Source organism: Panulirus ornatus, chromosome 11, assembly GCF_036320965.1.
Source record: "Panulirus ornatus isolate Po-2019 chromosome 11, ASM3632096v1, whole genome shotgun sequence".
NCBI lineage: Eukaryota > Metazoa > Arthropoda > Malacostraca > Decapoda > Palinuridae > Panulirus > Panulirus ornatus.
The window spans coordinates 36025874-36170052 of NC_092234.1; the positions used below are offsets into that span (position 1 = coordinate 36025874).

Sequence of the window (144179 nt, forward strand, 5' to 3'; positions counted from 1 at the left end):
ATATATATTTATTTTGCTTTGTCGCTGTCTCCCGCGTTTGCGAGGGATATATATATATATATATATATATATATATATATATATATATATATATATATTTTTTTTTTTTTTTTTTTTTTTTTTTTTATACTTTGTCGCTGTCTCCCGCGTTTGCGAGGTAGCGCAAGGAAACAGACGAAAGAAATGGCCCAACCCCCCCCCCACACACACGTACATACACACGTCCACACACACAAATATACATACCTACACAGCTTTCCATGGTTTACCCCAGACGCTTCACATGCCTTGCTTCAATCCACTGACAGCACGTCAACCCCTGTATACCACATGACTCCAATTCACTCTATTTCTTGCCCTCCTTTCACCCTCCTGCATGTTCAGGCCCCGATCACACAAAATCTTTTTCACTCCATCTTTCCACCTCCAATTTGGTCTCCCTCTTCTCCTCGTTCCCTCCACCTCCGACACATATATCCTCTTGGTCAATCTCTCCTCACTCATTCTCTCCATGTGCCCAAACCATTTCAAAACACCCTCTTCTGCTCTCTCAACCACGCTCTTTTTATTTCCACACATCTCTCTTACCCTTACGTTACTTACTCGATCAAACCACCTCACACCACACATTGTCCTCAAACATCTCATTTCCAGCACATCCATCCTCCTGCGCACATCTCTATCCATAGCCCACGCCTCGCAACCATACAGCATTGTTGGAACCACTATTCCCTCAAACATACCCATTTTTGCTTTCCGAGATAATGTTCTCGACTTCCACACATTTTTCAAGGCTCCCAAAATTTTCGCCCCCTCCCCCACCCTATGATCCACTTCCGCTTCCATGGTTCCATCCGCTGACAGATCCACTCCCAGATATCTAAAACACTTCACTTCCTCCAGTTTTTCTCCATTCAAACTCACCTCCCAATTGACTTGACCCTCACCCCTACTGTACCTAATAACCTTGCTCTTATTCACATTTACTCTCAACTTTCTTCTTCCACACACTTTACCAAACTCAGTCACCAGCTTCTGCAGTTTCTCACATGAATCAGCCACCAGCGCTGTATCATCAGCGAACAACAATTGACTCACTTCCCAAGCTCTCTCATCCCCAACAGACTTCATACTTGCCCCTCTTTCCAGGACTCTTGCATTTACCTCCTTTACAACCCCATCCATAAACAAATTAAACAACCATGGAGACATCACACACCCCTGCCGCAAACCTACATTCACTGAGAACCAATCACTTTCCTCTCTTCCTACACGTACACATGCCTTACATCCTCGATAAAAACTTTTCACTGCTTCTAACAACTTGCCTCCCACACCATATATTCTTAATACCTTCCACAGAGCATCTCTATCAACTCTATCATATGCCTTCTCCAGATCCATAAATGCTACATACAAATCCATTTGCTTTTCTAAGTATTTCTCACATACATTCTTCAAAGCAAACACCTGATCCACACATCCTCTACCACTTCTGAAACCGCACTGCTCTTCCCCAATCTGATGCTCTGTACATGCCTTCACCCTCTCAATCAATACCCTCCCATATAATTTACCAGGAATACTCAACAAACTTATACCTCTGTAATTTGAGCACTCACTCTTATCCCCTTTGCCTTTGTACAATGGCACTATATATATATATATATATATATATATACACCTTGTGAGGTAGCGCAAGGAAACAGACGAAAGAAATGGCCCAACCCACCCCCATACACAATGTATACACACACACACGTCCACACACGCAAATATACATACCTATACATCTCAATGTACACATATATATACATACACAGACACATACATATATACCCATGCACACAATTCACACTGTCTGCCCCCATTCACTCCCATCGCCATCTCGCCACACATGGAATACCTTCCCCCTCCCCCCTCATGTGTGCGAGGTAGCACTAGGAAAAGACAACAAAGGCCCCATTCGTTCACACTCAGTCTCTAGCTGCCACGCAATAATGCCCGAAACCACAGCTCCCTTTCCACATCCAGGCCCCACACAACTTTCCATGGTTTACCCCAGACGCTTCACATGCCCTGATTCAATCCACTGACAGCACGTCAACCCCGGTATACCACATCAATCCAATTCACTCTATTCCTTGCCCTCCTTTCACCCTCCTGCATGTTCAGGCCCCGATCACACAAAATCTTTTTCACTCCATCTTTCCACCTCCAATTTGGTCTCCCACTTCTCCTCGTTCCCTCCACCTCCAACACATATATCCTCTTGGTCAATCTTTCCTCACTCATTCTCTCCATGTGCCCAAACCATTTCAAAACACCCTCTTCTGCTCTCTCAACCACGCTCTTTTTATTTCCACACATCTCTCTTATCCTTACGTTACTTACTCGATCAAACCACCTCACACCACACATTGTCCTCAAACATCTCATTTCCAGCACATCCACCCTCCTGCGCACAACTCTATCCATAGCCCACGCCTCGCAACCATACAACATTGTTGGAACCACTATTCCTTCAAACATACCCATTTTTGCTTTCCGAGATAATGTTCTCAACTTCCACACATTCTTCAAGGCTCCCAGGATTTTCGCCCCCTCCCCCACCCTATGATTCACTTCCGCTTCCATGGTTCCATCCGCTGCCAGATCCACTCCCAGATATCTAAAGCACTTTACTTCCTCCAGTTTTTCTCCATTCAAACTCACCTCCCAATTGACTTGACCCTCAACCCTACTGTACCTAATAACCTTGCTCTTATTCACATTTACTCTTAACTTTCTTCTTTCACACACTTTACCAAACTCAGTCACCAGCTTCTGCAGTTTCTCACATGAATCAGCCACCAGCGCTGTATCATCAGCGAACAACAACTGACTCACTTCCCAAGCTCTCTCATCCACAACAGACTTCATACTTGCCCCTCTTTCCAAAACTCTTGCATTCACCTCCCTAACAACCCCATCCATAAACAAATTAAACAACCATGGAGACATCACACACCCCTGCCGCAAACCTACATTCACTGAAAACCAATCACTTTCCTCTCTTCCTACACGTACACATGCCTTACATCCTAAAACTTTTCACTGCTTCTAGCAACTTGCCTCCCACACCATATATTCTTAATACCTTCCACAGAGCATCTCTATCAACTCTATCATATGCCTTCTCCTGATCCATAAATGCTACATGCAAATCCATTTGCTTTTCTAAGTATTTCTCACATACATTCTTCAAAGCAAACACGTGATCCACACATCCTCTACCACTTCTGAAACCACACTGCTCTTCCCCAATCTGATGCTCTGTACATGCCTTCACTCTCTCAATCAATACCCTCCCATATAATTTACCAGGAATACTCAACAAACTTATACCTCTGTAATTTGAGCACTCACTCTTATCAAAAGAAATATATATATATTTATTCATTATACTTAATCGCTGTTTCCCACATCAAGGTAGCATCAGAAAACAGGCGAAGAATGGTCCATCCACTCGTATACACATGCGTGTCGTAGAAGGCGACTAAAAGGGGAGGGAGCGGGGGGCTGGAAATCCTCCCCTCTCAATTTTTTTTAATTTTCCAAAAGAAGGAACAGAGAAGGGGGCCAGGTGATGATATTCCCTCGATGGCCCAGTCCTCTTTTCTTAACGCTACCTCGCTAACGCGGGAAATGGCGAATAGTTTGAAAAAAAAAATATATATATATATTGGAGGTGGAAAGATGGAGTGAAAAGGATTTTGTGTGATCGGGGCCTGAACATGCAGGAGGGTGAAAGGAGGGCAAGGAATAGAGTGAATTGGAGCGATGTGGTATACAGGGGTTGACGTGCTGTCAGTGGATTGAATCAAGGCATGTGAAGCGTCTGGGGTAAACCATGGAAAGCTGTGTAGGTATGTATATTGCGTGTGTGGACGTGTGTATGTACATGTGTATGGGGGGGGTTGGGCCATTTCTTTCGTCTGTTTCCTTGCGCTACCTCGCAAACGCGGGAGACAGCGACAAAGTATAAAAAAAAAAAAAAAAAAAATATATATATATATATATATATATATATATATATATATCTTTTTTTTCTTTTAAACTACTCGCCATTTCCCGCGTCAGCGAGGTAGCACCAAGAACAGAGGACCGGGCCCCCGAGGGAACACCCCCACCCGGCCCAATTCTCTGTACATATGTACATATTCATGCTTGCCTTTATCCATTCCTGTCACTACCCTGCTCCACAGGAAATAGCATCGCTACACCCCACTTCAGAGAGGTAGCTCCAGGAAAACAGACAAATAGGCCACATTCATATATATCATTTTAATGACTATTGCTTGGCTTTGCATATTTTTTCCTGGCACAAATCCATGTTTTTCATTGTTTATGTAACTATTACATGATTAGTTGGTTTTATGTATTCCTTTATTGCTCTTTCAAGAACTTTTATTACTTGGATTGCTGAATTTTCTTTGAGTAAAGAGTGTGTGAAAGCAAGTCACTTTCACTCATCTGTGGGGTATAACTTTGGTTTTTGCTCCCTAGAGCTGGTTGCTTTTGTGTCCCAATTGTTAGCTAGACCATGCAATTCTGGACAAGCTCATGCATCACATGATTACTTTGTGGCCCATTGGCAACTCAAGAGTGGGCTGTTCTGATAATTGTTTATTTCCATACATCTGTAAGCTTTGGAATTCTACCTTCTGACATCTTAATCATCAATTATGACCTGGCACATTTTAAAAGACAGGTTTTTCACTTCCTCCAGATTTTGTAAATACTTACCCTTCTCTTCATTTTCCTCTTCATTATCCACTAAATTTCAATTAAAGCCCTGCTTTGACGTGACTCTTGTCTGTGACTGGAACCCCAATTTAAAAAGAAAACACTTCTTTTTCTGTTCCAGTTGGTACCTCATTAATGTGTATAATGGCAAACAAATATGAAAAAAATTTTTATCATTATTTTAGTATTGATATTAATAGTAGTAGTGATATTATTATCACTGTTACCCAAGTGATAAATTACAGTTTCAGAGATTCCAGCAAACCAGGCTGGCAAATTCTTAGCATCACTATGTTGTACCTTAGCATTTTGTTTACCATAAGGTGCTTCACATACATGGATGATTTTTCTGTGCTATGGTGGTGTGTCCCCATAGCTTCAGGCCCCACTGGTGTAGACCTTAACATTTTGCCTTATCAGCCTGCAATTGTTTATTATATATTTCTAGGCAAAAGTAGACAGCATAAAACACCAGTAGATGGATAATGTTGAATTAAGACATTTTAATTGATGTAGGCCTATCTTTCATTCATATTGGAAAGATGGAGCAATGAGGTTGCTATTGGATTTTTTAACCTTTAACAGCTTTAGGATTGTGGATGTCAAGCTGCTGATATGCAGCAGGGTGCTATAAATGTCAAAGTTCACATAATTTCCGTCAGGTAAATTTAGTGTGCGTTGTAGGATCTGGTGACTGGCCATATACAACAACTCAAACAAAATTCGCAAGCTGCTTGGAGGCTTCATTTATTTATTAATGACCACAGTGAGCTATTGTATGTCCCTTTTTTGGATCTCACTTCGAAGCCTCACTAACCTATTAGTGACCACAGCGAGTGGTTGTATGGTACCCAGGGCCTCCTTTTAAGAGACTTGAGCAGCCCAAGGCTGCACCACTTCCAGTTACAAGGAGATGATGGATTTCTATGGATTGAGAAGTTCTTTGATAAGATTGTACTCTTAATGATACAGCCACACCAAAGGTAACTTTGGGGAGAATCTGGTAAGAGAAGTGCATTTCAATAACCAAATTATATTAGATAGTATATCATGTCTTCTCAGAGCATGGTTTCACATTACACATACATATATTTTATGCATTTTTTCTTTGCATATGTTGTGTTCATGTTATATATTATTTATACAAACAGAACTTTATTTTCTCGGGTAAATTAAGAAAGTACTGCACCAAAAATATCATGATGTATTTCTTTGAGTAGATTAATACATAACACCAAAAGTATCATCACTCATACCCCATAAATTTTTTTCTTTTATTAAAAAGATAAATATGATGGTGAATGCCAACATATAGTGTCCTACCCAGTTGACATATGTCCATTTTCTTTGACATCTTGTTGGTAACTGAGATCTATGGCATTTTTCTAGCTGTGGCTATATGCTACAAGTGATATATTTGTGGATTATTGGTGGAAGCAAACATCAGCTGGGATTTTAAACAGAGGTGGGAAGCTTGAATCCATCATTTGACAATGGGAGCATGGTTTTAAGGCTCATCACTAGACAAAGGGAGCAGTCTGAGGATAATATGATCCTTTTATAAAAATACACATATGGAAAAATTTATGATAAAACCCATGCATAATCATGAATGGATCACATTACAGTATAATAATCCATGAAAGGAAATATGTAATGAGCCAAGACAGTATAACTCCAGAGCTCAATCCATTATTCTCCATCCTTCCATTCATGGCTCATACAGTGGGTTGCAAACTCCAGTTATTACAAGAAATGTGTTTTTCTTAATGTTTGAGTATTCTCTCTGAATATGCAAGAAGAGAGTGCAAATACTGGAAAAGAAACAGGGATATTGAACATATCCTTTCATTTACTATGTTAAGATAGGTTTCCTCTGCATGGGTTTTTTAAAGTGGTAACCTATTACTGATTACATAAGGTACAGGCATTACCCATGCGGTATGAGCACCTGGTGGGCTGACTAACAATGAATGCATTCAATTAATTAGCAGATTGGATTTGCCAGATTTCACCATTGCCTTCAGTTGGTACTTTGCTGTTCCTGCACATAGCAGCTTGTGCCAGTATTCATGAATTTTTGTGTCTTTTTCTTGGCATTACTCATGACAGAATATGAAATTTGCATGTTGACATTTTGCAGCTGATTTTGAAGCCTAATATGTATGTGCACCAAATTGAATCACAATTCTGACTAGATTCATCATGTTCAACCAGTCCGTTATGCAGGCAAGAGTAGCAAGATGCAAGAGGGACAGAGTCAAGGGTTCACTTTGCATGAATTTTCTTGGTATGCAACTCCGATGCCCCGCGCAAAGCAAGGAAAAGGTGAATTATTTATTTATCCTTAGAAGGTTGTCAGCAGGTTATTTTACATGGATAAATGTTTGTGGTTAGTAACTAATGATGCAGTAACACATAATAATTGTCTGACTTGGGTGTCCATCTTTCTTTTACAAAATAACATGTTGCATGCAATACCAACAAGAGTTTCTAGAGGAGAGTGATACATGGAAGATGTGTCAATAGTCAAGTGCCTCAGATGTTTTGTGGCTTTTGTAAATAGAAAAGGTCACAATGATTGCTTTTCACCATTGATTATGAAATGTATATTCACAATAAAAGGAGTTACCTATTGTGTTTTTTAATTAGATAATCAAGAGAGATCTGCTCTTGCATATCCTAGTGATACGAATACTGTGTTTTGATATGCATTTTTATGTTCTGTGTTTTATACTGTACTTATAAAGATACTAAATGAGATGAATGTGTCCAGGGAATGATATAACATTGTGTTCACATTGCAAGAAGCCCAAGGAAAACAGACAAAAAAGGCCACACTCGTTCACACCCAGTCTCTAGCTGTCATGTGTAATGCACCAAGACCACAGCTCCCTATCCACATCCAGGTCCCACAGACTTTTCCATGGTTTACCCCAGACGCTTCACATGCCCTGGCTCAGACCATTGACAGCACGCTGACCCTGGTATACCACATCTTTCCAATTCACTCTATTCCTTGCAAGCCTTTCACCCTCCTGTATGTTCAGGCCCCGATCGCTCAAAATCTTTTCACTCCATCCTTCCACCTCCAATTTGGTCTCCTGCTTCTCCTCGTTCCCTCCACCTCTGACACATATCCTCTTTGTCAATCTTTCCTTACTCATTCTCTCCATATGTCCAAACCTTTTCAGCACACCCTCTTCTGCTCTCTCAACCACACTTTTTATTTCCACACACCTCTCTTACTGGAGGAGGAGAGGAGGGAGACCAAATTGGAGGTGGAAAGATGGAGTGGGGGGGATTTTGTGTGATCGGGGCCTGAACGTGCGGGGGGGTGAGGGGAGGGCGGGGAATGGAGTGAATTGGAGCGATGTGGTGTGCCGGGGTTGACGTGCTGTCGGTGGATTGAATCAGGGCGTGTGAAGCGTCTGGGGTAAACCATGGAAAGCTGTGTAGGTATGTATATTTGCGTGTGTGGACGTATGTATATACATGTGTATGGGGGGGGTTGGGCCATTTCTTTCGTCTGTTTCGTTGCGCTACCTCGCAAACGCGGGAGACAGCGACAAAGTATAATAAAAAAAATATATATAACTTCTCTTACTATTTCATTACTTAATTAAACCACCTCACACCACATATTGTTCTCATACATTTCATTTCCAACACAGCCACCCTCCTCAGTAGAACCCTATCTATGGCTCATGCCTTGTAACAATACAACATTGTTGGGACTACTATTCCTTCGAACATACCCATTTTTGCTCCAAGAACATTCTCTCCTTCCACACATTCTTCAGCACCCCCAGAACCTTTGCCCCTCCCGCACCCTGTGACTCAATTCCGCTTCCATGGTTCCATCCACTGCTAAGTCCACTCCCAGATAACTGAAACACTTCACTTCCTCCAATTTTTCTCCATTCAAAGTTACATTCCAGTTAACTTGTCCCTCCACCCTACTGAACCTAATAACATTGTTTTTATTCACATTTACTCTCAACTTTCTCCTTTCACACACTTTTCCAAACTCAGTTACCAACTTCTGCAGTTTCTCACTCAAATCAGCCACTAGAGCTGTATCTTCGGCAAACGACGACTGACTCACTTCCTAGGCCCTCTCATCCCCAACAGATTGCATACTCGCCCCTTTCTCCAAAACTGGAACCAATCACTCTCCTCTCTTCCTACTCTTACATATGCCTTACATCCTTGGTAAAACCTTTTCACTGCTTCTAGCAACTTACCTTCCACACCATATACTCTTAAGACCTTCCACAAAGGTTCTCTATCAACCATATCATATGCCTTCTCCAGAGCATAAATGCTACATCCAAATCCATCTGTTTTTCTAAGTATTTCTCACATACATTCCTCAAAAAAGCAAACACCTGATCCACACATCCTCTACCACTTCTGAAACCACATTGCTCTTCCTCAATCTGATGCTCTGTATGTGCCTTCACCCTCTCAATCGGTATCCTCCCATATAATGTCCCAGGAATACTCAACAGACTTATGCCTCTGTAGTTCAAACACTCGCCTTAATCCCCTTTGCCTTTGTAAAATGGCACTATGCATGCATTCCGCCAATCCTCAGGCACTTCACCATGGGCCATTCATACATTGAATATCCTTACCAACCAATCAACAACAGAGTAACCCCTTTTTTAATAGATTCCACTGCATGCCATCCGAACCCACCGCCTTCCCGGATTTCATCTTCTGCAAAACTTTCACTGCCTCTTCTTTCTTAACCAAACCATTCTCCCTGACCCTCCCACTTCCCAAAACACCCTATATCTGCCATTCTATCATCAAAAACATTCAACAAACCTTCAAAATACTCACTCCATCTCCTCACTTCATCACTACTTGTTAGTTCTTCCCCACTTTCCCCCTTCACTGATGGTCCCATTTGTTCTCTTGTCCTATGCACGTTATTTACCTCCTTCCAAAACATCTTTTTATTCTCCCTATAGTTTAATGATACTTTTTTCCCCAACTCTCATTTGCCCTCTTTTTCAACCCTTGCACCTTTCTCTTGACCTCTTGCCACTTTCTTTCATACATCTCCCAGCCATTTGCACTCCTTCCTTTCAAGTATCGTCCAAATGCCTCTCTTTTCTCTTTCACCAACAAATTTACTTCTTCATCCCCCACTCACTACCCTTTGTAATTTGCCCACTTCCCACCTTTCTCATGCCACATGTATCTTTTGAACAAGCCATCACGGCTTTCCTAAATACATCCCATTACTCACCAACTCCCCTCATGTCATTTGCTCTCACCTTTTGCCTTTCTACTTTGTCTCTCCTCGTACTTCCTCATATGTCTCCTCTGCAAGCTCACTTACTCTCCACTCTTCTCCCCAACATTTTCTCTTATATTTTGAAAACCTCTACAATCCATTTTCACCTCCACAAGATAGTGACCAAACATCCCTCCAGCTGCCCCTCTCAGCACCTTAACATCCAAAAGTCTTTTTTACATGCCTATCAATTAACACATAATCTGATAATGCCCTTTGACCATCTCTTCTACTCACATACATATACTTATGTATATCTCTCTTTTTAAACCATGTGTTCCCAATCACCAGTCTTTTTTCAGCACAAAAATACACAAGCTCTTCACCATTTCCATTTACAACCCTGAAAACCCCATGTACACCAATTATACCCTCAACTGCCACATTACTCACCTTCTCATTTAAATCACCATCACTAAAACCTGGACTTGTGCATCAAAGTTGGTGACACACTCACTCAGCTGCTCCCAAAACACTTGCCTCTCATGATCTTTCATCTCATGACCAGGTGCATAGGCACCAATAATCACCCATCTCTCTCCATCCACTTTCAGTTTACCTACATCAGTCTAGAGTTTACTTGCTTACACTCTATCACATACTCCCACAACTCCTGCTTCAGGAGTAGCGCTACACATTCTTAAGCTCTTGTCCTCTCACTAACCCCTGACTTTACTGGTTCCCAGTGAAGGTCGGTCTGTGGCAGGGGAGTGTAATGTCTCCATGATTGTTTAACTTGTATATGGATGGGGTGGTTAGGGAGGTAAATGCAAGTCTGTTGAGGATGAGAAGGCCTGGGAAGTGAGTCATTTGAGTATTTGCCGATGATATAGCACTGGTGGCTGATTCAAGTGAGAAACTGCAGAAGTTGGTGACTGAGTTTGGAAAAGTATGTAAAAGGAGAAAGTTGAGAGTAAATGTGAATAAGAGCAAGGTTATTAGGTTTAGCAGCATTTAGGGACAAGTAAACTAGGATGGAAGTTTGAATGGAGAAAGGATGGAGGAAGTGAAGTGTTTTAGATATCTGGGAGTGAACTTGGCATTGAATGGAAGTGGAGGTGAGTAAGAGGGTGGGGGAGGGGGGCGAAGGTTCTGAGAGTGATGAAGAATGCGTGGAAGGAGGAAACGTTATCTCGAGCAATAATGGGTATGTTTGAAGGAATAGTAGTTCCAAGAATATTATATGGTTGCAAGGCATGGATTAATAGATAAGGTTGTTCAGAGGAGGGTGAATGTGTTGGGAATTATATGTGGTTTGAGGTGCTTTGATCGAGTGAGTAATAAAAGGGTAAGAGAAATTTGTGGTAATAAAGAGTGATTGAGAGCAGGAGAGGGTGTTGAAATGGTTTGGACGTATGGAGAGAATTGGGGAGGAAAAGTTGACAAAGAATATATATGTGTCAGAGGTAGAGGGAACAAGGAAAAGCAGGAGACCAAATTGGAAGTGGAAGGATGGAGTGAAAAAGATTTTGATCAGTTGCAGCCTGAACATGCAGGAGGGTGAGGGGCGTGCAAGGAATAGAGTGAACTAGAACAATGTGTTATACCGGGGTCAATGTGCTGTCAGTGAAGTGACCCTGGACTTGTGAAATGTCCGTAGGGCCTGGATGTGGATATGGAGCTGTGGTTTCGGTGCATTATTCATGACAGCTAGAAACTGACTGTGAACGAATGTGGCCTTATTGGTCTGTTTTCCTGGTGCTACCTTGCTGACGTAAGGGGTGGCAATGCTGTTTCCTGTGTCGCTGGAAATGGATGAAGGCAAGCGAGTACGAATATGTACATGTGTATATGTGCCCATGTATATGAATGTATGTATGTTGATATATGGAGGAACTGAAGTGTTGAAGGTATCTGAGAGTGGACTTAGCAGTGAATGGAAGCGTGAGTGAGTCACAGAGTGGCGGAGGGGACGAAGCTTCTGGGAGCAATGAAAAATGTGTGGAAAGAGAGAATGTTATCTCGGAGAGCAAAAATGAGTATGTTTGAAGGAATAGTAGTTCCAACAATATTATATGGTTGCAAGGCATGAGCTCTAGATAAGGTTGTGTGGAGGAGGGTGGATGTGGTGTGAGGTGGTTTGATCGAGTAAGTAACGAAAGGGTAAGAGAGATGTGTGGTTAAAAAAAGAGTGTGGTTGAGAGAGCAGAAGAGGGTGTATTGAAATAGTTTGGACATATGGAGAGAATGAGTGAGGAAAGATTGACAAAGAGGATATACGTGTCAGAGGTGAAGGGAAGAGGAGGAAGCAGGAGACCAAATAGGAGGTGGAAGGATGGAGTGAAAAAGATTTTGAGCGATCGGGGCCTGAATATACAGGAGGGTTAGAGGCGTGCAAGAAAGAGTGTATTGGAACGATGTGGTATACCGGGGTCGACGTGCTGTCAATGGACATGTGAAATGTCTTAGGTAAACCATGGAAAGGTCTGTGGGGCCTGTAGTTGGATAGGGAGCTGTGGTTTCGGTGCATTACATATGACAGCTAGAGACTGAGTGTGTGTGTTAGTGGATAGGCCATTCTTTGTCTGTCCTGGCGGTACCTCGCTTACGCGGGAAACAGCTATTAGGCTTATCATCATTTTCCTGTTAGGAGCCATAACAACATTAGCTAAATTTAAGGCGAAAACAGCTTAGTAAGCTCCCCTTACTTGAAAGTAGGTTTTCTTTAAAAAGTGTGCAACTACAAGGAATCATTATACATTCTTACAGAACAATAACATGAATGTTGTAAATAAATGACACTGTTGTTTGTATGATTGATGAAAGTATATAGTGACACCAGCAGTATAATGCCAGCAGGAGTGAACTACTTTAACGGAAGTAGCAGGAGGAACACACACTGACCCGCCTGGTGTCTGTGATGCCTCATTTCTTATTTGTGTTTTTGTACGATATACGGGATTATTCCAAATAAGTAGCCATAGAAATTAATGCTTACATTTTTGCAATTTAATTGCAAGTTAAAGACAATGCAAGTGTAGCATTTTATTCTTCGGAAACGAGGATTGTTCACTTTTGTCAAATTCGGTGTAAATTATTTTTACATTTCATAATTGAGAATCATAATAAAACGCAGTTGTAAATGAATATAATCTATTTTTTATCGCTTTATAATAAAAATAACTTCACTGCGTGGCTGTGAATGGACTAGCCTCTCGGAGCTGCCAGATGTCACTATTTTCTTCATTAGCAGACGAAACTGAACTGTTGTACGTATGTCTGTCGGTCTTTATGTAGTTCCGAGTTATGATGATTCACCATGAACAAAAATTGGAAAACGCGTAGGGGCAGATTTTGGAAATGGGGTAAGATGTTAGTGTAACAACTTGCCCCATGAAGTTCCTCATGTTTAAACTAAAAAAAAAAATGGAACATGAGGCACTACTAGTCGATATACACTTCATACAATCACGTAGCGATCCCTCAACTCAACTGGATACTTTAGACGCAGCGAAAATATCGGCAATTTCAAAATGTTCCTCAGGGTGGTGGTAATGTGGTTTTTGGACTTCTCTGCGGTGTCCATGATCACCAGAGTTTGCATGGAGAACCGGTTGGTAATACGTTTGCATGTGACGTAGCTCAAAACTGCCTCTCTCTCGTCCAGTTTTTTGGAAAAAAAAATGCCTTTGTAAACAATTTACCCGTGGTAGACCCTAGTTAACACATCTTGCATCATTACGTTAGTCATATGGCAGCCAGCCACTGACTACAGGGCACCAGAAAGGGGAACAATCTTGGATAATAACACACAAATAGATCGGGTAACTCAAGAGGACGAAATGACATTTATATGGTACGTTTCCGTACGTCCTTAATGCCTTTCTGCTTCCCATGCTGCTGTATTTTCATCCAAGTAGGCATGAATATGAAAACAAAATGCAGAATGTAATAATACAGATCACTGGAGGCCACAGTAGAGGTACATTCTGACCAGGAGATAAGCAGGGTTTCCTGAAGACTCTCTCTTATATTGTAACTTAACCTAATATAACAGCCAAGCCAACACTGTAGGTGTAGTTTTGATGTGAAACAGACATGATCTGCGAATAAACACCATCTCACACAGCTTCTTGACCCAACTTAGAACTGTTGTACTAAGGTTTGATTTAAGATAGATTTCTAGATTGAAGGGAGAGCCAATTATTTACAGCAAGGCTCTTTTTTGAGGCGTTACTATAAATTTTGACCACTAGGAAGGTTAGGTGAGATTTTCACGTCAGTTCTGAAGAATTTTAACATGATTATGACCTGCTTTTAACTGAAGTAATTTGACAGTTTCCCTGAAATACTCCATCACCTGCAGCATTGTTCAAAACACAAGTCTAGCATCTGCAGGTAATTTCTGTGGTCACAATTTTTACAAATTGTAGAGCCATAAATATAAGTTGCCATTTCCCAATGTTAATTTTGCTGTACAACTGAATAGTGTATCACTTAGGAAACACAAATTAGGTGTGTGTGTGTGCACGACCATTGTTATCCTCTGGGTTAAAGTTTCCTCTAAGTTAATGCGACCCTACAGTGTAGAGGTACTGGTTCCATTAAGGTTCCTTCCCTCAAAGGAAAAAAAAATCATGTCTCATGTTTGCCGTGTGTTGCTCCCTGCGTGGGAGATTCCGGTTGTCCCTCACTGGTGCACGGGTAGGAGCAGTATTTCCCGACTGCAATAGAGAATTTAGGTTTATAAGCCAAGCACTGGAGCTTCTAAGGCTATTCAGGGCTTTTGATACAGATTTAGATATTCTGTGGTAGAAATTCATGTTTATTGAATGAAATACGTAAAAAGATGTACACATACATATACATTCACATATGTGCATATATACACATACCCATGTATAATATATTGATAGAAATCGTTAAGATTTGTATTGAAAATTATTTGATTTAAAGTTCCATCAACATGTCAGTGCGACTTGTCACCGAGTAATTTATTCATGGACCTGCTCCGTAATGCATTTGTTCTCCATTATAGTCTGGTTGAGGTCGCCATTTCAGTGGATGTTCCTGTCTCTCGCTTTTTTTTTTTTTTTTTCAAATAACTGTAATATTTCCTGGGAGAGGTATTTGTTGGGTTTGCCTGAGCCAAAGGTTTGTGGAAAATGAATTTATCATCCACGAATTTAGTTGACAGGGCTTCCTTCGAGCTATCCATAACTCTTAAGTTATATTGTATAGGTGTTTGGTCAACTGTGGGTTTGTTGGCGTTTGGAGTGAATTTGCTTTCTTCCACGGGACGAGACAACTTGATGGCAGTCTTTTTGCCTCCAGTTCGGCCAATACGGGATTATATGGGGCACAAACTCTTACCCTCTTCGTGCAGTTCTCCGTGGAACATTTAATCAACACTTTGAGGGGAAAATCATTCTGAATGAGACGTAAACACCTGTTCTGTGGGAGCCTATATCTATAGATCTTGATAGGGTTAGCGCAGATATTTCATGTAGTTAACCCAGATTAAACCATTAGTGAATATGGAAGCGTTTTCGAATGATGAAGGTCGATGATATAATCAGAATTGGCTCTGAACTGTCCGGTGAATTAAATGGTGTCGAGGGTGCAGTAAATATGAGGGAGTTGAGTATATGGCTCTTATCTAGGTTGACATAGTTCAGTTTGGTCTGATCTGCTGCAACCTGGTCAAATGAGCAGTTCAGGTCACGTGATCAGGCCGGGCGGGGCATGCATATATACGGTCCCATGGGCTGGGGACTCGAAGCATTTCACATTCAGGATGCAAGTGAACCCGACCTTGGTCATGTACATGGTGGGGTTGGCTTGCGGAAGCCCCATTCCAGCGAGAGAACCAGCACAAACGTGGTTGTGTGGAAGGTGCCGGAGGCATACGCTAAAAAAAAACGCTCTCGGCCAAAAGAACCGGCAACCTGGGCTCTCAACCCCGTGGAGTGAACGTGCTGTTCTAGGCAGGACTTGTGAACCCACAGCAAGGGGTATACGTCGTCCACATACTAATGAGGCTCTTTACATGCATACCTAGGCAACATGAAGACACTCAGACGTAAACCAGAAATATATTTAGGTCTTCCTAGCTTGGTTACAGCGTCCTAGCACCTTGTCAGCTCTTGTAATCCACTTTAAACTTCATCCTCATCCGTCCTGGGCTCATTTCTGCACACACACACACACACACACACACACACACACACACACACACTTATACAACTGCTTCAGCAATAGTGTTACCCCGTCTGACAAATCACTGAATTTACCTCGAAGACATTCCCAAGCCATTTTTCACCTTTCCCGTTTGGCTCTTGTTTCACTCAGGTCTACAACATCCAGGATCCTCTCCTCAAACACACTGCCTTTGTCTTATCTTGGTTACATCCACAAACATTGAAACACCAGCTCAGCTTGAGCATGAGGTGGATGAGCGCTAACTAGGCTCCTTTTCCGAATTTTAGCAATCACATATGCAAGTGGGGAGGGTTTCCAGCCCCTAGTTCCCACCCCTTTCAGTCGTCACCTACGACACGCATGGAAAACGTGGGAAATATATATTCTCCTCTGGCCTCAGGGATATAATATGGTGTTTCTTGCGTAGTGACACCTTCTTCAGCACGTACGCTAGAAGTGGTTGCCTCCGGTTGGACGAAGCGAACACATGTAGCATACAAAATGGATTGACGTACACACATTCAGCGAACAAAAACTGAATGCTGTACTGGATGATAGCGTGACCATATATTTTTTCTTTACATAGCATTGAAATTATGGGGGATATCGGCAACTGTATGAAATCTAATGGATATTTTCAAAGATTTTTGTAACTGACTCGCGTACGTGTACGTGATTGCCCCTAATGAGAACCCTACTGTTTTGGACTTACTTCCCAGCGTAATAATAGAAAATACACAGCTTTAGTCTTAATCTATTCTCCACAGTAAATCCTATTACTCCATAATAAAAGAATCAGTTAATCACCGGTAGGTGATTGAAATACAACAAACCATTACCATTAATAATTTCATACATTCTCTTTTATATTTCAAAGCACACACAGGAGTACAATCTGTCAAATTCAGCTTGACAATCAGCTGATATTTACAAGAATTCTCATGATTGGTCAATATTGTAAGGTTAATGAAAACACAAATTTTATTGGTCTAATTCTTGCTGACTTAAGAAGATTCTGATTGCAATACTCTGTTCATCGCACAATATATATTATATTGTATTCAAGTTTCAGAGGATTATTTTAAAATGTTCAGCAGATGTATGTTTTTATTTTATCATATATCATAAGAACAACATTATATGGTATTATTATCTTAAGATATTATGAAAACGAAATACTTTAAATCAGATTTTCCCTAAAAATATCGTCTGTTTGTTTTCATTTTAGTCCAGAAAGCGCTAGGTCCGTGGTGCGTTTCATAAATCAATACCGTCAAGTGTATACGCATGCCATGGCCTCTCCAGTAGGCGAGGAAAACCTAGAGGATGTGCTTATTGATGATTTTAGGGGTGCAACGCTGCGATTGGACCCAGCATCAACACAACCATCAAGAAGTGTCAGCCCCAGCTGCGACACTTCCCACGGGTACAGGTGGATAGTGTACCACAGGTGGCCATATACCACAGGTGGCTGTGATATACAGTCCACATGTGGATAAATAATTTACAGGTGACAAAAGATGTTTCTTAGAGGACTTCATAAGTTGTAGATTTCAAGTGTACCACAGTAGCAAAAGTGCCGCTGGGAGCTGTGTGCTACAATTGCCTGTAATCGGGACCCCAGATGGTTACTGTATCACAGAAAACTGTCTTTACCATACTTAGGTAGATTACCACACGAGACAAGGTATATCACTGCCAGGAATACGTATGACATTTTACTGCATCTGTATTGTGGGTGTGATTTGGTATGAGTACATTGTACGTGATCAGTATTTCATGCAGTAGTATAATTTCATTATTTTCAGTGATAGCTAAGTAATTTTTTGTTGTATAACTGGCAGCCAAGGTGTATTGTAGGAACATACCAAAATGATGGTGATCTGTGAAGGACCACTTAGAATGGCTGCTTGAGGGATGGTGAGGGCAGTAGTGCAAATGGCTGCTCAGTTTGTTATTTGTTTGTTAACATTCTTTATCACGTGATGCTGTGGTGCATTATGTGTGTGTGTTTGGTATATATTGATTAGAAAATTCTAGTCAATGTAGATCTCAGTTGTTGAGAAGCTCTTATGAAGTTGTCATAGTTTCCTTTTATTTTTTCAAAGTGTTTCACCTATGATTATGTTAACCCTATGTTATATGTGTTGTCCATAGCCCTCACCATTACTGTTTTATCAGATCGCTTAGAAAAAACGTAAAACTCCAAATCACACATTAGCTTTCATTTTGTTCTCCAAATACTGGCTGCCACTTCAGTTTGGGAATTTTGCTTCTGGGTGCTGTATTTTTTCCACCTGTGCTTCAAGTAAGTTGGCTCTCACCTTTCTAAGGGGAAGGAAACCGAAATTCTCAGCAGGGATCAAGAAAATGTTGTACACATGAGATTTTCAGGACACTGGGCTCTCAGAACACATGATTAGGCAGTTGCTTGCTCGTGCTTGTGGCCTCCCTGATAATGTCATCCCACCACCAAAACTGATCCCTGGTTGCCCGAGGAAGACTTCTAGATGTACAGATTACCTCTGAAATGAGAAGTATTGAAACAAATATCCATTTCAGCCTCCAAACTCAAGAAAAACCATCCAAAACTTTTTAGAACTGTCTCATAAAGAACCATTTGATATTGCATGCAAAAGGACTTTCATGTTGCCCCCTTGCACGCCAATTGCCAAACCTCTTCTTACAAAGGAAATCAAACACAAATGACTTGCATTCACAAAGAAATACAAGGATTGCAGTGAGCAACGTTGGAGTATGGCAAGGGAGAGAGGTGGCTTGCAGGGGTGCCAGCCAGCATAACTTGTTGCACATTGAAGAGGGTCAAACACCCAGATAGTGTGATGATCTGAGGTTGCTTTATTGGGTTGGGGAGGATTGTACATCTTACCTAAAAATGCTACAATTAATGGATAGCGGTACATTAAGGTGTTGGTGAACCATCTGCTTCCTTTTTGTGATGTTCACATGTGTGATCACTTTACGCAGGATAGTGCCCCTTGCCATAATGCTAGAAAGGTGATGGATTGGTTACCAGCAAAAAGTATTGAATGGGTAGAGTGGCCTGGGAACTCCCTAGACCGTAACCCAATTGATAACTTTTGGAACAAGATGAAAGTCAGGCATATATCTTGCAACACCTCATCGGTGCTTCACCTCATTCAGGAGATCAAGACCCTCTGGACCCAAAACATAGGACTAGAATACTTCAGGAACTGCCATTTCCATGCCCAGATATCTGCAGATCAAGGCCAAAGAAAACATGACAAAGTACTAAAATATAAGCGTAACTTTTTTTTTTTTCATTCTTGTGGTATTGTAAGGGGAAAGTGGGGCTTTCTTTTTTTTATGGTCGACAAGGTTTTTGCAGACATTGTAGCAGAATCAGAATTGACAATTTTGTTGATCAGAATTGATACTTGTATGGATCTTGATATTTGTAAGAATTTTTCTTTTGTGGGAAGATTTTTATATGTGACAAACAAATTGAAAATAAAGAACAATAAAGTGGCTGATAAAGTACTGTATATTGTGACTCTCCATTCAAATTCACACACCAAACAACCTTTGTGTCCTTTTTGGTAAACTTAATGACCATGTTTTTATTTTCATATACCCTCAGCTTCTTATTTCACACACTGCCCTAAATTCAGATCCTGACTTCTGCAGTTTCTCCCTTGAATCTGCCACCAGTGCTGTGTCATCAGCAAAAACAACAGCTGTCCCACCTCTGAGGCACCCCACCCAACCCCACTAGACTGTGTTCCTGTACCTCTGTCCGAAACCCTTGCTTTCACCTCCCTTACCATCTCATTCATAAACATTTTCAATAGCTATGGTGACATTGCATCCCATTATCCCTTTGATGCAAAACCGCCGTCTCCTAGAACCACTCACACCTCCTCTTTTTGCACTTAGACACATACCTTACTATCCTGATAAAACTCCTCACTGCTTTTGGCAGCTCTCATATCATCTTTGCAACAGCTTCCACAGAGCATCTTTATCAGCCTTATCTTATGTTCTCTTCAGATCCATAAGCACCATATGCAGGTCCTTCTGTTCTATAGGTACATCTCATGCATATTTTTTCAAAATAAGCACATGATTCACTCATCGTTTACCACTCCTGATGCCATGTTGTTTCTCCCCAGACTGAAGCTCTGTGCATGCCACTAGCCTCTCATTCATCACTTTCTCATAAATACCTTATTAATATCAAGTTAGAGGAGCAAAAGCACAAAGAGCAAGAACTGTAAATTGGATTGATGAACTGAGAACAGGAAATGATTATATGAGTTTGAAGAATGTAGAGAAAGAGTATTATGAGTTTGAAGAATGGAGAGACAGATTATTAACTGGATTAGAGGTATCTGGGGACAACAAAGGGACAAAGATTTACCAACTGAAGCTATAGAAAAGACCATATGTTCTTTGAGAGACAAACCTGCTATGGAAATATATAAGTTGGATATGGGATATTATGTAAGATGCAAGATGTTGAGAATTAATGCATGAGAGCGAAAATACATTTTTAGATAGAATTAAGGCATGTAGTTGGATGAATGATTACTGCAGGGCAAACAAGAGTTAACGAAGTAAGAAGTAGGGCATAGAAATTCATATATTGTTAACAGTTTTTGCAGTGGATGAAGGAAATTGCTAAAAGGAAAAGGGTTTGTAAAGAAAGAAATTAAGAGAATTATGAGTAACACTTGAAATAACTGATAAAGAAATACTGTTGAAGTGGAAGACAAGTAAAGATTGCATTCAAAATGGAATGAAGTAGCCAGTTGGTGCTAAGGCAGGCACAGAAAAATGCGTACCAAGAAGAATTCACAAGATTCCTTTAGAAGTGCAAGATTAAAAGTAGATCAAGAAAAAAGAAAAGAAAACATCCATGAGGCAAAACATGAGGGAAGTCAAAAGAGACTAGAGAGCAGATCATCCCTACCATTAGTGCAGAAGACCGATCTACCAAGTACTGGTGAAGTAGAGTTGAAAGTTACGAATGCAGGTGGATCAGTGTTAAATGGAAAAGAAGTGGATATTTAAGACCAGTTAGGAGTAGTCAAGCCAGCTACTGATGGTGTTGCTTGGGAAGAACCATACCAAAGAGATGAAACCCAATGACATCTTTCCTGTGGGATACATGATAGCAAGGAAGGAAAGAGAGAACAGAGGTGGAGCGTTGGCCCTATTAGTATGGAACGCCCTAAGCCTTCACTAGAATGGTCTATTCAGACTCCATGATGGAAAAAGTAGCAACAGGAAAACTTAAATGAGAGTTTTGAAAAGTTACTATCCTCCAAAACTGTTTAATGAACCAGATCTTTCATTTAATAGAGATAAAAGAATGAAGATAGTTAATTTAGTGCAAGAGGCGATGAGAAAAACCTATCTTTAGAGATAGTAAAATTCTAATAATGGGGAATTATATTAATAATGAAGTTGATTGTTAAACTTGGATGTTGATATAGACAGAGAATCATAGTGATGCTAATTCTTGACGTGTACTTGAGACTTGTATCAGCATATCACTGAGCACACTACAGTTAGAGGGGATGATATATTAACAGTATTAGATCTGATGTTTATGTATAACAACATTGGAATAAAGATGAAAAAGTGATCGTATGTTACCTGAATTTGACTGTGAGTTTAATAGGGATATGAAAAGATCAGGGAGAAACCCAAACTCGGAGTACATTCATTTGTGGTAACCAAATAGAGCTAACCACCCTTGGAGGAATGTATTGTAGAAATGGAATTTCACAATTTGAATGTAGAATACTATTTCAGAATGTTCTGTGAAAAATTTAGTGAGGGGATTAGTACATGGGTTCAGTTAGCAGAGAATAGAAAGAACATGAAAAAAGAGAGAGAAAGGGTTTATTAAAAGATCAGAAAGAACATAGGAAAGTACTGTTGAGATGATATTCGGCAGCAAAACAGCTAGTTAGGATCTGATAGGTGTATGAGAATGAGAAATGAATATAGAAGGACCTAAATCCATAAGGAAAGTATTGAGAGCTCTTAATTCATGTAAGGTACTTGGGAAGTACTGAAAGATCTTAATCCATATAAGGTACACGGGCCAAATGAAGTCTTCCAATATTTATATATAAGGAGTGTGGAGTGATTCTTGACTTCACTTGTAATGTTAAAAAACTGATGGATGAGGCTAATGTGCCAAGGGAGTGGAATAGAAGACATGTCAAGTCCATTTACAAGAAAATTCAAAAAATTGCATTGAATTACAGACCAGTGCATCTAATGCGTGTAGTTTGTGAAACAACGCATTAAAAAAATCAGAAAAAAACTGGGTCTTACAATGGAGAAACTCCCTAAGTGAGAGGAAAATTGGATAAGAGAAAAGATGTAATGTGTAACAAAACTTTTAGACTCAAATGCTTGGTTGAGCTGGGTTTTAGACAAAATAGGTGAATGGATGGATTGTGTATCCTTGAACTGCCAGAAGAAATCTGGTACCATTCTGCTTATGTATTTAGTGAATAAGCTGAACTTTCAGACAGCTTTAAGGGAAGACTCCTACAGTAGATCAAAAATGATCTGAGTGGAAGGGAATAGGACTTGTGTCAGAGGAGTCTTTTTGATTGGTTTAAGGGGGTGTGCCACGGCTTATTCTCAGGGCTGCAGTTATTCTTGATCTTTGTTAGTGATCTTAAAAATATTAGATGGATATTTGAATACTGATATGTTTACAGACAAGAAAAGTAAGGGATGATCAGAGGTATATTAACTTACAAAGGGACTGAGACTTTAAAACTGGTTGATGAAGTTCTTCCCAAGCAAATGGAAATTCATGAAGATTCGATACAGTGAAAGGAGGTCTTGATATTACCATAGTCTGAGAGGAAACAAACTACATAAATCTATGCATGAAGAAGACTCAAGGTTTGATGCAATATCAATATAGTGTTAGAACATCACATTAGGAGATTGAAGAAGTGAATTATATTTCAGTGGATATCTAGATTGTATCAAGTACATGTTAAGGCAATGTTCAGTAAACTATTTATATTCTTCGTTAGACCTAGATTATTTTATACATCTCAAGTTTGGACCCTGAGCTTAAAAAACAATGGATATGATAGAGAAAATCCAGAGGAGGGCAGTGAAATAAGTTACAGGGAGAGGGTAGTTGTTATAGATTTACCCACTACAGGAGAAATAGGATTGGAGGGTGACATGATTATGATCTTCAAGTTTCTTGAAAAAGAAGTTATTTAGAAAAAATAGAAAAAAGTACTTTTATTGTATCAGAGATGGGATGAGAGGAATAAACCAAATGATGAAACTGAATCCAGACAGTGCACAGAGGTTTGAAAAGTTGTAGAGAGTAAAGAAAGAGTTAGGACCCCATGAGCACAGATCTTGCCTACCTTGTTGTGCACATGATTAATTGCAAGCACCCAGAAACACATTATGGAGCAGATGATGGTTGCATTAGTATAGTGCAGAATTTTTACACTGAATACACAAGGATGAAAATGCAGATGTTAGAAGGAACCATAGACAAGGAATTAATTCTGTAGGACTTTGATGTCTTGGGCAGAGCCAGACTTCCAAGAGTTAGTGAAGTGGGAGAAAGAGAATTGTAGATCCGTGATATGTTTTGAATGGATCAAAATGATATCACATTAAAGTAAAAATTAGAACTTAGGTAAAAAATTAAGATAAGAGGCAATAGAGATGGCAGATGCAGTTTTAGAGATTAAAGAAATAAGAAAATTTGGACAAGATAAGAAGGGAAGACCAGTCCTAGTACATCAAAAATGGGGGTATATTTAGCAGGTGGTACTAAGAAATGTACCCACCTCCAAGGATTTAATGTGGTTTTGATCACAATTGGCAAGTCAAAGGCTTGGTAGACCACTTTCCGTGTAAGTTGAAAGGTACCACAGGTGCAGATCCAGATGACAAAAGAAAATAGCCAAGAAATGTTTTAAGAAGAATATGTAAAATCATTTTGTCAACAAGGGAAGTGGACAAATGGATACATTGATGAAATGAATGTGAGGACAAGAGATGAGGCCTCACGAGTGTAAAGTTTTCTCCTTGTATGCAGAGACAAGTCTTCAAACACATTCACAGATACATATATTGTGAGCGAATTCTGTTTTAAATCTCTTTTATGATTTCTTACATATGATGCATTTTTTTCCACATGAAATAATGTATGATATTTCAGTTCCTGTAATGTGGACAAGACATGCAGCTGTATCATATTTCATGACAAGAGCTTTTTTCTTGGAAGCATTTTAAGAGAGGAGCTTTTTCCATGGAAGCATCTTAGGAGAGGAGCTTTTTTCATGGAATCCTAGTAGATATGGTTAAGTATAAATGAGTTAAGCCATTAGTGATTCCTGTCTGTATTTCAGCCTCTGTATAAAGTAGAATGATGCTCTTAACATTTCTGCATCCCTGTTTCAGATATGTAGAAGACAAAAACCGTCCAATCCTGCGAACAGCAATAAGTGACCCTACCACAGATGTTGTTACTCCACCCACCCCCGACCAGGCAAACAACTTTTACTGTAGTCAGGGTTTGTATCTATGAAATTGAAATTTGAATTAATTTCATGAATGTAAATCGTTTTTTGGATTGCCAGTTAGGGGTGGCTTACTTTCCTGTACTGTATTACTTTTTCATTTCTTTGAACTCATTATAGCTTCCTAACCATGTGTTTGGTACAATATATATCTGTCCTTGTAACTATTATCATTGATTATAACTCCATTTACATTTGGTGGACCAGTTGTACTCATTTCTTCTGTGTATTCATACACATGTTAAGCTGTTCACTGTTTATTTGCATGTGAGATAACATTGCCTAATTTTCTTGTTCAGGTTGTCTGAGATTTTCTGGGCTATAATTAAGATTTTCCTTTTGGTTGTTATATTATTATTGATGAGAAATGTGTAAAGATTTTCAATGCCAGTTGTGGTGTCCTCCTTGTTTAGTGTATCATTTGTCTGCCTCATTCCCTGAAAAATGCACATCTCCTTACCACTCCTGTGGAATATGGATTCATAATGAGCCGACTTTTGCTTTTTATAGTCCAATTGAGAGGATTATCCTCCTTCTGTGAGTCTCTTTTAAGCACAGACCAATCCAGAGTCTGTGTCTCCACCTGCTACCATGTGTCTGACTACTTGTTTCATACAAACTTCTCTTGTATTCCATTGCTCATGTCATGTATAAATGGAACACTGTGGATCTAGTGCACTTTGGCATTTTTCCCATCTCGTTTTTCTCATCTGATTGATATCACTCACTTTTTTGTTTCATAGGTCTTTTGATTATAAACTCCTCAGCTTACTATTTTTATTTTCTATATCAATATGGTGTTATGTACATCCATTGTCACTGCTTTGTCCAGCTTTTGAAATTCACCTGTTCCTTGACATAGATAGTTAATAACTACATTTGTTATTGGTACTCTGCTAATATAGTTCTTTCTTCACATTCTTTGGATGAAATAAACTATCTTCTCAGCCCCATTCTCTGTTTATCTGTCAGTACTAAATCTGTTCCCAGGGCCTCATATCTTTAATGATGAATTCAGTTTTGCTATAAAAAGAGGTGAGGCATGCAGTGCAAAATATTTGTATTGATTTCATTCTCATTTTTATATAGATTGGTTGTAAGTATGAGGTGAACTGCTCTAGCAAGTGCAGTTCTCTGGGCAATAGAATACCAATGTAAGCACTGAAAATCATACATATTTGTGTGTAGGATGCTCTTTGTAACAGAATTTATTGATTTTTATGGACTGATTTTTGCAGGTTTGAGTCGGTCCTTTTATCAGCAACCTCCCATTGGCAGGCCACGACGGGCCTCATGGCATGCAGACACAGGCAATGAACCTGCCATAGATGAATTCTTCTCTGTCAGAGTTGGGGCACTTGAGCAGGCTGTCGAGGAGTGCCAACATCTCACAGATCCAGAGACTGATGGAGAAATCAAAGGTGCATGGCTGTTAACTGAGTAAGTATCATGGGCTAACCCTTATGAAAGACAAATGATAGATTTATTATGTGGCTGTGAAAAGGAAATCTTGTATCTTTCACCCTTTTACAGTAATCACGATTTTTCAAGAGTTGTGTATGGGTCTTTTGTATTTTATACTGTATTTAACTTTAAAGTCTTTTGTATCTCTTTTGGTATCATTTATCTACTCTTGCTCTGAAATTCCACATTACATTACAATACAGTAAGAGCTACCGGAAATTCTACAGCTGTTTTGTTCACATGATAGTTAATGAATTTAGGCATGTTTATGTCTCACTAAATAATTTCACCCATATTTTTAGCATTTCCATTGACTTTTGATTGGCCTTTTTTATTATTATTTTTCCAGCTAAGCTCAGTTATTCTAAACATCTTAGTTCTGCTTGATTTCAATGTATATGATGATCTTTTGAAACTTGTTCTCTTCCTCCTTCTTTTAGTTATTCTTCATTTTGATGTTTCAAGAATGGGAGTGTTATTGAAAAGGTTAAGAGATTAAAAGTTAAGAAGTTGAAGGCTGAATGTACTGAACTGAATTAGAAGACAAGCTAGGTAAGAATGGATGAATAGGAAAGAGACCATACTAAAAGATGGTGTGGTGATATGGATGTGCTTAAATACTGCATTTGGAGAGGATGCCATAGTGGCATGCAAAACTGAAATTGATTCCTCTTGAAGAACAGAGAAAGTTTGATTGTTCCATATAGTCACCTTTGTCCATTACTTCTGTGTCCCTGGGTATAAAGCCATGCTGCTCTTGGTGAGTTACTGTTCATATTTTGTAATAACAAGTAGTGATGAAGTGAGAAGGAGATGGAGCAAGTATTTTAAAGGTTTGTTGAATGTGTTTGATGATATAGGGTATTTTGGTCAGGGTGGTGTGCAAAGTGAGAGGGTCAGGGATAATAGTTTGGTAAACAGAAGAGGTATTGAAAGCTTTGCACAAGATGAAAGTGAGCAAGGCTATGGGTTTGGATGGTATTGCAGTGGAATTTATTAGAAAAGGGGGTGACAGTGTTGTTGACTGGTTAGTAAGGATATTAAGTATATGTATTGATCATTGTGAAGTGCCTGAGGATTGGTGGAATGCATACATAGTGCCATTGTACAGAGGCAAAAGGGATAAAGGGAGTGATTAAATTCCATAGGCATAAGTTTGTTGAGAGTTCCTGGGAAATTATATGGGAGGATATTGAATCAGAGGGTAAAGGCATGCACAGAGCATCAGACTGCGGAAGAGCAATGTGGCTTCAGAAGTGGTAGAGGATGTGTGGATCAGTTGTTTGCTTTGAAGAATGTGAGAAATCCTTAGAAAAACAGATGGATTTGTATATGACATTTATGGATCTGGAGAAAGCATATGATAGGGATGATAGAGATGCTTTGTGGAAGTTATTAAGAGTATATGGTGTGGGAAATAAATTGCTAGAAGCAGTGAAAAGTTTTTACTAAGGATGTAAGGCATGTGTATGAGTAGGAAGGGAGGAAAGTGATTGGTTCCCATTGAATGTTGGTTTGCGGCAGGGGTGCATGATGTCTCCATGTTTGTTTAATTTGTTTATGGATGGGGTTGTTAGGGAGGTGAATGCAATAGTTTTAGAGAGAGGGGTAAGTATGCAGTCTTTTGTGTATGAGAGGGCTTGGGAAGTGAGTCAGTTGTTGTTTGCTGATGATACAGCGCTGGTGGCTGATTCGGGTGAGAAACTGCAGAGGTTTGTGATTGGTAAAGTGTATGAAGAAGAAAGTTAAGAGTAAATGTGAATAAGAGCAAGGTAATTAGGTTCAGTAGGGTTGAGGGGCATGTTGATTGGAAGGTAAGTTTGAATGGAGAAAAACTGGAGGAAGTGAAGTGTTTTAGATATCTGGGAATGGACTTAGCAGCGAATGAAACCATGGAAGCGGAAGTGAATCACAGGATGGGGGAGGGAATGAAACGTTCTGGGAATGTTGCAAAATGTTATAACGGAGAGAAAAAATGGGTATGTTTGAAGTAATGTTATATGGTTGTGAGGCATGGGCTATAGATAGGTTTTGCAGAGGAGGGTGGATGTGTTAGAAATGAAATGTTTGAGGATAATATATGGTGTGAGGTGGTTTGATCGAGTAAGTAATGAAAGGGTAAGAGAGATGTGTGGTAATAAAAAGAGTGTGGTTGTGAGAGCAGAAGAGGGTGTTTTGAAATGGTTTGGTCACATGGAGAGAATGAGTGAGGAAAGAATGACAAAGAGGATATATGTGTCAGAGGTGGACGGAATGAGGAGAAGTGGGAGACCAAATTGGAGATGGAAAGATGGAGTGAAAAAGATTTTGAGTGATCAGGGCCTGAACATGCAGGAGGGTGAAAGGTTTGCAAGGAATAGAGTGAATTGGAACGATTTGGTATACTGGGGTTGATGTGCTGTCAGTGGATTGAACCAGGACATATGAAGTGGCTGGGGTGAACCATGGAAAGTTTTGTAGGGCCTGGATGTGGAAAGGGAGCTGTGGTTTCGGTGCATTTTACATGACAGCTAGAGACTGAGTATGAACGAATGTGGCCTTTGTTGTCTTTTCCTAGCGCTCCCTTGCGCACATGCTGGGGGAGGGGGTTGTCATTTCTTGTGTGGTGGGGTGGCGACAGGAATGAATAAGGGCAGACAGTATGAATTATGTACATGTGTATATATATTTATATGTCTGTGTGTGTATATATATTTATATGTCTGTGTGTGTATATATATGTATATGTTGAGATGTATAGGTATGTATATGTGCATGTGTGGATGTGTATGTATATACATGTGTATGTGGGCGGGTTGGTCCTTTCAATTGTCTGTTTTCTTGTGCTGCCTTGCTACCGCAGGAGACAGTGAAAAAGTATAATATGTAAAATAGATAAAGTATGTTGAATTGTATATGTATATATATGTGCATGTGTGGGCATTTTAAGTATATACATGTGTAAATGGGAGGGGTGCGCCATTCTTCGTCTGTTTCCTTGCTTTACCTCACTAACGCAGGAGATGGTGATTCAGTATAATAAGTAAACCTAAGATATATATATATATGAGAGGACAAGAGCAAAGGAAGGAGTATCACTTCTGAAGCAGGAGTTGTGGGAGTATGTGATAGAGTGTAAGAAAGTAAATTCTACCTTCATGTGGGTAAAACTGAAAGTGGATGTAGAGAGATGGGTGATTATTGATGCCTATGCCCCAGGTCACGAGAAGAAAGATCATGGGAAGCAAGTGTTTTGGGAGCAGCTGAGGGAGTGTGTCAGCAGCTGTGATGCACGAGACCAGGTTATAGTGATGGATGATTTGAATGTGAAGGTGAGAATATAGCAGTTAAGGATATGATTGGTGTACTTGGGGTGATCAGTGTTGTAATTGGAAATGGTGAAGAGCTTGTGAATTTGTTTGCTGAAAAAGGATTGGTGATTGGGAATACCTGGTTTAAAAAGAGATATATATATACATAAGTATATGTATGTGAGTAGGAGAGATGGTCAAAGGGCATTATTGGATTACGTGTTAATTGATAGGTGTGTAAAAGAGAGACTTTTGGATATAAGTATTCTGAGAGGGGCAGCTACAGGGATGTGTGGTCTCTATCTTGTGTAGTCGAAGATGAAGATTTGTAGAGGTTTTCAGAAAAGAAGGGAGAATGTTGGAGAGAAGAGGGTGGTGAGAGTAAGTGAGCTTGGAAAGGAGACTTGTGTTAGGAAGTACCAGGAGAGATTTCATGTAGAATGGCAAAAGGTGAGACCAAATGAAGTGAGGGGAGTGGGGAAGGAATGGGATGTATTTAGGGAAGCAGTGATGGCTTGCACAAAAGATGCATGTGGCATGAGAAAGGTGGGAGGTGGGCAGATTAGAAAGGGTAGTGAGTGGCAGGATGAAGTAAGGTTGTTAGTGAGAGAGAAGAGAGAGGCATTTGGACAGTTATTGCAGGGAAGTAGTGCAAAGACTTGGAGATGTATAAAAGAATGCAGCAGGAGGTCAAGAGAAAGGTGCAAGAAGTGAAAAAGAGGGCAAATGAGAGTTGGGGTGAGAGAATATCATTAAATTTTAGGGAGGATAAAAAGATGTTTTGGGAGGAGGTAAATAATGTGCATAAAACATGAGAACAAATGGGATCATAAGTGAAAGGGGCAAATGGGGAGGTAATAACAAATAGTGATGAAGTAAGAAGATGGAGTGAGTATTTTGAAGGTTTGTTGAATGTTTGAGGATAGAGTGGTAGATATAGGATGTTTTGGTTGGGGTGGTGTGTGAAGTGAAGTAGTCAGGGAGAATGGTTTGGTAAACAGAGAAGAGGTTGTGAAAGCTTTGAAGGAAGATGAGAGCCGGCAAGGCAGTGGGTTTGAATGGTATGGCAGTGGAGTTTTTAAAGATAAAGGGGGTGACTGTGTTGTTGATTGTTTGGTAAGGATATTCAGTGTATGTATGGATCATGGTGAAGTGCCTGAGGATTGGTGGAATGCATGTATAGTGCCATTGTACAAAGGCAAATGGGATAAAGGTGAGTGTTCAAAGTACAGAGGCATAATTTTGTTGAGTATTCCTGGGAAATTATGTGGGAGGATATTGATTGAGAGGGTAAAGGCATGTACAGAGCATCAGATTGGGGAGGAGCAGTGTGGTTTCCGAAGTGGTAAAGGATGTGTGCATCAGGTGTTTGCTTTGAAGAATGTATGTGAGAAATACTTAGAAAAACGGAATGATTTGTATGTAGCATTTATGGATCTGGAGGAGACATATGATAGGGTTGATAGAGATGCTTTGTGGAAGGATCTAAGAGTATATGGTGTGGAAGGTAAGTTGTTTGAAGCAGTGAAAACCTTTTGCCAACAATGTAAGGCATGTGCATGAGTAGTAAGAGAGGAAAGTGATTAGTTCTCAGTGAATGTTGCTGTATGGGAGGAGTATGTAATGTCTCCATGGTTGTTTAATTTGTTTATGGATGTGGGTGGTTAGGTAGGTGAATTCAAGAGTTTTGGAGAGGGGCAAATATGCAGTCTGTTCTGGATGAACAGGCTTCAGAAGTGAGTCAGTTGTTTTTCGTTGATGATCAGCACTGGTGGCTGATTCAAGTGAGAAACTGCAGAAGTTGGTGACTCAGTTTGGTAAAGTGTGTGATAGAAGAAAGTTGAAAGTAAATGTGAATAAGAGCAGGGTTATTAGGTTCAGTAGGGTTAATCGGAAGGTAAGTTTGAATGGAGAAAAAATGGAGGAAGTGAACTGTTTTAGATATCTGGGAGTGGACTTAGCAGTGGATGGAACCATGGAAGCAGAAGTTAGTCACAGGGTGGAGGAGGGAGCCAAGGTTCTGGGTGCATTGAAGAATGTGTGGAAGGCAAGAACTTTATCTCGGAGAACAGAAATGGGTATGTTTAAAGGAATGGTGGATCCAACAATGTTATATGGTTGTGAGGCATGGATTATAAATAGGGTTGTGTGGAGGAGGATGGATATATTGGAGGTGGTTTGATCGAGTAAGTAATGAAAGGGTAAGAGAGATGCATGGGAATAAAAAGAGTGTGTTTGAGAGAGCAGAAGAGTGTGTGTTGAAATGAAGAGAATGAGTAAGAGAATGAGTGAGGAAAGATTGACAAAGATGATATATGTGTCAGAGGTGGAGGGAAGAAGAAGCAAGAGATCAAATTTGAGGTGGAAGGATGGAGTGAAAAAGATTTTGAGTGAGCGGGGCCTGAACATACAGGAGGATGAAAGGTGTGCAAGGAATAGAGTGAATAGGAATGATGTGGTATACCAGGGTTGATGTGGTGTCAGTGGATTGAACCAGGGCATGTGAAGTGTCTGGGGTAAACCATGGAAAGGCCTGTGGGGCCTGGATGTGGAAAGGGAGCTGTGGTTTCAGTGCATTACACATGACAGCTAAAGACTGAGTGTGAGCAAAGGTGGCCTTTTATTGTTTGTTCCTGGCGCTGCCTCGCTGGATGGGGGAAGGGGGATGCTATTTCGTGTTTGGTAGGGTGGTGACAGGAATGGATGAAGGTAGCAATTATGGATATGTACATGTGTATACATGTATATGTCTGTGTATGTATATGTATGTATATGTGCATGTGTGGGCGTGTATGTATATGCACTTGTATGTGGGTGGGTTGGGCCATTCATTATCTGTTTCTTGTGCTATCTTGCTAACGCTGAAGATGGCAGTTAGGTATAATGAAAAAAGTAATAAAAAACAATATGTATGTGGAAAGGGAGCTGTGGTTTTGGTGCATTACACATGCCAGCTAGAGACTGAGTGTGAATGAATGTGGCCTTTGTTGTCTTTTCCTAGCACTACCTCATGTGCACGAGGGGGGAGGGGGATGCCATTTCATGTGTGGCGGGGTAGCGATGGAAATGGATGAAGGCAGCAAGTGTGGATGTGTACACGTGTATATATGTATATGTCGATGTATGTATACGTGGAAATGTATAGGTACGTATATATATTTATTATACTTTGTCGCTGTGGGTGGGTTGGGCCATTCATTATCTGTTTCTTGTGCTATCTTGCTAACGCTGGAGATGGCAGTTAGGTATAATGAAAAAAGTAATAAAAAACAATATGTATGTGGAAAGGGAGCTGTGGTTTTGGTGCATTACACATGCCAGCTAGAGACTGAGTGTGAATGAATGTGGCCTTTGTTGTCTTTTCCTAGCACTACCTCACATGCACGAGGGGGGAGGGGGATGCCATTTCATGTGTGGCAGGGTAGCGACGGAAATGGATGAAGGCAGCAAGTGTGGATGTGTACATGTGTATATATGTATATGTCTATGTATGTATACGTGGAAATGTATAGGTACGTATATATATTTATTATACTTTGTCACTGTCTCCCACATTAGCAAGGTAGCACAAGGATACAGACGAAAGAATGGCCCAACCCACCCACATACACTTGCATATACATACCGATACATTTCAACATATACGTATATATAGATACACAGACATATACATAGATACACATGTACATAAGTTGTACTTGCTACCTTTATTCATTCCCTTTGCAACCCTGTCACACATGAAATGGCACCCCCCTCCCCCCCCCTACGCATGTGATGTAGCACTAGGAAAACAAAAAAAAAGGCCACATTCGTTCACACTCAGACTCTAGCTGTCATGTATAATGCACCAAAACCACAGCTCCCTTTCCACATCCAGGCCCTACAGAACTTTCCATGGTTTATCCCAGACGCTTCACATGCCATGGTTCAATCCATTCACATCACAGCGACCCCGATATACCGCATCGTTCCAATTCACTCTATTCCTTGCATGCCTTTCACCCTGCTGCATGTTCAGGACCCGATTTTTTTACTCCATCCTTCCACCTCAAATTTGGTCTCCCACTTCTCGTTCCCTCCACCTCTGACACATATATCCTCTTTGTCAATCTTTCCTCACTCATTCTCTCTATGTGATCAAACCATTTCAATACACCCAATCTGCTCTCTCAACCACACTCTTTTTATAACCACACATCTCTCTTACCCTTTCATTACTTACTCGACCAAACCACCTCACACCACATATTATCCTCAAACATCTCATATCCAACACATCCACCCTCCTCTGCACAAACTTGTCTATAGCTCACGCCTCACAACCATATAAAATTGTTGAAACCACTATTCCTTCAAACATACCCATTTTTGCTTTCCAAGATAATGTTCTCGCCTTCCACACATTTTTCAACGTTCCCAGAACTTTTGCCCCCTCCCCCACCACGTGACACACTTCTGCTTCCATGATTCCATCCAGTGCCAAATCCACTCCCAGATATCTAAAACATTTCATTTCCTCCAGTTTTTCTTCATTCAAACTTACCCTCTAGTTGACTTGTCCCTCAACCCTACTGAACCTAATAACCTTGCTCTTATTCACATTTACTCTCAGCTTTCTTCTTTCACACACTTTACCAAACTCAGTCACCAGCTTATGCAGTTTCTCACCTGAATCAGCCACCAGCACTGTATCATCAACAAACAACAACTGACTCACTTCCCAAGCCCTCTCATCCAAAGCAGACTGCATACTTGCCCCCCTCTCCAAAACCCTTGCATTTGCTTCCCCAACAACCCCATTCATAAACAGATTAAACAACCATGGAGACATCACGCACCCTTGCCACAAACCGACATTCACTGGGAACCAATCACTTTCCTCTCCTCCCACTTGTACACATGCCTTACGTCCTTCAGAAAAACTTTTCACTGCTTCTGGCAACTTGCTTCCCACACCATATACTCTTAATACCTTCCACAGAGCATCTCTATCAACTCTTATCATATTCCTTCTCCAGATCCATAAATGCTACATACAAATCATTTGCTTTTCTAAGTATTTCTCACATACATTCTTCAAAGCAAACACCTGATCCACACATCCTCTACCACTTCTGAAACCACACTGCTCTTCCCCAATCTGATGCTCTGTACATTCCTTCACCCTCTCAATCAATACCCTATCATACAATTTCCCAGGAATACTCAAAAAAATGAGAGGGGGGGATTTCCAGCCCCTGCTCCCTCCCCTTTTAGTTGCCTTCTACGACAAGCAGGAAATATATGGGAAGTATTCGTTCTCCCCTATCCCCAGATGAAAAAGAGGGCAAATGAGAGTTGGGGGTCAGAGAGTATCATTAAATTTTAGGGAGAATAAAAAGATGTTTTGAAAGGAGGTAAATAACATGCATAAGAGAAGAACAAATGAAAACATTGGTGAAGGGGTAAATGGAGAGGTAATAAGAAGTAGTTTTGAAATGAGTATTTTGAAGGTTTATTGAATGTGTTTGATGATAAAGTGGCAGACATAGGGTGTTATTTTCAGGGTGGTGTGCAAAGTAAGAGGGTCAGGGAGAATGGTTTGGTAAACAAAGAAGAGGTAGGGAAAGCTTTGCAGAAGATGAAAGCCGGCAAGGTGGCGTGTTTGGATGTTATTGCAGTGGAATTTATTAAAAAGGGGAGACTGTGTTGTTGATTGATTGGTGAGGATATTCAATGTATGTATGAATCATTGTGTAGTGCCTTAGGATTGACAAAGGGGATAAAGGTGAGTGTTCAAATTATAGAGGTGTAAGTTTGTTGAGTATTCCTGGGAAATTGAATGGGAGGTTGTACAGAGCATCAGATTGGGGAAGAGCAGTGTGGTTTCAGAGGTGGCAGATTATGTGTTGATCAGGTGTTTGATTTGAAGAATATTTTTGAGAAATACTTAGAAAAATAGATGGATTTGTATGTAGCATTTGTGGATCTGGAGAAGGCATGTGATAAGGTTGATGGAGATGCTTTGTGGAAGGTATTAAGAGCACATGGTATGAAAGGTAAGTTGCTAGAAGCAGTGAAAAATTTTAATCAAGGATGTAAGGCATGTGTACAAGTAGAAAGAGAGGAGAGTGATTTGTTCCCAGTGAATGTCGGTTTGTGGCAGGGGTGTGTCTCCCTGGTTGTTTAATTTGTTTATGGATGGGGTTTTTAGGGAGGTGAATGCAAGAGTTTTGGAAAGAGGGGCAAGTATGCTGTCTGTTGTGGATGAGAGGGCTTGGGAAGTGAGTCAGTTGTTGTTCGCTAATGATGCAGCACTGGTGGCTGATTCAGGTGAGATACTGCAGAAGCTGGTGACTGAGTTTGGTAAAGTGTGTGAAAGAAGAAAGCTGAGAGTATTGTGAATTAGAGCAAGGGTATTAGGTTCAGTAGGGTTGAGTGACATTTCAGTTGGGAGGTAAGTTTGAATGAAGAAAAACTAGAGGAAGTGAAGTGTTTTAGGAAGTGGATTTGGTAGCGGATGGAACCATGGAAGCGGAAGTGAGTCACAGGGTGGGGAAGGGGGCAAAGGTTCTGGAAGTGTTCAAGAATGTGTGGAAAGGGAGAATGTTATCTAGGAAAGCAAAATGGGTTTGTTTGAAGGAATAGTGGTTCCCACAATGTTATATGGTTGTGAGGCATGGGAGATAGATAGGGTTGTGTGGAGGAGGGTCTATGTGTTGGAAATGAGATGTTTGAGGACAATATGTGGTGTGAGGTGGTTTGATCGAGTAAGCAATGAAAGGGTAAGAGAAATGTGTGATAATAAAAAGAGTGTGCTTGAGAGAGCAGAAGAGGGTGTTTTGAAATGGTTTGGTCACATGGAGAGAATGAGTGAGGAAAGATTGACAAAGAGGATATATGTGTCAGGGGTAGAGGGAACGAAGAGAGGTGGGAGACCAAATTGGAGGTGGAAGGATGGAGAGAAAAAGATTTTGAGTGATCGGGGCCTGAGCATACAGGAGGGTGAAAGGCGTGCAAGGAATAGAGTGAATTGGAACGATGTGGTATACTGGGGTTGACGTGCTGTCAATGGATTGAACCAGGGCATGTGAAGCATCTGGGATAAACCATGGAAAGTTCTGTGGGGCCTAGCTGTGGAAAGGGAACTGTGGTTTCGGTGCACTACACATGACAGCCAGAGTCTAAGTGTGGACGAACGTGGCCTTTGTTGTCCTTTCTTAGCATTACCTCATGCACACGTGGGGGAGGGGGGTGTCATTTCATGTGTGGCGGGGTGGTGGCTGGAATGGATGAAGGCAGCATGTATGAATATGTGCATGTATATATATGCATATGTTTATGTATGTATATGTATGTATATGTTGAAATGTATAGGTATGTATAGGTGTGTGTGTGGGCGTTTATGTATATATATGTGTATGTGGATGGGTTGGGCCATTCTTTCGTCTGTTTTCTTGCGCTCCCTTGCTATTGCGGGAGACAGCGACAAAGTATAATGAATAAATGATTGAATAGATAAATATATAAATACGTGAATATATATATCCCTGGGGATAGGGGAGAAAGAATACTTCCCACACATTCCCACGTATCATAGAAGGCGAATATTCAAAGGGGATGGAAGCAGGGGGGCTAGAAACCCTCCCCTCCTTGTATTTTAACTTTCTAAAAGGGGAAACAGAAGAAGGAGTCACACGAAGAGTGCTCATCCTCCTCGAAGGCTCAGATTGGGGTGTCTAAATGTGTGTGGACATAACCAAAATGAGAAAAAAGGAGAGATAGATAGTATGTTTGAGGAAAGGAACCTGGATGTCTTGGCTCTAAGTGAAACAATGCTCAAGGGTAAAGGGGAAGAGTGGTTTGGGAATGTTTTGAGAGTAAATGCAGGGGTTGGTGAGAGGACAAGAGCAAAGGAAGGAGTAGCACTACTCCTGAAACAGGAGTTGTGGGAGTATGTGATAGAGTGTAAGAAAGTAAACTCTACTAGATTCATATTGGTAAAACTGAAAGTGGATGGAGAGAGATGGGTGACTGTTGTTGCCTCTGCACCTGGGCATGAGAAGAAAGATCATGAGAGGCAAGTGTTTTGGGAGCAGCTGAGTGAGTGTGTTAGCAGTTTTGATGCACGAGACTGGGTTATAGTGATGGGTGATGTGCATGCAAAGGTGAGTAATGTGGCAGTTGAGGGAATAATTGGTGTACATGTGGTGTTTAGTGTTGTAAATGGAGATGGTGAAAAGCTTGTAGATTTGTGTGCTGAAAAAGGACTGGTGATTGGGAATATCTGGTTTAAAAAGAGATATACTTAAGTATATGCATGTAAATAGGAGAGATGGCCAGAGAGCATTATTGGATTATGTCTTAATTGACAGGGGCATGAAAGAGAGTTTTTTTGGATGTTAATGTGCTGAGAGGTGCAACTGGAGGGATGTCCAGTCTTTATCTTGTGGAGGTGAAGGTGAAGATTTGTAGAGGTTTTCAGAAAAGAAGAGAGAATGTTGGGGTGAAGAGAGTGGTGAGAGTAAGTGAGCTTGGGAAGGAGACATGTGTGAGGAAGTATCGAGAGAGACTGAGTGCAGAATGGAAAATAGTGAAAGCAAAGGATGTTAAGGGAGTGGGAGAGGAATGGGATGTATTTAGGGAAGCAGTGATGGCTTGCGCAAAAGATGCTTGTGGCATGAGAAGTGTGGGAGGTGGGCAGATTAGAAAGGGTAGTAAGTGGTGGGATGAAGAAGTAAGATTATTAGTGAAAGAGAAGAGAGAGAAGCATTTGGTCGATTTTTGCAGGGAAATTGTGCAAATGAGTGGGAGATGTATAAAAGAAAGAGGCGGGAGGTCAAGAGAAAGATGCAAGAGGTGAAAAAGAGGGCAAATGAGAGTTGGGGTGAAAGGGTATCATTAAATTTTAGGGAGAATAAAAAGATGTTTTGATGGGAGGTAAGTAAAGTGCGTAAGACAAGAGAACAAAAGGGGGCTAATGGGGAGGTGATAACAAGCAGTGGTGATGTGAGAAGGAGATGGAGTGAGTATTTTGAAGGTTTGTTGAATGTGTTCAGTGATAGAGTGGCAGATATAGGTGTTTTGGTCGAGGTGGTGTGCGAAGTGAGAGGGTCAGGGAGAATGATTTGGCAAAGAGAGAAGAGGTAATAAAGCTTTGCAGAAGGTGAAAGCCGGCAAGGCGGCAGGTTTGGATGGTACTGCAGTGGAATTTATCAAAAAAAGGGTGTGAATGTGTTGTTGACTGGTTGGTGAGGATATTCAATGTATATATGGCTCATGGTGAAGTGCCTGAGAATTGGCGGAATGTACAGAAGCAAAGGCGATAAAGGTGAGTGTTCAAATTACAGAGGTATAAGTTTTTGAGTATTCCTGGGAAATTATATGGGAGGATTTTGATTGAGAGGGTGAAGGCATGTACAGAGCATCAGATTGGGGAAGAGCAGTGTGGTTTCAGAAGTGGTAGAGGATTTGTGGATCAGGTGTTTGCTTTGAAGAATGTATGTGAGAAATACTTAGAAAAACAGATGGATTTGTACGTAGCATTTATGGCTCTGGAGAAGGCATATGATAGAGTTGATAGAGATGCTCTCTGGAAGGTATTAAGAGTTTATGGTGTGGGATGCTAGTTGCCAGAAGCAGTGAAAAGTTTTTTCGAGGATGTTAGGCATTTGTATGAGTAGGAAGAGAGGAAAGTGATTGGTTCTCAGTGAATGTCGGTTTGTGGCAGGGGTGCGTGATGTCTCCATGGCTGTTCAATTTGTTTATGGATGGGGTTGTTAGGGAGGTGAATGCAAGAGTTTTGGAGAGAGGGGCAAGTATGCAGTCTGTTGTGGATGGGAGGGCTTGGGAAGTTAGTCAGTTGTTGTTTGCTGATGATACAGCGCTGGTGGCTGATTCGGGTGAGAAACTGCAAAAGCTGGTGACTGAATTTGGTAAAGTGTGTGAAAGAAGAAAGCTGAGAGTAAATGTGAATAAGAGCAAGGTTATTAGGTACAGTAGGGTTGAGGGACAAGTCAATTGGGAGGTAAGTTTGAATGGAGAAAAACTGGAGGAAGTGAAGTGTTTTAGGTATCTGGGAGTGGATTTGGCAGATGATGGAAGCATGGAAGCGGAAGTGAGTCATAGGGTGGGGGAGGGGGCGAAAGTTTTGGGAGCGTTGAAGAATGTGTGGAAGGCGAGAACATTATCTTGGGAAGCAAAAATGGGTATGTTTGAAGAATAGTGGTTCTAACAATGTTATTTGGATGCGAGGCATAGGCTATAGATAGGGCTGTGCAGAAGAGGATGGATGTGCTGGAAATGAGATGTTTGAGGACAATATGTGGTGTAAGGTGGTTTGATCGAGTAAGTAATGAAAGTGTAAGAGAGATGTGTGGTAATAAAAAGAGTGTTGGTGATAGAGCAGAAGAGGGTGTATTGAAATGGTTTGGTCACATGGAGAGAATGAGTGAGGAAAGATTGTCAAAGAGGATATATGTGTCAGAGGTAGAGCGAACGTGGAGAAGTGGGAGACCAAAGTGGAGGTGGAAAGATGCAGTGAAAAAGATTTTGAGTGATTGGGGCCTGAACATGCAGGAGGGTGAAAGGTGTGCAAGGAATAGAGTGAATTGGGAAGATGTGGTATACCGGGGTCGATGTGCTGTCAATGGATTGAACCAGGGCATGTGAAGCATCTGAGGTAAACCATGGAAAGAACCTTGTTCTTATTTACATTTAGTCTCAACTTTCTTCTTTCATATACTTTTTCAATCTCAGTCACCAACTTCTGCAGTTTCTCACCTGAATCAGCCACCAGTGCTGTATTATCAGCGAACAACAACTGAGTCACTTCCCACACCCTCTCATCCACAACAGACAGCATACTTGCCCTTCCCTCCAAAACTCTTGCATTTACCTCCCTAACTACCCCATCCATAAACAAATTAGACAATCATGGAGACATGCATCCCTTCCATAAACTGACATTTACTTGGAACCAATCACTTTCATCTCTTTGTACTTGTACACGTGCCTTACATCCTTGATAGAAACTTTTCGCTGCTTCTAGCAACTTACCTCCCACACCATATACTCTTAAAACCTACGAAAAGCATCTCTATCCACCCTATCAAATGCCCTCTCCAGATCCATAAATGCTACATTCAAATCCACATACATTCTTCTTCAAAGCAAACACCTGATCTACACATCCTCTACCACTTCTGAAACCACACTACTCTTCCTTCCCCAGTCTGATGCTCTGTACATGCCTTTACCCTCTCAATCAATAGCCTCCCATATAATTTCCCAGGAATTATATACATTCCTCAAAGCAAACACCTGATCCACACATCTCTGCCACTTCTGAAACCACACTGATCTTCCCCAATCTGATGCTGTGTACATGCCTTTACTCTCTCAGTTACTACCCTCCCATATAATTTCCCAGGAATACGTAGCAAACTTATTCTCTGTAATTTGAACACTCAACTTTATCCCCTTTGCCTTTGTACATTGGCACTATGCATGCATTCCGCTAATCCTTAGGTACTTCACCATGATCATTACATACACTTTGAACTCAAGGACTAGGGAAAGCTTGTGTTCATACGAGCTGTAGCTTGCATTAAATCAGTCCTCCATTACTACAATAAAGTTTGTCTTTATCATTTACTGGACATATAGAATAGATGGTAATGATAGACCTCTGAGTGCCAAGGATTGAAAATCCTGTCTTACTACGTGGCAGACAGGTATGCTAACCATTGGATGATAAGATGACAAAAGCTTTTCATCTCAGACCAACAAGTGGTTAGGGGTTGATAGGAAATCTTATAGACTATTGGTTCGTCTGAGATGGAAAGCTTTTCTCTCCTCATGGTCCACTGGTTAGCATTTCGGCCAGCCACATTCCAGGACTGGGTTTCAAATCCTTATCACCCAAAGCTAAATCATTATCATCTATTCCATGGACTCATGTATGTCTAAGGAGCCATTCTTTCTCCACCTCTATTCAGTCTCTACTAGTCTGCATGATTTTCTGTTACCTCAGACAAACTTCAACATGAAGTTATAAACCAGTTTGATGACGTAGGCGATGAGCAGTTATTTGAAAGATTCAGGGAAAGAATAATCAGAGGTCATAGCATGAAACCAGATAAAAGATTTGCTATAAAGATTGTGATAAAGTGTTTCATATGCAGATGACCTCACTATCACATCGCAACACCCTGAGACCACAGTAGCAACATCTTATGTGAGCTTCTATATTACACAGAGTGAACAATCGTTTACAAAGAATAATCATCTCCACAAAAGTCTTCAGTCACTCTTTGGAACCTCAGACTGACATAAATCCATCTCACACCCTCCAGTCACCTTGAAAGGACAGCTGCTCCCACTAAGAAAAACACCAACCATTCTAGGCACCACATAAGACACATATGATTCTCACCACATCAGTAACATCAACACTGAAGCAACACACAAACTGAATGCCCTCAAAACATTAACTCACACCAGATTCGGACAAGAAAAATAACAAACAGTTCACCTGCTCCATTTTCATTTATGCCTCACCTGCCTGGTCCTCCATTCTCTCAAAAGTAAATATAGCAACGCTGCAAATCACACAAAAATATGCATCCAGAGGGGTCACTGGCTGCCTTCCAACCACAAATAGTCAGCACCAGCACAATAAAAGAAAAGAACCTCCCATTGCAGTCCTACCACAGCATGCTCAGCATTTAGTTCCATACAACAGCACTAGACCTCTCCTACCTAAAGCCCTCTCTGACTAAACATCTACCCCAAGTAGAAATTAAAAGTTTGCCCCTGTTTCACATTTCGATAGCCTTTTCTCACAGATCTCCTTACCCCAAAGAAATGTAACAGTGATGAAGCACAGACATATTTTTTTAAAAATATTCCGATAAGCATGAGATAACTAACCTTGCAACTCACCCCTGACTCCAACACATCAGACACACCCATCAGAAACTGAACTTCATTAACAGAAATGAGTCACACTGCTCTGGCCTTTGCCCATCATTACAACACTATAAACACCATTTCAGCATATCCCAAGACCCTTAATGTCCATGATGCAACTACCATATGGAAAACGCCAAGCACTTACTACTTAGTTGCCCTGCACTCTATGCACACAAAAGCACACATAACATAACAGCACTTTGACCTGTGGTCCTGACTGTTGGACATGTTTAGCTTCCTGAATGCTGCAAGAGACCTATAAAGATAGAAGGGACTTCTGGGTAAGGATGCAGGTGTATGCATACATACATACACTCATTTTGATTTAGAACATTGTTTGATATATCCACATTTCACAACATATTTTGACCAACCTCCATTGCCTCACTCATCTTATGACTTGCTCCTGCTTCCATGGTTCCATTTGCTCCCCTGTCCACTCCCAGGTGTCAAGAACACTTCACTTCCTCCAAATTTCAGCACAACCTCTTTATTACCACATGTCTTTCTTACATTTTCATTGCTTACACAATGAAACCGCCTCACACCACATACTGTCTTCAAATATTTGATTTCCAATGCACCCACCCTCGTTTGTGTAGTCTTATCTATAACACATGCCTCACATCCATATGATAATTTTGGGACCACTGTCTATACCTTCAAACATACCTATTTTTGCCCTCCCAGATAATGATTTCTCTTTTCACACATTCTTCAGTGTTACAGAATTTTTGCCCCCTCATCCACCCTATGATTTGCTTCTGCTTCCATGGTTCCATTTGCTGCCATTCCCCTCCCACATATCTAAAACACCTCACTTCCACCAATTTTCCTCCATTCAAACTCACACCCCAACTAATCTGTCCCTCAATTCTACTAGACCTAATAACCTTTGATTTTATTCACATTTACTCTCAACTTTTTCCTTTCACACACACCCTTCCAAACTCTGTCACCAGCTTTTGCAGTTTCGTACTCAAATCTGTCGCCATGCTGTATCATCTGCAAATAACATCTGACTCATATCCTAGTACCTCTCATCCTCTTCAGACTGCATACTCACTGTTTTCTGCCAGACTCTTGGATCTACCTCCCTCATTGCACCACGCGTAAACAAATTAATCAATCATAGTGACATTACACACCCTTACCAAAGACCAACATTTTGAATATTTCTTATAAGAAAATAAGTAGATTTTGTTAAAAAATGGTTTGAAGAAGGTGGTATTTTTCATTTGCAGTGGAGAGAAAAGATGTCTTATTTTAAACTGTTCATGTAAAACACTGATTAAAATTTTGATGCTAGATAATTTGTTTAGATAGAGAGACTTTCACAAACAACAGTAATATATGATTTGACATATATTATGATATCTAATTTCTAAAAATTATGCAGAATTTAGTAATAAAAGTGTAAGAAACAGGATATTATTGCTATTATTTGCAGTGTGCTGGAAATTTAAGTAACACTCAGCTGCTTGATGTAACTTTCAGGATCAATCACTGGGACATTGAGAAGGAGCGAGTGGTTATTCTATGTGATCTGTCTCTACTAGTGGTCAAGTATGATTTCATTGCTCTCCGTCATATTGAATACACTCGTATCCATCTTACTTCTCTGGAACATCTTCAGATTGGGGAGCTGACATATCCAAGCCACTCCCTTGTACCGTGAGTATTATATAGTTTGATTTCACATAGTTTCTGTAGAGCTTTTCCATTGCTTGACACTTTGTATAATATCCTGCATTTTAATCCATCAACTCTATGATCGTATAATCCAGTTATCTCTAAACTGATACCCTATTGTTTTTATCTTTATTCAAACTAGCCTCAGGGACAGTGCATTCAAAACACTTGCTGTGTGTGTTTGTAAGGGTGTGAACTTAAAAGAGAGGAAGTATCTATAATTATGTTCATTAAGACTTTGCCATTGCGCTGGGCTAGCATATAATACATACTATATTTTACTTGACTGACAATACTCTAGTTCTCTGCTATCATGCATATTTCTATGTCAATTCTGGATTCATCTGGAACTTTCCCTAGCCAGGCTTTTTCTAAAGGTTTTTGTGCTTGTTTCATGCAGGTTCACTTGACTACATTAAGTACTTGTATCATCTTTCTTTATCCCTGGGGATAAGGGAGAAAGAATACTTCCCACGTATTCCCTGCGTGTCGTAGAAGGCGACTAAAAGGGGAGGGAGCGGGGGGCTGGAAATCCTCCCCTCTCGTTTTTTTTTTTAATTTTCCAAAAGAAGGAACAGAGAATTGGGCCAGGTGAGGGTATTCCCTCAAGGCCCAGTCCTCTGTTCTTAACGCTACCTCGCTAATGTGGGAAATGGCGAATAGTTTGAAAGAAAGAAAGAAAGAAAAATCATCTTTCTTGTTAGGCACTTTTATTTATTTGTTTTATTTCTGTCTTCATCTTCTGTGTTTCTGTAGTTTATTGAATGTCTCCCTCTTACCAACTGGCCCTCAGACAATGTTTACTTACTCACCATTGGTTACTCATAACTCAGTGTGAATAAAGATGAATAGTTTATTCTGGTAGTATCAGTGATGTGTCAATTTGGAAGGGTGTTGAATGCTACCATGTCACCCTCTTGGCCACCATTTCCTCCACACCAATGGCTATCATTGAAATACTTTAACTGTGTATATTTAGACAAATATTTTGAAATTAGAAAATGTAAATAAATGAGTACTCATCATCCATCATGAATAAAGAGAAATGAAGATAAATTTTTGCGCACTTTTTTGTGGATTTTTGTGTTTGAGTAACATATTTAGTGACTCAGATGCTAGTGAGAGGGAGGACTCAGGTAATATAGTAATGGCCCATCCTACAACCTCTGCAAATTTAAATTATACACTTATGACTACACTACCCTCTATATTAGGATTGCTGGTCTCACTTTCTGTCTCGTCAAAATGAGATTACCGGGCTAGTCCCATCATCTCCTTATAAACATCATACACCCACTCATACCTCACATGTTTTCTTTGCATAAGTTCTCTTGCCATCTCCTGTGTACACTGTTATTTTTTTAAGATGATCATGACAGAGTCCACTAAACCTATGGCCCCTAGTCTCCAGCATCATGAGGTACTAAGAATCTCTGGGCTCCTGCCTGAATCTTCTGCCATTGAAAGGAAGTGATTAGACAGTGGAAGTACTGGCCCCTCCCATGACCTTTAATCTCTCATAGACCTGCCTCTTTTTCTTTTCACTATACTTACATTCATAGTTTCTCTAGTAACATCTCTTCTGTCTTGTACCTTTCCTATTACCTTGCTTCTCTCTGACACACAGTTGTCTAATGATGTTCTCACTAGCCCTCTTTTTATATGCAATTATAGTCTCCACCCACGATTCCAGTTCAAAAGTGGTGTTTGTGCTTATTCCAACATCAACACACCTTGAAGACCTTGAGTTGCCAAACTTTGATGTTATGTGGCTCAAGGTCTGTCTCTCAACTACCATGCTTTTTCTTTGTTTTGCATACTTCTCTCCTAATTCTACAATTTTTTTTCTTTCTTCCATTATCTAAACTCCTGCAATGAGACTGTAGCATCCTCTCACCAGCTGAGATCCTCTAAGAGGATTTCAACGTTCACTATATGGAGTAGTTGAATTCCTCCCATACGAAGGTTGGGGATTGAGGCCCTTGTGCACTCCATTCTCAGTTATTTAGAGCAAATTATCTCCCACTCCACCCACATTCCTGACCACTATGATCTAATATTCTAGATCTGTTTTTCACCTCTCCTTTGTGTTGTAACTTCACATTCTTGCCTCCGTTTGGTTTATCTGACCACATTCTCATAAATGTAAGTGCTTTGATAGCATCTCGCCCCACAGCAGCCCCTTTTAAGTGAAAATATTGTCACCTCTACAAACATAACTGGAATAACTCATGAAAATATTTCTGACTTTACATGGAAAAATTACTGTCTTTTATGCGGTGATGCTTCTGTCTGTGCCAGATGCATAGCAGAGGTTATTGTTGTGGGAATGGAAGCATTTTTCCCCTTGTCCTTTAAGAAGATCTATTCTTTCTGTCCATGACTAAACCATTCCTTTTCTGAGGCCATTCAGGCATGGGGTCAGGCATATTAGGCTTTGGAAGATTATCCTTCTTCTGAATCCCATAGCATTTATCATTGCCCATGATCATTGCAATTATGTTATCTGTGAGGCCAAGCATTTCTTATTCAGAGAAAATGTGATGACCTCTTCTTGTCATCCACTGATAGGTCTTTCTGGTCTTTAGCTAAGGACATTGCTAACAATCGCTCTTGCTCCACCTTTCCTTCACTTTTCCATTCTGATGTTACTTTAGCTGTCTTTCCCTAAAACAAAGCAACTGTCTTTGGTTCCTCTTTCTCCTCCAACTCTCCCTTGGATGGCTCTAACATTTCTTCACCCCCTGATGCTCCTCTTACTAATCATATGCCCCTCTCCATATTCTCTTTTTGAACTGTCTGAAAAGCACTTCTCTTTCTGGATACAAGCAAGGCTTATGGCACTGATGGCATCTATTGCCGTGAACTGAAAAATTGTGCCTCTGAACTTGCACTTGTTATTGCTCATTTGATCTGTTTCTGTTTAAAAACCAGAACTTTTCCTTCTTCTTTACTACCTTACATATGACCTAACAAACTTCTATTCAACTCTTTTCTATACCACACATTGTTTCTACTTCTTGATTCTTATTACCAGTAACAAGTCAGTCATACTTTTGTCCACCTAGTCTTTCCTGTCTCTTTTTCTTTTAGATTTATTATCCCTAGGGATAGGGGAGAAAGAATACTTCCCACGCATTCCTCACATGCCGTAGAAGGCAACTAAAGGAGACAGGAGCAGGGGGCTGGAAACCCTCCCCTCCTTGTATTTTAACTTTCTAAAAGGGGAAACAGAAGAAGGAGTCATGCCGGGAGTGCTCATCCTCCTCAAAGGCTCAGATTGGGGTGTCTAGATTTGTATGGATGTAACCAAGATGAGAAAAAAGGAGAGATAGGTAGTATGTTTGAGGAAAGGAACCTGGATGTCTTGGCTCTGAGTGAAATGAAACTCAAGGGTAAAGGGGAAGAGTGGTTTGGGAATGTCTTGGGAGTAAAGTCAGGGGTTAGTGAGAGGACAAGAGCAAGGGAAGGAGTAGCACTACTCCTGAAACAGGAGTGGTGGGAGTATGTGATAGAGTGTAAGAAAGTAAACTCTAGATTGATATGGGTAAAACTGAAAGTTGATGGAGAGAGATGGGTGATTATTGATGCATATGCACCTGGGAATGAGAAGAAAGATCATGAGAGGCAAGTGTTTTGGGAGCAGCTGAGTGAGTGTGTTAGTAGTTTTGATGCACGAGACCAGGCTATAGTGATCTGTGATTTGAATGCAAAGGTGAGTAATGTGGCAGTTGAGGGAATAATTGGTGTACATGGGGTGTTCAGTGTTGTAAATGGAAATGGTGAAGAGCTTGTAGATTTATGTGCTGAAAAAGGACTGGTGATTGGGAATACCTGGTTTAAAAAGAGAGATATACATAAGTATATGTATGTAAGTAGGAGAGATTGCTAGAGAGTGTTATTGGATTACGTGTTAATTGATAGGCCCACGAAAGAGAGACTTTTGGATGTTAATGTGCTGAGAGATGCAACTGGAGGGATGTCTGATCATTATCTTGTAGAGGGGAAGGTGAAGATTTGTAGAGGTTTTCAGAAAACGGGAGAGAATGTTGGGGTGAAGAGAGTGGTGAGAGTAAGTGAGTTTGGGAAGGAGACTTGTGTGAGGAAATACCAGGAGAGACTGAGTACAGAATGGAAAAAGGTGAGAACAAAGGAGGTATGGGGAGTGGGGGAGGAATGGGATGTATTTAGGAAAGCAGTGATGGCTTGCACAAAAGATGCTTGTGGCATGAGAAGCATGGGAAGTGGGCAGATTAGAAAGGGTAGTGAGTGATGGGATGAAGAGGTAAGATTATCAGTGAAAGAGAAGAGAGAGGCATTGGGACGATTTTTGCAGGGAAATAATGCAAATGACTGGGAGATGTATAGAAGAAAGAGGCAGGAGGTCAAGAGAAAGGTGAAAGAGGTGAAAAAGAGGGCAAATGAGAGTTGGGGTGAGAGAGTATCATTAGATTTTAGGGAGAATAAAAAGATGTTTTGGAAGGAGGTAAATAAAGTACGTAAGACAAGGGAACAAATGGGAACTTCAGTGAAGGGGGCTAATGGGGAGGTGATAACAAGTAGTGGTGATGTGAGAAGATGGAGTGAGTATTTTGAAGGTTTGTTGAATGTGTTTGATAATAGAGTGGCAGATATAGGGTGTTTTGGTTGAAGTGGTGTGCAAAGTGAGAGGGTTAGGGAAAATGATTTGGTAAACAGAGAAGAGGTAATAAAAGCTTTGCAGAAGATGAAAGCCAGCAAGGCAGTGGGTTTGGATGATATTGCAGTGGAATTTATTAAAAAGGGGGTGACTGTATTGTTGATTGGTTAGTAAGGTTATTTAATGTATGTATGACTCATGATGTGGTGCCTGAGGATTGGTGGAATGCTTGCATAGTGACATTGTACAAAGGCAAAGGGAATAAAAGTGAGTGCTCAAATTACAGAGGTATAAGTTTGTTGAGTATTCCTGGGAAATTATATGGAGGGTATTGATTGAGAGGGTGAAGGCATGTACAGAGCATCAGATAGGGGAAGAGCAGTGTGGTTTCAGAAGTGGTAAAGGATGTGTGGATCAGGTGTTTGCTTTGAAGAATGTATGTGAGAAATACTTAGAAAAGCAAATGGATTTGTATGTAGCATTTATGGATCTGGAGAAGGCATATGATAGAGTTGATAGAGATGCTTTGTGAAAGGTATTAAGAATATATGGTGTGGGAGGCAAGTTGTTAGAAGCAGTGAAAAGTTTTTATCAAGGATATTAGGCATGTGTATGTGTAGGAAGAGAGGAAAGTGATTGGTTCTCAGTGAATGTTGGTTTGCGGCAGGGGTGTGTGATGTTTCCATGGTTGTTTAATTTGTTTATGGATGGGGTTGTTAGGGAGGTGAATGCAGGAGTTTTGGAAAGATGGGCAAGTAAGCAGTCTGTTGTGGATGAGAGAGCTTAGGAAGTGAGTCAGTTGTTGTTCGCTGATGATACAGCACTGGTGGCTGATTCGGGTGAGAAACTGCAGAAGCTGGTGACTGAATTTGGTAAAGTGTGTGAAAGAAGAAAGCTGAGAGTAAATGTGAATAAGAGCAAGGTTATTAGGTACAGTAGAGTTGAGGGACAAGTAAGTTGGGAGGTAAGTTTGAATGGAGAAAAACTAGGGGAAGTGAAGTGTTTTAGATATCTGGGAGTGGATTTGGCAGCGGATGGAACCATGGAAGTGGATGTGAATCATAGGGTGGGGGAGGGTGGTGAAAGTTCTGGGAGTGTTGAAGAATGTTTGGAAGTCAAGAACATTATCTTGGAAAGCAAAAATGGGTATGTTTGAAAGAATAGTGGTTCCAACAATGTTATATGGTTGGAGGTGTGGGTTATAGAGTTGTGCAGAGGAGGGTGGATGTGTTGGAAATAAGATGTTTGAGGACAAAATGTGGTTTGATCGAGTAAGTAATAATAGGATAAGAGAGATGTGTGGTAATAAAAAGAGTGTGGTTGAGAGAGCAGAAGAGGGTGTTTTGAAATGGTTTGGTCACATGGAGAGAATGAGTGAGGAAAGATTGACCAAGAGGATATATGTGTCAGAGGTGGAGGGAACAAGGAGAAGTGGGAAACCAAATTGGAGATGGAAAGATGGAGTGAAAAAGATTTTGAGTGATTGGGGCCTGAACATGCAGGAAAGTGAAAGGCATGCAAGGAATAGAGTGATTAATTCTAAAGTATGTATTTGTAAAAGTTAGAGGCTTTACTGACATGGATAAGGAGACTAAATTGGAGATTGAAGGATGGAGTGAAAAATATTTTGAATGCTCGAGGCTTGAACATGCTAGAGGGTGAAAGGCGTGCATGGGACAGAGTGAATTGGAGTAATTTTGTGTACAGTGTGCTGAGTGCTTTGAGTAGACTGAACCAAGGCATATGAAGCAGTTAAGGGAAACCATGGAAAGGCCTGTAGGGCTTGGTTGTGGATAGGAGGCTATGGTTTTGGTGCAATACACATGTTAGGTAGGGAATGGATGTGAGGCCTTACTCTATCTGTTCCTGGTGCTACCAAGCTCATGCGGGAAGTGGCAGACACATATGGAAGATATTATTAATCTCATACCTGATGATGTACACAGTCCATGTATTCTTTTACCACAGTCATATATATAACCCTGTACCTGCATGCCCTCCCTCCACCTTTCTCTCCCCAGCCTGCCAATTCAAATCACCAATCATAGAATGATCTTCTATAGGTCTGTATTCTTTATTGCTCTTTCAGGTGTTTTCCAGCATGCACCCATATCCTTCACCTTCTCTGTAACTACATGGCACATGCGCAGCCATCAGAGACATTCATAACCTCTCCTACTTGAATTTTACTGCTAATAATTTTGTGCTAACACACTTATAGTCAAACATCATTCAAACCACCACTTGCATAACCATATGCATCATCTTTCAGATGTGATTCTACATCCACTCCATCCCATTCAAGTCTCACTACAAGTCTTCACACAAACCTAACATGTCTAATTTTCCCCATCTAAGAGTATGTATAACTTCCAACCTTTTTTTTTCTCATTTCTTCCTTTCTCACATGGACCTGCATATCTTGTCAAAATTCGTTGGACGCCACTGCTTTTGTTTGTGGCCACAAACCCCTTTTGTGGAGAATATTCACAAAACTGGGGTTCCTAGCACCAACTCTGCAGGTTTGCAAAATGGACGGGGATGCTCGTCTCTGTGGTAGATTTGCTACTCTGTTACCCTAAAACTTAAAATATTTCGGAATTTTTAGTCTTGTTTACAAGTTACAAGTTCATTTGTCCAGTTTACAAGTTACAAGTTCCATTTGTCCTTAGTATGTGCCCTTTTTGTGTATAGGCTTGTACCTACAAAGCAGGTGCTTCAAACAGTACTACATGCTGTGCTTATTGTTTCTTTGGTAGCTAAGACTCTATAGCATGAATCATAGATTTAATGAGTAGCCTTCATTGTTTATATAGACTGATATTATCGTACAAGATAATTGTCAGACGTCCCTCTAGTTGCACCTCTCAGCACATTAACATCCAAAAGTCTCTTCTTTCAGGTGCCTATCAATTAACATGTAATCCAATAACACTCTCTGGCCATCTCTCCTACTTACATATGTATACTTATATATATATCTCTCTTTTTAAACCAAGATAATGTCTGATCATTATCTTGTGGAGGTGAAGGTGAAGATTTGTAGAGGTTTTCAGAAAGAAGAGAAAATGTCGGGGTGAAGAGAATGGTAAGATTAAGTGAGCTTGGGAAGGAGACTTGTGTGAGGAAGTACCGAGAGAGACTGAGTGCAGAATGGAAAAAGGTGAGGACAAAGGACATAAGGGGAGTGAGGGAGGAATGGGATGTATTTAGGGAAGCAGTGATGGCTTGCGCAAAAGATGCTTGTGGCATGAGAAGCGTGGGGGTTGGGCAGATTAGAAAGGGTTGTGAGTGGTGGGATGAAGAAGTAAGATTATTAGTGAAAGAGAGGCATTTGGACAATTTTTGCAGGGAAATAGTGAAAATGACTGAGAGATGTATAAAAGGAAGAGGCAGGAGGTCAAGAGAAAGGTGCTAGAGGTGAAAGAGAGGGCAAGTGAGAGTTAGGGTGAAAGAGTATCATTGAATTTTAGGGAGAATAAAAAGATGTTTTGGAAGGAGGTAAATAAAGTGCATAAGACAAGAGAACAAATGGGAACATTGGTGAAGGGGGCTAATGGGGAGGTAATAAGAAGTAGTGGTGATGAGAGGAATGGAGTGGACATTTTGAAGGTTTGTTGAATGTGTTAGATGATAAGAGTGGCAGATATAGGGTGTTTTGGTCGAGGTGGTGTGGGAAGTGAGAGGGTCAGGGAGAATGGTTTGGTAAACAGAGAGGATGTAGTGAAAGCTTTGCGGAAGATGAAAGCTGGCAAGGCAGTGGGTTCGCATGGTATTGCAGTGTAATTTGTTAAAAAAGGGGGTGACTGTTTTGTTGACTGGTTGGTGAGGATATTCAGTGTATGTATGACTCATTGTGAAGTGCCTGAGGAGTGGCTGAATGCATGCATAGTGCCATTGTACAAAGGCGAAGGGGATAAAGATGAGTTTTCAAATTACAGAGGTATAAGTTTGTTGAGTATTCCTGGGAAATTTTATGGGAGGGTATTGATTGAGAGAATGAAGGCATGCACAGAGCATCAGATTGGGGAAAAGCAGTGTGGTTTCAGAAGTGGTAGAGGATGTGTGGATCAGGTGTTTGCTTTGAAGAATGTATGTGAGAAATACTTAGAAAAACAAATGGATTTGTATGTAGTATTTTTGGATCTGGAGAGGGAATATGATAAGAGTTGATAGAGATGCTCTGTGGAAGGTATTAAGAGTATATGGTGTGGGAAGCAAGTTGCCAGAAGCAGTGAAATTTTTTCTGAAGGATGTAAGGCATGTGTCCGAGTGGGAGGAGAGGAAAGTGATTGGTTGCCAGTGAATGTCGGTTTGCGGCAGGGGTGCGTGATGTCTCCATGGTTGTTTTATCTGTTTATGGATGGGGTTGTTGGGGAATCAAATGCAAGAGTTTTGGAAAGAGGGGCAAGTATGCAGTCTGTTTTGGATGAGAGGGCTTGAGAAGTGAGTCAGTTGTTCGCTGATGATACAGTGCTGGTGGCTGATTTGGGTGAGAAACTGCAGAGGCTGGTGACTGAGTTTGATAAAGTGTGTGAAAGAAGAAAGCCAAGGGTAAATGTGAATAAGAGCAAGGTTATTAGGTACAGTAGGGTTGAGGGACAGGTCAATTGAGAAGTGTGTTTGAGTGGAGAAAAACTGGAGGAAGTGAAGTGTTTTAGATATCTGGGAGTGGATTTGGCAGTGGATGGAACCATGGAAGTGGAAGTGAGTCACAGGATGGGGGAAGGTGTGAAGGTTCTGGGGGCATTGAAAAATGTGTGGAAGGTGAGAAAGTTATCTCTGAAAACAGAAATGGGTATGTTTGAAGGAATAGTGGTTCCAGCAATGTTTATGGCTGCGAGGCATGGGTAATAGATAGGGTTGTGTGGAGAAGGGTGGATGTGTTGGAAATAAGATGTTTGAGGACAATATGTGGTGTGAGGTGGTTTGATTAAGTAATGAAAGGGTAAGAGAGATGTGCAGTAATAAAAAGAGTTTGGTTGAGAGAGCAGAAGAAGGTGTTTTGAAATGGTTTGGTCACATGGAGAGAATGAGTGAGGAAAGATTGACAAAGAGGACATATGTGTCAGGGTGGAGGGAATGAGGAGAAGTGGGAGGCCAAATTGGAGGTGGAGAGATGGAGTGAAAAAGATTTTGAGTGATCGAGGCCTGAACATGTAGGAGGGTGAAAGGCATGCAAGGAATAGAGTGAATTGGAACGATGTGGTATACCAGGGTCAATGTGCTGTCAATGGATCGAACCAGGTCATGTGAAGTGTTTAGGGTAAACCATGGAAAGTTTTGTGGGGCCTGGATGTGGAAAGGGAGCTGTGGTTTTGGTGCATTATACATGACAGCTAGAGACTGAGTGTGAACGATTGTGGCCTTTGTTGTCTTTTCCCAACACTACCTTGAGCGCATGCGGGAGGAGGGGATGTCATTTCATGTGTGGCTGGGTGGCGACAGGAATGAATGAAGGCAGCAAGTATGAATTATGTATATGTGTATATATGTATATGTCTGTGTATGTATATATATGTATATGTTGAAATGTATAGATATGTATATGTGCATGTGTGGACGTGTATGTATATACATGTGTATGTTGGTGGGTTGGGCCATTCTTTCATCTGTTTCCTTGTGCCACCTCACTAACACAGTAGACAGCGACAAAGCATAATAAAAGAAGATGATAGAAATATTACCTTACAATTATAAGCAGCATTAACTGTGTCTTATAACCAGACACAGACATTCAGTTTTGAATAATAAACCCTTCTGGGATGTGGCGTAGCAAAATGAAGGTACTTCATTTGTGCTTCATCTGCCAACCACAAAAGTGTTTTCATTCAGAAATAACTATACTGGGCAAAAAGATTTGAATAAGATACTGTTTTTGTAGTTATTAGATTTCTGATTACTGGAGAAAACTTATTTAAAAAAGCTTTTGAGATAAGTTTATCAATTTATTTTTCTTGCTTTACAATTTATAAACTTCAGTTGCCATATATCCAAATAAGACTGTTCTCTATCAATATTCAGTTGCCATATATCCAAATAAGACTGTTCTCTATCAATATTCTAAACTTAAGTGTTATGGGTTCAAAGGAAAGATTCTCTTGGTATTCAGGAAGACAAAGAAAAACCAGTTTTATTATTAGTGTTATATGTTTTTGCGGTATATGTCACATCAACCAAGTATTTTACCTGAATTGATAAAGAGGGTTATTGTGTACACTGTAGGATATATTCATATGATAACTGAGAAAAAATATTTAGTAATTGATTTCTTCTCTTGACAGACGGATAAGTGGTATTGCTGGGGGTGTGGTAACAGTTATCCGCAGTTGTTTATGGAGTCGGCTTCAGAGCACGATAGCCACACTGAGCTCACGAGCAGCTGGAGCTCCTGGCTCAGCACAGAAAGAAACCACTCAAGACAACCAGTTTTCCCTATCAACTGTCAGCTTTGAACCAAGGTATGAACTATTCTCATATGTTTAAAGGTTGTGTGGGGTTGCTTTAGATTGTCAGTGGTATACTGTACAGTATGTTTGTAATTACCTAACTGTAATTCTTTAGATGGGACCCATCTCTTAAATTTTATTTGTTGTCATACAGGTTTTCAGATTCATGTATATTGTCTGAATTTAGAGTTTAATCACTTAGCTTAAAAAATTCATAAACCACTATGATACTTTGGCAGTACTTCATGTATATTACTGGACTCTGCTTGCAAGTGGTTACAATTTGAGTGAGAAGTTACTCTTGGCAAGGATGTATCATCATTTGTGGTTGAAAAGGAGAAGAGTTTTAGGAGTTGTATAATGATTATGATAATAGTTATATACATTTTTTTCATAATTTTTGTGAGTTAAATGTATTGTGAGGTTATGCAGGAACAGGTGAAAAATGGCCTCATTTGCTCAGATCCACTTTCTTGCTGTCATGTATAATGCAGCAAAACCAGAGTCACCTATGCATAGTCAAACCTAACAGGCCTCACCATTGTATCTCCTGAGTGCTTCATATACCCTAGTTCATCCCATGGACAACAAGTTGTCCTATGTATACCACATCACCATAATTTACTGTATTCCATGCACACCTCATGCCCTCTTACATATTCAGGGCCCAATCACTCAAAGCATCTTGCACTCCAACCTTCCATATTGTTTTCAGGCTTCCCCTTTCCTTGTTTCCCACACTTCTGACATGTTTGACCTTTAAGTCTGTTTCTCCTCACTCATTCTTTCTACATGTCCAAACCAATTCAGCACACCCTCTTTGGTTCTCTCACCTATACTCTTCTTGATATTACACCTCTCTTTTGTACCCTCATTCCTAATTAAATCAACCCTCTTCACACCAAATATTGTCCTCAAGCATTTAATTTCCAGCACTTCCACCCTCTTTTGCATGTTTTGATTTAGGGTCCACACTTTTCATCCATACAGCAACTGTTGGGAGTACTATGCTATCAAACATACTCATCTTTGCTCTCATAGACACTGACCTCTCTTCCTGCTCACTCCTCAATAACCTTAGCTTCTGTACCCACTCCATAGCTTATTTCAGGTCCCATGGTTCCATCTGCTGTCATGTCCTGTCCCAGGTAGTTAAAACATCCAACTTCCTCTTAGTTCCCTCCATTCAAACTCACACACCATCCAGTTTGTCTCTCTCCCTTGCTTAACTTAATAACCTTATTTCTATTCACATAAACTTTCAGCTTTCTCTTTTCACATACTCCTCTAAACTCAGACACCATCTTCTACAGTTTCTCACCATCAGAAACATGTCATCAGCAAACAGCAACTGACTCACCTCCCAGGCTTCCACATCCTCAACAGACTAGCTGCTCTCTCTTATACCATCTTATTTCTCTCCCTCACCACCCCATCTGTAAACATATTAAATGGCCATGGCAGCATCACACACTCCTGGAGCAGACCCTTTCTCATGTGGAACCAGTGACCTTCCTCTCTTCCTGCTTGTGTACGTGCCTTACTCCGTCAATAAAAATTCCTTAGTATTTTTCATAGCATTCCATTCACACTATTTACTCATAATGCCTTTCATAAAGCATCTCAATCAACCCAGTCATATGCTTTCTCCATGTACATAAATGCTGTGTTACATACAAATCTTTTCTTTTTTACAAGTTTTTCTCACAAATTCTCTAAAGCAAACACCTAATCTGCATGTCCTCTATCACCCATGAAGCCTCAGTGTTCTTCCCTTATCAAATACCTCTTTGTATGCCACTTACCACCCTTTCAGTCACCATACTCCCATACAACTTAATATCTAAACACAACAAACTTGTACCTCTGTAATTGGAACATTCATTTTGTCAGCAAACTTGTACCTTTGTAATTAGAACATTTAGTTTTTGTGGCTCTTCATAATGATCCATACATACACTGAAAATAACAACTAGCCAATTGGTAACACTGTCCACTCCTTTCTTGAGAAATTCATCAGCAATTCAATCTACTCCAGCCACTTTGCCCCACTACATCTTATGCAAGGTTCTCAAAATTTCCTCTCCTTAGATCAAACCACTTGCCATAACTCATTTTTCATACCTTCATGTCCTAAACACCCCACAACTGCCACTCTACCATCAAACACATTCAGCAGTTCTTCAAAACACTCATTCCAAATCCCCTTCACCTCTGCCATCTGCTTTCTTCACTGATTTTCCCATGTCATATTGTTCTCAGCACATTATTTACTATCCTAGGCATTTTCTTTTTCTCCCTAAAATTTGTTGATACTCTTTCATCCCAACTCTCATTTGCTCCCTTTTTCAACCCCTGCACCTTTCTCTTGATCTTTTGCTTTCTTTTGTAAATCTTCCAATTACTTGCACTCCATCCCTGTGGATAATGCATATACACCTCTTTTTCTCTTTACTGGCAACTTTTTAACTTCCTCATCCCACTATTCACAACCTTTTATCACTTGCCCACATCTCATTTTCTGCATGCCACACATTTCTCCCACACATGAAAGCACTGCTTCCCACAATACCTTCCATTCCTTCCCTAGGTTTTGTTTCCTTTCACCTCATGCCTTTTGCTCAATCTTTCTTTTTATCACTTCACTCAAGCTTCTTGTCCAAGCTCCCTCACCTTCACCATCCTCTCCCCACCAATATCGTTTCATATTTTTGTAAAACCCATACAAACTTTTACCCCTGTCACCACCAAGAAGTGATCAAGTGATCCATCAACTGCCCCTTAATATCCAAAAGTCTTTCTTTAATGTGCCTATCAAGCTGTACAGAATCCAGCAGTCTTTTTTTTTAACACATAACTCCACAAACTGTACACCATTTTCATTCACACAAGGGTACCCCATGCCCCCAATTATATGCTCATCTGCCACATCACCCACTTTTGGATTCAAATCTTTCATCTGTAATTCTTGATCTTTCACATCAAAATTGCCATTGGATGCACTCATCTCTTTCCAGAATACTCGCATCTCTTCCACACTTTTCTTTCTACCGTTCTTTAGCACTCTAATCATCTACTTTCATTTTCACCCACATCATTATTTTGCTCACTTTCACTCTCTCATGCATTCTCACAATTCCTCCTTCAGCAGAAGTACCACCACCTTCTTTGCCCTCATCATCACTCTAACAATCCCAAACTAATATTCTTCCTTCCTCTCAAAGCCATGGTTTTAACCTTCCCAACTATGCTACCTGTCTTATCATTCTTCTCATAATGGTTTCAGCCATGCACATTTATCACACTAGCCTAAACCTTTAAGTTGGATGAGCACTCCTTGCTTTGATCCTTCTTCAGTTCCAACATTTAGGTCCTGCAATACAAGGAAGGAAGGATTTCCAACCCACTGCTACTGCTTTTTTTGGGTAGTATTTTTTACCCCTGTCCCCAAGGATAAAGGATGATATGATAATGGCAATGTTTACAACAATAATAAGATAGATAATTATATTTATTATTATTTGTTATACTTTGTCGGTCTCCCACTTTATCGAGATAGTGCAAGGAAACCCACCCATATACACATATATACATATGCACCCACACACGCTCATGTACATACCAACACATTTCAACGTATACATATATATACATGCATAGACATGTACATATGTACACATGTACATAATTCATACTGTCTGCCTTTATTCATTCCCATCGCTACCCCACCACACATGAAATGACGCCCCCCCCCTCCTCCCACACGCGTGTGAGGAAGTGCTAGGAAAAGACAACAAAGGCCACATTAGTTCACACTCAGTCTCTAGCTGACATGTGTAATGCACCAAAACCACAGCTCCCTTTCTGCATTCAAGCCCCACAAAACTTTCCATGGTTTACCCCAGATGCTTCACATGCCCTGGTTCAATCCATTGACAGCACATTGACCCTGGTATACCACATCATTCCAGTTCACTCTATTCCTTGTATGCCTTTCACCCTCCTGCATGTTCAGGCCCCGATCACTCAAAATCTTTTTCACTTCATCCTTCCACCTCCAATTTGGTCTCCCACTTCTCCTCGTTCCCTTCACCTCTGACACATGTATCTTCTTTGTCAGTCTTTCCTTGCTCATTCTCTCCATGTGACCAAACCATTTCAATACACTCTCTTCTGCTCTCTCAACCACAATCTTTTTATTACCACTCATATTGTTTACCCTTTCTTTACTTAATCAAACCACCTCACACCACATATCATCCTCAAACATTTCCAACACATCCACCCTCCCTCGCACATCCCTATCTATCTCAGCCATATAACATTGTTGGAACCACTATTACTTCAAACATACCCATTTTTGCTCTTCGAAATAACATTCTCGCCTTCCACACATTCTTCAACGCTCCCAGAACCTTTCCCCCCTCCTCCACCTTGTGACTCACTTCCGCTTGCATGGTTCCATCCACTGCCTAATCCACTCCCAGATATCTAAAACACAACACTTTCTCCAGTTTTTCTCCATTCAAACTTACTTCCCAGTTAACTTGTCCCTCAGCCTGACTGAACCTAATAACCTTGCTCCGATTCACATTTACTCTCAGCTTTCTTCTTTCACACACTTACCAAACTCAGTCACCCAAATCAGCCATTGCACCCCCTGGTGCAAATTGACATTCACTTTCCTCTCTTTCTACTGGTACACATGCCTTACATCCTTGGTAAAAACTTTTCACTGCTTCTAGCAACTTACCTCCCACACCATATTCTCTTATTACCTTCCACAAAGCATCTCTGTCAACCCTATCCTATGACTTCTCCAGGTCCATAAATGTTATATACAAATCCATCTGTTTTTCTAAGTATTTCTCATATACATTCTTTAAAGCAAACACCTGATCCACACATCCTCTACCTCTTCTGAAACCACACTGCTCTTCCTCAATCTGATGCTCTGTACATACCTTCACGCTCTCAGTCAATACCCTCCCATATAATTTCCCAGGAATACTCAACAAATTTATACCTCTCTGATTTGAACACTCACCTTTATCCCTTTTGCCTCTTTACAGTGGCACTATGCATGCATTCTGCCACACCTCAGGCACTTAACCATGAACCATACATACATGTATAGAATAATATCAGCTTAAACAGTGAGGCATTAGGGAAACTTTTTGATGGGTGTATACTCTCATTTGTCAACTGACAAAGATACAGCCTCAAACAGGCATAATCTAGTAATACCTTGTAGGTTGATGAAGAAGATATATTGTAGTTAAAAACACAAGGAGAAGGGATGGATTGTGAAAGAGATGGATGGATGCATGTAGAGAATAGATTAAGGTTAAAGATATTTCAAGGTGTCAGGGGAACATCTAGGGATGGGATGAAATGGAAGTGCTTTGTGTGTGGAGTTGGTAGTAATGGAGATCTTGTTTCTTCTAGAAAAATTATTTTAATGCCAAGAGTGCAAAAATTATATAAGTGAATTATCTCAACATAAAGCAGTGCAGTGTGCAAAAATGGAAGCTGTAGTATTGATATAGAAGCTTACATTTCACATTAATACACATGACTTGCATTAAGGATGAGTGAATGAATTTCAAGGGTGTATATACCTGATTAACTCTGTAACTGAAAATGGAGTTAATGATAAAAGCTAGGCAGATGTTTGGTGTTAAAATAAAAGACTGTGAATTCCATTTTTTCCCAGAGCACGAAATATGCAAGGTTTCCGAGTAACCTGGAACAATGGTCATCAGATATCTTTTGCTCAGAAGTGGAATCCTTGGAGTCGGGATATTCCATACACAACATTTACCTCGCATCCTCTCTACTGGTACACAGGTAATGATATTCCCTATGACCCTACTTTCATAACATCTTTTGTTGTACAAAACATCTCTGTATTTCTGTGCTGTACAGTGATTTTTATTTTCTATGGTAGCTGAGATAGCAAGAGCAGCTAAATACCCTCATCATGGCCATCTTATATATACCATATATATTTGATATATATTTTTGAGTGTATGTATATATGTATGTACAAGTACACCACTGATTTTCCAGCACTCTTGGTTCCAACGCCTTGCTGGATTAACCATTTTGCCAGACCAACTGTGGTCACGTAATAATTTATCAGCACATCTCTAACCCACTAATTATACGTCTCCCATGTGTCTAAAGTATACTATGGACTGCTAGAAATTTAGATTAAACAAATGTTAAATGTTTGAGCACCCTAAGATGGTAAGACTGTCCTTAAATTGTTTGAATCCTATGGGGTCTTCTTCGTCTTCTGTCGTTAGTGTTTTTATAGATGTGGATCGCCAGAATAATGCAGTTTCATCTGCATAATACACCTGCTCAGGACTGAAGTGCTTGTCAGCTATGATTTTTGCAAATTTGTCCACATACTAGATAGCAACTTCGTGGTTTGCAGACCGCTTTTCTCCGCACACTTTATTTTAGGAAATTACATGATGCTTTTGAATCTTTGAAGCCATCCTTCACTATAGTCATGATCATGTTGTAATTGAAGTTCTTTATGGAACAACTAAGCTTGGTCCATTATCATGCTACCTGACAAGTCCACTCCATTACTCCAACGCTGTTGAAACCATTCCATCATCACTCGATAGTGCTCAGTACTCTTACCATCTTTCATTGTGTTTCTAAAATTCATTTGCTTCTTGGAATCGCTGTCTGCATAGAATTTCAGTATTTTCTCCTTTTGCTTCTGTATGTCATAAACAGTTGATGAACCAATACCATAGATGTTACACAGCTTATGCACCGAAACACCACAGTCCTATTTTTTTCAACACTGCTACTTTATCTTGGATCGATATGGACCGGTGTTTACGTTAGACACCATGACTGACACTTTCAAATGTCTTAGAAGCCATATCTATGGTTAGATTTAAGCAAAATAAGCTGAGAATCTCACAGAATTGCGGTATCACCACCAACAAGTGCAGTGTAAAGAATGTAAATAAGTGCGCCCTACACACAATGCCATCTGTGGTCGCCCAGTAAAGTAGTCTGGTGGCCGCGGTAATTTCAAGTTCCCTCGTGTAATTTTGTCCGGATTAAAGGAGGTACCGAACCATCAGTTGCTGGACAATCGGTGGTGTACCTGTATATATGTGGGTATGTGGGTGGATAGGTCTTTCTTTGTCTGTTTCCTGGCACTACATCACCAACATGGGAAACGGCAATCAAATATGATAATGGGTTAGTTTTTAAGTGTTACTGCGTTTGTATGGTACTCTTTCACTGCTAATCCATAGCACTTCCTAAAGGCCCAAGATTTTTGGTATAGATACTTTGGAATATGAACAAGGTTTATAGTTATTTTACAGTGGCCTTGAAGGCCTTTTGAAGCCACAAAAAGCAGCTTTTCAAAAGTCATATACAGTGCCTGCAAAAAAACCTTGATAGCCTCCCCATGCATTTTCAGAGGTGGTCATACTTCCATTGTAGCACTTTGTCATCTCTCCCTTGGCTTTGATTATCATCTGCAGATATCTAAGCATGGAATTGGCAAGGCTCCTGAAGTATTTTAAGTCCATGTTGGGTCCATAGGTGAGGCACTGATAAAGTGTTGCAGGAAGCTGCCACCTGATCATGCATTCTGAGCACCCAGTGCACTTAGAAATCTCATGTGTACCCACATTTTTTACTTCCAAGTGAGAATTCAGGTTTTCTCCTCATTATAAAGGTAAGAGCCAACCATCTTCAAGCACAGGTGGAAGAAATACATTACCTAGAAGCAGAATTTCTGAAAGGCAGTGGCAGCCAAGAAGAGTAAAGAAAGCACATGGTTGCTGATGCTCACACTGTTAGAAAAAGTAGTCTCAGTGTCCAGATGCACAGTGATATCATCCTGAAAATGTCATATGCTTGTACCATCGATATACGTTAACTGTGTATTGCCTTTGAAAATGTATGGGAGGCAGACACCTTACATTACACTTAGTTTACAGCACTCATTTAAAGTAGGTGACCTAGCTGCCTCAAATTATAATGAAGGTGCCCTTAGAATCAAAGGCAGGATTCAAGTTTACAAGGGCCTGACCTTAAAAGCCAACAAAAGCCACCATCCAAGGTTAGTAATTACTAAGCTTCATGGTGCTTGTGTAACTATTCCAACGAAGTCCATTTCTCAAAACACATATGATCCTTATGCCACCAAATATAAATCCTTTGTATAAAAGCCATAATGTTCTTGAAGTGCCCAAGTACACCATCTTGTAGGTAGGGGAGAAAGAATTCTACCTGTGTGTCAAAGAAGGTGACTAACAGGGACAGGAAGGGGGGCTGGAAAGCCTCCCCTTTTTGTATTTCAGTTAATAAAAGAGGAAAGAAAAGGAGTCAAGCAGGGAGTGCTCATCCTTCTCTAAGGCTCAGATTAGGGTGTCTGAATGTGTTTGATTACTGAATGTAATCAAGATGAGGAGAGACAGGTGGTATATATGAGGAAAGAAACCTGGATGTTCTGCCTCTGAGTGAAATGAAGTTCAAGGGTAAAGGGAAAGAATGGTTTGGAAATGTCTTAGAAGTAAAGTCAGGGGTTGGAGAGAGGACAAGAGCTAAGGAAGGAATAGCACTAATCCTGAAGCAGGAGTTGTGGGGGTGTGGGATTGAGTGTAAGAAAGGAAATTCTAGATTGATGTGAGTAAATCTGAAAGTGGATGGTAAGAGATAGGTGATTATTGGTGCTTATGTACCTGGACATGAGAGGAAAAATCACGAGAGGCAAGCGTTTTAGGAGCAGTTGAGTAAGTGTCAGCAGTTACGGTGCACATTAATGGGTTTTAGTGATGGGTGACTTAAATGTGAAGGTAGTAATGTGGCAGTTAAGGGCATAACTGGTGTCCATGGGGTATTCTGTGTTATGAATGGAAATATTGAAGAGCTTGTGAAGTTGTGTGCTAGAAACAGACCAGTGATTGGGAATGCATAGTTTAAAAAGAGATATACACAAGTATATGTATGTGAGTAGAAGAGACGGTCAAAGGACTTTATTAGATTATGTATTAATTGATAGGCATGTAAAAGAGAGACTTTTGGATGCAACTGTGCTGAGAGGGGCAGCTGGTGGGATGTATGATCACTATCTAGTGGAGGCAAAGATGAAGATTTGTAGTCAGGGAGAAGAGAGTGGTGAGATTAAGTGAGCTTGGAAAGGAGACTTGTGTGAAGAAATACTAGGATAGATCGAGCGTAAAATAGCAGAAGGTGAGAGCAAATGAAGTGAAGGGAGTAGGCGAGGAATGGCAAGTATTTAGGGAAGCAGTGATGGCATGTGCAAGAGATGCATATGGCATGCGAGAGGTGAAAGAGAAAAGAGAAGCGTATAGGTAGTACTTACAAGGAAGGAGTACAAATGATTGGAAGATGTATAAGAGAAAGCAGTAGGAGGTCAAGAGGAAGGTGCAACGGTTGAAAAAGAGGCCAAATGAGGTTTGGGGTGGGAGAGTATAATTAGATTTTAAGGAGAATAAAAAGATGTTTTGGAAGGAATTAAATAATGTGCAAAAGACAAGAGAACAAATAGGGACATCAGTGAAGGGAGCAAAAGGGAAAGTATTAAGAGGTAGTGATGGAGTGAGAAGGAGATGAAGTGAATATTTTGAAGGATTGTTAAATATGTTTGATGACAGAGTGGCAGTTGTAGGGTGTTTTGTTTGGGGTGGTGTACGAAGTGAGAGAGTCAGGGAGAGTGGTTTGGTGAAAAGAGAAGAGATGGTGAAAGTCTTGCAGAAGATGAAATCCAGCAAGGCAATGGGATTGGATCTTATTTCAGTTGAATTTATTAAGAAAGGGGATAGCTGTGTTGTTGTTTGGCTGGTAAGATATTCATTGTGTATGGATCATGGTGAAGTGCCTGAAGATTGGAAAAATGCATATGTAGTGCCACTGTGTAAAGGCAAGAGGGATAAAGGTAAGTGTTCAAACTACAGAGGGATAAGTTTGGTGAATATACCTGTAAAATTGTATGGGAAGGTGAAGGCATGTACAGTGCATCAGATTGGGGAAGAGCAGTGTGTTTCCAGCAGTGGTAGAGGATATGTAGATTAGGTGTTTGCTTTGAAGAATGCATGTGTGAAATACTTAGAAGAACAGATGGATTTCTGTGTGGTATTTATGGATCTGGAGAAAGCATATGATAGGGGTGATAGAGATGCTTTGTGGAAGGTCTTAAGAATATATGGTGTGGGAGATGAGCTGCTGGAAGCAGAGTAGTTTTTATCAAGGGTGTAAGGTATGTGTACAGGTAGGAAGATAGGAGAGTGATTGATTCCCAGTAAAGTTTGATCTGCAGCAAGGGTTTGTAATGTCACCATGGTTGTTTAATATGTTTATGGATTTGGTGGTTAGGGATGTAAATACTAGAGTTTTGGAGAGAGGTGCAAGTATGCAGTCTATTGGGGATGAGAGAGTGTGGGAAGTGAGTCAGTTGTTTTTTGCTGATTTGAGTGAGAGACTATGGAAGTTGGCAACTGAGTTTGGAAGTGTGTGTGAAAGGAAAAAGTTGAGAGTAACCATGAATAAAAGCACAGCAATTAGGTTCAGCAAGTTTGAGGGACAAGTTGTTTTAGAATTAAGTTTGGATGGAGAAAATTGGAGGAAGGGAAGTGCTCTAGATATCTGGGAGTGGACTTGGCAGTGACTGGAACCATGAAAGTGGAAATGAGGTATAGGATGGGGGAGCAAGCAAAGGTTCTGGTAGCAATGGATAATGTAAGCAAAATTGGGTATATTTGAAGGAATAGAAGTTCCATGATATTATATGGTTGTGAGGCATGGGCTACTGATAGGTTTGTAAAGAGGGGGATGGATGTGTTGGAAATGAAATGTTCAAGGACAATATTTGGTATGAGGTGGTTTGATCAGGTAATTAATGAAAGGGTGAGAGAGGTGTGTGGTTATAAAAAGAATATGGTTGCGAGAGCAGAAGAAGGTCTATTGAAATGGTTTGGAGATATGGGAAGAATGCATGAGCAAAGGTTGACAAAGAGGATATATGTGTCAGAAGTGGAGGGAACAAGGAGAAGCAGAAGACCAAATTGGAGGTGGAAGGATGGAGTGAAATAGACTTTAAGCGATTGAGGTTTGAACATGCAGGACAGTAAAAGGTGTGCAAGGAATAGAGTGAATTTGAACAATGTGGTATAGTGGGGTCAATATTCCATCAGTGGACTGAAGCAGGGCATGTGAAACATCCGGGGTAAACCATGGAAAGGTCTGTGGGACCTGGATATGGATAGTGAGTTCTTGTTTAGGTGCATTACACATGACAGCTAGAAAATGGATATGAGTGGATGTGGCCTTTCTTTGTTTGTTTCCTGGTGCTACCTCTCTGATGCATGGAGTGACAATGCTGTTTCCTTTGGGGTGAGGTGGTGCCAGGAATGGATAAAGATGAGAAAGTATATTTATATATTTATGTGTAAACCCTTCCCTCTTCTTGTTTAACTTTCTGAAAGGGGAAACAGAAGGAGTCATGCGGAGAGTGCTCATCCTCCTCGAAGGCTCAGACTGGGGTGTCTAAATGTGTGGATGTAACCAAGATGAGAAAAAAAAGGAGAGATACGTAATATGTTTGAGGAAAGGGACCTGGATGTTTTGGCTGTGAGTGAAACGAAACTCAAGGGTAAAGGGGAAGAGTGGTTTAGAAATGTCTTGGGAGTAAAGTCAGGAGTTAGTGAGAGGACAAGAGCAAAGGAAGAAGTAGCACTTCTGAAGCAGGAGTTGTGGGAATATGTGGTAGAGTGTAAGAAAGTAAACTCTAGATTGATGTGGGTAAAACTGAAAGTGGATGGAGAGAGATGAGTGATTATTAGTGCCTATGCACCTGGGAATGAGAAGAAAGATCATGAGAGGCAAGTGTTTTGGGAGAATCTAAGGGAGTGTATTAGCAGCTTTGATGCACGAGTCCATGTTATAGTGATGGGTGATTTGAATGTAAAGGTGGGTAATGTGGCAGTTGAAGATATAATTGGTGTACATGGGGCGTTCAGTATTATAAATGGAAATGGTGAAGAACTTGTGGATTTGGATGCTGAAAAAGGACTGGTGATTGGGAATACCTGGTTTAAAAGGAGAGATATACATAATTATACATATGTGAGTAGGATAGATGGCCAAAGTGCATATTGGATTACATGTCAATTGATAGGTGAGTAAAAGAGAGATCAGTAGTATGTTTGAGGAAAGTAACCTGGATGTTTTGGCTATAATAGGTGTGTAAAAGAGAGATAGGTAGTATGTTTGAGGAAAGGAACGTGGATGTTTTGGCTCTGAGTGAAACAAAGCTCAAGGGTAAAGGGGAAGAGTGACTTGGAAATGTCTTGCGAGTAAAGTCAGGGGTAGGTGAGAGGACTAGAGCAAAGGAAGGAGTAGCACTACTCTTGAAGCAGGAGTTGTGGGAGTATGTGATAGAGTGTAAGAAAGTAAACTCTAGATTGATATGGGTAGAACTGAAAGTGGATGGAGAGAGATGGGTGATTATTGGTGCCTATGCACCTGGTCATGAGAAGAAAGATAATGAGAAGCAAGTGTTTTGGGAGCAGCTGAGTGAGTGTGTTAGCAGCTTTGATGCACGAGATCAGGTTATAGTGATGGGTGATTTGAATGCAAAGGTGAGTAATGTGGCAGTTGAGGGTATACTTGGTGTACGTGTGGTGTTCAGTGTTATAAATGGAAATGGTGAAGAGTTTGTAGATTTGTGTGCTGTAAAAGGACTGGTGATTGGGAATATCTGGTTTAAAAAGAGATATACATAAGTATACGAATGTAAGTAGGAGAGATGGCCAGAGAGCATTATTGGATTACGTGTTAATTGATGGCCATGTGAAGGAGAGACTTTTGGATGTTAATGTGCTGAGAGGGGCAACTGGAGGAGGGTGGATATGTTGGAAATGAAATGTTTGAGGACAGTATATTGTGTGAAGTGGTTTGATCGAGTAAGTAATGAGAGGGTAAGAGAGATGCATGTTGATAAAAAGTGTGTGGTTGAGAGGGCAGAAGAGGGTGTATTAAAATGGTTTGGTCACATGGAGAGAATGAATGAAGAAAGATTGACAAAGAGTATATAAGTGTCAGAGGTGGAGGGAACAAGGAGAAGCAGGAGACCAAATTGAAGATGGAAGGATGGATTGAAAAAGATTTTGAGGGATTGGGGCCTGAACATACAGGAGGGTGAAAGGTGCACAAGGGGTAGAGTGAATTAGAATGATGTCGTATGCCGGGGTCGAAGTGCTGTCAATGAATTGAACTAGGGCATGTTATGTGTCTGGGGTGAACCATGGAAAGGTGTGTGAGGCCTTGATGTGGAAAGGGAGCTGTGGTTTTGGTGCATTACACATGACAGCTAGAGACTGACTGAATTAATGTGGCCTTTTTTGTCTTTTCCTAGTGCTACCTCATGTGCGCACGGGGGGAGGGGGGTTGGTGTTTCACATGTGGTAGGGTGGCAACGGGAATGGATGAAGGCAGCAAGTATGTATAAGTTGAAATGTATAGGTATGTATATGTGTGTGTGTGTGGGCGTTTATGTATATGCATGTGTATGTGGGTGGATGGAGCCATTCTTTTGTTTGTTTCCCTGAACTACCTTGCTAATGTGGGAGACAGCGACTAAGTATGATAAATATGAACGTAAATAAATGTTATTATACATTGTTGGAACCACTATTCCTTCAAACATATCCATTTTTGCTTTCCGAGATAATGTTCTCGCCTTCAACACATTTCTCAATGCTCCTAGAACTTTCGCCCCTCCTCCACCCTGTGACACGTCCGCTTCCATGGTTCCATCTGCTGTCAGATCCACTCCCAGAAATGTAAAACACTTCACTTCCTCCAGTTTTTCTCCATTCAAACCTACCTCCTAATTGACTTGTCCCTCAACCCTACTGTACCTAATAACCTTGCTCTTATTCACATTTGCTCTCAGCTTTCTTCTTTCACACACTTTACCAAACTCAGTCACCAGCTTCTGCAGTTTCTCACCTGAATCAGCCACCAGCGCTGTATCATCAGCGAACAACAACTGACTCACTTCCCAAGCCCTCTCATCCACAGCAGACTGCATACTTGCCCCTCTCTCCAAAACTCTTGCATTCACCTCCCTAACAACCCCATCCATAAACAGAATTAAACAACCATGGAGACATCACGCATCCCTGCTGCAAACCAACATTCATTGAGAACCAATCACTTTCCTCTCTTCCTACTCGTACATATGCCTTTCATCCCTGATAAAAACTTTTCACTGCTTCTAACAACTTGCCCCCCACACCATATATTCTTAATACCTTCCACAGAGGATTTCTATCAACTCTATCATATACCTTCTCCAGATCTAAATGGTACATACAAATCCATGTGCTTTTCCAAGTATTTCTTACATACATTTTTCAAAGCAAACACCTGATCCACACATCCTCTACCACTTCTGAAACCACACTGCTTTTCCCCAATCTGATGCTCTGTACATGCCTTCACCCTCTCAATCAATACCCTCCCATATAATTTCCCAGGAATACTCAACAAACTTATACCTCTGTAATTTGAGCACTGACTTTTATCCCCTTTGCCTTTGTACAATGGCACTATGCAAGCATTCTGCCAATCCGCAGGCACCTCGCCATAAGTCATATATATAAATTAGATAACTTTACCAACCAGTTAACAATACAGTCACCCCCTTTTTTAATATATTCCACTTCAATACCATCCAAACCCACTACCTTGCCGGATTTCATCTTCCACAAAGCTTTTACTACCACTTCTCTGTTTACCAAGTCATTCTCCTTAACCCTCTCACTTTGCACACCACCTCGACCAAAACACCCTATATCCGCCGCTCTATCATCAAACACATTCAACAAACCTTCAAAATACTCACTCCATTTCCTTCTCACATCACTACTACTTGTTACCACCTCCCCATTATCCCCCTTCGCTGATGTTCCCACTTGTTCCCTCGTCTTGCTCACTTTATTTATGAATGTTTTGATGGTTTGTTGCATGTGTTTCATAGAGTGGCAGACATAGGGTATTTTGGTCAGGGTGGTGTGTAAAGTGAGAGGGTCATGGAGAATGGTTTGGTGAATAGAGAAGAGGTAGAGAAACTTTTGCGGGAGGTGAAATCCGGCAAGGTGGTGGGTTTGGGTGGTATTACAGTGGAATTTAGATAAAAATGGGGTGAATGTTCTTATGTGTTCTTGATTGGTTGGTAAATATATTCCATGTATGTATGGATCATAGTGAATTGCCTTAGGATTGGTGGAATGCATGCATAGTGCCATTGTACAAAGGCAAAAGGGATAAAGGTGAGTGTTCAAATTACAGAGGGTGTTCAAATTACAGAGGCATAAGTTTGTTGAGGATTCCTGGGAAATTTATGAGAGGGTAATGGCATGTACAGAGCATCAGATTAGGGAAGAGCAGTGTGTTTTCAGAAGTGGTAGAGGATGTGTGGATCAGGTGTTTGCTTTGGAAAGTGTATGTGAGCTATACTTAGAAAAACAGATGGATTTGTATGTAGCATTTATGGATCTGGAGATGGCATATCATAGGGTGGATAAAGGTGCTTTGTGGAAGGTTTTAAGAGTATATGGTGTGGGTGGTAAGTTACTAGAAGCATTAAAAAGTTTTTACCAAGGATGTAAGGCATTTGTATCGGTAGGAAGAGAGGAAAGTGATTGGTTCCCAGTGAATGTTGATTTGTGGCACGGGTGCGTGATGTCTCCATGGTTGTTTGATTTGTTTGTGGATGGGGTTGTTAGGGATGTGAATGCAAGAGTTTTAGAGAGAGAGGCAAGAATGTAGTCTGTTGTGGATGAGAGGGCTTGGAAAGTGAGTCAGTTGTTGTTCGCTGATGATTCATATGAGAAACTGCAGAAGCTGGTGACTGAGTTTAGAAAAGTGTGTGAAAGAAGAAAGCTGAGAGTAATGTGAATAAGAGCAAGGTTATTTGGTTCAGTAGGGTTGAGGGACAAGTTAATTGGGAGGTAAGTATGAATGGAGAAAAACTGGAGGAAGTGAAGTGTTTTAGATATGTGGGAGTGGACTTAGCAGCAGATGGAACCATGGAGGTGGAAGTGTCATAGGGTGGGGGAGGGAGTGAAGGTTCTGGGAGAATTGAGGATTGTGTGGAAGGTGAGAACTTTATCTCGGAGAGCAATAATGGGTTTGTTTGAAGGAAAAGTGGTTCCAACAGTGTTATATGGTTGCGAGGCATGGGCTATAGATAGGGTTGTGCAGAGAAGGGTGGATGTGTTGGAAATGAAATATTTGAATATGTGGTGTGAGGTGGTTTGATCAAGTAAGTAATGAAAGAGTGAGGATGGAGTGAAAAATATTTTGAGCAATCGGGGCCTGAATATTCAGGAGGGTGATAGGTATGCAAGGAATATAGTGAATATGAACATGCTGTCAGTGGGCTGAACCAGGGCATGTGAAGCGTCTGGGGAAAGCCATGGAAAGGTCTGTAGGGCCTGGATGTAGAAAGGGAGCTGTGATTTCGGTGAATTACACATGACAGCTAGAGACTGAATGTCAATGAATGTGGCCTTTTTTTTGTCTGTACCTGCCGCTGCCTTTTTTTTTGGGGGGGGGGATGCTATTTTGTGTGTGATGGAGTGGTACAGGAATGGATGAAGGCAGTAAGTATGGATATGTACAAGTGTATATATGTATATATCTCTCTATGTATATGTTGAAATGCATGTGTATGTATTTTTGTTTTATTGTACTTTGTTACTGTCTCCGACGTTAGCTAGGTAGCGCAAGGAACAGACAAAAGAATGCCCCAACCCACCCACATACAAATGTATATATGTATACGTCCACACACGCTCATATACATACCTATACATTTTAGAATATACATGTATATACATACACAGACATATACATATATACACATGTACATGATTCATACTTGCTGCGAGGTAGTGCTAGGAAAAGACAACATTGGCCACATTCATTCACACTTAGTCTCTAGCTGTCATGTATGATGCACCGAAACCACAGCTCCCTCTCCACATCCAGGCCCCACAAAACTTTCCATGGCATACCCCAGATGCTTCACATGCCCTGGTTCAACCCATTGACAGCACGTCAACTCCAGTATACCACACCTTTCCACTTCACTCTATTCCATGCAAGCCTTTCACCCTCCTGCATGTTCAAGCCCCGATGGCACTATGTTTGCATTCCGCCAATCCTCAGGCACCTCACCATGAGTCATACATACATTAAATGCATGCATATTGCCATTGTGTAAAGGCAAACGGGATAAATGTTAGTGCTCAAATTACAGAGGTATTAGTTTGTTGAGTATTCCTGGGTAGTTATATGGGAGGGTATTGATTTAGAGGGTGAAGGCAGGTACAGAGCAGCAGATTGGGGAAGAGCAATGTGGTTTCAGAAGTGGTGGAGAATGTGTGGATCAGGTGTTTGCTTTGAAAAATGAATGTGAGAAATACTTAGAAAAGCAAATGGATTTGTATGTAGCATTTATGAATCTGGAGAAGGCATATGATAGAGTTGATAGAGATGCTGTGTGGAAGGTATTAAGAATATATGGTGTGGGAGGCAAGTTGTTAGAAGCAGTGAAAAGTTTTTATCGAAGATGTAAGGCATGTGTACGAGTAGGAAGAGAGGAAAGTGATTGGTTCTCAGTGAATGTCGGTTTGTGTTGGGGTGCTTGATGTTGCAATGGTTTTTCAATTTGTTCATGGATGGGGTTGTTAGGGAGGTGAATGCAAGAGTTTTGGAAAGAGGAGCAAGTATGCAGTCTGTTGTGGATGAGAGAGCTTGGGAAGTGAGTCAGTTGTTGTTCACTGATGATCCAGCGCTGGTGGCTGATTCAGGTGAGAAACTGCAGAAGCTGGTGACAGTTTGGTAGAGTGTGGGAAAGAAGAAAGCTGAGAGTAAATGTGAATAAGAGCAAGGTTATTAGGTACAGTAGGGTTGAGGGACAAGTCAATTGGGAGGTAAGTTTGAATGGAGAAAAACTGGAGGAAGTGAAGTGTTTTAGATATCTGGAAGTGGATATGGCAGTGGATGGAACCATGGAAGCGGAATTGAGTCACAGGGTGGGGGAGGGGGCGAAAGTTCTGAGAGCATCCAAAAATGTGTGGAAGGTGAGAACATTATCTTGGAAAACTAAAATGGGTATGTTTGAAGGAATAGTGGTTCCAACAATGTTATATGGTTGCAAGGCATGGGCTATGGGTAGAGTTGTGTGGAGAAGGATGGATGTGTTGGAAATGAGAAGTTTCAGGACAATATGTGGTGTGAGGTGGTTGGATCGAGTAAGTAATGAAAAGGTAAGAGAGATGTGTGGTAATAAAAAGAGTGTGGTTGAGAGAGCAGAAGAGGGTGTTTTGGAATGGTTTTGTCATATGGAGAGAATGCATGAGGAAAGATTGGCAAAGAGGATATATGTGTCAAAGGTGGAGGGAATGAGAAGCGGGAGACCAAATCAGAGGTGGAAAGATGGAGTGAAAAAGAATTTGAGCGATTGGGGCCTGAACATCTAGGAGGGTGAAAGGTGTGCAAGGAATAGAGTGAATTGGAATGATGTGGTGTACCGGGGTCGATGTGCTGTCATTGGATGTGAAGCGTCTAGGGTAAACCATGGGAAGTTTTGTGGGGCCTGGATGTGGAAAGGGAGCTGTGGTTTCAGTGCATTATACATGACAACTTGAGACTGAGTGTGAACGAATGTGGCCTTTGCTGTCTTTTCCTAGTGCTACCTCATGTGCATGTGGGGGGAGGGGGTTGTCATTTCATGTGTGATGGGGTGGCGAATAAAGGTAGCAAGTATGAATAATGTACATGTGCATATATGTATATATCTGTGTATGTACATATATGTATATGTTGAAATATATAGGTATGTATATGTGCGTGTGTGGACGTTTATGTATATACATGTGTATGTGGGTGGATTGGGCCATTCTTTTGTCTGTTTCCTTGTGGTACCTCGCTAACGTGGGTGGCAGCAACAAAGCATAATAAAAATAAAAAAAGATTAATACCAATCAGTCAACAACACAGCCACCCACTTTTTTAATAAATTCCACTGCAATACTATCCAAACCTGCTGCCTTGCCAGCTTTCATCTTCCGCAAAGCTTTTACTACATCATTTCTGTTTACCAAATCATTCTCCCTAACCCTCTCACTTCGCACACCACCTCCACCAAAACACCCTATATCTGCCACTCTATCATCTAACACATTCAACAACCCTTCAAAATACTCACTCCATCTCCTTCTCACATCACCACTACTTGTTATTACCTCCTCATTAGCACCCTTCTCCGATGTTCCCATTTATTCTCTCGTCTTACACACTTTATTTACCTCCTTCCATAACATCTTTTCATTCTCCCTAAAATTTAATGACACTCTCTCATCCCAACTCTCATTTGCCCTCTTTTTAACCTCTTGCACCTTTCTCTTGACCTCCTGCCTCTTTCTTATATACATCTCCCAGTCATTTGCATTATTTCCCTGCAAAAATCATCCAAATGCCCCTCTTTTCTCTTTCACTAATAATCTTACTTCATCCCTCCACTCACTACCCTTTCTAATCTGCCCTCCTCCCATGCTTCTTATGCCACAAGCATCTTTTGCACAAGCCATCACTGCTTCCCTAAATACATCCCATTCCTCCCCCACTCCCCTTACGCCCTTTGCTTTCACCTTTTTCCATTCTGTACTCAGTCTCTCCTGGTACTTCCTCACACAAGTCTCTTTCCCAAGCTCACTTACTCTCACCACTCTCTTGACCCCAACATTCTCTCTTCTTTTCTGAAAACCTCTACAAATCTTCACCTTCGCCTCCACAAGATAATGATCAGACATCCCTCCATTTGCACCTCTCAGCACATTAACATCCAAAAGTCTCTCCTTGCGTGCCCATCAATTAACACTTAATCCAATAACACTCTCTGGCCATCTCTTCTACCTACATACATATACTTATGTATATCTCTTTTTAAACCAGGTATTCCCAATCACCAGTCCTTTTTCAGCACACAAATCTACAAGCTCTTCACCATTTCCATTTACAACACTGAACACCCCATGTACACCAATTACTCCCTCAACTGCCACATTACTCACCTCTCCATTCAAATCACCCATCACTATAACCCGGTCTTGTGCATCAAAACTACTAACACACTCACTCAGCTGCTCCCGAAACACTTGCCTCTCATGATCTTTCTTCTCATGCCCAGGTGCATATGCACCAATAATCACCCATCTCTCTCCATCCACTTTATCACATACAAACCTGTTCTATGAGGGTGCGCGTCAATATGCACTTTGTTCGTATGTATGTATATATGCATGTGTGTGTGGGTGTTTATGTATATACATGTGTATATGGGTGGGTAAGGCCATTCCTTGTCTGTTTCCTTGCGCTACCTCGCTAACGCGAGAGATGGTGGTTAAGTATAATAAAAAGATAATATATGAACATGCACACACGTATATGATTGACTGCCAACAATATATTGAAATATAGTAGGGCTAGGGCCATTATAAAGTAAGCTATATGAAAAAGGAATAATGACTTTAAAATGGTTTGAAACCAGTGGTATAGGGCAATCCATAATTCTGATTTTTCAAAGCATTGGTTTCTGAAGTTCAACTGCTTTGTTATGAAAAAAGTTTTTTATGTCTGAGGTGAAAGTTGCTTTTAATTTTCCAGGTTGTCCTCTTTACCAATAACCTTGTTTGAGGGCAAGTGAGTAACTTCTCTGTTATATATGGACTAGTATTTCATCTGCATACTATATACCTTCAAATTATCTTTCAGGAAGATTAAAAAAATGGGAGGTACTTTTTGAGCCTTATTAGGGTGAGCTGAATGCACACAATACCATCCCGCCCTCCTTAATGGTGTCAGAAATTTATCCTGATTCCTTCTTGGCAGAGCAACTGAAGCAGAGGTCCTGCCATTTAGTGGTGGGATACATCAGTAGTAAAGATACATTTTTGTATCATATGTGGATATCTAGCTATTTGTTACGTCTCATTTACATTGGTTTTAAGAATGGATATATCACCAAATGATTTCTGTTCAGAACTATTATTATTGGCAAGACATAAAGGTGATGTCACACATGCACTTATTCAGGCAAATTTTCTCCTTGGGAATCATTTCTGGTGCACTGGAGGCAGGGCGTCTGAGAGGGGGAGCAGGGGGTACATCATTCCTGGCCCTGATGGTCCAAAATGGGGCCCGGGAATTTCCTGGGATTTCAGAAAATGCAAAAAATCGACAGAGCACTCCATTCCACCCCTCTCTCATCTTCCATTCCCTTTTTGGCCATACAGCTCATGGCATGGTTGGGCCATTTCTTTCGTCTGTTTCCTTGCGCTACCTCACAAAAGTGGGAGACTGTGACAAAGCAAAATAAATAATAATATAATTTATCCCTGGGGATAGGGGAGAAAGAATACTTCCCACGTATTCCCTGCGTGTCGTAGAAGGCGACTAAAAGGGGAGGGAGTGGGTGGCTGGAAATCCTCCCCTCTCTTTTTTTTTTAAATTTTCCAAAAGAAGGAACAGAGAAGGGGGCCAGGTGAGGATATTCCCTCAAAGGCCCAGTCCTTTGATCTTAACGCTACCTCGCTGACGCGGGAAATGGCGAATAGTATGAAAGGAAAGGAAAAGCTCATTGCATAGAATCGCAATGGATTATAACCTGATGACTGATGGAAAAGGGAAGGGGACCCAAAAGAAATTTTGTGCCCCTGATGATATTCCTCTCGGGCCTTTACTGGAGGGAGCTTTGGTACATTTTTGTGGCCTTAACCCAAAGTCCTTTGTGCAAATCTTGCTTATACCAGCAAGCACCACAAAGTTGAGAGAACATTTGGATTATTTTAGATGAGAGCAATATTATTTGTCAAATGATGATATTTCCTTAATGAACTTCAGTAGTACAGACAAGCAGGAAATACATACTTTCATATTAATATTCCAAATAAATTGATTTTTTTAATTATTGATTTAAATGGTATGGAATGTAATAGTTTACATTCAGATTTCTGAAGGTTGAGCTTTCTCAGTAGTCTGTAGAAAACTGAATTTTTTTAGGCTAGCCACTCCTGTGTCCACTTACACTTTTTATCCCACTTTCTCTTGATTAAGTATGAAATACTAAGTATAGCAACTGCCTCATTATCTAAGTTTGGAGCCATACCGTTTTTGTTTTGTTTTGACGAAGCAATAAATCCATAGCTGATCAGTTCTGTTCATGTACCTTAGTTTGCCAAACTTCAGCCATTAATATGTTGCCAGAAATGAGTTCTAAGGAGGAAATTCACCAGAGGAAGTGCCTATGTGATGCCACCTTAAATGCTACTGTAACGTTACTTTACCCACGTAGGTTTCATAAAGCTTGTCAGCTTAAATCTGTTTTCAGTGATATTGCTATTCTGTCAGAAAAGATTGTCATAGAGGTATATGGTAGTAAACTTCTGTTAGAGATAATGCAGAAAGATCTTTCATGCGATCAGTATTACTTTTATCATATACAAGCAATTCCTTTTAACAATGATATTGCACTAAAAGGACATTTTGACTTCAGGTTGTGAAAACAGCACCTATGATGCCAAGAGCCTGTCCAAAGAACTAAAGTTAGCTATAGAGAATATGCAAGACCGGCCTGACACTGCAGCAACTTGCACCATCAGCCAGAGTCCTATCATTATTGAAAATTATATAGGCATTGCTTCTCTTCTTCACAATGCTACAGAACTTGGTTTCTTCAAGCTACGGGGGAAAGTGAGCTTCTGAAAAGGTTGAGCATTTGTAGATGTGTAGTTCAAGTGTGACCAAAGTTGTGTTGTTTGGTGCTACTGTTTTTCCTGAATTACTCAGACATAAAGAGAGATGAGTAGTGATCATCCAGGACATACCTGGGAGCCACATAGTTGTAACATTCATTAGTGAGGAGATAGTGTTCCTGCTTGTTTAAGAATCTCATAAAGTCACTAGTCCTTAATGTGATAGATATTAAGTCTGCAGGTCCTGAAAGGCATCCTGTTTTTAAGTCTAACAGATTTTACCTCTTCACCAAAGGTAATGCGGGTTGCAGCATGAACCATTACAAAGAGATGAATACTGCAGGCACCTATAGTTTAACCTGAAGATTGAAGACTGTTGGTTACATTGGTTGATGGATTGATTGAAGATGGCCATCAGGCAATACTCAGGATTGTTTACATTTTTATGCTTTGTTCCAGCTTGTTAATCTTGATATTTCATTTTGTTAGCAAGTGAACTCTTGTTTTTGTGACAAGCGGCTACATTTTATTAACATCTCTATCTTAGGACTGCTTTTGTATCCATATATTTATGAAAATGAACATGTTTCGGTAACTGTAATTTTCTTAGCCAAAGAGTAAGCTAGACACATTGTTTTAAACCCTAAGTCTAAGACAACAAGTTATCACATGGAAATTTTTCATATAGTTTCATAAAGTTGCCCTATCATCACTATTACGTAAACATTAGTGGGAAGTATCTAACATCATTTAGAACAGAGCTCCATCATGTTGACAAAGTCTGGATGGCATTATCCCACCTCAAGCCTCCACTGTCCAGCAAAGAACGTTTCACTGTCTAGGTGTGTATGAGAACCTCTGGAGTGCTTGCAGGCTGTTAAGGGAGTAGGTGTAGAAAAGCCTCTTTTTGTTATTCAAAGAAACTACTTGAATATGGGCTTAGCCGTGTTTATCATTTTTGTATACTTGGCTGCCCAAATTATGTTTTGATAGGAGGCATTCAGACAGTGTAGGCTGATTTTCATATGATCTGGCTGAATGTGGCATATCATCAGCTTTGTTTTAGTCTCCACTTGACTCAGACTTGATTCCTTGTCAGTATTCAGAGCACAGCGTAAATGCTAAACAACAAGAGAGATTGCCTTTCATCAAGTGCAGTGTTATAGTTTGTGCCCATGACCAGACAGAAATATCATTTGGCCAGCAGCAGTAGTATACTGAATGGCTGTATGATGAATTTGGTAAAGTCAGTCAAGATGTTACTTGTCTGCTTTGATGGATTAAAGCAAAGCTACCTGACATTTGGAGAGTGAGAATTTGTTTTTCAGCTACTTTGACATGGGCATTAGCCAGTGATGGTAAGTCTAGGTGAACATATGTGAAATGGTTGATAAAGAATTTTAGAATCAGATTGGGCTTAATAACCAGTGCTTAGTCTTAGGGGGCTGGTGATATGTGTGTATTCTATACTTAAAACACCCTGTTGTACACTGATGTATCAAGAGAGTATACTGCCATTAGAAATCTTACATGGTAGCTGATTCTTAAATCAGTAGGTGCTTGGAGGGTTTTATGAATGAATTGAGAATCATGCATAAATAGGTGTGTCTTTTCTCTGACAGCACTCTTTCTTTGTTCTCGTATAGGCCATAGTCCTTGATACAGTACAAATCTACCTTGTTGGCTGGACAGATATAAGATTTTGTACAACAGTGTTCATATATTTTGTTTAAACAAATGAACTATGAGTATTTGTTATTCATATATATATTGATTATTGCCAATTCAATGAGAATTCTTATACTTGTTTGTTCCTGGAACATTGATCAGACATGAATACCCAAAACCCCTGTGCTATACTGGTCTGTCATTGATTAGGCCTTTAAATAATAGATTTTTGATTCAGTGAATCATAATTCTGTTATTTCAAATGCCTGGTGTCACTGAACTTCTAGTGGTGACTGTAGTTGACTGAAATGTCCAAATTGTAGGAGTTAACCCACAGTGAGATTAGATATTATTTTGTTTTTCTAGTAGGGCAGTTTCAGTCACAGTGTATATATCATTAACTGAATCCTGTTTTTGCAATATTGAATGAGCAGCCTACTTTAGGTCTGGACTAGATGGGTGTCTTGGTTTTTCTTAGGGTTGTAGACTTCACAAAGCCCTGCACTTTTTTTTTTTTTTCTGGATGGGGAAATCTTAGGCCCAATAAGCTCACCCTTTGGTTTGTATCGCAGTGTATATGGTGATTGCTGATAATGAAAAGCAAACAAGGTCAGTATGTGATTTTCTTATGAAAATGAAACCACAAATCATATAGGCTTCTCTCCCCTGATGAATGATCTCCAAGTGGAACATAAGGTTTGTTACAGGATTTGCATCAGGATGAAACCACATTACTTTGAATCTTTACTTTGATTGGATCAGCAATTGCCAAAGACACAAGCTGTAGGCCAGGAATATCTTGTGGTGAGAAGTGGGTAGTTACAGTGATACAGTGAGGTTTGTGGCCACAAGTGGTTTCTTTTGACAGCTTGAACCTTAGATTGCTATTGATCATAAGGAGTTCTCTTCTGTATACTGAATATAAAAGAATTCAGGAACCCACTAAAAAGGTTGTATGTTTTTCTATATTTTGGCATGGTAGGATATTGAATGGACTACTTTTTGTCAATTAGAAACTTTAATCCATCTTTTTATCATTTTATTTAGCAAATTTCCGTGGTTTTCTTTGTTAAATACTTTTGAAAATTCAAGGAAAACAGTGTTCATTCCTTTTTCTTGAGTTAAACTTTTATATATGTCATTGTAATGAGCTAATGATTTGGCTTGCATACTTTTTCCTGGCACAGCCCATATTGGCCTTAGTTTATGTAGTTGTACTTAATTGGATAGTTTTATATGTCCTTTTATGTATATTTGTATATATGTATATTTGCGTGTGTGGACGTATGTATATACATGTGTATGGGGGGGGGGTTGGGCCATTTCTTTCGTCTGTTTCCTTGCGCTACCTCGCAAACGCGGGAGACAGCGACAAAGTATAATAAAAAAAGATATAATCACTACTTTAAAGACTTTTAGTGGACGTGAAGTCAAGTCAATTGGTATGTATTGTTTAGACATTAACTTGGACCTTCCATTGTGTTTTAGGGTGTGTAGGTGGCCAGTGTACTGTAAAACAGTTGTTTTTTGCAAGGCATGACTTCCCATATACTGTATATACATTTATATACACATACTCAAAAACAATATACACTTTATAGTATTCTTCAAATGTAGATTTATAATTTCTTTTTCCTACTTGATCATTTCCCACATTAGTGAGGTAGCTCCAGGAAAAGACAAAGAAAGGCCACATGTACTCACATCCATTCTCTAGCTCTCATGTGCAGTGCATTGAAACCAGAACTTCCTATCCATAACCAAACCCCACAGACTTTCCATGGTTTATGCTAGACGCTTCACATGCCATGGTTCAGTCCATTGACAGTACCTTGACCCCTGTATACGATATCATACCAATTCATGCTGTCCCATACACACTTGTCACCTTTCTGCATTTTCAGGCCCCAGTTGCTGAAAATCTTTTTCACTCCATCCTTCTATCTCCAAATTGGTCTTCCTGTTCTCCTTGTTCCTTATGCTTCTGACATATCCTCTTTGTCAAAATTTCCTTCACTTGAAACCATTTGCTCTTCTTTCTTCCCACTCGTACACATGACACTCAATAAAAACTTCTCACTGCTTCTGGCAGCTTTTGTTTCACATCGTATTGTCTTAAAACCTTCCACAAGTCATCTATATCAATCCTGTTGTATGCTTTCTCCAGATCCATAATTGCCACATACAAATCCATCTGTTTCTGTAAGCTTTTCTCACATACATTCTTTAAAGTAAACAAGTGATCCACACATAGTCTACTGTTTTTGAAACCATGCTGCTCCTCCCCAGTCTGATGCCTTCTCCTTCTCAATCCCTACCCTGCCATACATTTTACCAGGTAGACTCAACAAACTTATGCCTCTGTAGTTTGAACACTCGCGTTTATCCCCCTTGCTTTTGTACAAATGGAACTATATGTGCATCCTGCCAATCTTCTGGCACTTCAACACAATCCACACAGACTCTGTGAATCCAAACAAGCCAATCAACAACACAGTTACCCCCATTCTTGATAAATTCAACTGCAGTACCATCCACTCTAGCCACCTTGCCATATTTCATCTGAAATAAGACTTTCACCAACTCTTTCTTCACCAAGCCACTCTCCATGAATGTCTCACTTCGCTTAGCACCTCAACCCAAACACCTTACATCTGCCACCCAATCCTCAAACACATTCAACAGCCCTTCAAAATACTCACTTCATATCCTCCTCACTTCATCACTGCCTGTTACCACTTTCCCTTTTGCTTTTTTTACCTATGTTTTCTATTTGATCTCATTTTTTGCTCGTTATTAATCTCCTCCCAAACATCTTATTCACTCTAAAGTTTACTGATACCCACTTATTCCCAACTTTCCTTTGCCCTATTTTTCAACCCTGGACCTTTCTCTTGACTTCCCACCACTTTATCATACATTTTCCAGTCATTTGCATTCCTCAAAAAATACCACCTAAACAGTTCTCTTCCGCTAGCAAATTTATCTCTTTATCCCTACACTCACTGCTCTTTCTAATCATCCATCCTCCCACCTTTCACATTCCACATATACTTCACATATATGCCAGAACTGCTCCCCTACATACCTCCCAATCTTCACCTACTCCCCTTGCTTCATTCACTCCAACCTTTTGCCATTCTACACTCAATATCTTTTGGTATTTCTTCTCACAAGTCTTTACCAAGCTGACTTACAATCACCACTGTCTTATCACTAGTGTTGTTTCTGTTTTTGTGAAAACCTCCACAAATCACCATCCTTGCCTCCATGAGATAGTGATCAGTCATCCAAACTTACTAATTTTACAATACCCAAATACATTTTTGATGTGATTTTTACTTATTCTTTTACACATTACCTTATTTTACATAAAATGATAATAGATTTATATCATACCATATACTTAGTAATCATTTCATCACTAGAATATCTGCACTGATACTACAGTAATTTTATCTTTATTCTTTGAGTAGTTTTCCACTAGTTGATATTTTACTTAGGGAGACTACTTACCTACCTATAAGTACCTTCAACAAGATTTAGCCATACCTGCGGGGCTAGCATAAAACACTCACTGCACACCTTGCTTGATGAGTAAGACTGTAGTTTTCAGATGCCACAAGCATTACATAATTATTTATTCTTGATTCTCTAGGAATGATTTCAACCACATGTCAGGTATTCTTTTAAATACTTCTGTTTTTGTTTCATAAATATTTCTCATTTTTCTTGGCAGTGTATTGAATAGTTGTTATATCTTCTTGGTTGGATTGTCATATCTTTTTGTCTAATTTATTTTTGGCATATTCCATGATATCTGGAAAATTTGATAATTCTGTACCCTCCTTGTTGAGAGGCTTTTAGGTTTAACACATTTCCTCTCATATCTTCAGTTTGTAGCTGTGTGTATATTATCATATATCTATCCCTTATTCTTAGGTTATATAGTTATTTTGTTTTCAGCCTTTTGGGTAGTTCATACATTGTGTCCCCTAGGTATTGTTTGTGAATTGCTTCTGAGTTCTCAGTATTTTTTGTTTATTTCTTTTTGTTTTGTTGGTGACCATACAACACTGCAGTATTCAATTTTTTCTTCAATATACATTAAACAATCTCATCAGTCACTTTCTATCACTTGTAAAAATTCTCAGTTATACTACTTATTGTTTGACTTGATAGTATTATATTCTCTTTGTGCTCTACGAAATCTAGTTTTCCATTTATGATAACACCTAAATCTTTTACATTTATTCCACTTTTATCAATTTCTCTGTTAGGCCTTTATATGATACCAATAGTGTATTCTTCTTTGTTCCATAAGGAATTTACTCAAATTCATCTTCATTAGATTCCTTCAGGTCAACTGCTGCTCATTTTGATCAGTGTAAGATCCAGTCATTTGCTTACTTTGTTGTGATCAGCAAAGCTCTTTGCAATGCTTTCCTTTACTTTGCTGTTGATGGCTGTTGATGTTATTATTAAGAGCATTGAGATTAATGCCATTCCCTCTAGTATCCCAGACAGGACATCGGGGGATTTCCCCAGACATGGTTCTATTTGCCAGACATGGTTCTATTTGCCACCATCTGAAATTTTTTTGTTTTTTACAAACACTTTAATCCACCTTACTATCTTACCCTTAACACTTTGTTAAGCAAAATTCTGTGGTTTACCTTGTTAGATGTTTTTGGAAAGTCAAGGAAAACAGTATTCATTTTTTTCTGGGGATTAAACTTTTGTATATGTCACTGTAATGAGCTTGTGATTGAGTTTGCATACTTTTTCCTGGAACAGTCTGTATTAGTCTTAGTTTAGGTAGCTATACTTAATTATAATATTATATAGCTATACTTAATTAATATAAGTTGTTTTATCACTTTTTCAAAGACTCTTATTAGATGTAAAGTCAAGCCAACAGGTATGTATTGTTTAGACATTAGCTTGGATCTTCCATTGTGTATTAGGGTTATGTATGTCAGTTTGCGAATGTCTGCAATTTTGCTTTCACCCAGACTTTGCCTCAATAATGACATAATTGGTTTTGCTATTGCTGTTTATTTCTTTTTAAGTAATATGGTAGGGTAATTGGTTTTGCTATTGCTGTATATTTTTTGTGTGGAATATTGCAGGGATTCCTTCTTGTCCTAGAGCTGAATTTTCTCTTAGCTGATCAATTGCTTTAATTATATCATCTGATATTTCATTATTGATGAGAGCTTTCTGTAATATAATCCTTATTAGATAGTTTTATGGGTGACTAAGGCCTTTGATATTTTTTCCAGCTGTGGCAAGAAAATGCTGGTGACATCTGAAGATGATTAGTGGAAGCAAACATTCGATGAAAATTCATTTGAGGGTGTGAATCATTAAATCATCAATTGATGATAATAACTATGAACTTTGCATTGTCATTTGAATATTACAGCAGGTTAGGGATTAATTCATTCAGACAGAATATCAGACTCCGTCGTTTCTCCTCCTTTACAGTGATACTCCAGAAATTAGGCAGACGTGATACTCTTCAGTTGAATTAACATGATCCCTGCTGAAGTTGATCATTAAGATAAAGTTTCCTTTCCCAAACTTCAAGGTTAAACTAAGTATGGTATGCCTCATTGTTTTCAGGTTACAATGCAGTCATGATGGAAGAGTTAGGATTGTCATATAATGACAATTTCTTGATAAGGTTACTTACATATCTAATGGTGCTCCTTGTTATGAATAGATTCAATTTCTTGTGAGTTGCACTTGCTGGACTTCATTCCCAGGATTTACTGCTTCACAGCAACAGAAGCAGATCGGTAGAGTACAGAGGCATGGTCTGCTCAGGTATTAATGCCAGGGCAAAAAAGTCATGGCCCAAATTATCAAGAATTTTGCACCTTGGCTTGATTTTGCCTTCTCTGGGCTTGCATTGTTGAAGTTCCCTCCACAGCTATGACACTAATGCATCACAGTCTCTATTTGCCTTTGAACTTTGTCTTGGGTTGAATTATATTCTCCTGTATGTTAGTCTATGTAAATGAATAATCCTATGTAAATGAATGATAATTTTTTTTCCAAATGCCCAAATACTTCATAATTTTCCAAAAGAAGGAACAGAGAAGGGAGCCAGGTGAGGATATTCCCTTTAAGGCTCAGTCCTCTGTTCTTAATGCTCCCTCACTATTGCAGGAAATGGCGAATGTGTAGGTATGAAGAACTTCTTTCTTAGCAAGGTAGTGTTAGGAACAAATAAACAATGGCCTTATTTGCACTTATCCATTCTAGTGCTTATTGATTATATAAATATCTTTTATAGATTATTCTAACTTGTTATAATGGACTTTAATGGATATAACCAATTTGTTTCAGAATTATCATACATTTTGTATGATAGTGGATACAGTTATGATTATTGTGCAAGCCTCCAGATTATCAGACATGTGTGATACTCATCATACACATGGTAACCCTGCCTCCATGTCAGTGAAATGATAAAAAAGTATATGTGAATCATTTGATTTGAAATGACGTGTAAGAACCTCTTTGGTTATACATTTGACATGTCCAACCACCTAAGAATGTGACTCACGTACTCATTATTTTATTTTGAATAGACATAAAACTTGCACATTCAGTAGAGTTTACAGTACACTGTAGTCCATTAAGCATGTTGCATCCTAAATATCAGAAGTGTAAATGAACCTTCACAAAGTACATTCTCTTTAGTCCTCTTTATTGGTCATCATAGGTATGAGTATCTTTTTGATGCAAAGGCAGATCAACATAATGTGAGGTTTTGTGAGCTCCATTTTCATTGACTGACTGAAGAAACAAATGATTTCATGTTCATTCTCAACAGAATGTTCAAGGGATTTTTTTTTTAGTATGTTCTGGCCTTACCTCTGGTAACTGAGTTGTAAGCAGATTCATGGCTGTTTCTAGCTTCAGTGGTTTGTGATTTGGCATTTTTCCCAGGGAAATAAAATTCCCCCTTCTTTTATAAAAATTAGTAAATTAATAGATGGTGATGTGTTTATCTCTGCTAAATGTGTGGCAAAGGTTATTGTTGTGGAAATGAAGGCATATATCCCTTCCTCTAAGACTAACTCTTCTTCCAGTTTGTGATTCAACCGCTTGTTCCAAGGCCATTCAGGCAAGGGACCTGGGATGTTGGAAGTGGAAACACTTATCTTCCTCAGACTCACATTCAGTGTTTATCTCTGCCCATAAGCACTGCAAATATGCTATTCATGAGATGAAAGAGGAAGTGCATCAATTAGACCTCTTCATTCCCTGATAAGTCTTTTTTGTCCTTAACTAAAAGCATTTCTAGCAACTTCTGTTTTCTTACTTCTCTTTCACTTTCAATCTATCATTGATAGAGCAACTCTTTTTGGCTTTCTTATCTTCTTGAACCCCACTTTGGATGAAATTAAACTTTCCCTGACCTAATATTCTTACGTACTAATCCTGTACCCCACCCCACAGTCTTTTATTGTACAGTCTGAAAAGCATTTCTCTCTCTGGGCACAGGCAGCGCATGTCGACTTGATGGCATCCATCCTCTTGTGTTGAAATAGTGTGCTTTTGAACTTGTGCTTGTGCTTCCTCAACTCTTCCATTCGTTAAAAAGCAATACTTCTCATCCTTTTTGGAAAAATGCCTCGATGCAACCTGTCCTAAAGAAGGGCTATTGTTCTAATCCTTCCAACTATTGTCCTATTGCTTTGAATTCTACTATTTCCAAAGTCTTTGAATTCCTCCTCAATTCCCATTGACCAAACATCTTGAATGTCAGTCTTCTCTGTGAATGTTAGTGTGGCTATTGCAAGGCAGAGTCCTATAGTGAAATCCCATCTTTTCATACTAATGTCTGGTCATTATCTCGGAGACTTTGGGGAGTCCTCTGTCATAGCCCTTTATGTATCAGATGCTTTTGCAAAGTATGGCTTTAGGCTCTCCAAAGTCTCTCTTTTGGTTTCTCTTTTACTTTGTTCCCTCATATCTAGCATCCTCTCTGATGAATTAATCTCTGTATTTGTTCATTGATCAATGTATCCATCAACAGATATGTCCTTCAGGTTATATCTTATCTCACATGATGTGTTATCATTGATTTCTGTTCTTCAGCAAATAACTATATGAACCAATGTCCTCTCTAATTTTATCTATGTCTCATCTTGGCACAACCACTTCTATGATAAACTAAGACTTGCACAGGATATCCCATTGTGATTGATACTGTCTGGTTAAGTTTCTTACTTGTAACATCCTATTTCTGCCCATCTCTTTTATTAGAACTTTTCATTACTTTCCCACCTCTTTTGATGTATCTGTCATTCCATCACACAACATAATGAATGTACTTGGCTTCACTGTAACATCTAACATTACATAGATAGATGAGTCAATGAAACTGTGAGTCTTGTTCAGATAGTATAAATCTTCTTTAAGTAGTAATTCGAATTATACAAAGGATTAATCCATCTATGTTTGGAGCACTGGTTCCTTAGTGAGGGAGGTTCTAGATCTGCATACTTAATAGGTAGAGTTGAGTTTAAAGCAGTTCTACATATCAACTCTCCCACTCTGACCTCATGACTAGACCCATCTGTCCTGTGCTGCAGTGTTGGTTCATTTTCCTTCCTCCACATATATTACTTTTGTGTTTACTTCAGAGAGCTGGCAGTTTGTGTGCCCCCCACCATTAGCTAAACTACATAATATTCAGCAAGCTACTGTGTCACATGTTCACTAAGTGGCAGTTGGCAACTTATGGATGAGCTATTTTGGCATCTGGTTCTTTCCGTACATTGTGAAGCTTTGGAACTCTTTATCCCTTCATGTTTTTTTTTAACAACTATGACATGTTCCATTTTATAAAACAGATCATAAAACAGATTTTGTACTTCCTCCAAAATTCACAAAATATTTTTCTCTTCTATTTATATTTCTCCCTCTCTTTTTAACTCTTTTGATTTTTATTTCAGGCAGAGCCTTTTGTCTGTGGCTGGAGCCTCTGTCTTAAAAAAAATGAATACATGTATGCCTCACCTTACCAGCACTCTGACAACCAGCTGTGTCCACAGTATGGGGCCAAAGAAGTGTGTTGTGTGGTTATCTTTGTGGGGTGAGTGTAGGACATTTTAGGTGTAAGTCTTTAGTGTATTTAGTGTGGAAAGTTCATTTTTGGCAAGAGGAATCCTGTGAAATGTTAATGAGTGTTTATAATGTTGGAGAGATGATTAATATTCAGAGCACAAATGAAAAAGTGTGATCTATATATGTCTGGGTAGTGTGGTTTAGTGTATGTCTGATGGAATGGAGTGTAACATTAGGTTGAGAGAGGTGGTTGTTTAGTGTTTGTCAAGTAATTACAATATGAATAGATTTTGTCAAAGTTGTGTTTACTGGGGGAAGGGAGTTTATGAGTGTAAGCTGCTAAGTGTGAAGCAGGTCTGAGCTTTTTATTTCTACTTTTGATGCTGATGGTTATATATGAAGTGGTATAAGGGTTATAGTACTACTGCAAAGATGGAAATATTTTTGTGTTCTGCTGAGGATGAATGTTGGTGGATGCAAAGCAATGAGTGATTGTGCTGAGTGCTCTTTTATATGTGGTTTACTTTTGAATGGGTGGATGACCAGGTGAGTGACACATAGTTCGGGGTGAAGAGGATTTTTGGGAATCTTTTTCTGAATCTGAAGTTGATGTTGGCTAGTAAGTGTTTTGAGGTCTTTAGATCTTTTCTGTAGAAAGGAAGGAAATGTTACCAAAAATAAAGATATTGAATATGATGATAACACAAGTTACATCTTATGAATCCATAACTTGTGCTCTGTGAAAAATAAAGAATAGATGATGCCATTAAACATAATCTGCTAATGAAAATGCTAATCTTAACCCTTACACATCTTACTCAGTTTATCTTTCCAGCTATCAAAATTCTTGTTTTTGAAGTTGTTTTATAGTTGTTTTATATATATATTCAATTTTACAATATCAGATATATTCAAATGACATTGAAAAAGTCATAAGTATATTTCATTCATTACTTTCATTTTTATGATATGTAAAAGTTTGTATTAAGGTCTAAATGTCAAGTGAGTTGCTATTATGCATGCTTTATTGTGTGATTTACCTAACTGAAAATATATTACTGATTATTAATTTTTATCATATATGTTAAATCTTTTCTGTTTATAATCACTGTGATTCATTGATATTTTTTTCGTAAAAACAAACTATAAAAGTTTGTTAAAATTATCAGCAAGACCAGTCAGATGAAACATTGTTCAGGTCAGGTAGACACTGGTAACATTGCTAGATAACCTTTTTCTGCCTCATGTTGGCCAGTCTTCATTGCCAGAAGAGTCACTTTCCTTAAAATCATTCTCCACATGATCCCAGGACAAATCATCATTGTTTGATAATTCATGATTCTTTTCTGCCTGGTCCTTTAATTCTAGATAAAAGCCTCTCAGTTTCCTTCGTAGAGACCATGAAAATATCCCCTCATTGGCATGGCTGGAGGATAACTGGGGAGCACAACTCTATGAGTAAATTTCCCCCTAGAAGTGTCACTCTGCTCATGTAGATATCTATGTGGAGGTGATAAAGGAGTAAAATGGGTTGGATATTGAGTGATATACAAGTGGAAGTGGCAGGTTACCAGGAGAATTCATGGGCTGAAAAAGAGAGCAAATTAGAGTTGGGATGAGGAATGATTGGCGAACTTCAGGGAGAGAAAGAAAATATTTTGGAATGAGGTGAATAGTGTGAAGGAGAACAAGAAAATGAAATGGGAATGTGAGTCAAGTGGGGAAGTCATGATGAGCAAAGAAGAGGTGAAAAATAGATTGATTATTTCAAAGGACTGTTGTTTATGGTAGATGTTAAGATAGCAGAGATGGATGTTTGGGAAGTGGATATATTATAAGCCATGCAAGAAAGCCATGACAGATGATGAAAACAGAAGAGTTGGTGCAAGCCTTGCATAAGATGAAGTGCAGCAAAGTGGCTAGAGAGGATGATAATGTGTTGAATCTCTTAAGAAAGGGTGTGACAGTTTTGTTAATTGGTAATTTAAGAATTTCAAGGTATGTATGGGTTAAGGTAAGGTCCCAGAGGACTGGCAGAATGCCTGTGTAGTACCAGTGTATGGAGAGAAGGGAAACAGAAGTGAATGTTTGAATTAGATAGGTATAAGTTTGTTGAGTATACCTGGGAAGTTGAATAGGAGAGTGGCAATTGAGAGGGGAAATGGCATGGACAGATTAACAAATTGGGTAGGAATGATGTGGCTTTAGGAGTTGTAGATTATGTGTAGACCAGATGTTTGCTTTGAAAAATTTGTGAGAAATACTTAGAAAAAGGAAAGTAATTGCATATGACAATAATGGATCTTGATAAAGTTTATGATAAGGTTGAGAGAGATGCTTTGAGGATGGTGCTTCAAGTGCATGGTATGGGAGGAAAGCTACTTGAAGCAATGATGTGTTTTTATCAAGAGGGTAAGGAATGTGTGCAAGTAGGAAAAGAAGAGGGTCAGTGTTTCCAGATGAAGGTGGGTCTGCATTGAAAGTGTGTGATGTCACCTTGGCTATTTAGTCAGTTTATGAATGGAGTGGTGAGGGAGGTAAGTGTGAGGCTTTTGAAGAGGGAACAACTTTGCTGTCTGTTGTGGATGGAAGATGACTCATTTGCTGTTTGTAAATGACATGGCTGTGGTGGTAGGCTTAAGTGAGAAACATCAAAAACTGGTTTCTGAGCTCAGGAAAGTGTATGAAAGGAGAAAGTTGGGAGTTCATGTGAATGAAAGTAAGGTAATGGGGTTTAGCAGGGGAGAAAGACAGCTTAGTTTAATATAATGTTAATGGGGAGAACATGGAGGAACTTGGATGGATGGAACTATGGGAGCTGAAGTGAGCCATATGATGGTGGGGAGGTAGATGCAAATGTCCTGGGTTGATTGGGGAGTGTTTGGAAAGAGAGATCAATGTCTATCAGGGCAAAGATGGGTATATTTATTGGCAGTATGCCTGACAGTGCTTTATGGATAGGAGCCATGGGCCATGAATGCAAAGGTACAGAAGAGAGTGGATGTGCTGTAAATGAAATGTCAAAGGTTACCACATGATGTGAGGAAGGTTGATCTAGGTTAGGAGTGAGGTAGATGCATAGTAGTAAGCAAAATAAGTTTAAGAGAGCTGAGGAGGGTGTGCTGAAATGAGTGAGGAGAGACTGACTAAAAGGATATATGCATCAGAAGTGGAGGGGATTAAAGGGAGGGAGAGAATGAAGATGAGAGGAAGAATGGTGTGAAAGATACTTTTGAGTTATTGGGGCTTGAACATGCAGAAGGATGTGAGGTGTTCATGGGATAGAGATAGTTGGAGCAGAGTGAAAATGGAGGTAATGAGCTGTTACCAGGCAGAACCAAGGCATATGAAGTGGTCAGGGGAAACCATGGAAAAGTCCATAGGCTTGACTTTGGATTAGGGGGCAGTGGTAGTGAGCAAATAAGTGTCCTTTCTTTGTCTGTTCATGGCACAACCTCAGTAATGCAGGAAATGTCAAACAAACATGAAAAAGAACTTGGTTGGGTCATTTACAATTAATTGAGAAATGTAGACAATTCAAAAATGTATATCATAATGGAATGAATATTAAAAGACCATTGGTACAGTAAGGCCAAGAGCAAGTTAAAGGGAAACTATTTTAGGAAGTCCTGAGACTTGGAAAAAACTTTTGGAGGCAGAAAACCTAGCCCTACCTAGAAAAGAAACATGATCTGTAGTCAAAGATTCATGCAGAGTGAATGCAGGATGACATGTTAAGCAATCAACCTCATGACACTTGGACAGCAACTATGCTTCTTACCTTATCTGTTTGCTATTCTATTTGCTGTTAATGTTTGTTGTAACATTTTGGTTTGCTTATCGAATGGTTGCATTCTACAGATTATGGATTTCAGAAGTGCAAATGTTGTTTTGAGATACCTTTTTTTTGCTTCTGAGTCATATCCCTTTCATCCATTGTTATTAATGTAATATACTTCGACTGTAGCCCATATTGTGTTTGTCTAAGTACTAATGATAACTGAGATAAGGTCAGAAATATGGTTGCCACCCTACATTTATATCTTGTTTCTGATTTATACAAAGCTCTCTCTTTCCTTAGCTTGCTATCAGACTCAAAAAATGGGTGCTTATATTAATAAACTCTGAGCATAGACAACATGTGTCTAGGACACATACATGGGCCATCTTTTCAGGTCCATAGTACTTCAGCTAGAAAAGTGCAACATGATGCTTACTTAATAATCAGGACTTGAGGTGGGATATCACAATATTTTAGCAGACTTTGAAATAATGGTGGAGCTTAATTTACTACATTTATCAGTTGCAAACATCCACCATTCAGTCTGTAGCGTCACAAGGGCCAGTGTAACTTTTTTTAAAGGAAAACTAATCATTACATATATTTTTCAGTCCTAGAGAGGGTTTGAGCACTTTTGTGTTTTCCTTATTGTATTTAGGCTAAAAAAAAAAGTCAAGAATAAAACCCATTTTTCATTTTGTGTGTAATTATGATATACCATAAATAACTTATTTCTAAATAGTACATGTATGTAACCAGTGGGAAAAAATTTGTCATATGCACTGAATATTTATTAGAAAGGAAGACAGATCTTCATTTTTGATAGTATTAGTGTATATGAAAAAAGCATAATATAAAATTTGTAAGCAGTCTTTGTTACTGCTTTTGAATTTCATGAAAAAAAGTTCATTTATTGGCATAGAGTAGAATTTTGAAAGATCATTTATTTGCCATCCTGCTTCAGATGAAGCAAAGAATTAAGTGGTTGTACTCAGATTTTGCTGTGGTGAGCTTGCAGTGGATAATTATTTGTCTCAAAACTTCTGGCTAAGAAATAATATTGGAGATATTAAAGCAGTGGAAATTCCATGTATATTATGTCGTATACTGTTAAGCCAAAGATATCTTCAAAATCATGTGAACAACTTACCAAAGAACTGTAGCACTTCCTTATACTTGCTTCATTTTATTCATATATTTATTGATTATTCATAATTGCCCCAGGACCCTTTCTTAAAATGGTCATGATGTTAGTCCATGACTCCTTTTCTGGTAGGTTATGCAGCTTTAAGGCTTCATGACTTCCATTAACAGGGAAATGATCTTTGGAGCGAGAAATTTTTTGATGAAAAATACTCCCTTACATCAACAGAAAATGATACAGTTTTTCCAATGGTGACTTTTCACTTGCAGTGTATCCACAGCCTGGCAAAAGTTCAATGACACGAATATTACAATATATATATATATATATATATATATATATATATATATATATATATATATATATATATATATATATATATATATATGTATATATATATATATATATATATATATATATATATATATATATATATATTTATATATATATATATATATATATATATATTTTTTTTTTTTTTTTTTTTGCTTTGTCGCTGTCTCCCGCGTTTGCGAGGTAGCGCAGGGAAACAGACGAAAGAAATGGCCCAACCCACCCCCAAACACATGTATATACATACATCCACACATGTAAATATACATACCTACACAGCTTTCCATGGTTTACCCCAGACGCTTCACATGCCTTGATTCAATCCACTGACAGCACGTCAACCCCGGTATACCACATCGCTCCAATTCACTCTATTCCTTGCCCTCCTTTCACCCTCCTGCATGTTCAGGCCCCGATCACACAAAATCTTTTTCACTCCATCTTTCCACCTCCAATTTGGTCTCCCTCTTCTCCTCGTTCCCTCCACCTCCGACACATATATCCTCTTGGTCAATCTTTCCTCACTCATTCTCTCCATGTGACCAAACCATTTCAAAACACCCTCTTCTGCTCTCTCAACCATGCTCTTTTTATTTCCACACATCTCTCTTACCCTTACGTTACTTACTCGATCAAACCACCTCACACCACACATTGTCCTCAAACATCTCATTTCCAGCACATCCATCCTCCTGCGCACAACTCTATCCATAGTCCACGCCTCACAACCATACAACATTGTTGGAACCACTATTCCTTCAAACATACCCATTTTTGCTTTCCGAGATAATGCTCTCGACTTCCACACATTCTTCAAGGCTCCCAGAATATATATATATTATATATATATATATTATTTATTTATTTATTTGATTTTGCTTTGTCACTGTCTCCCACGTTTGCGAGGTAGCGCAAGGAAACAGACGAAAGAAAATGGCTCAACCCACCCCCATACAGAATGTACACACACACACGCCCACACACGCAAATATACATGCCTATACATCCCAATGTACACATATATATACACACACAGACACATACATATATACCCTTGTACACAATTCACATTGTCTGCCCCTATTCATTTCCATCGCCACCTCACCACGCATGGAATACTATCCCCCTCCGCCTCATGTGTGCGAGGTAGCACTAGGAAAAGACGACAAAGGCCCCATTCGTTCACACTCAGTCTCCAGCTGTCACGCAATAATGCCCGAAACCACAGCTCCCTTTCCACATCCAGGCCCCACACAACTTTCCATGGTTTACCCCAGACGCTTCACATGCCCTGATTCAATCCACTGACAGCACGTCAACCCCAGTATACCACATCACTCCAATTCACTCTATTTCTTGCCCTCCTTTCACCCTCCTGCATGTTCAGGCCCCGATCACACAAAATCTTTTTCACTCCATCTTTCCACCTCCAATTTGGTCTCCCTCTTCTCCTCGTTCCCTCCACCTCCGACACATATATCCTCTTGGTCAATCTTTCCTCACTCATTCTCTCCATGTGCCCAAACCACTTCAAAACACCTTCTTCTGCTCTCTCAACCACGCTCTTTTTATTTCCACACATCTCTCTTACCCTTACGTTACTCACTCGATCAAACCACCTCACACCACACATTGTCCTCAAACATCTCATTTCCAGCACATCCATCCTCCTGCGCACAACTCTATCCATAGCCTTGAAGAATGTGTGGAAGTCGAGAACATTATCTCGGAAAGCAAAAATGGGTATGTTTGAAGGAATAGTGGTTCCAACAATGTTGTATGTTTGTGAGACGTGGGCTATGGATAGAGTTGTGCGCAGGAGGATGGATGTGCTGGAAATGAGATGTTTGAGGACAATGTGTGGTGTGAAGTGGTTTGATCGAGTGAGTAACGTAAGGGTAAGAGAGATGTGTGGAAATAAAAAGAGCGTGGTTGAGAGAGCAGAAGAAGGTGTTTTGAAGTGGTTTGGGCACATGGAGAGAATGAGTGAGGAAAGATTGACCAAGAGGATATATGTGTCGGAGGTGGAGGGAACGAGGAGAAGAGGGAGACCAAATTGGAGGTGGAAAGATGGAGTGAAAAAGATTTTGTGTGATCGGGGCCTGAACATGCAGGAGGGTGAAAGGAGGGCAAGAAATAGAGTGAATTGGAGCGATGTGGTATACCGGGGTTGACGTGCTGTCAGTGGATTGAAGCAGGGCATGTGAAGCGTCTGGGTTAAACCATGGAAAGCTGTGTAGGTATGTATATTTGCGTGTGTGGACGTATGTATATACATGTGTATGGGGGGGGGTTGGGCCATTTCTTTCGTCTGTTTCCTTGCGCTACCTCGCAAACGCGGGAGACAGCGACAAAGTATAATAAAAAAAAGAATATATATGTATATATATATATATATATATATATATATATATATATATATATATATATATATATACATATATATTTTTTTTTATTATATTTTTTTTTCTCAAACTATTCGCCATTTCCTGCGTTAGCGAGGTAGCGTTAAGAACAGAGAACTGGGCCACTGAGGGAATATCCTCACCTGGCCCCCTTCTCTGTTCCTTCTTTTGGAAAATTAAAAAAAATTGAGAGGGGAGGATTTCCAGCCCCCCGCTCCCACTCATATATATATATATATATATATATATATATATATATATATATATATATATATATATATATATAGGGTTGAGGGTCAAGTCAATTGGGAGGTAAGTTTGAATGGAGAAAAACTGGAGGAAGCAAAGTGTTTTAGATATCTGGGAATGGATCTGGCAGCGGATGGAACCATGGAAGCAGAAGTTAATCATAGGGTGGGGATGGGGGTGAAAATTCTGGGAGCCTTGAAGAATGTTTGGAAGTCGAAAACATTATCTCGGAAAGCAAAAATGGGTATGTTTGAAGGAATAGTGGTTCCAACAATGTTGTGTGTTTGTGAGACGTGGGCTATGGATAGAGTTGTGAAATGAGATGTTTGAGGACAATATGTGGTGTGAGGTGGTTTGATCGAGTAAGTAATGTAAGAGTGAGAGAGATGTGTGGAACCAATCACTTTCCTCTCTTCCTTCTCGTACACATGCCTTACATCCTCGATAAAAACTTTTAACTGCTTCTAGCTACCTGTCTCCCACACCATATACTCTTAATACCTTCCATAGAGTATCTCTATCAACTCTATCATATGCCTTCTCCAGATCCGTAAATGCTACATAAAGATCCATTTGTTTTTCTAAGTGTTTCTCACAGACATTTTTCAAAGCAAACACCTGATTCACACATCCTCTACCACTTCTGAAACCACACTGCTCTTCCCCATCTGATGCTCTGTACATGCCTTCACCCTCTCAATCAATACCCTCCCATATAATTTCCCAGGACTACTCAACAAATTTATACCTCTGTGATTTGAGCTCTCACCTTTATCCCCTTTGTCTTTGTACAGTTGCACTATGCATGCATTCTGCCAATCCTCAGGCACTTCACCATGAACCATGCATACTTAAGTGTTTTTTTTTTTTATTATACTTTGTCACTGTCTCCTGCATTCATGAGGTAGCGCAAGGAATCAGACGAAAGAATGGCCTGACCCACCCACATACACATGTATATACATACACGCCCACAAACGCACATATACATACCCATACATTTCAGCATATACATACATATACATACACAGACATATTCATATATGCACATGTACAGATTCATGCTTGCTGCCCCCATCCATTCCCATCACCACCCTGCCACACATGAAACGGCACCCCCCTCCCCTCGTGTGTGCACGCGAGGTAGCACTAGGAAAAGACAACATAGGCCACATTCATTCACACTCATTCTCTAGCTGTCATGTGTAATGCACCGAAGCCACAGCTCCCTTTCCACATTCAGGCCCCCAAAACATATGTATATATATATATGAGTTTGGTAAAGTGTGTGAAAGAAGAAAGCTGAGATTTAATGTGAATAAGAACAAGGTTATTAGATTCAGTAGGGTTGAGGGACAAGTCATTTGGGAGGTAAGTTTGATCGGAGAAAAACTGGAGGAAGTGAAGTGTTTTAGATATCTGGGAGTTGATGTAGCAGCAGATGGAACCATGGATGCAGAAGTGAGCCACAGGGTAGGGGAGGGGGCGAAGGTTCTGGGAGCATTAAAGAAAGTGTAGAAGGCAAGAACATTATCTTAGAGAGCAAAAATGGGTATGTTTGAAGGAATAGTGGTTCCAACAATGTTATATGGTTGTGAGGCATGGGCTATAGATAGATAGATTGTGCGGAGGAGGGTGGATGTGTTGGAAATGAGATGTTTGAGGACAATATGTGGTGTGAGGTGGTTTGATCAAGTAAGTAATGAAAGGGTAAGAGAGAAGTGTGGTAATAAAAAGAGTGTGGTTGAGAGAGCAGAAGAGGGTGTTTTGAAATGGTTTGGTCACATGGAGAGAATGAGTGAGGAAAGATTGACCAAGAGGATATATGTGTCAGAGGTGGAGGGAACAATGAGAAGTGTGAGACCAAATTGGAGGTGGAGGGATGGAGTGAAAAAGACTTTGAGCGATCAGGGCTTGAACACACAGGACGGTGAAATACATGCAAGGAATAGAGTGAATTGGAACGATGTGGTATACTGGGGTCGACATGCTGTCAATGGATTGAACCAGGGCATGTGAAGTGTCTGGGGTAAACCATGGAAAGATTTGTGGGGCCTGGATGTGGAAAAGGAGCTGTGGTTTCAGTGCATTACACATGACAGTTAGAGACTGAGTGTGAACAATGTGGCCTTTGTTTTCTTTTCCTATTGCTACCTCGCACACATGAGGGGAGAGGAGGTTGTTATTACATGTGTGGCGAGGTGGCGATGGGAATGAATAAAGGCAGACAGTATGAATTATGTACATGTGTATATATGTATATGTCTGTGTGTGTGCATATATATGTATACATTGAGATGTATAGGTATGTATATTTGTGTGTGTGGGCGTGTATGTATATACATGTGTATGTGGGTGCGTTGAGCCATTCTTTCATTTGTTTCCTTGTGCTCCCTCGCTAACATGGGAGACAGCGACAAAGCAAAATAAATAGATATAAATAAGTATATATATATATATATATATATATATATATATATATATATATATATATATATATATATATATATTTATATATTTTTTTTTCATACTATTCGCTATTTCCCGCGATAGCGAGGTAGCATTAAGAACAGAGGACTGGGCCTTTGAGGGAATATCCTCACCTGGCCCTCTTCTCTGTTCCTTCTTTTGGAAAATTAAAAAAAAAAAAAACGAGAGGGGAGGATTTCCAGCCCCCCACTCGCCTTCTACGACACGCAGGGAATACGTGGGAAGTATTCTTTCTCCCCTATCCCCAGGGAATTATATATATATATATATATATATATATATATATATATATATATATATATATATATATATATATATATATATATATATATTCTTTCTTTCTTTTAAACTATTTGCCATTTCCCGCGTTAGCGAGGTAGCGTTAAGAACAGAGGACTGGGCCTTTTTTGGAATATCCTCACCTGGCCCCCTCTGTTCCTTCTTTTGGAAAATTAAAAAAAAAAATGAGAGGGGAGGATTTCCAGCCCCCCGCTCCCTCCCCTTTTAGTCGCCTTCTACGACACGCAGGGAATACGTGGGAAGTATTCTTAATCCCCTATCCCCAGGGATATATATATATATATATATATATATATATATATATATATATATATATATATATATATATATATATATATATTTTTTTTTTTGCTTTGTCGCTGTCTCCCGCGTTTGCGAGGTAGCGCAAGGAAACAGACGAAAGAAATGGCCCAACCCACCCCCATACACATGTATATACATACGTCCACACACACAAATATACATACCTACACAGCTTTCCATGGTTTACCCCAGACGCTTCACATGCCTTGATTCAATCCACTGACAGCACGTCAACCCCGGTATACCACATCGCTCCAATTCACTCTATTCCTTGCCCTCCTTTCACCCTCCTGCATGCTCAGGCTCCGATCACACAAAATCTTTTTCACTCCATCTTTCCACCTCCAATTTGGTCTCCCTCTTCTCCTCGTTCCCTCCACCTCTGACAGATATATTCTCTTGGTCAATCTTTCCTCACTCATTCTCTCCATGTGCCTGAACCATTTCAAAACACCCTCTTCTGCTCTCTCAACCACGCTCTTTTTATTTCCACACATCTCTCTTACCCTTACGTTACTTACTCGATCAAACCACCTCACACCACACATTGTCCTCAAACATCTCATTTCCAGCACATCCATCCTCCTGCGCACAACTCTATCCATAGCCCACGCCTCGCAACCATACAACATTGTTGGAACCACTATTCCTTCAAACATACCCATTTTTGCTTTCCGAGATAATGTTCTCGACTTCCACACATTCTTCAAGGCTCCCAGAATTTTCGCCCCCTCCCCCACCCTATGATCCACTTCCGCTTCCATGGTTCCATCCGCTGCCAAATCCACTCCCAGATATCTGAAAACACTTCACTTCCTCCAGTTTTTCTCCATTCAAACTCACCTCCCAATTGACTTGACCCTCAACCCTACTGTACCTAATAACCTTGCTCTTATTCACATTTACTCTTAACTTTCTTCTTCCACACACTTTACCAAACTCAGTCACCAGCTTCTGCAGTTTCTCACATGAATCAGCCACCAGCGCTGTATCATCAGCGAACAACAACTGACTCACTTCCCAAGCTCTCTCATCCCCAACAGACTTCATACTTGCCCCTCTTTCCAAAACTCTTGCATTCACCTCCCTAACAACCCCATCCATAAACAAATTAAACAACCATGGAGACATCACACACCCCTGCCGCAAACCTACATTCACTGAGAACCAATCACTTTCCTCTCTTCCTACACGTACACATGCCTTACATCCTCGATAAAAACTTTTCACTGCTTCTAACAACTAGCCTCCCACACCATATATTCTTAATACCTTCAACAGAGCATCTCTATCAACTCTATCATATGCCTTCTCCAGATCCATAAATGCTACATACAAATCCATTTGCTTTTCTAAGTATTTCTCACATACATTCTTCAAAGCAAACACCTGATCCACACATCCTCTACCACTTCTGAAACCACACTGCTCTTCCCCAATCTGATGCTCTGTACATGCCTTCACCCTCTCAATCAATATCCTCCCATATGATTTACCAGGAATACTTAACAAACTTATACCTCTGTAATTTGAGCACTCACTCTTATCCCCTTTGCCTTTGTACAATGGCACTATGCACGCATTCCGCCAATCCTCAGGCACCTCACCATGAGTCATACATACATTAAATAACCTTACCAACCAATCAACAATACAGTCACCCCCTTTTTTAATAAATTCCACTGCAATACCATCCAAACCTGCTGCCTTGCCGGCTTTCATCTTCCGCAAAGCTTTTACTACCTCTTCTCTGTTTACCAAATCATTTTCCCCAACCCTCTCACTTTGCACACCACCTCGACCAAAACACCCTATATCTGCCACTCTATCATCAAACACATTCAACAAACCTTCAAAATACTCACTCCATCTCCTTCTCACATCACCACTACTTGTTATCACCTCCCCATTTGCACCCTTCACTGAAGTTCCCATTTGCTCCCTTGTCTTACGCACTTTATTTACCTCCTTCCAGAACATCTATATATATATATATATATATATATATATATATATATATATATATATATGTCTGGATATGTTGAAATGTATAGGTATGTATATGTGTGTATGTGGGCGTGTATGTATATACATGTGTATGTGGGTGGGTTGGGCCATTCTTTTGTTTTTTCCTTGCACTACCTCACTAACATGGGAGACAGCGACAAAGTATAATAAATGTAAGTATATATATATATATATATATATATATATATATATATATATAGAGAGAGAGAGAGAGAGAGAGAGAGAGAGAGAGAGAGAGAGAGAAAGAATACTTCCCACTTATTCCCTGCATGTCACAGAAGGGAAGGGAGCGGGGGGCTGGAAATCCTCCCCTCTCGTTTTAAGTTTTCCAAAAGAAGGAACAGAGGAGATGGCCAAGTGAGGATATTCCCTGAAAGGCTCTGTCCTCTGTTCTTAATGCTACCTCACTAACACGGGAAATGGCGAATGGTACGGAAAAAAATATATATATAATATTTATATTCATAATTCATACTTGCTGCCTTCATTCATTCCCGTCACCACCCCTGCCAACACATGAAATGACAACCCCCTCTCCCCTCAAGTGCACGAGGTAGTGCTAGGAAAAAACAGCAAAGGCCACATTCATTCACACTCAGTCTCTAGCTGTCATGTATAATGCACTGAAACCACAGCTCCCTTGGCACATCCAGGCCACACAAAACTTTCCATGGTTTACCCCAGACGCTTCACATGCCCTGGTTCAATCCATTGACAGCACATCGACCTTGGTACACCACATCATTCCAATTCACTCTATTCCTTGTACGCCTTTCACCCTCTTGCATGTTCAGGCCCCGATCGCTCAAAATCTTTTTCACTCCATCCCTCCACCTCCAATTTGGCCTCACACTTCTCCTCGTTCCCTCCACCTCTGACACATATGTTCTTTTTGTCAATCTTTCCTCACTCATTCTCTTCATATGACCAAACCATTTCAAAACACCCTCTTCTGCTTTCTCAACCACACTCTTTGTATTACCACACGTCTGTCTTACCCTTTCATTACTTACTCGATCAAACCACCTCACACCATATATTGTCCTCAAACATTTCATTTCCAAGACATCCACTCTCCTCCACACAACTCTGTCTATAGCTCATGCCTTTCATCCATATAACATTATTGGAACCACTATGCCTTCAAAAATGCCCATTTTTGCTTTCCAAGATAATGTTCTTGCCTTCCACACATTTTTCAATGCTCCCAGAACTTTCGCCCCCTCCCCCAACGTATGACTTACTTCCACTTCCATGGTTCTATCCGCTGCCAAATCCACTCCCAGATATCTAAAACACTTCACTTCCTCCAGTTTTTCTCCATTTAAACTTACCTCCCAGTTGACTTGTCCCTCAACCCTATTGTACCTGATAACCTTGCTCTTATTCAAATTTACTCTCAGCTTTCTTCTTTCACACACTTTACCAAACTCAGTCACCAGCTTTTGCAGTTTCTCACCCAGATCAGCTACCAGTGCTATATCATCAGCGAACAACAACTGACTCTCTTCCCAAGCTCTCTCATCCACAACAGACTGCATACTTGCCCCTCTCTCCAAAACTCTTGCATTCACCTCCCTAACTACCCCATCCATAAACAAATTAAACAACCATGTAGACATCAGGCACCCGTGCCACAAACTGACATCCACTGAGAACCAATCACTTTCCTCTCTTCCTACTCGTACACATGCTTTACATCCTCGATAAAAACTTTTCACTGCTTTTAACAACTTGCCTCCCACACCATATATTCTTAATGGGTACCACATAGCATCTCTGTCAACTCCGTTGTATGCCTTCTCCAGATCCATAAATGCTATGTGCAATTCCTTTTGATTTTCTAAGTATTTCTCACCACATACATTCTTCAAAGCAAACACCTGATCCACACATCCTCTACCATATATATATATATATATATATATATATATATATATATATATATATATATATATATATATATATATATATATATTTATCTATTTATTCATTTTGCTTTGTCACTGTCTCCTGTGTTAGCGAGGTAGCGCAAGGAAACAGACGAAAGAATGGCCCAACCCACCCACATACACATATATACATACACGTCTACACACGCAAATATACATACCTATACATCTCAATGTACACATATATATACACACACAGACATATACATATATACACATGTACATAATTCATACTTTCTGCCTTTATTTATTCCCATCGCCACCTCACCACACATGGAATAACAACCCCCTCCCCCCTCATGTGTGCGAGGTAGCGCTAGGAAAAGACAACAAAGGCACCATTCGTTTACACTCAGTCTCTAGCTGTCATGTAACGTACATACCTCCAACAGCCAGGATTGGACCCGGGACCCCTGTGCCACAGGTGAGAATGCTACCACTAGGCTATGGGCCTGGCTAATAGGAAATAACTATTTGAATACAGTGTACTTGAATACCCTTTGTCTCACGTTGGTGAGCAACGGGGTCTACACCGGTTATTTCCCAACAGGCTCACATAGCCAGCAGATAGCATTTTACCGAATCTAACTGTACAACGCAGAGGTATATGAATACGAATAAAGTGCATATAAATGCGCACCTTCATAGGCACTTTATTCGTATATATATATATATATATATATATATATATATATATATATATATATATATATATATTTTTTTTTTGCTTTGTCGCTGTCTCCCGCGTTTGCGAGGTAGCGCAAGGAAACAGACGAAAGAAATGGCCCAACCCACCCCCATACACAATGTATACACACACACGTCCACACACGCAAATATACATACCTACACAGCTTTCCATGGTTCACCCCAGACGCTTCACATGCCCTGATTCAATCCACTGACAGCATGTCAACCCCGGTATACCACATCGATCCAATTCACTCTATTCCTTGCCCTCCTTTCACCCTCCTGCATGTTCAGGCCCCGATCACACAAAATCTTTTTCACTCCATCTTTCCACCTCCAATTTGGTCTCCCACTTCTCCTCGTTCCCTCCACCACCGACACATATATCCTCTTGGTCAATCTTTCCTCACTCATTCTCTCCATGTGCCCAAACCACTTCAAAACACCCTCTTCTGCTCTCTCAACCACGCTCTTTTTATTTCCACACATCTCTCTTACCCTTACGTTACTTACTCGATCAAACCACCTCACACCACACATTGTCCTCAAACATCTCATTTCCAGCACATCCATCCTCCTGCACACAACTCTATCCATAGCCCACGCCTCGCAACCATGCAACATTGTTGGAACCACTATTCCTTCAAACATACCCATTTTTGCTTTCCGAGATAATGCTCTCGACTTCCACACATTCTTCAAGGCTCCCAGGATTTTTGCCCCCTCCCCCACCCTATGATCTACTTCCGCTTCCATGGTTCCATCCGCTGCCAGATCCACTCCCAGATATCTAAAACACTTTACTTCCTCCAGTTTTTCTCCATTCAAACTCACCTCCCAATTGACTTGACCCTCAACCCTACTGTACCTAATTACCTTGCTCTTATTCACATTTTTTTTCTTTTTTTCATACTATTTGCCATTTCCCGCGTAGCGAGGTAGCGTCAAGAACAGAGGACTGGGCCCTTGAGGGAATACCCTCACCTAGCCCCCTTCTCTGTTCCTTCTTTTGGAAAATTTAAAAAAAAAAAAACGAGAGGGGAGGATTTCCAGCCCCCCGCTCCCTTCCCTTTTAGTCGCCTTCTACGATACGCAGGGAATACATGGGAAGTATTCTTTCTCCCCTATCCCCAGGGATAATTTATATATATATATATATATATATATATATATATATATATATATTTTTTTTTTTTTTTTTATACTTTGTCGCTGTCTCCCGCGTTTGCGAGGTAGCGCAAGGAAACAGACGAAAGAAATGGCCCAACCCCCCCCATACACATGTACATACACACGTCCACACACGCAAATATACATACCTACACAGCTTTCCATGGTTTACCCCGGACGCTTCACATGCCTTGATTCAATCCACTGACAGCACGTCAACCCCTGTATACCACATCGCTCCAATTCACTCTATTCCTTGCCCTCCTTTCACCCTCCTGCATGTTCAGGCCCCGATCACACAAAATCCTTTTCACTCCATCTTTCCACCTCCAATTTGGTCTCCCTCTTCTCCTCGTTCCCTCCACCTCCGACACATATATCCTCTTGGTCAATCTTTCCTCACTCATTCTCTCCATGTGCCCAAACCATTTCAAAACACCCTCTTCTGCTCTCTCAACCACGCTCTTTTTATTTCCACACATCTCTCTTACCCTTACGTTACTTACTCGATCAAACCACCTCACACCACACATTGTCCTCAAACATCTCATTTCCAGCACATCCATCCTCCTGCGCACAACTCTATCCATAGCCCACGCCTCGCAACCATACAACATTGTTGGAACTACTATTCCTTCAAACATACCCATTTTTGCTTTCCGGGATAATGTTCTCGACTTCCACACATTTTTCAAGGCTCCCAAAACTTTCGCCCCCTCCCCCACCCTATGATCCACTTCCGCTTCCATGGTTCCATCCGCTGACAGATCCACTCCCAGATATCTAAAACACTTCACTTCCTCCAGTTTTTCACCATTCAAACTCACCTCCCAATTGACTTGACCCTCAACCCTACTGTACCTAATAACCTTGCTCTTATTCACATTTACTCTTAACTTTCTTCTTCCACACACTTTACCAAACTCCGTCACCAGCTTCTGCAGTTTCTCACATGAATCCGCCACCAGCGCTGTATCATCAGCGAACAACAACTGACTCACTTCCCAAGCTCTCTCATCCCCAACAGACTTCATACTTGCCCCTCTTTCCAAAACTCTTGCATTTACCTCCCTAACAACCCCATCCATAAACAAATTAAACAACCATGGAGACATCACACACCCCTGCCGCAAACCTACATTCACTGAGAACCAATCACTTTCCTCTCTTCCTACACGTACACATGCCTTACATCCTCGATAAAAACTTTTCACTGCTTCTAACAACTTGCCTCCCACACCATATATTCTTAATACCTTCCACAGAGCATCTCTATCAACTCTATCATATGCCTTCTCCAGATCCATAAATGCTACATACAAATCCATTTGCTTTTCTAAGTATTTCTCACATACATTCTTCAAAGCAAACACCTGATCCACACATCCTCTACCACTTCTGAAACCACACTGCTCTTCCCCAATCTGATGCTCTGTACATGCCTTCACCCTCTCAATCAATACCCTCCCATATAATTTACCAGGAATACTCAACAAACTTATACCTCTGTAATTTGAGCACTCACTCTTATCCCCTTTGCCTTTGTACAATGGCACTATGCACGCATTCCGCCAATCCTCAGGCACCTCACCATGAGTCATACATACATTAAATAACCTTACCAACCAGTCAACAATACAGTCACCCCCTTTTTTAATAAATTCCACTGCAATACCATCCAAACCTGCTTCCTTGCCGGCTTTCATCTTCCGCAAAGCTTTTACTACCTCTTCTCTGTTTACCAAATCATTTTCCCTAACCCTCTCACTTTGCACACCACCTCGACCCAAACACCCTATATCTGCCACTCTGTCATCAGACACATTCAACAAACCTTCAAAATACTCATTCCATCTCCTTCTCACATCACCACTACTTGTTATCACCTCCCCATTTACGCCCTTCACTGAAGTTCCCATTTGCTCCCTTGTCTTACGCACCCTATTTACCTCCTTCCATATATATATATATATATATATATATATATATATATATATATATATATATAGATATATATATATATATATATATATATATATATATATATATATATATATATTGAAAAGTTTTTACAAAGGATGTAAGGCATGTGTACAAGTAGGAAGAGAGGAAAGTGATTAGTTCCCAGTGAATGTCGGTTTGCGGCATGGGTGTGTTATTTCTCCATGGTTGTTTGATTTGTTTATGGATGGGGTGGTTATGTTGGTGAATGCGAGTTTTGGAGAGAGGCGCACTTATGCAGTCTGTTGTGGGTGAGAGGGTTTGGGGAGTGAGTCAGTTGTTGTTCGCTGATGATACAGCACTGGTGGCTGATCCGGGTGGGAAACTTCAGAAGTTGATGACTGAGTTTGGTATGGTAAAGTGTGCGAAAGAAGGAAGTCGAGCATTAATGTGAATAAGAGTATGGTTATTAGGTTCCGTATGTATATGTGTATGTATTGATATGTATATATATAAGTATATTGATGTGTTGTCAATGGACTGAGCCAGGGCATGTGAAGCATCTAGGGTAAACCATGGAAAGGTCTGTGGGGTCTGGATGTGGAAAGGGAGCTGTGGTTTTTGCGTATTATACATTACAGCCAGAGACTGAGTGTGAACAAATGTGGCCTCTGTGTCTTTTCCTGGGGGGATGATGCTGTTTCCTGTTTGGCGGGGTGGTGACGTGAATGGAAGAATGCAGCAAGTATGAATATGTACACGTGTATATGTGTGTATACGTTAAAATGTATATGTATGTATATGTGTGTGTTTGGGCATTTATGTATGTATGTGTGTATATGAGTGGTTGGGCCATTCTTCATTTTTCTTGTGCTACCTCGCTGATGCAGGAAACAGCAATTAAGTATGATCATGATAATGATTTATACCAGGTCGATGTGCTGTCAATGGACTGAATCAGGGAATGTGAAGTGTCTGGGGTAAACCATGGAAAGGTCTGTGGGGTGTAGATGTGGATAGGGAGCTGTGGTTTTTGTGCATTATACATGACAGCTAGAGACTGAGTGTGAATGAATGAGGCCTTTTTTGTCTTTTCCTGGTGCTGCTTTACTGAAGGGTGGGGGGAATGCTATTTCTTGTATGGCAGGGTATTGACTGGAATGGATGATGGCAAGCAAGTCTGAATATGTACATGCATATGAATATATGTATATGTCGGTGTATATATGTGTATGTGTATGTTGATATGTATATGTATGTATGGGCATTTATGTATATTTATGTGTATATGAGTGGATGAGCCATTCTTCGTCTGTTTCCTGGTGCTACCTCGCCAACTTGGAAAACAGTGATTAAGTATAATGAATGTATGTGTGTATGTGTGTGTGTGTGTGTGTGTGTGTGTGTGTGTGTGTGCACTTTGTTGGGATGAGAGGACGTGGGAAGTAAATCAGCTGTTGTTCACCAATGATATAGCACTGGTGGCTTATTTGAGTGAGAAAATGCTGAAGTTGATTACTGAGTTTGGAAAAGTGTGTGAAAAGAGAAAGGTGAGAGTAAATATGAATAAGAGCAAGGTTATTAGGTTCAGCAGGATTGAGGGACAATTTTGGGGGGATGTAAGTTTGAATGGAGAAAAATTAGAGGAAGTGAAGTGTTTTAGTTATCTGGGAGTGGACTTGACTGTGATTGGAACCATGGAAGAAGTGAGTCATAGGGTGGGGGAAGGGTGTGAAGGTTCTGGGAGCAATGAAGAATGTGTGGAAAGAGAGAACATTATCTTGGAGAGCAAAAGAGGATATGTTTGAAGAAATAGTAGTTCCAACAATATTATTATCCCTGGGGATAGGGGAGAAAGAATACTTCCCATGTATTCCCTGCGTGTCGTAGAAGGCGACTAAAAGGGGAGGGAGCGGGTGGCTGGAAATCCTCCCCTATCGTTTTTTTTTAATTTTCCAAAAGAAGGAACAGAGAAGGGGGCCAGGTGAGGATATTCCCTCTAAGGCCCAGTCCTCTGTTCTTAACGCTACCTCGCTAACGCGGGAAATGGCGAATAGTTTGAAAGAAAACAATATTATATGGTTGCAAGGGATAGGCTATAGATAGGGGTGTGTAGAGGAAGGTGGATGTGTTGGAAATTGAATGTTTGGTGACAATATATGGTGTGAGGTGGTTTGATCAAGTAAGTAATGAAAGGGTAAGAGAGATGTGTGGTAATAAAAAGAGTGTGGTTGAGAGAGCAGAATGGGATGTTTTGAAATGGTTTGGACATATGGAGAGAATGAGTGAGGAAAGGTTGACAAAGAGGATATTTGTGTCAGGTGGATTAAACGAGAAGAAGTGGGAGACCAAAATGGAGGTGGAAGGATGGAGTGAAAAAGATTTTGAGTGATTAGGACTTGAACATGCAGAAGGGTGAAAGGTGTGTATGGAATAGAGTAAATTGGAACATCAGTGGACTGATCCAGGGCATGTGAAACATCTGATGCAAACCATGGAAAGGTCTGTAAGGCCTGGATGTGGATAGGGAGCTGTGGTTTTGGTGCATTACACATGACAACTAGAGAATGAGTGTGAATGGATGTGGCCTTTCTTTGATTGTGTCCTGGCATTGCCTAGCTGACATCACCATAGCAACATCAAACATGCAGCACTACATTGTGCACAATTGGAACAATGGCTCACTCAGAACAGAATATTTGCATATCTTCAGGAATCTTCAGTTGCTCTTTCAACTCCTTCCAGATATGAATCCCACTCTAACCTTTCAGTCACCTTAAATGGATGATCACTCCCGCTGAACAAATTCACCAACCATTTTAGGCATCACATACAGCTTATCACAGCATTCACTCCCCACACCATTAGCTTCAACTCAGAAGCAACACACACACTAATAGCTCTCAGAACACTTGCTGGCAACAGATTTAGGCAAAAAAAAAAAAAAGAAATCTCATAGCATACTTACAAGCAATTTATAAGCTACACAATAGATTATGTTTCACCTCTCAGATCTTCCACCTACTGAAGAGCTAGTATCACAAAGCTTTGTACTCAAAATTGTGCATTAAAAAGATCACTGGCTGCCTCACAACAATAAACATTCACCACTCACCCAATGAAACGAAGATATCTCCCAATACAATCCCGCCTCACCATGCTAAGTTCTCAATTCTCTGCAACAGGACTAGGCCACTTATACCCATGCCGTTCTATAACTAACCTCCATACTCTAAGTAAAAGTAAAGAAGCTTATCCTTCCCTCACTCTTTAGTAACCTCTGCCTACAGATCCCCTATGCCCCAAAGATATAACACCAACAAAAGACATGCACACTGAAATAACCCAAAAGCACTAGATATTTGCCCTCCCAGCTCAGTCATAATCTCCAACCCACCAGACATACCCATCAGAAGCCACACTCTTAAAACAAATATAGGTCACACTTTCCTGTGTATGCTCTGGACATAACCTATCCCTACGACACTACAAACACCAATTTGTTATATCCCAAGACCCTCCATACCCACAATGCAACTACCATAAAGTAGACACCAAGCGCTTATTACGTAATTTCTTAGTGCTCTTTGCACACGGCTCCATCACAAACACATCACTTTATGACTAATGGTTCAGATAGTGGATGTGGTCACCTTCCTTAGCAAGCAGGAATGTTATTAAGATAGGACTCCTGGGGCAGGAAGTAAGTAAATATACACCCTATATCCTTTTCTTGTTATTTTTTTCTTACAATTTTCTTCTCTGTTCAGATTCTAAGCTTTTTAAAGTAGTTTATTGTTTGTAATGTAAGTAGATTTTGTGTAAGATTATTGTACTCTGTAACTTGACCAAAAGTTGATAATTGATTTTCATTCAATAGTGGAATTACTGATCCATGCATTGATATCAGCTGCAGTGATATACTGGATATAAGTAACCATAAAGAGCAAGTTTTTTTTTATAGCACTGTAAACATGATGGAACAGGATGGATGAGCATTTAAGTTGTCCAGTATGATTATGATGATACAAGAAATTGTATATACTGTTAGTTTTATAAATGATACCTGGTATTTTAATTATCGCTAACATTAAAGTAACGTTGTATTGACCAAGTTTTGTTACTGTGGAGACTGTTCTAAGATATTCTAATTACAGAATAACCCCAGCTTGCTGTAATTGTTATTTAGAATTTGCATTTATTTCTCTGTGAACTAGAAATTATAAACTTCTGCATACATTAAAGTAAGTTAAAAGATTAATGTAGTGCAAAATTTGAATGAACTCACCAGCAGTAGATATGTTCTCTAAGGTTTAAAAGATCGAACTTGCTTTCCTGCTTAATATCATGTTGATTCAGTGATAATGAATGTCTGTCTGTCGTTGTATGTGTGTTTTTTGTATCAGTTTGTCTCTGGCTTTGCCTGTGTGTGTGTGTGTGTGTGTGTGTGTGTGTGTGTGTAATCCTCAATGCGTATGCTTGTTTCTATATGTTTGTGGTTATTTTTTTCATGTTTATGTACATATATGTGTATTGCCCACAGTATATCACACAGTGTAGCCACTATTTATTTCCAAGTATTTTCGTCAAGAGTGTTGATTTTTCACAATATGAGAATTCATATTGTTCACACTCATTAGTATGAGAGTTACAGTGATATTGTTTGACATGTTTCATACCCTGTAGTATTAGAATTTATTTTTACTAATGATATGTAAAATTAGCTACTTTATATACTCATGCATAGGTTGACTGTTTTGTATGACTGAATTATTATACAAAAAGCAAAGGGTAAATTTATATACAAATGATATTTTTGAGGAAATCTAAAGGCTGGTACAGTGGATCTGCATTATATCATGAGAATAGAACTAAGATTTGCCACTATGAGATGTTCATCTAAGTAAATACTTTTAGAAATATAAGATGATATATTGGTTTGTAAATCTCAGAGTACAAAAACAATACAAGAAGTTGACAAAATAATCTTACAGAAGTGACTATTTGTTGTGTAATACAAAATACTTAGATAAGGATTTTGGTGTTGTGAATCTTAAAGCTGATAGTTTGGTTTCATTTAACAACACTGTTTTTATTGCTATACTTGTGAATGTGAGAGTGGATACAGTCTGGCTTAATTCCTACAGTTGGTAATTACTTACACATATGCAACTTGAATGCATTTCATGCATTCATGAGTAAAAGTAATAGGTTATCAATGTGATGCACAACAGATATATAATGATACCACATTATGATGGGTCTGGGGGAGTAATGAGGAGCATGCAACAGGTACCATTATACTTAGGATGTCCCTCGAACCGTAGGTCAACTTACACATGATCCATATGAAACAATCAGAATATTTTTTTTTTGCTAAAAGTTGGGTGGGACTACTTATGCATAAGATCGAACTATACATGAGTATATGTGTTAGGTAGGCAAGCGTACATTAGAATTTGTTGCAGTAAGGCAAAATATCTACAAGCTCTCTTCTTTAACTTTATATAACTTATTTCCAATTGTTATTTTATTGATGCTGCAATATGCACTGATTTAATTTCTTGTGTTGTATGACTTAAATGTGTATTTGGTTACCTGCAATAAGGATGAACAGCTTGTTTTGAAATAGCTATCATGAGAATACCCAGTCCTATACTGTTGTTGGCAAAAATAACTCCATAGATTTAAGCAGGTGACCTGTTTTTGTACCAAGTTGAGTAGGTGGAAAATATTTCTTGTCAAATAGAAGGTGCTAGAAAATAGATGGTAACAGTTCTGCCAAATAAGACTATCTCCATTCTTACTTTATTACAGTTGATATTGACAGTGAACAAAATATGGGTCAGTAATTAAAACAATAAGATTGAATGTATAATGTAAGGAGCTTATGTCCTCATGATTTTCCAAATTCTTGTGGCTTTTAAGCCTTAGAACTGCAATTGATTTGGATTCATGCTATCTATTTCTTAGTATTATGTTTCATCTCTTAGAATTATTACTTCTTTGAAATATTTTATCAGTATTGTAAGATGATGTGATACTGCCCATTTTATAATGTAAGTTGATAGGGGCTGAACTTGTGATAGACAATTCTATTTTCATAATTTGAGTAATATTCATTGTTGAATGCTTCAAGAGTTAGATTTCTACATTAACTTTATTTTGTTAAGATTATTCTTATTTAATGATAAGAAGAGATTATAATGATGTTATTCACTGATAGAAAAATATTGTTGCAGCTTACATGTACATCATTTGCATTTGTAGGTACGAAATCCATATTTATATTCATACAAGTATGGACACACCTATGAATACAGGTATCCCCTGCTTAACAACAGTTCATTTACTGGAATTTTACTAAACCAAGGGTTATGAATTAAGACTAATTTATTTATAGGAAGGCCACAATTTGTTACAGTGGAGTTTTGGATCTCAGACTCATAGATTTCCATTCTTTTTGTGAATAGTATGCACTTGTGAGTGTTGACTTGGAGTGCTCATCCTCCTCAAAGGCTCAAGATTGGGGTGTCTCAATGTTTGTGGATGTAACCAAGATGTGAAGGAGAGATAGGTAGTATGTTTGAGGAAAGAAACCTGGATGTTCTGGCTCTGAGTAAAATGAAGCTCAAGGGTAAAGGAAAAGAGTGGTTTGGGAAAGTCTCATGAGTAATGTCAGGGGTTGGTGAGAGGACTAGAGTTAAGGAAGGAGTAGCACTACTCCTGAAGCAGGAGTTGTGGGAGTATGTGATAGAGTATAAGAGAGGGATATCTAGATTGATATGGGTAAAACTGAAAGTGGATGGAGAGAGATGGATGATTATTGGTGCTTATGCACCTGGTCATAAGAAGAAAGATCATGAGAGGCAAGTGTTTTAGGAGCAGCTTTGATGCACGAGACTGGGTTTTAGTGATAGGTGATTTAAATGCAAAGGTGAGTAATGAGGCAGTTGAGGGTATAATTGGTGTACATTGGGTGATTAGTGTTTTAAATGGAAATGGTGAAGAGTTTGTGGATTTGTGTGCAGAAAAAGACTGGTGATTGGGAATACCTGGTTTGAAAAGAGAGATATACATAAGTATACATATGTGAGTAGGAGAGCTTGTCAGAGGGCATTATTGGATTACGTGTTAATTGATAGGCATGTGAAAGTGAGACTTTTGGATGTAAATGTGCTGAGAGGGGCAGCTGGAGGGGTGTCTGATAACTATCTTGTGGAGGCGAAGGTGAAGATTTGTAGAGGTTTTCGAATGAGAAGAGATAATGTTTAGGAGAAGAGAGTGGTGAGAGTAAGTGAGCTTGGAAAGAAGACTTGTGGAAGGAAGTATCAGGAGAGATTTAGTGTAGAATGGCAAAAGGTGTGAGCAAATGATGTGAGGGGAGTGGTTGAGGAATGGGATGTATTTAGGGAAGCAGTGATGGCTTGCACAAAAGATGCTTGTGGCATGAGAAGCATGGGAGGTGGGCAGGTTAGAAAGGGTAGTGAGTGGTGGGATGAAGAAGTAAAGTTGGTAGTGAAAGAGAAAGAGAGGCATTTGAATGATATTTACAAGGAAGGAGTGCAAATGAGTGGGAGATGTATAAAAGAAAGTGGCAGGAGGTCAAGAGGAAGGTGCAAGGGTTGAAAAAGAGGGCAAATGAGAGTGTGTTTGAGAGTACCATTAAACTTTTGGGAGGATAGAAAGATGTTTTGGAAGGAGGTAAATAATGTGCATAAGACAAGAGAACAAACAGGAATGTTGGTGAAGGTGGCAAGGGGGAAGTAATAATGGGTAGTGATGAAATGAGAAGGAGATGGAGTGAGTATTTTGAAGGTTTGTATAATGTGTTTGTTGATAGAGTTGCAGATGTAGGGTGTTTTGGTCAGGGTGGTGTGTGAAGTGAGAGGGTCAAGGAGAATGGTTTGGTAAAGAGAGGAGAGGTAGTGAAAGCTTTGCAGAAGATGAAATCCAGCAAGGTGGCAGATATAGGTGGTATTGCAATGGAATTTATTAAAAAAGGAGATATTGTGTTATTTATTTATTGGTATGGATATTCATTGTATGTATGGACCATGGTGAAGTACCTGAGCATTGACAGAGTGTATGCATTGTACAAAGGCAAAAGGGATAAAGGTGAGTGTTCAAACAACAGAGGGATAAGTCTGTTGAGTATTCCTAGGAAATTGTATGGGAGGGTATTGATTGAGAGGGCAGGGTGGTTTCAGAAGTGGTAGAGGATGTGTGGATCAGGTGTTTGCTTTGAAAAATGTGTGTGAGAAATACTTAGAAAAACAGATGTATTTACATGTAGCATTTATGGATCTGGAGAGTGCATATGATAGGGTTGATAGAGATGCTTTGTGGAAGGTCTTTAAAGTATATGGTGTGGTAAGTTGTTAGAAGCAGTGAAAAGTTTTTACCAAGGATGTAAGACTTGTGTACAAGTAGGGAGAGAGGAGAGTGATTGGTTCCTAGTGAATATTGGTCTGCGGCAAGTGTGTATGATGTCCCAATGGTTGTTTAATTTGTTTATGGATGGGGTTGGTTAGGGAGGTGATGCAAGAGTTTGGAGAGAGGGGCAAGTATTCAGTCTGTTATGGATGAGAGGGCCTGGGAAGTGAGTCAGTTGTTGTTCACTAATGTTACAGCTCTAGTGGCTGATTTGAATGATAAACTGCAGAAGTTGGTGACTGAGTTTGGAAAAGTGTGCAAAAGAAGAAAGTTGAGAGTAAATGTGATTAAGAGCAAGGTTATGAGATTCAGTAGGGTTGAGGAACAAGTTAAATGGGAGGTAAGTTTGAATGGAGAAAATTTGGAGGAAGTGAAGTGTTTTAGATATCTGGGAGTGGAATTAGCAGCAGATGGAACCATGGAAGCAGACTCACTGTCACAGGGTGGGGGAGGGGGTGAAGGTTCTGGGAGCGATGAAGAATGTGTGGAAAGCAAAAATGTTATTTCAAAGAGTAAAAATGGGTATGATATACTTCGAAGGAATAGTGGTTCCAACAATGTTATATGGTTGCAAGGCATGGGCTGTAGATAGGGTTGTGAGGATGTGGGTGGATGAGTTGGAAATTAAATGTTTGAGGACAATATGTGGTGTGAGGTGGTTTGATCGAGTAAGTAATGAAAGGGTAAGAGAGATGTGTGTTTATAGGGAGAGTGTAGTTGAGAGAGCAGAAGAGGGTGTGTTGAAATGGTTTGGTCACATGGAGAGAATGAATGAGGAAAGATTGGCAAAGAGGATGTATGTGTCAGAGGTAGAGGGAACGAGGAGAAGTGGGAGAGCAAATTGGAGGTGGAAAGATGGAGGGAAAAAGATTTTGAGTGATCGGGACCTGAACATACAGGATGGTGAAAGGCGTGCAAGGAATAAAGTGAATTGGAACGATGTGGTTTACTGGGGTCAATGTGCAGTCATTGGATTGAACCAGGGCATGTGAAGTGTTTGGGGTAAACCATGGATAGGTGTGTGGGGCCTGGATGTGGAAAGGGAGCTATGGTTTTAGTGCATCACACATGATGGCTAGAGACTATGTATGAACGAATGTGGCCTTTTTTGTCTTTTCCTAGCATTACCTCATGTGTGTGTGTGTGTGTGTGTGTGTGTGTGTGTCCTATTTCATGTGTGGCGGGGTGGCAATGGGAATAAATGAGGGCAGCAAGTATGAATATGTACATTTGTATATGTATGAATATGTACATGTGTATATATGTGGAAAGGGAGCTGTGGTTTCGGTGCATTATTACATGACAGCTAGAGACTGAGTGTGAACGAATGTGGCCTTTGTTGTCTTTCCCTAGCACTACCTCGCGCACATGAGGGGGAGGGGGTTGTTATTTCATATGTGGCGGGGTGGCGATAGGAATGAATAAAGGCAGACAGTATGAATTAGGTAATGTGTATGTATGTATATGTCTGTGTGTATATATGTATGTATATGTTGAGATGTATAGGTATGTATATTTTGCATGTGTGGATGTGTATATATATACATGTGTATGTGGGTGGGTTGGGCCATTCTTTCCTCTGTTTCCTTGCGCTACCTCGCTAACGCGGGAAATGGCTGTCTCCCGCGTTAGCGAGGTAGCGTTGAGAACAGTGGACTGGACCTTTGAGGAAATATCCTCACCTGGCCCCCTTCTCAGTTCCCTCCCTTGAAAAAAAAAAAGAAAAAAAAAGAGAGGGGAGGATATATATGTATATATATGCAAGGTGAATGCAAGAGTTTTGGAAAGAGGGGCAAGAATGAAGTCTGTTGTGGATGAGAGAGCTTGGGAAGTGAGTCAGTTGTTGTTCACTGATGATACAGCGCTGGTGGCTGATTCATGTGAGAAACTGCAGAAGCTGGTGACTGAGTTTGGTAAAGTGTGTGAAAGAAGAAAGTTAAGAGTAAATGTGAATAAGAGCAAGGTTTTTAGGTACAGTAGGGTTGAGGGTCAAGTAAATTGGGAGGTAAGTTTGAATGGAGAAAAACTGGAGGAAGTAAAGTGTTTCAGATATCTGGGAGTGGATCTGGCAGCGGATGGAACCATGGAAGCGGAAGTGAATCATAGGGTGGGGGAGGGGGCGAAAATCCTGGGAGCCTTGAAGAATGTGTAGAAGTCGAGAACATTATCTCAGAAAGCAAAAATGGGTATGTTTGAAGGAATAGTGGTTCCAACAATGTTGTATGGTTGCGAGGCGTTGGCTATGGATAGAGTTGTGCGCAGGAGGGTGGATGTGCTGGAAATGAGATGTTTGAGGACAGTGTGTGGTGTGAGGTGGTTTGATCGAGTAAGTAATGTAAGGGTAAGAGAGATGTGTGGAAATAAAAAGAGCGTGGTTGAGAGAGCAGGAGAGGGTGTTTTGAAATGGTTTGGGCACATGGAGAGAATGAGTGAGGAAAGATTGACCAAGAGGATATATGTGTCGGAGGTGGAGGGAACGAGGAGAAGTGGAAGACCAATTTGGAGGTGGAAAGATGGAGTGAAAAAGATTTTGTGTGATCGGGGCCTGAACATGCAGGAGGGTGAAAGGAGGGCAAGGAATAGAGTGAATTGGAGCGATGTGGTATACCGGGGTTGACGTGCTGTCAGTGGATTGAATCAAGGCATGTGAAGCGTCTGGGGTAAACCATGGAAAGCTGTGTAGGTATGTATATTTGCGTGTGTGGACGTATGTATATACATGTGTATGGGGGGGGTTGGGCCATTTCTTTCGTCTGTTTCCTTGCGCTACCTCGCAAACGCAGGAGACAGCGACAAAGTATAATAAATAAATAAATATGAGAATGAGTATGAGAAAAAAAAAAATATATATATATATTTCTTTTCTTTCTTTTTTCAAACTATTCGCCATTTCCCACATTAGCTAGGTAGCGTTAAGAACAGAGGACTGTTATGTATATATATATATATATATATATATATATATATATATATATATATATATATATATATATATATGTTTATATTTCATGCCATTTCCTGTATGAGTGAGGTGGCATCAAGAGCAAATGTCAGAGCCATAGAGGGAAAAATCCTCATTTGGCTCCTTGCTTTGTTCTTTCTTTTTGAAAGTGATACAGAAAGGGAGAATTTGCCGTAACCCTCTCCTCTCCCCTCTTAGTTGCCTTTTACATCATGCTGAGAATACATGAGCAGTACTCTTAATCCCCTATCCTAAGGGATAATCTGTCTATCTATCCGTATCTCTTATGTCTGCTCCCAACTATAACTTCTGCAAAAGGGTGGTTACAGCACTAGGTCACCATAACTAGGGAACTTGAGTGCTGCTTCTTAGCCTTTAGTACCCCACCCTTAACAGGCCACTCTCAGAGGGCAACTCTAGCGTAGTGCTTGTAGAGGCTCCTACATAACATTCCTACTGACCACATCTTCCTAATGCTCATGTCTATTGTTCCTACCTACTATTTCTACCTTATGTTTATACCTAATGTTCATACCTAAATGTTCCTACCTAGTACTTTTATCTGTTGTTCCAAACATCTTGCTAAAAGACAGGGCTAGTGCATAGGTGCATAGTGCTCATCCAAGGAAAATCTAAGATTACAGAGAAGGAGCTTTGTGAGTCAAGTGCTGTCAAATGTGATTTATGACAAGGAGCGATTGTATGTTTACGGACAGAATGCCAGTAGTCCACGCGTTGGTGGGGCAGAAACAAGAGACAGCTATGTGGGTCAGAGGGGTGCAACTTGACAAGCACTGAAGTGCTGGCTTCCTTCACAGCCATCACTAACCCTCCTAATACTCAGGTGGGTAATATTGGTAATGTACTTCTGTGGTCATTGGCTGCCTACCAAGTACATCCCTTCATCCGAGTTCCATTCTGACTGACTGGTCAGATCTCGGAATAGACATGTCAGATGCATGTTAGCATGGCATGTAGAATTTATATACCTGTACAGCGTTCTTTTATCCTACTCAATTTCTACCATGATTATCTCATTTTCTTCATTAATCAGCTTTATTATATGTTTTTTTATTTTCTTTTTACCTTTTTTTTTAAAGATTTTTAGTTCATATTTCATTATATTCTATTTTTATTTTTTTCTGGTCATATTTATGGATGACCATAACTTGCATAGGTCTTTAAGTGGGGGATAGCCTATATATATACTTGTAAGTATACTTTGTGCACCAAAAGTTAAAGCATGAGAGGGTTGATTGACTTAGCTTATTGCAGAAATTGTTTCATGGCTCCTGTAGATAACTTGGCAAGAGTAATACATTATTCATGCATCAACAGTGCTATTCAGATGTTTGACAGTAATGTGATAATATGACATAACTATCAGTTTGTGTCTAGTAACCATGAAGCTCATGTTTGTTTTCTTCATTTCTGTGTGTTAAGTATTTTTCTCCACATTTATAAAGAGTTACAAAGCTCTTGTGCCATCCATTATTTCCATGAGAGTTAAAACAAATGAGAATATTACAGCAGTGATAGCTTTATACAAAGCAGATCATAATTCAAAATATATTGCTTAGCAAGCTGATGTCTGCCAGCAAAGTGTCCAAAGGTTGGTGAAGTGTTTTAAGGAATTAGGGGAGTCCATTTTACCATTTCATTTTTGCAAGTCAAGAAGGCCAAGATTAATGTCTCCTAGAACCCAATAAAGTGATTACAAGACAAGTTAAGGCCTGCCAGTCCCTATCAGCATGAAAATGAAGCAGAAAAACCCTAACTTGTTTGAGCATGTCTTGCTAGGGAGCATACAAAACCTAGTAAACCTCCCAGATGGATGAATAAGTGAAATTTTGCATGAAATACTGTTTAGGACAGGAAACATAGAGAATCATGTTGTAGACTGATGAATCATCATTTACTAGGACTGGGAACACCAGAGGTCGGGTGTACAGGCTAACCTACTTGAATCTGCACCTGTCACACTACACAGATAAAACTTAAAACACCCTATATCTCTTCTGCTTTGAGATTGTTTCAGATACTATGGTGATAGTGATTTAGTAATCTTACCTAAGAACGTGAAAGTGAAACAGGTACTATACCTAACTTATTGACCATTTAACTGGTTCATATGAAAGTGCAGATGCAAAAAATATTTTTGCAGGATGGGGATCCCTTCCACATTACTAGTTGTGTTGCATAGTGGCTGAATGATAACAAAGTGAATTATTTCAAGGAATGCCCATGAAATGGAGAGCAAAAATGGGTATGTTTGAAGGAATAGTGGTTCCAACAATGTTATATGGTTACGAGGCATGGGCTATAGATACAGTCCCACCTTAACATGCTTGGCACTTAATTCTGTACAGCATTACTAATCCCTACCTCACAACTATATTCTTATTTATTTTATAAATAAATAGATAAACATATATATATATATATATATATATATATATATATATATATATATATATATATATATATATATATATATATATATATATTTTTGTAACTCTTTAGAATCGGGGCGTGTGGGGCGTCTGGGGTGGGCCGTGGAGGGCTGTGTGGGTGTGTATATTTGCGTGTGTGGACGTGTGTATGTGCGTGTGTGTGGGGGTGGGTTGGGCCCTTTCTTTCGTCTGTTTCCTTGCGCTGCCTCGCAAGCGCGGGAGACAGCGACAAAGCAAAAAATATATATATATATATATATATATATATATATATATATATATATATATATATATATATATATATATATATATGTATATATATATATATATATATATATATATATATATATATATATATATATATATATATATATATATATATATATTATCCCTGGGGATAGGGGAGAAAGAATACTTCCCACGTATTCCCTGCGTGTCGTAGAAGGCGACTAAAAGGGAAGGGAGCGGGGGGCTGGAAATCCTCCCCTCTCGTTTTTTTTTTTTTTTTTTTTTTTTTTTTTTTTTTTTTTCCAAAAGAAGGAACAGAGAAGGGGGCCAGGTGAGGATATTCCCTCAAAGGCCCAGTCCTCTGTTCTTAGCGCTACCTCGCTAATGCGGGAAATGGCGAATAGTATGAAAAAAAAAAAAAAAAAAATATATATATATATATATTCTTTTTTTTTTCATACTATTCGCCATTTCCCACACTAGCGAGGTAGCGTTAAGAACAGAGGACTGGACCTTAGAGGGAATATCCTCACCTGGCCCCCTTCTCTGTTCCATCTTTTGGAAAATTAAAAAAAAAAAAAGAAACGAGAGGGGGGATTTCCAGCCACCCGCTCCCTCCCCTTTTAGTCGCCTTCTACGATACGCAGGGAATACGTGGGAAGTATTCTTTCTCCCCTATCCTCAGGGATAATATATATATATATATATATATATATATATATATATATATATATATATATATATATATATATATATTGGGAGGTAAGCACATCCACCCTCCTGCGCACAACTCTATCCATAGCCCACGCCTCGCAACCATACAACTTTGTTGGAACCACTATTCCTTCAAACATACCCATTTTTGCTTTCTGAAATAATGCTCTCGACTTCCAAACATTCTTCAAGGCTCCCAGGATTTTCGCTCCCTCCCCCACCCTATGATTCACTTCCGCTTCCATGGTTCCATCCGCTGCCAGATCTACTCCCAGATATCTAAAACACTTTACTTCCTCCAGTTTTTCTCCATTCAAACTTACCTCCCAATATATATATATATATATATATATATATATATATATATATATATATATATATATATATATATATATATATATATATATATATATCTTTTTCTTTTCTTTTAAACTATTTGCCATTTCCCGCGTTAGCAAGGTAGCGTTAAGAACAGAGGACTGGGCCTTTTTTGGAATATCCTCACCTGGCCCCCTCTGTTCCTTCTTTTGGAAAATTAAAAAAAAACGATAGGGGAGGATTTCCAGCCCCCCGCTCCATATATATATATATATATATATATATATATATATATATATATATATATATATATATATATATATATATATATATATATTTTTTTTCTTCTTTTTTTGCTTTGTCGCTGTCTCCCGCGTTTGCGAGGTAGCGCAAGGAAATAGACGAAAGAAATGGCCCAACCCACCTCCATACACATGTATATACATACGTCCACACACGCAAATATACATACCTACACAGCTTTCCATGGTTTACCCCAGACGCTTCACATGCCCTGATTCAATCCACTGACAGCACGTCAACCCCGGTATACCACATCGATCCAATTCACTCTATTCCTTGCCCTCCTTTCACCCTCCTGCATGTTCAGGCCCCGATCACACAAAATCTTTTTCACTCCATCTTTCCACCTCCAATTTGGTCTCCCTCTTCTCCTCGTTCCCTCCACCTCCGACATATATATCCTCTTGGTCAATCTTTCCTCACTCATTCTATCCATGTGCCCAAGCCATTTCAAAACACCCTCTTCTGCTCTCTCAACCAAGCTCTTTTTATTTCCACACATCTCTCTTACCCTTACGTTACTTACTCGATCAAACCACCTCACACCACACATTGTCCTCAAACATCTCATTTCCAGCACATCCATCCTCCTGCGCACAACTCTATCCATAGCCCACGCCTCGCAACCATACAACATTGTTGGAACCACTATTCCTTCAAACATACCCATTTTTGCTTTCCGAGATAATGCTCTCGACTTCCACACATTCTTCAAGGCTCCCAGAATTTTCGCCCCCTCCCCCACCCTATGATCCACTTCCGCTTCCATGGTTCCATCCGCTGCCAGATCCACTCCCAGATATCTAAAACACTTCACTTCCTCCAGTTTTTCTCCATTCAAACTCACCTCCCAGTTGACTTGACCCTCAACGCTACTGTACCTAATAACCTTGCTCTTATTCACATTTACTCTTAACTTTCTTCTTCCACACACTTTACCAAACTCAGTCACCAGCTTCTGCAGTTTCTCACATGAATCAGCCACCAGCGCTGTATCATCAGCGAACAACAACTGACTCACTTCCCAAGCTCTCTCATCCCCAACAGACTTCATACTTGCCCCTCTTTCCAAAACTCTTGCATTTACCTCCCTAACAACCCCATCCATAAACAAATTAAACAACCATGGAGACATCACACACCCCTGCCGCAAACCTACATTCACTGAGAACCAGTCACTTTCCTCTCTTCCTACACGTACACATGCCTTACATCCTCGATAAAAACTTTTCACTGCTTCTAACAACTTTCCTCCCACACCATATATTCTTAATACCTTCCACAGAGCATCTCTATCAACTCTATCATATGCCTTCTCCAGATCCATAAATGCTACATACAAATCCATTTGCTTTTCTAAGTATTTCTCACATACATTCTTCAAAGCAAACACCTGATCCACACATCCTCCACCACTTCTGAAACCACACTGCTCTTCCCCATTCTGATGCTCTGTACATGCCTTCACCCTCTCAATCAATACCCTCCCATATAATTTACCAGGAATACTCAACAAACTTATACCTCTGTAATTTGAGCACTCACTCTTATCCCCTTTGCCTTTGTACAATGGCACTATGCACGCATTCCGCCAATCCTCAGGCACCTCACCATGAGTCATACGAGTCATACATACATTGAATAACCTTACCAACCAGTCAATAATACAGTCACCCCCTTTTTTAATAAATTCCACTGCAATACCATCCAAACCTGCTGCCTTGCCGGCTTTCATCTTCCGCAAAGCTTTTACTACCTCTTCTCTGTTTACCAAATCATTTTCCCTAACCCTCTCACTTTGCACACCACCTCGACCAAAACACCCTATATCTGCCACTCTATCATCAAACACATTCAACAAACCTTCAAAATATATATATATATATATATATATATATATATATATATATATATATATATATATATATATATACATATATACATACAGGTACAACACCAAATTTCCAGCAACTGATGGTTTGGCACCTCCTTTAGTCCAGACAAAATTTCATGACGGAACTTAAAATTACCATGGCCACCAGACTACTTTACTGGACAGCCACAGATGGCTTTGTGTGTAGGGCATGCTTATTTACATTCTTTACACTGAACTTGTCGGTGGTGATAACGCAATTCTGTGAGATCCTTAGCTTATTTTGCTTAAATTTAACCCAAGCGATGTCTTCTAAGACATATGAGAGTGTCAGTTGTGGTCTCAAATGTAAAACCAGTCCATATTGATCTAAGATAAAGTAGAAGTGTTGAAAAAAATGGTCCGTGGTGTTTCGGTCCATAAATCTTCCAGTCATTTGCACTGCTTCCCTGCAAAAATATTCCAAACGCCTGTCTCTTCTCGTTCACTTACAATCTTACTTCTTCATCCCAACACTCATCACCCTTTCTAATCTGCCCACCTCCCACCTTTCTCATGCCACAAGCATCTTTTGCGTAAGCCATCACTGTCTCCCTAAATATGTACATTGAATATCCTTACCAACCAATCAACAACAGAAGTGGTAGAGGACGTGTGGATCAGGTGTTTGCTTTGAAAAATGTATGTGAGAAATACTTAGAAAAACAGATGGATTTGTACATAGCATTTATGGATCTGGAGAGGGCATACGATGGAGTGGATTGAGGTGCTTTGTGGAAGGTTTTAAGTGTATATGGTGTGGGAGGTAAGTTGCTAGAAGCAGTGAAAAGTTTTTGCCAAGGATGTAAGGGATGTGTACGAGTAGGAAGAGAGGAAAGTGACTGGTTCCCAGTGAATGTTGGTTTGCGGCAGGGGTGTGTGATGTCTCCATGGTTGTTTAATTTGTTTATGGATGGGGTGGTTGGGGAGGTGAATGCAAGAGTTTTGGAGAGAGGGGCAAGTATTCAGTCTGTTCTGGATGAGAGGGCATGAGAAGTGAGTCAGTTGTTGTTCGCTGATGATACAGCGCTGGTGGCTGATTCAGGTGAGAAACTGCAGAAGTTGGTGACCGACTTTGGTAAAGCATGTGAAAGAAGAAAGTTGAGAGTAAATGTGAATAAGAGCAAGGTTATTAATAGGTTCACTAGGGTTGGGGGACAAGTTAATTGGGAAGTAAGTTTGAATGGAGAAAAACTGGAGGAAGTGAAGTGTTTTAGATATCTGGCAGTGGACTTAGCAGTGGATGGAACCATGGAAGCAGAAGTGAGTCACAGGGTGGGGGAGGGGGCAAAGGTTCTGGGAGCATTGAAGAATGTGTGGAAGGCAAGAACATTATCTCAGAGAGCAAAAATGGGTGTGTTTGAAGAAATTGTGGTTCCAACAATGTTTTATGGTAGCAGGCATGGGCTGTAGATACAGTCCCACCTTAACATGCTCGGCATTTAATTCTGTATAGCATTACTAGGCCCTACCTCCCAAACTTCTCTGTAACTAACCACCAACTCCCAAGTAGAATTAAGAGTTTATACCTGCCTCACTAGGGTAATTATCGTGTGTTCTAAGGGCTTGGATATCTCAGACAAAATTTTTGATAAATTGTCTGCAAAAATGTATGATCGTACACTGGAGGGAAAGGTGGAAGACTAAGATACCAGTAATTTTGTGTCAACAGATTCATTACTAGCCAGTTGTATCACATAATAGAACTAATATTCATTTTTTCCTTTACTGTGTTCATTTAGTATATTTGTTGATGTATTTTGGATAATGTTTGTTGTTTACTAATGCAGTTTTGGATCAGTTGATGCATGTTTTTAACCTATGGAACCTATCTAATTACTTCCATTTTAATCATTTAGAATTCACAATTTGAGAGTTTGCAGAGGCTTTTGTATCTAGCCCACAAATTATGGTGATTATCTGTACATGTATATGTTATTTTTGACATGAAAGGAAAAATAGGTTGAAAAAATTAGAAAACTTATTGATCTCAATGGGTGTTTGTAAACCAGACTTATAAAGGTGGAAAAGTTATTGGAGGAGTGCAAGCTAAGAGGAGAGTTCCACAGCTTTACTATTTATTGAAGGAGTTATGTTAATTGGTTACACAGAATTTGGTGCCTGAGATATTAGGCCTTTTTTATGTAAATTTTGTTTGCTGATTCTAAATATGCCATCAGTTTTTCTCCATCAGCTCTGGTTATCAAGATATGATATACCCCTAATTGCTATGCATACAACCGATACAAGGATTGATGACTACAAATCATTATTGTTGCCTTTTAGATAAAAAAAAGATAGTTTCATACAAGTAAAATTTGTTTATTTATGATTGAATTAGATCCATAGAATCAGATGATGGTGAAACAAGTGTAGAAGGTTATGTATTATTGACACAATGTTCATTTACTCTGACATCTCACGTTTCAAAGACTTTTTGCAGTGAGCTGCCCCGGGACAATCACGTTGAATGGTCCAGCAGCAGTCCGCCATCATATGGGTATCCCAGTGTCCCGGGTATCTTTCTTCCTTTGTCCTTAAATCTTGGTGGAATAATTCACTCTGTTCCTCACTTAGGTCACCAAGGTTTTCTTTGGAGGTAATGCAGTTTGATGCTCATTTTACAGCCAAGTTGACAAAAAGAAGAGAGCATGTTCTTTACTAGTTCATAGTAGTTATCCACTTTATGGTTCCCAAGAAAATTTCTTACAACCAGAGTTTGCATCTGCCTCAGCATTGTTCATTGAATCTTGGAAATGTGGGTCTTTCTTAAGTTCCCTGATATTCGACCTGTCAAAAATACCTGCTTTCAGCTTCTTTATGCTCAGCGGTGGAAATTTTCTGCAAATGCGGTTAGAGCAGACCCCTTCTTTGTTCAAAGCCTTCACAGACTGTTTTATTAAACCTGGTTTGATAAGCAGTGGTGGTAAAACGATCTATCTCTGTCAATCAAGGGTTCTGTAATTCATTCTTTTCTCCAACCATCATGTTTTCTCTCAGAGGCCATTGTTTTCTCACCTAGTGCTCATCCTTAGCTCTACTGTCCCAGAGACAGATAAAGCAGGGTAACTTGATGTATCCACTCTGCTGACTCAGGAGAAAAGTCACCATCTTAAGATCCACACAGATTAGCCATTTGTGATCGTGATATGATATCATCTTTAAGACCAGGGTGATTGTTTCCTGCTGTTCAGTCATCTTAGATGAGTGACCAATTTGGATTGATCCACATTTGTTGCCTTTGTGTAGAAGCACACATTTTAAGCTCTGCTTCGATCTATCTATACTCATGAGAGTTACATTTATTGATTAGTACATTATCTCAAAAACTATAGCTGCTAGAAGGAAATGAAGGTCATATTCTTATTCAGTGGCATGAATATACCTAGAATCATGTATAAAATCTGAGGCATCAAAGTGTTTTTTTTAATTTGTTCCCCTGGGTCATTCTTTGCATTTCTGGTCTCCACACAGAACCTGGTCACTGTATGATACTGCTACAGTCACTGTATAAGTTTGCTAAAGTCAGTGTATGATACTGTTACAGTCACTTCAAGATACTGCATACAGTCACTATAATACTGCTACAGGCAAGCACCAGCCATATGTTAAATGTGGGTTCATGAAAGAAATGGATTACTCAGATGGTAGATCAGGCAGTCATGATGCCCGTCTTTCTCTCTCTCTCCCTGTGAGTCCATCACATCTTTCTGAAAAATCACCTTATACAGCAATAGCTAGTCAGTTTTTGGTAAGTGTTGAAAATGTTATTATTTTCATCTTTAAGGCTTGCAGTATTCTTAGTATCGATATTTTTTCAAAACACATATTTTAAGAATGTTTAATGTGTATTAAGATGTCATAGGCCAACACTTTTTTTGAAGAATGGATTTCCATTTACATGGGAGTGCTTGGGAATTGCCTTCTGAAATTACATTTTATGACCATGTTTTCAGGCATATATCTGTTCTTTTAACTGGGGGATATTGTTACACATATCTATATATAGTTATGAACATTCATGTAAATTCAAAAGCAAATGTATGTATGTATGTATATTCACCAGTAAATTCTTCATTAGATAACAAGAGCACTTCTGCACACACCCCCTATTTACTCATTTGTAGATTTATCACAGTAACACCATGCATGAATTAGGAGGTAAGAATTCTATTACTTCAGGTAGTAACAATGATTTATATTTGGAGACAGGTGTGCATTTTACATTGACAGTAAAGGTGGATATGAAATTGTGCTTGGTTAGAATGGTGACAGCAAAAGAAAAATGAATGATGTGAATTTGGATAGTGGTAGTTTTAGAGTTGATTAATTTGAGTTCATGGAAATTAGACATTGTTATATGTTTTAAGTGTAGGGAGAGAGCTCTTGGGCATAAAAGTGTCTTCAGAAAAGCTAAGCATCTTGTGTAGACATAAAGAAATATGGGACCAGATCTGCATTCAGTTGAAAATTATTATACTGTACATGAATTTTTGAAAGACATCTATTTAGGAAACAATCATTGTGCCATAAACGTAAGGTAGATTGTGTAATGTATGGCAGTATGAGCTTAGTAGTTAGATAGGTAGTATTTGAAATACCATAATCAGCAGTAATTACTCTGTCACATTGAAGGCCTTATACTGCTGATTTCATTGACATTATTTCACATAGGAGGAACAAGCAAGATCTTGTTAGCTTTAGCTAGGTTCTAATTATGGAAAACAGTAAAGGCTGCTGGGTTGACAGAGTCAATTAAAGAATCTGTAATTCTCATGAATCTGCTGTATTTTTAAGATACAATTAAGAGCACAGTGTACCTTAGGTAAAAGTAGATAAGAAATAGCCTTGAGAATATGTTTATCATTTCCAGATGGAGAGTAAAGTCGCTGATGATGAGTATTACTTTTGTTTATGTAATGTATTGATTTTCCTTCAGCCAGATGAATTGACAAAATTTGATAAAAAAGGCTTAAAAAAGAACAGATTTTTTTAAAGCTTTGAAGATTAAAAATTAGGAAGCATGCACAAGTGACAGAATTCACAAAGGGCTCCCATTTACTGCATATGTAATAACAAAGATGATATTAAAGAAAGCAAACAGATGTTCCAAATAACATTAAGTACAGAGGGTTGTCACTGTCACTGAGAATGTTGACTGATTCTTATGTCAGTGCTTTCAGTGATGTTGTTGGCTATGTCTGGTGGTGGAATATATGGTTGTGAATATGAAGATGATATCCTTATATTGATTATCATAGATTAGAACTCATAGTTATTAGCAGTATGTAAATAAACTGTTAGAGTGAACATAATTGATTAGTTACTTGAATAATACAGAGTTTTATTTGTAGCAAGTGAGTTAAAGGTGAAGCTAGTCATAAGCATAGGAATTCAAGGAAAATGTGAAAGTAAAACATGCAAAGTAGAATAAAGTAGATCGTTACTACTGAAGATTGTACAAGTTTAAGTGAGTGTATAGAGATGCTTAGCAATTTAAATGTTTAGTGTCCTCTTAATATTACTTTATATGTGATAAGAGATGATTCCATTTCTATTGCTTCTTCATGATTGTATGACATCATTTCATATATTGAAGACTGTGTATGTTCTTTTCACTTTAAGTCATACTATATAAAAGAATATTTATGAAATTATATAGAGTTGCTTTTCTGCTTTTTGACATTCATCACCTTGTTATTCAGTGTCTCTTCTATTGCCATTCCTTTTTGTAATATTGCTGCTCAATTATTTCCAAGAAGATATCATCATAGTGTTTACAGTTGAACTTTATAAAAGAGTTTTATTTGACTTTAGTAGTGTTTGTATTTAAACAGATCTATTATATATTTGTAAGGGAATTGTTTTGGAAGGTGAGCCTTTATGTACCAAGACATTGTGATAACTAATTACTGTATGTGTGGGATGCTAGATACACAATGTAGTGTAAGGGTAATACAGAAACACAAATGTATTGTTTCATGATTTCTTTTAATATTTCTCACCAGAATTTTCCTTATTTAGTTCTTTTGCCTTTATTTCTGCAACACTATTTTAGTTGCAACCCTGGAGGTAATTGTCAGTTAGGATTTTAAGTCTTTTGAAAAACACTGAAATGCAGGAAACTCACTTTCTCATGGAAAAACCTTCTCATTCCTCTTGTGAAACTGACATTCTTTGGTATTTTTCCTGATAACTGATGCAGCAGTGTTTTTGTCCATTATGGCAGAATATTTAACTAGATATGCTTTATGATGGAAGTCTCACATTTGATTTGATACCGATGGCATTATTATTGCTGTCAATGTTGTGGTGTTTGTGAGCCATGAGCAGGTGCTTGATTTATCCACAGTCTTGGCTTTTGGACATTAATGACCTGTTAGCAATGAAATCAGGAAAATGTGAAGGAAGGCATACCCAGAGCATCAGTTATGCACAGATGAACTTCATTCTCTGACAGTCCACCATCACTATCAGGTGTACTGTTGCTAGAACACAGATTTCTCACTTAAACTTCATCTATTCTTTGAATATGTGAGAAACAGAGTTGTCTCTGGCAATTATGTTAATATACTTCACCTTTGATCCATACAGATTATTTTTTATTCATATTTCACGTCCTGAAAGATGGCCTGAGTGCTTAATGGTTAGTGAAATGGAGTAGAAAATTCTTAAGAACTTGATTGCTCATCCAGCTATACTGGCAAGACTTTTGCATTCTACTTCACAGCTGGAATTAGATCAGCAGTACCCTGAGCAGGAGAGGAATTAATGCATTTCAGGACTGTAAACCTGTCATTCATAAGTTCAAGCGAGCCTCATGAGATGTTGCTTAAAATGATTAGCTGCTTTCAGTATTTCAAACATATCAAGTGGATATTTTCTTACCTTTTCAAGACAGTTGTAATGTTATCAAAGCCTCTGCAAGAATTTTGATTCCTTGAGTTGGTAGGACTTTCTTATTTCTTTTGTTCTCTTATGCTGTTAATCATTTTTTTTTTTAGAATTCTCATGGAAACCTCTATTTTTTAGATATTAACTCATCCTTCAGTCTTTGATCAGTGTCTAGTTCTATTTCTGTATTGAGTGATTTTGTTAGGGGAAGGGAGATACAATGTTCTCATGAATCAGCTGTACTTACATAGTTAATTGATACCTAAATAATCTATCTATCTATCTATATCGCTGTTCCAATTGGAACTCCCACAAAGGGGTGGGCACAGCAATAGAGTCTCCATAGCTAATGAACTCCAATGCCTCTTCTTAGCCTTTAGTGTCTCACCCTTAACAGGCCACTGGCAGAGGGCAACTCTTGCACAGTGTTTGCTGAGGCTCCTACTTAATGTTCCTACTGACTTCTTATATTTAATGCTCCCTCCAGCTACTTCTGCTTAATATTTCTATCTAATGCTCCTGTGTAAATGTTCCTACCTACTACTTTTATCTTCTGCTCCTACCATTTTGCCAGAAGGCAGGGCTAGCACATAGTGCTCACCGCACGAAGATCTTGAGTTATGGAGAATGAGTGGTGTGAATTAAGTGTTGTCAAGTGTTACATACGACAAGGAGAGATTGTACATTTGTGGACAGAATGCCAGTAGTCCACATGTTAGTAAGGCAGAAAGAAAACACAACTACCTGGGTCAGAGGAGTGCAACTTGACAACCACTGATGTGCTGGCTAACTAAGTAGATGTCACTAACCCTCCTGATGCCCATATGTATAGTACTAGCAATATACCTCCCTGGTCGTTGGCTGCTTACAAACTACTACCTACACAGGACACTACCAGATTCCTGGTTTAAAATGGTTTGTGTCCTATGGGATCACTTTCACAAGTGTCTGGTTACTTGCATAAATGTCAATCATCAGTACCCTCCCAACTCATGCTCCTACCCAACCCTCAAAATAAGATAGAAAATAGAAATCTCCTGTGCCATCACTTTTTACTTTCTTTTCATGCTGTGTTGGCCAGTCATTATCTGCCTGTTCTAAGGTCCTCTTACTACTGCTCTCACAAGACTGAACTTTAATTCTTTAAATTTAACGATGGTACAATTCATGTTGTCACAGCCTGTGCCATCCCTAAGGGTGTCTGATGCAAGGCAATGATCAAACACTTCTTCACAAATATCTTAGAGTTTCTTATCACAAGCAAGTCTCTCAGAGGCAAAATCACAAACTTCCTGAGAGATGAGTATGTTTCAGATTCCATCACAAGCAACAATTATAAAATTGTCTTTGGGGTCTAGCGCCACAGAACATATATCAGGTAAAGGACTAATTATCTGTTCTTTAGGGTTCAGGTTTTTATTCTGATTGCATCCATGGTCACCAATTGCTCTTGAGAGATTGTGTCCTCCATTTACACATCCATCAGCAGTTACTCTGCAACTGGTTTTAATAATTCTGGCAGCCTCTGGATCATGCACCTCTTTCATGTATGATATTATATTACACAATGTTTTGTTTTATTTGTGTATTACAACAATATTTGCCTCATGGAATGGGGAAGTTAAGACCACCCAGGGCAGTTGAGACCATTCTGGGGAAAAGTACAATAATGAATGGATAAATATATATTTTATATTATACTTAATTGCCGTCTACCGTGTTAGCGAGGTAGGGCAAGGAAACAGATGAAAGGATGGCCCAAAGCCACCCACATACACATGGATATACATAAACGCCCACACATGCACATATACATACCTATACATTTCAACATATACATATATATACATACACAGACATATACATATATACACATGTACATATTCATACTTGCTGCCTTCATCCATTCCCATCGCCACCCTACCACACATGAATTAGCACCCCCCTCCTCCCAGATATCTAAAACACTTCACTTTCTCCAGTTTTTCTTCATTCAAACTTACCTCCCAATTAACTTGTCCCTCAACCTACTGAACGTAATAACCTTGCTCTTATTCACATTTACTCTCAACATTCTTCTTCCACACAATTTACCAAACTTAGTCACCAGCTTCTGCAGTTTCTCACCCGAATCAGCCACCAGTGCTGTAATATCAGCGAACAACTGACTCACTTCTCAAGCCCTCTCATCCACAACAGACTGCAGGAGTTGTGGGAGTATGTGATAGAGTGTAAGAAAGTAAACTCTAGATTGATTTGGGTAAAACTGAGAGTGAATGGAGAGAGATGGGTGATTATTGGTGCCTATGCCCCTGGTCATGAGAAGAAAGATCATGAGAGGCAAGTGTTTTGGGGGCAGATGAGTGAGTGTGTTAGCAGCTTTGATACATGAGACCAGGTTAAAGTGATGGGTGATTTGAAGGCAAAGATCAGTAATGTGGCAGTTGAAGGTATAATTGGTGTACATGGGGTGTTCAGTGTTGTAAATGGAAATGGTGAAGAACTTGTAGATTTGTGTGCTGAAAAGGACTGGTGATTGGGAATACCTGGTTTTAAAAGAGAGATATACATAAGTATACTTATGTAAGTAGGAGAGATAGGCAGAGAGCATTATGGGATTATGTGTTAATTGATAGGCATGTGAAAGAAAGGCTTTTGGATTTTAATGTGCTGAGAGGGGCAACTGGAAGGATGTCTGATCATTATCTTGTGGAAGCGAAGGTGAAGATTTGTAGAGGTTTTCAGAAAAGAAGAGAGAATGTTGGGGTAAAGAGAGTGGTGAGAGTAAGTGAGCTTGGAGAGGAGACTTGTGTGAGGAAGTACCAGGAGATGTTGGGTGCAGAATGGGAAAAGGTGAGGGCAAATGACATAAGGGGAGTGACGGAGGAATTTAGGGAAATAGTGATGGCTTGCGCAAAAGATGCTTGTGGTATGAGAAAGGTGGGAGGTGGGCAGATTAGAAAGGGTAGTGAGTGGTGGGATGAAGAAGTAAGATTGTTAGTGAAAGAGAAGAGAGAGGCGTTTGGACGATTTTTACAGGGAAGTAGTACGAATGACTAGGAGATGTATAAAAGAAAGAGGCAGGTGGTCAAGAGAAAGGTGCAAGAGGTGAAAAAGAGGGCAAATGAGAGTTGGGGTGAAAGAGTATCATTAAATTCTAGGGAGGATAAAAAGATGTTTTGGAAGGAGGTAAATGAAGTGTGTAAGAAAAGAGAACAAAGGGGCACATTGATGAAGCTGGGCTAATGGGGAGGTAATAACAAGTAGTGGTGAAGTGAGAAGGAGATGGAGCGAGTATTTTGAAGGTTTGTTGAATGTGTTTATGGTTAGAGTGGCAGATATAAGGTGTTTTGGTCGAGGTGGTGTGCGAAGTGAGAGGGTCAGGGAGAATGGTTTGGTAAAGAGAGAAGAGGTAGTGAAAGCTTTGCGGAAGATGAAAGCCGGCAAGGTGGCGGGTTTGGATGATATTGCAGTGGAATTTATTAAAAAAGGGGGTGACTGTGATGTTGACTGGTTGGTAAGGATATTCAATGTATGTATGGTTCATGGTGAACTGCCTGATGATTGGCAAAGGCAAAGGGGATGAAGGTGAGTGTTCAAATTACAGAGGTATAAGTTTGTTGAGTATCCCTGGGAAATTGTATGGAAGGGTATTGATTGAGAGGGTGAAGGCATGTACAGAGCATCAGATTGGGGAAGAGCAGTGTGATTTCAGAAGTGGTAGAGGATGTGTGGATCAGGTGTTTGCTTTGAAGAATGTACGTGAGAAATACTTAGAAAAACAGATAGATTTGTATGTAGCATTTATGGATCTGGAGAAGTCATATGATAGAGTTGATAGAGATACTCTGTGGAAGGTATCAAGAGAATATGATGTGGAAGGTTAGTTGTTAGAAGCAGTGAGAAGTTTTACCGAGGATGTAAGGCATGTGTACGAGTAGGAAGAGAGGAAAGTGATTGGTTCTCAGTGAATGTCGATTGGCAACAAGGGTGCGTGATGTCTGCATGGTTGTTTGTTTATGGATAGGGTTGTTAGGGAGGTGAATGCAAGAGTTTTGGAAAGAGGGGCAAGTGTGCAGTCTGTTGTGGATGAGAGAGCTTGAGAAGTGAGTCAGTTGTTGTTTGCTGATGATACAGCGCTGGTGGCTGATTCATGTGAGAAACTGCAGAAGTTGGTGACTGAGTTTGGTAAAGTGTGCGAAAGAAGAAAGTTGAGAGTGAATGTGAATAAGAGCAAGGTTGTTAGGTACAGTAGGGTTGAGGGTCAAGTCAGTTGGGAGGTAAGTTTGAATGGAGAAAAACTGGAGGAAGTGAAGTGTTTTAGATATATGGGAGTGGATTTGGCAGCAGATGGAACCATGGAAGTGGAAGTGAATCATAGGGTAGGGGAGGGAGTGAAAATTCTGGGAGCCTTGAAGAATGTGTGGAAGTCGAGAACATTATCTCGGAAAGCAAAAATGGGTATGTTTGAAGGAATAGTGGTTCCAACAATGCTGTTTGGTTGTGAGGCGTGGGCTATAGATAGAGTTGTGTGCAGGAGGGTGGATGTACTGGAAATGAGATGTTTGAGGACAATATGTGGTGTGAGGTGGTTTGATCGAGTAAGTAATAATAGGGTAAGAGAGATGTGTGGTAATAAAAAGAGTGTGGTTGAGAGAGCAGAAGAGGTTGTTTTGAAATGGTTTGGTCACATGGAGAGAATGAGTGAGGAAAGATTGACCAAGAGGATATATGTGTCAGAGGTGGAGGGAATGCGGAGAAGTGTGAGACCAAATTGGAGGTGGAAAGATGGAGTGAAAAAGATTTTGAGTGATTGGGGCCTGAACATGCAGGAGTGTGAAAGGCGTGCAAGGAATAGAGTGAATTAGAACGATGTGGTATACCGGGGTCGACGTGCTGTCCATGGATTGAACGAGGGCATGTGAAGCATCTGGGGTAAACCATGGAAAGTTCTGTTGGGCCTGGATGTGGAAAGGGAGGTGTGGTTTCGGTTCATTATTACATGACAGCTAGAGACTGAGTGGGAACGAATGGGGCCTTTTTTGTCTTTTCCTGGTGCTACCTCACACACATGAGGGGGGAGGAGGTTGTTATTCCATGTGTGGCGAGGTGGCGATTGGAATGAATAAAGACAGACAGTATGAGTTATGTACATGTTTATATATGTATATGTCTGTGTGTGTATATATATGTATGCGCTGAGATGTATAGGTATGTATATTTGCGTGTGTGGATGTGTATGTATATACATGTGTATGTGGGTGGGTTGGGCCATTCTTTCGTCAGTTTCCTTGCGCTACCTCACTAACACAGGAGACACCGACAAAGCAAAACAAAAATGATAATAAAAAAAATATATATATATGTCTTTCAAACTATTCGCCATTTCCCATGTTAGCGAGGTAGCGTTAAGAACAGAGGACTGGGCCTTTGAGGGAATATCCTCAGCTGGCCCCCTTCTCTGTTCCTTCTTTTGGAAAATTAAAAAAAAACGAGAGGGGAGGATTTCCAGCCCCCTGCTCCCTCCCCTTTTAGTCGCCTTCTACAGCACGCAGGGAATATGTGGGAAGTATTCTTTCTCCCCTATCCCCAGGGATAGGGAAGGGAGCAGGGGGCTGGAAATCCTCCCCTCTTGTTTTTTTTCTTTTCCCCCCAAACAAGGAACAGAGCAGGGGGCCAGAGGAGGATATTCCCTCAAAGGCCCAGTCCTCTGTTCTTAACGCTATCTTGCTAACGCGGGAAATGGCAAATAATATGAAAGAAAAATATATATATATATATATATATATATATATATATATATATATATATATATATATATATATATATATATATATATATATATATATATATCTTTTTTTTTATTTTATTTTTATTTTCCTGTCTCCCGCGTTTGCGAGGTAGCGCAAGGAAACACGAAAGAAATAGCCCAACCCACCCCCATACACATGTATATACATACACGTCCACACACACAAATATACATACCTAAACATCTCAATGTACACATATATATACACACACAGACACATACATATATACCCATGCACACAATTCACACTGTCTGCCTTTATTCATTCCCATCGCCACCTCGCCACACATGGAATACCATCCCCCTCCCCCCTCATGTGTGTGAGGTAGCGCTAGGAGAAGACAACAAAGGCCCCATTCACTCACGCTCAGTCTCTAGCTGTCATGCAATAATACCCGAAACCACAGCTCCCTTTCCACATCCAGGCCCCACACAACTTTCCATGGTTTACCCCAGAGGCTTCACATGCCCTGATTCAATCCACTGACAGCACGTCAACCCCAGTATACCACATCGATCCAATTCACTCTATTCCTTGCCCGCCTTTCACCCTCCTGCATGTTCAGGCCCCGATCACTCAAAATCTTTTTCACTCCATCTTTCCACCTCCAATTTGGTCTCCCACTTTTCCTCGTTCCCTCCACCTCCGACACATATATCCTCTTGGTCAATCTTTCCTCACTCATTCTCTCCATGTGCCCAAACCATTTCAAAACACCCTCTTCTGCTCTTTCAACCATGCTCTTTTTATTTCCACACATCTCTCTCACCCTTACATTACTTACTCAATCAAACCACCTCAAACCACACATTGTCCTCAAACATCTCATTTCCAGCACATCCACCCTCCTGCGCACAACTCTATCTATAGCCCATGCCTCGCAACCATACAACATTGTTGGAGCCACTATTCCTTCAAACATACCCATTTTTGTTTTCCGAGATAATGTTCTCGACTTCCACACATTCTTCAAGGCTCCCAGGATTTTCGCCCCCTCCCCCACCCTATGATTCACTTCCGCTTTCATGGTTCCATCCACTGCCAGATCCACTCCCAGATATCTAAAACACTTTACTTCCTCCAGTTTTTCTCCATTCAAACTTACCTCCCAATTGACTTGACCTTCAACCCTACTGTACCTAATAACCTTGCTCTTATTCACATTTACTCTTAACTTTCTACTTTCACACACTTTACCAAGCTTCTGCAGTTTCTCACATGAATCAGCCACCAGCGCTGTATCATCAGCGAACAACAACTGACTCACTTCCCAAGCTCTCTCATCCACAACAGGCTTCATACTTGCCCCTCTTTCCAAAACTCTTGCATTCACCTCCCTAACAACCCCATCCATAAACAAATTAAACAACCATGGAGACATCACACACCCCTGCCGCAAACCTACATTCACTGAGAACCAATCACTTTCCTCTCTTCCTACATGTACACATGCCTTACATCCTCGATAAAAACTTTTCACTGCTTCTAAGAACTTGCCTCCCACACCATATATTCTTAATACCTTCCACAGAGCATCTCTATCAACTCTATCATATGCCTTCTCCAGATCCATAAATGCTACATACAAATCCATTTGCTTTTCTAAGTATTTCTCACATACATTCTTCAAAGCAAACACCTGATCCACACATCCTCTACCACTTCTGAAACCACACTGCTCTTCCCCAATCTGATGCTCTGTACATGCCTTCACCCTCTCAATCAATACCCTCCCATATAATTTACCAGGAATACTCAACAAACTTATACCTCTGTAATTTGAGCACTCACTCTTATCCCCTTTGCCTTTGTACAATGGCACTATGCACGCATTCCGCCAATCCTCAAGCACCTCATCATGAGTCATACATACATTAAATAACCTTACCAACAAGTCAACAATACAGTCACCCCCTTTTTTAATAAATTCCACTGCAATACCATCCAAACCTGCTGCCTTACCGGCTTTCATCTTCCACAAAGCTTTTACTACCTCTTCTCTGTTTACCAAATCATTTTCCCTAACCCTCTCACTTTGCACACCATCTCGATCAAAACACCCTATATCTGTCACTCTATCATCAAACACATTCAACAAACCTTCAAAATACTCACTCCATCTGCTTCTCACATCACCACTACTTGTTATCACCTCCCCATTAGCGCCCTTCACTGAAGTTCCCATTTGCTCCCTTGTCTTACGCACTTTATTTTCCTCCTTCCAGAACATCTTTTTATTCTCCCTAAAATTTAATGATACTCTCTCACCCCAACTCTCATTTGCCCTGGGGATAGGGGAGAAAGAAAACTTCCCACGTATTCCTTGCGTGTCGTAGAAGGCGACTAAAAGGGGAGGGAGCGGGGGGCTGGAAATCATCCCCTCTCTTTTTTAATTGTCCAAAAGGAGGAACAGAGAAGGGGCCAAGTGATGGTTTCCCTCAAAGGCTCAATCCTTTGTTCTTAACGCTACCTTGCTAATGCAGGAAATGGCAAATAGTATGAAAGATATATATATATATATATATATATATATATATATATATATATATATATATATATATTTTTTTTTTATACTTTGTCGCTGTCTCCCGCGTTTGCGAGGTAGCGCAAGGAAATAGACGAAAGAAATGGCCCCCCCCCATACACATGTATATACATACGTCCCACACGCAAATATACATACCTACACAACTTTCCATGGTTTACCCCAGACGCTTCACATGCCTTGATTCAATCCACTGACAGCACGTCAACCCCGGTATACCACATCGCTCCAATTCACTCTATTCCTTGCCCTCCTTTCACCCTCCTGCATGTTCAGGCCCCGATCACACAAAATCTTTTTCACTCCATCTTTCCACCTCCAATTTGGTCTCCCTCTTCTCCTCGTTCCCTCCACCTCCGACACATATATCCTCTTGGTCAATCTTTCCTCACTCATTTTCTCCATGTGCTCAAACCACTTCAAAACACCCTCTTCTGCTCTCTCAACCACGCTCTTTTTATTTCCACACATCTCTCTTACCCTTACGTTACTCACTCGATCAAACCACCTCACACCACACATCGTCCTCAAACATCTCATTTCCAGCACATCCATCCTCCTGCTCACAACTCTATCCATAGCCCACGCCTCGCAACCATACAACATTGTTGGAACCACTATTCCTTCAAACATACCCATTTTTGCTTTCCGAGATAATGTTCTCGACTTCCACACATTCTTCAAGGCCCCCAGAATTTTCGCCCCCTCCCCCACCCTATGATCCACTTCCGCTTCCATGGTTCCATCCGCTGCCAGATCCACTCCCAGATATCTAAAACACTTTACTTCCTCCAGTTTTTCTCCATTCAAACTCACCTCCCAGTTGACTTGACCCTCAACCCTACTGTACCTAATAACCTTGCTCTTATTCACATTTACTCTTAACTTTCTTCCTCCACACACTTTACCAAACTCAGTCACCAGCTTCTGCAGTTTCTCACATGAATCAGCCACCAGCGCTGTATCATCAGCGAACAACAACTGACTCACTTCCCAAGCTCTCTCATCCCCAACAGACTTCATACTTGCCCCTCTTTCCAAAACTCTTGCATTTACCTCCCTAACAACCCCATCCATAAACAAATTAAACAACCATGGAGACATCACACACCCCTGCCGCAGACCTACATTCACTGAGAACCAATCACTTTCCTCTCTTCCTACACATGCCTTACATCCTCGATAAAAACTTTTCACTGCTTCTAACAACTTTCCTCCCACACCATATATTCTTAATACCTTCCACAGAGCATCTCTATCAACTCTATCATATGCCTTCTCCAGATCCATAAATGCTACATACAAATCCATTTGCTTTTCTAAGTATTTCTCACATACATTCTTCAAAGGAAACACCTGATCCACACATCCTCTACCACTTCTGAAACCACACTGCTCTTCCCCAATCTGATGCTCTGTACATGCCTTCACCCTCTCAATCAATACCCTCCCATATAATTTACCAGGAATACTCAACAAACTTATACCTCTGTAATTTGAGCACTCACTCTTATCCCCTTTGCCTTTGTACAATGGCACTATGCACGCATTCCACCAATCCTCAGGCACCTCACCATGAGTCATACATACATTAAATAACCTTACCAACCAGTCAACAATACAGCTTAAATGGGATGGACTTGATTTGGGTGCTTCAGCTGCCTGTGCTCTCTCGGCTAAAAAAAAAAGTATACCAGAAAAGGGGTATGCAAGAATGTTATTTGATAGAGTGATGGAAGTGAGTGAATGCAAAATATGAGAGGAAGAAGGGGGTTTTAGGAAAGTTAAAGGATGTGTGAATTAGATTTTTTGTGGTGAAGATGACTGGAAGTATTTAGCTAAAGTTGTCTGCAACTTTTATGGATCTGGAGAAAGCATATGGCAGTAAAGTGGATTGCTTTATGGGATGTGTTATGGATATATGGGGTAGGGGGACAATTGTTGGATGGTGTGAAAGCGTACTACATAGGAGCAAATGCATCTGTAAGAGTGGATGGAGAGTTGGATGAAAGTTTTGTTATATATGTAGGTGAGAGGATGGGCTGTGTGATGTCACAGTGGCTTTTATATATATATATATATATATATATATATATATATATATATATATATATATATATATATATATATATATATATATATATATATATGGATGGAGTGATAAGAGAGATGGAAGCAAAACTAGGGAGATGGTGTGCATTTGGAGTGTGGCAGTGAGGTATGGTGGCTAGTGGCAAGCCAGTTTGTGGATGATATTGTGTTTGCTCAGAGTAAAGAGGAGTTGCAGAAGGTTGTAAGTTTGTTTTATGATGTGTGTAAGATTAGGCAATTGAAGGATAATTCAAGTAAAAGTAATGTAGTTTGAAAGGAAATACAGTGAAGGTATAGATTTTGCAGAACCATAAAGAGTGAAAGAAGAAAGTGTACTGAACTGTGTTTTGGATAAGGGGGTGGAAAGGCTGCAAGAGTTGAGATAATTAAGTATTTAGGAGCTGTCTTGGGTAAGTTTGGTGATATGGAAGGAGAGATAAGGGAGGGAGCAGTACAGGGTAGAAGATTCATTGGGTCCCTTAATAGAATAATGAAGGATAGAGGTATAAGTATAGAGGTGAAGAGAGGATTAAGGGACAACATAAACCTCCCAACCTTGACCTATGCAGCTTACTCATGGACATGGTATGAATCACAGAGGTCAAAAATCCAGGTTGTGGAAATGAGCTATTTGAGAGGAGCATTTGATATGACTAGATGGAATAAAGAAATGAAGGGGTGTATGATAGATTTGGTATGGCAGGAAATGCAAAGAGAATGAATCAAGAAGTGGTGATATGGCAGGGAATGCAAAGGGAAAGAATTTTGGAGTGGTAGAGTGGGTGATATTTAATGCTTTAAGGTGGTTTGGGTATGTGAAAGAATGCAAGAGTGGGAGTTTAAAAGGAAAGTGTATGATAGTACAATTAGAAGGTTTAATGTGAGAGGAAGACCACCTGTGACATGGAGAAACAGAGTAAAAAAATACTGGAAGGAGAGAAATGGTGGAAGAATGCGTGGAATAGTGTGTGTAGGGGAGGCATTTGAGGTCAGAGATATGTGGAGACTTGTGCCATGGCCACTACCTTGATGCAAGTTCCAGGAGGGAACAGGCATTAGAGACATAGATAAATACATGGATAATAAGTCTCATTGACAGCATAACAAATGAGTATAGCGAACGATAATAGCAACTTTGTGTATTGGTACAAAAGTAAAAATAAACTTTTTTTTATGTTAATGGTTCCAGCGATGGCCAAAGTCCACATCAAGGCTGGGAAAGGCATGAGATGGTAGAGAGCTGCAAAGCTTTGACATGTAGGGAAAGAAGCAATTGTCAGAATGGCCACACAGTAATCATGTGATGCAATAGCTGACTGAGTATTGCATGGTCTAGATAGTGGTGTGGGCATACAGGCAGCCAGCTCTCTGGAGCAAAAACCAAAGTAATGCCCATAGAAGAGGGAAAGTGAACCTACGTTGTGGTATAGGGCAAGAGGGTCAAGTTTGGACCGTTCATATTTCAGACTGCTTTTAACTCTGTCAAGTAAGGATGCAGAGATAGAACCACCCTAGATGTGAGAGCAATACTCCATGTAAGGACGTATCAATCGTTTGTATAAATGGGGCAACTGATCAGAAGAAAAGAAGCTTCGACATCTTAATAGGACACCTAGTTTCTTAGAGGCAACTTAGCTATTCCTGTAATGTAGGGCTTCCGAGAAAGAGTGGATGTTACAGAAATACCAAGTATGTTCATTGAGTCAAGGGAAGAAATTACAGAACTGTCAAAGGAGAGAGGAGGGTTTAGAGGAGTTTTAGACAGAGGGATGGGTAGAAACTGTCAAGGAGGCATTAGATTTAACGAGATTTTGTGTACCC

At 39.9% G+C, this 144179-nt stretch overlaps 1 protein-coding gene across 3 annotated transcripts; it reads left to right on the forward strand.

Moving 5' to 3' along the window:
* Window positions 1-17468: 17468 nt before the first annotated feature.
* Window positions 17469-85304, forward strand: LOC139751403 (tumor protein p63-regulated gene 1-like protein). Of its 3 annotated transcripts, none has more exons than XM_071666790.1 (8): window positions 17469-17672; window positions 24698-24810; window positions 26055-26256; window positions 44022-44198; window positions 55140-55316; window positions 61021-61154; window positions 77947-78159; window positions 78441-85304. In XM_071666790.1, the coding sequence occupies exons 1-7, from the start codon at window positions 17533-17535 to the stop codon at window positions 78153-78155; spliced, it is 1152 nt and encodes a 383-aa protein (XP_071522891.1). In that variant the 5' UTR covers window positions 17469-17532; the 3' UTR covers window positions 78156-78159; window positions 78441-85304. The 3 variants fall into 3 exon arrangements, with proteins under 3 accessions (XP_071522891.1, XP_071522889.1, XP_071522890.1); XM_071666788.1 differs by having other exon boundaries at window positions 77947-78143; XM_071666789.1 differs by having other exon boundaries at window positions 17469-17666; window positions 77947-78143.
* The last annotated feature ends 58875 nt before the right edge of the window (window positions 85305-144179 follow it).

Coding starts and splice junctions, on each gene's coding strand:
- LOC139751403 (XM_071666788.1), top strand. CDS start 17,533: ATGGCCTCTCCAGTAGGCGAGGAAAACCTAGAGGATGTGCTTATTGAT. Junction 24,811..26,054: donor CAACTTTTACTGTAGTCAGG/GTTTGTATCTAT, acceptor TGATTTTTGCAG/GTTTGAGTCGGTCCTTTTAT. Junction 61,155..77,946: donor TCCTCTCTACTGGTACACAG/GTAATGATATTC, acceptor TTTTGACTTCAG/GTTGTGAAAACAGCACCTAT.